This window comes from Enoplosus armatus, chromosome 12 (genome assembly GCF_043641665.1).
Source record: "Enoplosus armatus isolate fEnoArm2 chromosome 12, fEnoArm2.hap1, whole genome shotgun sequence".
NCBI classification, from domain to species: Eukaryota; Metazoa; Chordata; class Actinopteri; order Centrarchiformes; family Enoplosidae; genus Enoplosus; species Enoplosus armatus.
In genome coordinates, this window is record NC_092191.1 from 16,955,086 (window position 1) to 17,066,232 (window position 111,147).

Below are 111,147 nucleotides of genomic sequence, written 5' to 3' on the forward strand. Positions count from 1 at the left end.
GCTGCCTGGTTTCCATGGAAACAGCCCACTTCAGGGGAGGTATATCGGAGGAGGCATGTGTTAAAATGCTGCGGGTTACTATGGAGACTGGAGCGACAGCTTACATAAGTATTCACTGTGTGCGTCTGTTGCACCAAGGCACATTCCACCATATAATTAATGCTCAGAGTGTTTGCTCGCTGCTGTCGAAAATTACAACAATGTCATTTCAAGTGGCAGGCAGCGGCGCTCGTCGGCTGCGCCGCCGCAGTCAAGGTCAGGCTAATTTCCCCGCCAATTAAGCCCAGCTTGTGCATGGAACAGCTGTCAACTGCCATCTCCAAGGTGACACATCAAATTATTCTTTTTTACCATCAGAAAGCCACTCATAAACACTCTACCCTCACTCCCAGATGTGGTTCATGTTCGCTTTAAAGACTACCAAAACCTCCACAGAAAACACCCCTCATGTATTCTCGCTGAAGGCGGAAATAAGATGTGCTCCCTGAAATGTAATGGGAGAACATGAAAGGGCTCAGACAGAAAAGGAAATAGGATGCAAAGGTTGAAGTCAATGTGTTTTATTGGCCCTGAGCTATTCTGCCAATAACTAATGGATCCCCTCTGAAGAGAAACACTGCAGTCAAATTGCCTTGAGTGCCTGGACTCCAAATGGAAGCAGACAAATGACGTCCATCTTATCTGAACTGTGCATAATGCATTTTCTCTATCTCTGATTTATGTGCTCATCACATCATATATTCCACCATCTCCACCGAGCTGCAGCCTTTTAAGTCCTGATTGCAATTAGGTTCTGTATATATGCTTCACTTTCATCTCTGGCGTATACAGCTAACCAATGTTCTGCTGCAGCTGTCGTGACAGACCAACAAAACAGGAGGCTTATTGGAACAGCGAGGGTTCACAACATAAATAAAAATAGCTCTTTGTCCTTGTATGAAAAATTATATGAAGCCTTAATTGGTCTCATGTGAACCAATATTTATACCATATATACACATCATACCTATATGATGTAGGTTTTCGGTAACTTGCGTGACATGACATTAAAGAGCACATATTTAGATTAGTTTCAGTTTCAGCAAGCTGTTATCACGACATGCTGGAAAATAATGAACAGTGATAATTACAGCACTAAATCTCACCTTTTACCCACTTCCTCTGACTCACATAATCGTGGTCACATCAGCAGACACGTCACCAAACACAACCAAGTGTTTGCAAATCACATGGAAACAACATCCATGTGACCGCATGCAAAAATTGGTACAAAATCTGCAAGATTTTCATACCCCTCACCCTGCTTATGCTTAGGCTTTGACCTTGCAGAAGCCGTGTATGCTGCTTCCCTGAAAACTAGGCTGCAGCCTGGTTGTAACCGAAACCATGTGCCCTGCACAGCGTACCATGTGGTGCCTTCTTGACTGCTTCTGAGACTGTTGGAAGGCCGGGGGGGGGGGTTGAAACACATTGGTTAGGAAACCGCAACATGACAAATGTTGTACTAATAACACTGTCACACCAGCCAATGCCAGGCGGGGAAGACTCCGTTAGTGTGGGGTAGTCGTTTGACACGTAAACTGTATAAGGACTTCCTCTTTGAACTTAAACTGAGACTATGACAAGTAGCCTGGGTTAGCTCAACGTTACTAACAAGACAATATTCACCCTTTGATTGTGATAGAAATGGACTCTTCTCATGCAGATTGTTATGAGGTTGGTGGTTAGAGACCATGAAGTGCTGGAGCTCGTTTGTGTTTGTTATTATGACTTCCAGCTGGCATTTTTCATCATAACCACGTTCAGGATGTTTAGTGGATTGAGTTAAAAAACCAAAGATGCGTTGGACACATGTGGACACATTCAACATTTAAAAGAAGACTGCTGTTGTTTTGTGGCACAGTAAAGTGTGTAGCCACCTCAGAGTACAGCTTGAACCTGGAATAACTATCGCATGCGACTATAATACCAGGGACAGATGGCAGGAGGGGAATGCCGTCTGAGTACGGCAACCCGGAGTGTGACAGGGACATGCTCCACTAAGTGAGAAGAATGCGTTGTGACACTCCTCCAGGGCACCTTGTGAACAGCGTGACAGTGGCATGAAAGCGTCAACATGCCAGTTTTCACAGCGCGCCCCTCTCTGTGCAGGGCTGCCAAGGCTACCGACACTTCAGTTCAACTTCCACACCGCAGGAAAGACTTGCACTGATGCCGCTGAAAGTGTTGCTGCAACATTTTACCGTTCAGGATGTGGATTTGTTTTGCCCAGTCTTGAAGGAATATGCTTCTTTGAGCAGTGGGATGGCAGATAAGCTCATTAGTTGCCTGAGGTTGTTGTTGTCATTGAGGGCTGTAAATGGGTTTTATAATTCAATCAGCTCCACCTTGGCTGCACAGTGAGTCAACTCTCTGCCCTCCACAAAGTGTGTCAGAGCAGCTGTTGCACCAGTACATATTCTGATGTTGCGCAAAGACCGCAGCAATAATGTGACTAGCACACAATGGTATTTTTATGTTGTGCACCAACAAAACAAAGATGACTGTGTATTGGGTTGGCCCAAAATCACCCCACTAGCACAATTCCACAAAGTGCGTTTAGGCACTGGTAGCTTTCCAAGCCCAGCCCTCGCGAGTTCAAGGCTGCTTGTTTTGGCAGAGACACAGTACTGACAAACCTGCTCACCTGTAATCAAACCAGAAAGGCCAACACCCTTCTTTCAAGTGTCGGAGTATTAGTCTCTATCTCTGTGTGTGTGTCTATTAGTAATATAAGTATGTGGACAGCGCAAAACCCTTTCCAGCTTTACTCAGTAATCAGCCCTGCGCTGCCTATTTTAAGTAGGCAAACAAAATGACCATCAATGTCATTCACAAAATAATGAGACTAGTAATTTCCATGTCTTTTCTTCCAGGGGAGTGGCTCATGAAATAGGCTGCATTCTCTCCCGATGAATTATTACCATTCATTCTGATGCCCTGCAGGCGGCTTGCACATCATAGAGGCCCATATTTCTTGGCAGCAAACATATTAGAGTTTGAACCCCTGTCATGCCTACTCTGCAACCTTACTGATACTCTGTAACCACCTCCAGTCATAATCAGAATGTCAGACTGGTGCAGGGACGGTGAATAATTAATGCTGTGTCTTTTGGGTTTGCTTATTTCACTAAGCAAAAAAAGAAGTTTCTTGCCCTCATCGCCTGCGGCCAAATACTTAGCTTGCCTGGCACTGCGTTCAGCTTCTAAAGGGATGATGCCTTGCTCAGAGAGCGTTTTCTTTTTTTTGCCAAACCATCACATAAAATTCGACAGGAAAAACAAACTTGAGCGGGAATAAAACTCCGGATGAACTCCTATAGCGCTGAAAATGTGAGGGAGACATCAAAGCAATTTTACGACGTGCGGAATATCTGCTTAGCTAAATCATGTCATTAGCATGTGAGCTGACATTTTCTTGTCAGGGGAACACACAGTTTAGTAGGTGGAGGTGGCTGTGACGCTAAAGGGTGTGGGCAGAGTCTTCCATGCCCGTCACACATGTTTATCCAGGCCACCAGACAGACAGACAGCAGATAGCGGCTCGGAGGTGAGAAGAGCGGGGGTGCCCGGTTGTTTCCATGCTGCTGGGAAACTCTGGAGTGTCCACAACGTCCTGCAGTCTATCTCCTTCCAAAAAAAACACTATTCACACACACCGTCTTAGTGGCAAGATAAGAAGGAACATTATCCATGACTTCAACCTCCCCGATGATGGAAATGTTACAATCAACCAATAGATAGTCCCTGTTGCCCTTAGTTACTGTTGCAATGTCAAGCTTTCTGTTCGCACACGGCACAAATGCAGTTTACAATGATAACGGCAAAGTCATTTTTGGGTCTTCAATTTGAGACAGAGGCAGACAAGCACTAGCTTCTCATTTCTATCAAGCAACTGTCGATTTTGCCAGCTGAAATGAAAGTACCAGCCTCTAAACTCCAAATGCAGGGTATCTCTCTTACTACAGCCCCATGCACACCGCTTCAACATGTGGAGAAATCCAAAGCTTGACAGGCCTGCTGTGACTAGTTGCAAAGCTATTGTACAATCGCTGCTTGAGGGAGGACTTTAGCAAATGGTCAAATGTAAGTGTTCTCCCGACTTTCTGACCTCCTGTCTAAAGCTGACATACATCCAGAGAGGATACGTTTCGGAAATCGCCTCCATCTCCACAGCCAATGTTCCAGACGAACAGCAATCACAGCTTTTCTTCTCTCATGTCAGATGCTAAAGTTAGCCTCTGTAGCCTTATCTGCAAACAGCACCACACCTGACTGTCTTCAGCTAGCCCTATCTCCTCTATACGATTTACAGCTCCTGCTGCCTGTCACAGATAGACTTAGCCCGTGCTAAATCCAGCGGGGCTGTCCACATTAACGCAAACACACCACAAAGTTCAGCAGCATTATATGCTGTGGCAGGGAAATCGATGATAAATCTCAGTTTTCATAATGAAAAATGTTCAGGGAAGTACTTACTGCAGAGCAATAATACTGAGGATGCGTTATTGTATTTTCTCTATTGATCCTGCAGATTTATGCACCCACACTTGGATTTGTTGTCTGTTGCTGAGAACAAGTAAAATGTGTCTTGCATAGTGAGTGAGACATTTACACAAAGCCTCTTTAGTTCTCGGTGGGTTTGATATTAGCGCTTAAAATGAAACGTAAATTCACACACATCATCATACTGTCACTGTCCATCAGACAAAGAGATGTCCGAGTGTTTATCTGCGTTTGCCTTACAGTCGCTAGTAAACATGAAAACACGGCCTCAGCATCAATTTGTCAGCTTGTCTGGATGGGTCTTAAAATGGTGTCATTATCACAGCAGGCGCAAATCCCCTCCCAGATTGCCTGATGTTGCACTGCTGAGGCCACCCAGCGACTTACAAAGCCATAAACTTATTACAAACATTCAACAGGTTCAGACTGCTGCATCCTCACATCAGTCAGAGGCCATCGCTTGTGCTGACCAGGAATCTGTCGCTGTTTGTGTAATCAGTCACAGCCCAGTCACACAAAGCTTATGTGCAGCGGCAGTCATATGATCGTGGGCAGTTGATACTTTTGTTTTCTGTGACTTTAGAGAAGTCAACGACTAACTGGAGGGAAGCTGGTTTAAAGCTGCAACTTAGCACAGAGGGGGAGAAAATATAATAGAGAAATGTTTTATGGCCTTGTGTTTATTTTCTGTCACTGAGATAAGAAAATACAGCTGTATCCTTCACTATAGCAACAGAAAATTTATGGACACACTCTGGAAAAATACAAGATTGGAAATGAAAAAATACTGTGCTCCATTCTGTAATTTCTCCTATTACATCAGCAGCTTCGGTGGAGTCAGCTTGGTGTCACATGACTGGTCATCTGTCGGAGGTGACGCCTGCTGCAACTTCTTCAAAACAGAAACTGAGTCATCAGACAAAGACATCCACGCCTCAAATAAGTCATTAACTCTGAGTATGGTTTCATATCCTGATAACTGTGTTTATGTTGGATAGCCTGGATGCGTTTAAACTTACAGCAGCTTGATATTATTTAGTCAACAGAATAATTCATAATGAACCACCATAAATAATAAACCAACCTAATTTGGAAATAAAAAATCAGTGGGAATAAATGTGACTGCAGTTGAAGCTTAATATAAATATAACATGATTTTCATTAGTGCTTATAGTTGAGAAGAAACATTGATTAAAAATATTTATTTTCTTCTGTTAACAAAAGATTGTTTTATTATGATTTTCAAAATAAAAGTTCAGAAACTGCTGCTTTTGCATTTTATTTTTTATAAATTATGTAAAATTCCTCCTCCTCATTATGTGTGTCTTTGACTCACGTTCACCAAAACCATGCCTGCATTTCTGGAGGGCACTGTATGGTTCAAGACGACGGCAGGGTGTGTAGCTTTGCTCTGTGTGTGGGTGGCTGGTTTTGTGTCTGAATGAAACAGCATGGGAGAAGACGGGGGAATGAATAACGTGTCGGGCTTTTTAGTTGAGAGACTTCTTGTGTTGATGAATAATTGAGCTGTAGTCAGGCGGAGAGCTGTTTCATGAGCCCCTCTGTCTCCAAGTTAAAATTAGACCCTTCTCTCTATGCAGACAGTCTCTTTGAACTGCTACTGTCTCACAGCATCACTCAGCTCTCTCTGCAGCCCACTTGGGCCTTTCAGTGCAATATGCTTCAGTAGATATGAGGAGAGACATAAACATGCTTGGCGGACAAGGGGAAAATCTGCGTTATACAAGCCAGGGAACAGCACTATCAGTGTGATTAGGGAAATTTTGGATTATACTGGGAGTTGCTGTGTCTGAATTTCTTTTTAATCAAATTAATATAAATATGAAAGCACAAACATTTTTCTGGTGGTGATTGGGGATGCTAATTTGATATTCAAAGCTCCTCTCTGCAGCAGTTATAATGAAGTTCTGTCTCTCCTCTGTCTACCTGTCATGCCAAGATCCCCCAGGCTTTGCTGTCTTCGCCTGGCCTCCGAGTACCAGCAGCCCATCTCAATCTGTCACTCCTGTCAGGCCCACAACGCCACCAAAGAACCCAGAAAGTAGGACACCGAGAACTCATCACACACACACACACAGACACACACACACACACACACACACACACTGAGAGAAATGCTTCATGAAATGTAGTAAAAAAAAATACACATTTTGCGACAGAGGCCTCAGAGTCCGTCATTGTAATATCTGCTGTTATCTACGGGCAGCCGGCTCTAAATGGGGCATTCAGTGACTCTTCAAAGCCCCCGTTTCTGCAGGGCAACTCGGGCTGCATTGTTACTGTTTTAATTAGAACTGCTTCTTGCCTGCTCTCTGAGATCCACCCAGCCTTAACATCAAAGCACTGCTCTGAATAATGATGTACCCCTCCATGCCTCAGGTACAGCCTGAATCTAAGAGCCCCCCCTCCTCCTCCTCACCTCCTCCAACCCTCCCTCCACACCTCTTTGTACCTCTCTGCTTCCCAATTTACTGCTATTTCTCTGCGCGCTGACATAACACTATTTTGTCGTGTTCAGGGCAGCAAGTTGATGGTAAGCTTTCAGTGTTTGTGCTCCACTAGCCTAGGTGGTTACAACAGCCTCAAAGGACAAGTTCTTTTCCTTTGTCTCCTGTATGTGTCTTGAAGTCGATGGTCGCAAATCAGTTGAACTGAAATTAAAGAACCAGTTGATACAGAGTACTGACAGAAAAGAAAAAAAATGTATTTATTTTAGAGGAACACACTTGCAGACTCCCCATGTTTTAGGGTATAGGCGGTAACACAAAGCCTGTTAATAGATTTTAATGACAGAACAAGCCCATAATGTTGCAGTGGGCCCTTTATTTCACAATAAACAGGTGTAGGAGTATACTGCAAAGGCTTAAAGGATTAAGGCAAGAATAAATAAATGCAACTAAAGAGGTATTATTGTTAAATAAAATCATAAGCTGTATATGTTATATAAATATAAATGTTATATAAAAATGTATATGTTGTAAATTAGAATAGAGAAGGGTGCATTACCTTAACTCACAATGAAAGCCAAATACCACAGTTAAGCATGAAATAGCAGTTTGACAAAACAATCCCAACTTCATTTCTAGAGATCTTGATTAATCCATGCGTTGATCAACAGAAAAATAATCGTCGAAATGAACTGATAATCGATTAATTGTTTAAGTCACTTTTTTAAGAAAAACATTCAAATATTTTCTTGTTTCTCCAATGTGAACAATTCCTGCTTTTCCTTATATGCTTAACATTATATTCAATTAAATATTTTCAGGTTTTGGACTGTTGGTCAATCAAAACAAGATACTCTCATGGCTCTGGTAAATTGTATTGGGCATTTTTAATATGTTATACACAACAAACCACTGATCGATTAGTCGAGAAAATAATCAACAGATGAGTCAATTATGTAAATAACTGTTAGTTGCGGCCTGAATGATTTCAATGCAGTTTTGAAGTCATAACGGCCGCTGAGCTGTCAACAGCATGACAACTGAGCAAAGTGGTGGAGACTGTGTGCTCGGTAAAAAGTTAGTGTGTGGACCTCGAGTTGGGATTGTTTTGTCAAAAATAACACTGGTTTGCAGTAACTGCAGCAAATGTGATATAATGACAATGATATAATTCCCAGTTGGAGAGATGTAACAGTCCTTTGTGTTTGAAAGAATTAGTGATGCAGAAAATCAGACGACCGCGTCAGCTTCATGTGTCTCAGCCCCTCAGTAATAACAGAAGTGGATTTTATCCTCCAGCACCACCCGATGATCACCATGGCTCTTTTATGTTCTATGGCTTCATTTTATTATTTACATAATAAAGGCCATTAGTGCTTGTGGGGATATTATCAGGCTCTCCTGATGCCTATTTGTATGAAAGCTATTATTTCTGTTTACAATTTATTAACAGTACACATGGTCACATTTAACAAACCAACACAGCTACCTTCATGACAGGAGAACAAAGCTACATATTAGAAGCCGACAGGCCCCATGAAAAGTTTGAGTCACAGTAGAAACTGACTTGAGTTACCCATTAGGAATTTACCTGAATGTACTGAACTGATGACGTGAACTCTTTCTTTCAAACATCACCTTGTATAATCCGAGCTCACTCTCGCACTGACTTTTGTTGCCGTTCCTCTGTGCTGACTCACAGCTGCATTCCTCATGCGCTCCTTCTGTAAACATTCACAAGAATGAGGCAACACGAAAGGAGTCTCATGAAATATAGAGGTTATGCAATCCCTTGAATCATGGTGTACTCAGCTGATTATGCAGTAGACGTGGCACCCATTACAGCAAATCACATTTTAATGAGTTCAAGACATAACATGAATCTAGGGAACAATGCACAATTATGTAATTCTTAACCTTGCTTGCGTTACATTGTCTATTGTATTCAAAGCATGTCATGGACGGTCCTCCAGTCAGACGGTAGCTCATTGTGGGGAGCTAATTTTAAAATCTGATTTACATAAAACTGGAAGGGTTCCTTAATATAACATAACATACTTCATGCAATCCTTCAGCTGATGTGGCTCGACTTTGCCAGACACACATTAGTAAAGATTTTAGGACATAGGATTTTACGTTAAGTAATTGTAGTTGTCAGGATCTTATTTGACAAATACCTATTTAATTGCTTACATATAAGGCCGGTAGATGGTTAGCATAGCTTAGCATACAGACTGAGAGCAAAGGGAAACAGCTAGCCTGGCTCTGTCCAGAAAGTCACTGCTCCCGGCCAAGAAACACATATAACCCCCTGTAAAACCGCAACTGTAAAACAGACTAGCTGTTTCCCCCTGCCTTTAGTCTGGCCTTCTCGTCCAACTCTCTGAAAGTAAGAGAATAATCACATTTCCCAAAATGTCCAACTAATCCTTTAAGAAAAGAAATGTCAGTTTTATACTGCAAATGTTACATCCATCTTTCAGGTCGTTTTAACCTCAGGCGTTATGTAAATTAGACCTGACTAGCGTGTTAATAAGGTCAACTAAAAAACATCTTTTCCAGGATAAATCACATTAATGAAGCATTGCAGAACCGTTCGCATTCCCCCTCTTCTTTTGTTAAAGCACGTTTAGCAGAGTAATCCCACTTTGATCACACTGCGTTTGAATTTTTAATCTCAGGTGAAGGCGGCGTGCACCCTCGCTTATTAGGATGATAACTGCGGAGCCACAGCCAAATTAACATCTGGCCCCCGCCATCGTCATCAGGCAGCAGAGTGCCTGTTTTGTTTGTTGTTTGGATAAAGGCATGTAGACTTGTTACAAGGCCAAGATTAATTGCACCAGTTGAGGTGATCCAGAGCGTTGCTTGGTTGTGTATTGATGAGGGCTGCTTTGGCCCATTTAGCCTTCTAGGCCTTCAGGTAGTAGACGATTCAGAGCAGCCGAAGGCCAAAGCCTGACACATCTATCACGAGGATTACATCACTTACATCTTCAAAGGTCGGCTGCATTAGGAGTTCACAGTTTCCTGTGTGAAAGAGTTGTTTTCAGGCATGCTGCAATTTGAAGAGTTAACTGTAAAAGGCCAAAGTGCTTTCTTGCAATATATTCAGTTTTTCGTCTCTCAGCCTCTCCTCTGCCTCAGATAATGACGGCACTCAGACAATATAACACAGATCATAGAGTTTTGTGCAGCTCCAGCAAGCAGAGAGTCTGTGTAGTTCAGCTTCCCACTGGGAAAAAGACCAGATTCAGAGAACAGTGAACTCACAGATCTATTTTTGTGATATCAGATGAATACATGCATGTTTGTGTTTATGCGAGGGGGAGGGTCCGTGGGTGTGACAATGGAGCAAAATCGATGCTCTCATTGGTGTGCGCCTCCTGATGAAGCTATTTGAGAATCGTTGGCCCAGAGGTCACAGAGAGGATGAGCCATGACCATGACATCATAGCCCAGAGCGCAACAACAGACGGTGTCTTGTTTCCGTGAAAACAAAGGATGTTTGTTTGCGGCCCTTTTTTCTCTTTCAAGATTTGTCTGAGTTGAAAATGTGACGACACAGTACACTGACCTTTGTTTCTCTGGTAACAGACTCTCTCTGTGTCGGTCTGCAGAGGATTGGAGGAGGGGGGGGGTGAGGCTGTGAGTGGCCCTTTGGTGTTGAGTGCTGATCACATGAACGGCTAAAAGAACAAAGCAGTCTGATTCGGGCCTTTGTCTACATGCGGTCACGTGATTCGGATCTCCAAAGAATTGAACTAATGTTGACACATAATATAACAAACAATATTGTCACCGGAAAAGTGGCTTTGAAAGCAAAGTCAGCTGATTGAAGGAGAAAATTAGGCTGAAGTCTGCTGAAATCACAATGCACAATACGCACACACACATATAGGTCCTATTCTACTCAACCTGAACTCTTTTACAGGCCTGCTGTGGAGATAATGTCAAGTGACTCTTTGGGATTTAGTTAGAAGCAGAAATCTGCATCATGACTTTCATTTTCAACGCGGCATAACTGCCTCTTTAATGTCCCAGATGTCGAGGATAACGACATCAGTGAGTCAGCACAGTTATCCATCCTTCTAAGGTTATTGTCAAACCCCTCTGAGGATAACATGACAATGAAGCTGATGCCTTCACAAGTCTCCCGCCTCGTCACTGAGGTCTACACTGTTATGAGGGGAACAAGATGCAAATTGCAAATGTTAGATCGAGCATGAAAATGCGAGGGAAAATGATTTATGGAGCAATACGCGAGTATCCTTCTTAATTAATATAGTGCCATATTGTACACGGACGAGGCTTCTCTGATGAAGTACAGGACGAGAAGACGCTGGGAACCCCAGACGATTTTCAGTGAATGGCAACCAAATAAATCAAGACGTTTTCAAGGTGTGAGCCGCGAGCGACATGTAATTAAGTAAATGACATGGCATCTTTCTCTCACAGGCCAAGCCAAACGGGCCGTAATATTACTATCACGTGAGAGTCGAATGGAAATGGGAGCGGTATGTCTGTGCAAAGATCTATGATAACACTTAGGTAATGCTAGCATGATGTCTGATATTAACATTGCAGGCATGTAGCAGCTGCTGTTATGCAGCGAGGCAGATGCAGAGTAAATTGGATTAAGAAGAGGGAGTTAAAATTCATGCATCATCAAAATTATTAATAATACCAACTGTAAAAACAACAGCGCCGCAGTGATAGACTATACTAAAAACATGCCTGTGTTGGTCAAATGTTTGGATATCATCCGTCATCGAGAAATGTGAGTGAATAAGAGAATTACGACATTTCTCAATGATGACTTTTCGTGACAGAAACAAGTTGAGGAGGCAGCAGAAGCAGGACAGATGTAGAGCTCACTATAAATGGGGAACAGGTCAGCGAAGCAACAGTTTTGGTTTAAAATTAAAAACTGCTGAGAGAAAATTAATAGTCCCCCATAAAGAAGAAATATACTTGGAATGCTGATACTACTAACATTAATATTATTAAAGGTTCCCTGTGGAGTTTTAGACCTCTAGTAGCATAGAGATGTTTTTCTGGGTATTTTTTAAAAAAAATTGGCTTTGCAAATGTTTTATGAGGGAGAAATATGCTCAACGCGTTTGTTAGAGCTCAAGGATGCACACAATGCGTTTTGGTGAGTAACACTGAATGTAAACATAACGTTTGTTTACAAGAAAACTCCAGAGGGCCCCTTTAATTCTCAGGGTTTGGTGCACAATGGAAAAGGTTTTTAACTTTCCTAATTAACCAGGAATAAAGTTTCATATTATCTATTAATATTGCCAGTATTACCACTGAAGGACACAAAGGCACTTTTATATTGTCATTGTTATTTTGTATTGCATATTTTGGTTATTATATATTGTTATTTTTATGGCTCAGAATGACACCTGATTGGAGATGGAACTGTACTTTCAAAAAAGCTCTTCTGAATGTCTTGACTCGTAAATCTGATGGTAATGTCATGTTAGTTATGTCTTTTATAATGTCATGCATTATAATAATACAAACATTAGTATAAAATTATAGTAATTTTAATGCCATACTTTTGAACTCACAGGAGCACAGGAGTTTACTGCTCCTTGTACTACTATGACATAATATAGATAGAATATAATATACCTATAATATAATATATATGATTATATTTATTATATACTATATTATTGATATAATAATAAAAGACTAATACAACACTCTTAATGATATCATCACAGTGTAGATGAAATGACAATCTCACCTCCAGGTCCATCAAGCAGCTGTTTAGTAACTGTCTGGGGCTTTCGATCATATCACATGATTTTCATCAGATGTTTGTGTGGTAATGTAGTGTCTTCTCCTCCATGTTGGCTTAAAAGTTCAGTTTCAAAGTTCAAACTCCATCTGCTGATCATGTGCGAACTGGACTACTAAATGCACTTGAGGAGGTGAGTTCTTTTGAGAATGGCTTTGCAACTCAAGACAAAGTGTCGTTTGGATCAAACAATGTGTAAAACTTAGAGCATGACAGGCCATCAGCAGCCCCTCCCTGCACGTACAAAAGACAGCCAGAAATACCGCCAATCATCAGAGACATCCATCTTTGTACTCGTTTCTGTGCCCATCGCTCAGCCTGGTACTGTCAGCAATTCCACACCCCCTCAGGATTCCCACAGCGCCATGTGACAATGAGGGTCACATTGCATTCTGGGAGAAACTCTATGCTAAGATCCCCTCTGGGCACAGCCCCACCCCCCCTCCTCCCAACAATCTTGCCCGGTCTCCTCCAAAAATTCCTTGGCCTCCAGGGCACCACACAACCCAAAATAACAGGACACATCAGCACTTTCATCTGCATCCACGAGCAAGCTCAGACACTGCAGCAGCAGCTGTTAGACCACTCACAGGCACAGATAGAGTTCTGAAAAGTACTAAGGCGCTATAGTTGGCACACCCCCTTTCCCCTCCAGTGATACGAGCACAGACGGAGCCAGGCTTGGATAAGAGTGCCAGGCTAGGTGTGGTTGACAGAGTTGTCCTTTAGCTGTCCTTCAGCTACACACAAATATTCACCCCAATGAAAAAGACACTGTAATATGTACGTATGAAAACAATCTGCTTTCATTGTATTGTAATCAGTATTATTAGTTTGTAAGTTAATCAGTGGCATTTAACGGCTTATGTTCAAACATATTTTACAACATATTGTCACACGATACACAGTTTAATTCATGTTGTATTCATTCATTTATTTGTAAATCATGGCCTAATAGTAAAAAGCACAATACAGACAGAGCCGAGGACAAGCAGAGAGATAAACAGATAGAAGTTTCCTGCTGAGGTCACATTAGACAGCTTGTGTTTCAAAGTATGTGCTTTAAACAGGGTACAATACAGGCTGTTCCAGAGTGACAGATTGTATCACAGCACAAAGGAAACACTGAAATATATATGTTTTACTTTATCACTATTAAATGAAAAAAAAAGCGTTACAGTGTGCGCAAAGAGACAGAGAAGGTGGCTCTGAACAAGGTCACAGCTTGTGACAGACTGATTAGCTTGCTGTGGCACTTTGTGGCTCAACAGACTAAAACGCATGACTTATGTTGCAAGTTGTGACTTTGCAACAGAGCCACCGCTCTGCCTGATGTATCTGAGGTCATTCTTTCACAATGCCTGATGGAGGAGTATACCCCTGCTAGTAATAACTCACAGCCAAGCTGTTTGCTGCAGGGTACAATCACCAACCTGATAACATGTGCAGTGAGGACACAGAGATTCACACCCTGCAAAGTCCAAGAAGGACATATTTTGATCATAAAAGACTCATGTTTAAATGAGAAAGTTACATGTATTCATTATCTCAAAGACATTATTGAGTTTTCTATGTAGAGTCTACATGGCCACCAAGAACAACATTCTGCTTCTCGCATTTGCTCCGAGTATTTCAAAAACAGTACCTGTACATGTCTATGAAAGCAATTAAGGGCTTAAACCACTACTGCAAAGACCCAAAATCAATCCCCAGTAGCCATACTTTGATCTTTGATCACGCGTTAAATGAACACAATTGTCAGTGTTCATGGGTGGGAAGCCAGTGAGGCAGCATATCCATGTTGTTGCACTCTTACTGGTTGTCTGAGGCTCCTGTGCATAGGGGGGTTTGGATTGGACTCTGTGCGCATTGGACCCTCCTGTTGAGGCTCCTCGCTGGACAGGAGAGCAGTACAATTTTATTGAGCATTTTGTATTGGAAAGAAAAGGCTGTAACGATAAAGTTTTCTATGGACTGTGTTGCTGTGTGTGCTCTCCTTGTTTCCCTGGCAACGGACGTATTGACATGCTGCAGTGCTGCTGCTGCTGGAGGTTGGCAGGCAGCCAGGAAGCCCCCTGCCTGCACACAATCTCACATTCTGTCTTTTGCCAGCACTATCACTCCAGCTTCACGCAATTCCCGTCTCACTTTTTTGTTCTCCATCTTGGTGGGTTTCTGAGACCCAGCTGAATGCCAATCTGAAGACTAATGACTTGGGAGGATTGTGTAGTGTGTGTGTGTGTGAGGGAAAGAAAGACAGCACGACGGGGAGGGTGAGCGAGTAAGAGCCAGAGAAAAACATGGAGGAGGGAGGGGCAAAGTCTGTGCCATGCAGCGCTCGCATGTTAAGATGAATAGAGGGAAAGGCGAGCCTCGTGTTATGTTACAAGAACATAGTAGCGGCTGGGGGGGTTGGGCTTCATCAACAGATGGATAAACCCGGGAGAGGAATGCGTGCCAAGCGCCAAATGTATCAGCGGCTTGCTGGGGCATGAAAATGTCAGGTGTCAGAGGCGAGCCACGCGGTCGCTGCTATTCATACAATCCACCATGTGCTGGATGTACACATAAGGCCTTGTGGACGAGGGTTGAGGATAAGAGTATTGCCGGGCAGAGGAGGAGCAGAGCAGGATAGATGAGCGGGTGACTCACCTCTTTATCAGCCATGGATACAGACAGCCTGAGAGGAGCCTCCGTGGCCCTATGTGTACAGACAGGTTGGGCAGGGAAATGTCAACACCATGGAGGGTTGTGCATGGCTAACAACCACATGGATGGATAAGGGCTAGCATTATCTCATCTGCAGAGTAACACTCACACACTGCTGGTGAGGCTGTGCTTAGGCGCGGGACAAGTGTTGACTGGTCATGTTAGAAACATAGCAACGCATGCCAGCCAGTACGTGCCTTTTCAACTGCCGGCTTTGTTTTGCTGCGGCTGTCTTCGCATGAGGGCACAGATGACACATGCAGCTCGGAAGGGAAATTTGCAAAAGCTGTATGCTGACTGAAAGCAATTTAGTGGGTTCTTACTCTCCAATTAGTGACTGGCTGGTGAACAAGTAACCCCATCAAAACACATCAGTTGGCATTTTGTTACATAGCCTTTTCCAAAGCCCTCAGGGTCTGTGTCAACTGCGTCCTTGTCCAGACAAAGCCTTCTAAACCCGGGATTTCATTTCCACATTGTGCCCCGGTGTCCCCCTCATTGTTGATTTTTCCACTATGTGCAAGGCCAGGGCATTTGTACCAGTCTGTTAGGCCCAAGTCAAAAGAAAAAGTATCCGCTGTTGACGGCTAGGCCATTCCTGTTATTCATATCATGCCTGGTGGTTTAGTAGGGCAGGGTGCAGAATTTTCCAGAAGCAGCTGTGTGCTGGCGAAGCTGACAGTGCGCCAGCCCAAAAGGGTTTCTATCTCTCGTCTTTCTCTCTACAAAACCCTCCCGCCCCGCCCTTCCCCTCCATCGGCATGCTTGGCTTGGTGCCCGGACTTACTCAAACTCACACTCAACCAGAAATATCCGCTCCCCCCTCCGCCACCCTCCCCCTCCCTCCCTCCCCTGAACATATCCCTCTGGCTCAACAGAGAAGCTTCCATCACTCTGGATGACATTGGATCATTTTTCTCCCCCTGCACATTCCAGCCAAAGAGGAGGACAAGGGAGGGGAACGGCTGCTGTTTCTGCTCTGTGATTATATCATTACAGAGCAGCAGACATGTATACAGTATATCAAGCACAACCTGTCATTAGCATACTTTATTTGATGATGGTTAAATACAAGTGTGCTTTTGTTGGATCCAACCGACTGGATCGCCTTTGTGCCAGCACCACAGAATTAAATTCGGGAATGCTTTCTCCAAATTTGAGATCAACCTTGAGCTATAAAAACCCTTCTCTTATTTACTGTACCATTATCCCCTCCGACACCTGTTGTGACATGCTCTGCCCGAGTTATCAGATACTCCGAAGGCTCTGCTAGCTGTCTAAATAAACCTGTCCGAGCGACACAGTTGTGTAATACACTCGAAGTCGCCGGCTCCAATAATAGCCCACACCTGTCAAACACAGGCCCTGCTTGTTCTCTCTGTTGACCTGACCTCCTCACGCTCCTTAACTCCAACTCAAATGTTCCATGGCTGGGAGACAACGTAAACACTTCTCGAGAAAATTATTTCCAACAAACGCAGACACAAAGAGAGGGAGGAACAAGAGGTGGAGGTAAAAGCAAGAGAATGGAACATTTTGACTGGCAAGGGAGAGCGAACAAAGGCGATAAAAGCTTTATTCTGCCTCTGCAGAGATTGTGCGGTGGCTGCCACTATAAAGCCTTGATTGACAACAACATTAGCACTCTGAGGAGAAATAGCTCCCACTCACAGTTATGTAACATACAAAGAAACTACAGCGAGGTTGTGGATGGGTATTAGTGTGCATGTGCTTATGTGTGTGTGTGTGTGTGTGTGTGTGTGTGTGTGTGTGGGCATGTACACACGCCGTATTCCCAGATAAAAAACAAAAGTGACAGAATATCTAAGAGTTGTTCTTATCTTCTGACAACTGTATGCCTTCAAGGAGATGAAAGGCAACGTACAACACACTGAGGATCTCTCGGGAATCCTGGATTTATGCAGCACATAAAAGTTGTCTCAGACATTTCTTTGGGGCGCTTTGTTGTTTGGCAAAGCGATGGTGAAAGTTTAATTGTGTGGTTGTGGTGGAGGCAGCTTATTCCGTTGCATGCAGACACTGAGCGCCGTGTCCCAGCTTGAACTAGCGATAATCGTCCGTGGCCGAGGCCCTCCAGAGGAGCGAGCGAGTGAAGAACAGACAGGGACAGGAGGAAATGAGCATCCCGTAATACATCACCACAGATCTGCTGAGACGCCCCAAAAACCGAGCCATTTATCAGCCCACCAGCCCGTCCCCTCGTCAGGCCCTTCACAGGCGCAGACCAGCAAAATGGAGGCAGTTTGCGTTCAGATGGTCAGCTTAAATATTTCACTACATCATATCACTGTAGCTGTTATGTTCCCTTTTCATCCTAATCTCTGTACCAACCCATTATTTGGAATGATCTGCTTAACCTCTGTGTCGTGATTTCAGGCACATTTTGCGCTTCCCTACATGGGCTTTGTGTCGTTATTCAGCTTAAAAGGCTGTGCACAGATGGCCCTCACGAGCCATCACATCCATTTGAATCCAGGCTCTCAGCTGACTAAACAAGCACCTCGAGGGTGAAGAGGGACAGACATTCACCTGCTACCATCCCCCCACCCCATGCCTTTACACACACACACACACCACAACCACCACAAAGCTGACAGCTCAGCCAAAAGCCCGTTCACCAGCCACACAGAGAAAAACAGCCCGTTTTTTTTGAGCAACACACCAACAGACAGTCAATCACTGTGATCGCATCAGTGTTTTTGAAAAGGTCTGGCTCACTGTCTTTCAGAGTACACACTGCATGTTGATGAACTGTAATTCATTTGCTGTTTGCCAAAGCGCCGCAAGTCTACAGCAGAGCAGCTGGCTGAGGATCCTCCTCGAGCAGAGCTGTGCTAGCTGCTCACATGTTTACTTTTAGCGCGGCTCATATTGACGGCTAAGTCTAACTTTAGCTCCACATGTCAGAGGTGGCAACTAGCATCTTACTACTGTGACTGGCATGCCCCTCCCACAGGCCCAAAATACATGTCTGGAAGGTAGAGTTCAGCCAGAGAAACAGGGAAGTCATGACTTTTTGTTTAACACAATTGGATGTCTGTAGCTGTTAAAACCTGCTGCCGTATTTTTACATTACAAATTTCACAAATGGAGTAAATTTGAAGCACCTCGTGGGCTATATTCTACAGTCATATTGTTATGTACCGAATATTCACAATTGCAGGAGATAACACTCCCCTCTCTCGCCTCCTATTTTTCATTTGGCATAGTAGCAGCACGCCATCTTATCAGCTGATCCGGAGCCAGAAGCTAGGAGTAGTTGCTCAGCAGAAAAAGGAGGGATTGTGCTGGGCTCGGCTATAATATGAGAAAAAGCCCAAATGCTCTTGGATCAGTCCCATGCTTTGTCTTCATCTCTCACGTCGCCTCTTTCCCTTGTTCATTTTTCATCCTCTCTGCTTTCATCTTTTTGTCCTGCGCCCCCTCTCCTTCCTCTGCATTCTGCTCCCTCTCTTCCTCCACCTCTCTCTCTCTCTCTCTCTCTCTCTGCTCCACTTATAAGACTTGGCAGCACTCCAAGATCTGAGAAAAACATTGGAGGCATAGCCTCGTTTTGATGTCTGGAAAGAGAGGGAGGCTGAGAGTGAGAGAGTCCTCATTTCCATTTCACAGACTTGATTCACAGCAACACCACAGCAGAAAGAAGGAATACAGGAATATCGAGAGTGTGAGCGTAACCGCCAGTCAGAGAGAAAAGGAAGGATGGGGGAGAGCAGACACAGATCTTAGATCGCAAAAAAAATAGAAAATTTGGTTCACAAAGTATGATGACAGTATCTGTAAAGAAATGCAGAGACAAACATAAAGGACAAAGTGAGAGGAAAAGGAAAGAAGTCTCCAAAAATATCTTAAAAGCGTAGTGAAAATATGCATTTTGTTTGTGTGACCTCTGAAAGACACTGTTTTTGTTTCTAGCTGATCATCTACATAGAAAGTAGCTGAACTGCTATACAAAAAAAAAACATTCAAACTCATTGAACTCCAGCACAGAAAAACACCAAACGATTTGCAGGCCTTTTGCAGTAATTGGGTCTCATACCAGTCTGAGAGAACACAAATTTGGCACTCAGCATTGTAATCATCTTAACTTTGCAGGCCTTCACGGTAAACGGGCCAGACCAGTCAGATGTAAACCCCCCTCTATGCACCAAGCCAAGAATCAGAAGGGAAATTTTACACATCCTGCGGATTCAGCTGTGCTCCTCCTAATTGCTGGTTGGATCTCCAGCTTCTCCCCCGGTGCTGAGACGAGAAACCGTCATTACTAGTCTCACAGGAGCCCAAGCCCAACTCCAAAGGGAAACTTTGATTGATGAAAAGAAGAAAAAAGAGGCAGATCCGAGCGTGTCCTCGATACAACATTTGCTGTGACCTTGTTTTCCCTGACAGGTCTAAAATTAACCAAGCGGATCAGTTATACTGGGAGCGGAGAAATGTGGACCAGATTCTCCTTTTGGCGCGTCCCTGTCTCTGCTCGCTTTCAGGGGATTACAGTAGCACGAGCATGCCTTTTGATTTATTGTGCTAAACATAGAATCATTAGTGAAACAGCTGGCTACGTCGAGTGCTTCACTGTCTCCCACACAGGCCTCCCCTCCCTCCACCCGCCCACTGGAACATATTCAACGTTTTAATGTAAAAGAAATGCCTAAGGATTAGAATTTATACTGCTCTTCAACGTAGATGCTGTCAGCATTAGTGTTACGGTTAACTGCTCTTTCTAACTCAGTGAATGTCTATAAATGTAATTATTCATAGACTACTGGAGTATTTCTTCATATTATCAATACTAAGGCAGCGTAATTCAACCAGAAACATCAAACACGTGCTTATCTAAACTGGGAAGTGCTAGAAAAAAATGCACCACATGCTCCAAAGACAACAAATATGAACTCTGACCAACCCAGCTATGGCTCTACTATCACATCAACATCTTTGTGTAACACTGCATACCAGCCGACAGTTTAGTTAATCATTAAAAGGAGAGGCAGGGAGGCAACAGACTCTCTGCGTCACATATCTGTCATTGACTTTCACTTAGCTTGATTAACAAGAATGTGTCAAGTAAATCAATCAAACAGCCAATGAGGGATTTTATGATCATTGATTAGGCTATGTGTTGCAGCAGCCTGATAAAGGGTCTGGGTTGGACAGATATTTCACAGCTGGAGCGTCAAATACTTGGATCTAATCCTGCAAACTACATGACTGTAAGCTGAACTGTGCCGTAGCTTTAGACAGAAGTTACTATCATAAAGAATCTAAATGAATCTTTGCCTGAGGTGATATCAGTTTCACCTGGACTTCACCCGGCTCAGCCTCAGATGACACGTCTTACTAGGTTTCCCATAAAAGGGTTCCAGGGTAAGAGCACATCAAAGTCAAACAATGTTTGTCTCATAAGCAGAGAGCTTAAACATTAAAAATCCTTGAAGGTTCATAAAAGGAAAACAAAATGAAAGCCTGTGAGTCATTAACCACAAATGGCTCATGCATGATTACACCGAAAACAGAGGAGATGTCTCACTCGAGTAGTGTAAATAAAATATATATATATAATCATAAAAATGAAAGCTGAACTTTCTGCCATCAACTCTGTGTGACCTTGCCTTCACAAGCTGGTTGTTTACTGAAATCTCTGCGTAATGTTCCCCTCCTGCATATGAATTGACGTGCTGCAGCGGAGCATCTGCTGTGCACCGATTCCACTGGTAACCATGCAACGCCAGAGCATTGTGTTATGACAGAGCCACTTCCAGAGACACATTATCACTGTATTAGATACGGTGCAGGCTATTTTAGTCCGCACTGAACAAACAGATATTGGCTCTGCTGTGATAAATCTTTACAGGGAGAGAGATGTTCTTTTGTGTGTGTTGTTGCATCATACTTCAAGTCAGGTTACAGGTTGTCAGATGTGGCAATTTCTTGGCTCCCGGTGCACTGCCTTAAGGAACAACTACGTCAAAGTGCCGACTAATAAAAAACAGTTCGTAAAATGGAATATGGAGTGGGTGTGTTGTTGGCGAGCACAGTAACGTGTTACCCTTTATCAAACTGGGCTGCATTTAAAGTCCAACTGATAAGATAACTTTCCAAAGAACGGAAAAGGACTATAAACAAACAGCTGTCTTCAAAATGCGCACCCATGAAAAACAGGTTTCTGTCAGTCAAAAGCTATTCAGCCTCAAAACACATTGTAAAAGCTGGTTTTTGCTCTAAACATTTTGTGGAGTTCATTTTGTCCTTTTAGAGCTCTGTTAGGGGACAATACCTGTCCATGCCCTTCTTAGTTGGCTAAACAGTGGGGTACAAAGGCTATGTTTTCATTCAACATTATGAATCAATCAGTTAATCAGGAAACCATGCAGCTTATTAAAGAGCGGGTAATCCCTGTTACGGCTTGGAGGTGGCTCCCAAAATACCTTTAAAACACATCTGCCAGGGCAGCGAGGTCAATAAAGCCCCAGTTGATGAACAGATTTAAGTCAACTAAAGCAGAATAAAGCAGCAACGTAAGAGCCGTCTGTTGGCATCTAATAACCCAAAAGAAAAACAATCTGCTGTTGGATGCGTGCTCTCTGCTGAGTTTTGGGGGCTCGCACTGACAGCTTGTAAAACATGCGCAGGAAGCAGATTATGTCTCAAATAATTACGCAACTGCCTACTACACCAAGTCCACCTCTCTGCTAGATATCAATCTCCATGTCAGTGCTCGGGCTTGGTGCAGTGTCAGCGACATTTCTTTGTCTGAGGGAGCAAAAAAAAAAAAAAAACAGTCCCAAGATTGCTTCTCCTCTGCAGACACACTAACTGCAGTTTGCCACTGAACGAGCTCATGAGCCGTTCATTGCTTGCAGAGATGAGTCTGGCTGCCTACTCGCCATTACGGAGACAGAATTGCAGTTTTTATGGTCGTGCTGCCATGAATCTGCAACAATCAGATTTGCATCTGAAGGGCTACAGAGCGAGGCTGGTATGTAAGGCAGCCAGCAACAGCGTTATTGTTTACTCTGAAAGAGCACACGTTGCACACCCAGGCAGAAATGTGCTCTTAGCATGTGGAAGAATGTAGAGGCATCAGTGAGAGTGTGGCACAAAAGGGCTAAAACTGAAAGTAAAGAGGGTGTTGCTGCAGTGCTAATGTACCTAATTCATGCTTGGAAGTAGTTTGTAAAGCTGATTTTATTCATAATTTGTGATTTGTCGGCTGCTTAGTGAATCAAAAGCATGGCTGTTTGAAAATAACAGGTTTGTCTAAAATAAAAGAAACCTTCGAAAATGTCAGACAATTTGCATACAAGCTTGAAAATATCTTACGCCACTATAAAAGCTGAGAATGTTATTCAGAGTGGTTCATTTCAGCAAAAGTCCTAATCCGTGGTTACACAACGTGGTTACACTATGGTATCATGTTGACAATCATGCACTTTCTCACATTACTGACTCAACAGATTCCAGCTGACTGAACATGACTTGGCACCTATTTCTGTACGCTGCAATCAGTTTCAGTGAAGCACAAAGTGGAGCAAATTTGGGACAATGTGCCTAGCCTTTTCTTTTTTTCTTTTTCTTTTCCTGGCCATGCTTTTCCATGAATCATGAAAAGGCATGTGTGCAGAAAGGCTGCCGTCCTGCAGCCTGGAACAGTAGCCTACTTATGTTGTGCAGCGTAAATCAAGTCTCCTGAGCCGTCACAACAAGCCTGCTGTATCTATCTCGTCACCTCTCCACAGTCCTGGTGCAACTTAATCACTCAAATGAAGCAAGCTCAGACAATAAGTTCATACAAGATCAGAAATTGTATTTGGCAATTTTTAAACAAGTGCATACAAGTACAGCTAAAAGCATTTCAGTTTTTGCCAAGTGCTCGTAGAGTAGCATTAGTCACATTCTACGTTAAACAGGAACTGCCACCAGACCTAGAAGTACATCAAGAATTTTGTTAAACATCAACAAAGAGGAACGTAGTCCATTATAATGAGTACATACCTTTATCTTCAAAAATATAGAAACACAATGTATTCAAAAATCAAAAATTATACAACCATGTTTACGAAGTATACTCTTCCCTTGGGTCCAATATGTACAAGTCCGTTAGTTTGTTTGAATGGTATGTATGTGATATTTATATATTTATACTCATATTTTTGCTTCCCCTCCCCAAAGAAGTGTTCAAACAAAATCAAGGGTCCCTCTCCTTTTTTACTTTGACGTCTCCTGCAAGGATGGTGGCGATTTCTCCTTGCATGAAAGCCCACGGTACGTTCGAGCCAACCAGGGGACATTTCTCTCCACTCGGACAGTACACTTCACCCGTGGCACCTTGCTGCTTTATGCTTTCCCTCGAGCACGGGAAGCAGAACTTGTGAGAAGGCACAGACGGGCACTGAACAAAGTGTGTGTCCTCCAAACGCTCGTGGCACAGCGTGCAGCACAGGGGTATGCTGCCGGGTACCGAGGAGTCCGGAATGCTTTGGGGGTGCACTTGGTCCATGCCTGGCACGTGGGGGGTGCCTGCACCAGACGCATCTCTCTGCGCCAGCCTCCTCTGATTCATGGAGGACGGCGACAGGGGGCTGCTGCTGTTCCTCCGGGTGGTGGAGTGGACCTGGTTGGCGTCCTTGGGAGAGCTGTTCCCACCTGCGTTGTCTGCCGCCATGATGAGCGCCGCCATGGGTGACTGGCCGTTCTGGGCCGCCTCAGGTGGGGTCGTGCGGGAGTGGGGGGATATCGTGGAGGGGGGAGAGGCGAAGCTTGGCTGTGGAACTGGAGGCATTTTCAGTCCGTCAGTAGGTGGTGGTAACCACTGCTGTCCATCTCCATTGAGCTTGGCAGCTGTCCCCTCTCCCTCTGGTTCAGGCGACGCTTTTCTCTTCATGCTCCGGGGGTGTTTTCCTCTGTCTGGAGGCAGGAAAGGGTTAAACAAAACAGTTGAGTTGCACAGCTCAGACAACGATCAACAATTACACTGCAACGGAGACGGTGTCTTTTTTTTTTTTTTGCTGTTCCACGCTGCACCACAGGGCACGAAACAATAATAACAACAGATGAGAAAATAAATCATGTATGCAACTAGAATCCTGCAGACATGATACTATATTTAGCATGTGTCCATGATTAACCCGTTCCCGGGCTCCAGGGGGTTAATAACGATCTGATAAATGTGGAAACTGCACAAAATAAACAGAGTATTCCTGGATGTAAACACTACTGGATGCTTACCTGACTTGGAAGCCGTGGCGCTGGCCTCGTAGCCCATGACCCTTTGTTGCATGGCCGCATGGTCCTTCTTGAACCTGTTGTCGAAGGTGTGCAGAGCCATCAGGTCCCTCACCGTTTTGCCCTTGCCCATCCAGTCCGCGTCTGCCCTGTTTTTGTGGCTCTCGGAGATCTCCGGCGTGAGGCTGTCCGGTCTGTGTTTCTCCTTCACCTCTCTGTCGTGCTCGGTGCTGGAGACCGAGGCGGGTCTCTTGCCCATGTCGGCGGGACTACCGCCCGCCAGTGCGGAGGAAAGCCCCATCTGTCCCGGTCTACCGTTGACGGCGTGCACCGGGGGCATGTTCCCGTTAACCAAAGGCACTAGATTCGGGGGGACCGTGCTATTCCTGCGCGGGTTGGGGCTCTGGCGGTTCAGCTCTGGAGGCTCGTCAGGCTTGGGAAATCCATTGGGGACGGGGATACCGTTCGCCTGCCTGCCAGACTGATACTCTGGACCCAGCCTGGGCGGGCGGTCGGAGGACAGCGGGTAGCGGTCCAGCGGCTGCGGCGGCCGTGAGCCGGGGTCTCCCGCCGCAGCGTGGTTGATCGCCTGGATCTCTTTCCCGGAGAGCTGCGACTTCCCCGGCCCGGGAGACCTGCCCTCCTGAAACCCGTGAGCCCTCTTGAGCTGCCGGGCTGTCTCGATGACAAACTCAATGCGGTCTGCTCCTTCGTAGTTGACACATCCCCTGCAGACGGGCTCGGTAAAATCCCAGATCATGGCCCACGGCATGCGGGGCAAGTCGCATAAATAACACGACTGCCTCCTGGAAGAAGCAGCGACCGCCGCGGACGACATAGCGCTCGTCGTCGACCCCCCGAAAAGAAACCCAAAATGTGTCTTCTTCTCCTGCTTTCCCCGCAGCTCCCTTTTAAAAAGCCAATAAAGAGCAAGTTCCCTTCGTGGAGAAAAAACCCCCCAGAAACTCGTCTTCTCCCGACTTCTACAGCAGCAGCGTTGAAGTTTTACAGGGAGAAGTTCATGTCGGTGTGTACTTTACTACGGCGCTCCTCTCTCTACCTCCGCGGCTGCCTCTCTACTACTGGCTCAATGTGGAGCAGTGACGTCACCACGGAGCTCTAAACGCCTGCTTCCACTTCAGTTTCTATTGACTTGATTTCTTCGACAGACCCCCCCCCCCCCCCCCCTCTTCCTCTCTCCCCCCTCAGTTTACTGCAGCCTCTGTCACTCACTGCCTTTTTTTATTTTAATTTAATCACTTGAACCCTTGCCAAAACTGCACCCAGTTCAGCATTGCTACCGCATCCGACTGAAGGGAATAACCCACAGCTCGTGTTATTATTATCAAACCTGCACATAAAAAAAAATGTGACTCCGGCTCCGCCGACACCAGCACTGCCTGCAGCGGGAGCGAGATTTTTGATATAAAAGAAAAGAGAGTGTGGCTGTGTGTTAGCAGCAGCCCGCCTGCTCCTCCAGTCGACTGCTGCTTTGTCCTAAATTCAGAGCATTATCCGGTTATCGCTGCAGCTTGTTTTTCTCAATGCACAGCGCCTCGACGCCATGAGCTGCTACTACTACTGCTGTGCAGTGAATGAGGTGGGTCGACCCTTGAATAAAAACCAGGCTACTGTAATCCAGAGAAACATACATAGAATCTTGAAAATGTTGTGCAGCAACATCATTTTTTGTTACTATAAAACGTATAGGGACTATTTTAGGAATGTTATGGGGATTTTACTGTCCACATTTTTTATTTTGTCTACTGCTCATTTTTGTGTCAGCCTACCAGCATGAATTCAACATGCACTGGTTAGATAATACTTTCCTGTCGTATTGATATAAAAAGAAAAAGGCGCCTCCATTAGCCAGTAACCAGGAAGCTCAGTCATGAGGTGGGGATTTCCAGCCTGCATTGAATGGATCGGGGTTACAGCGTGAATATAGCTCTGCCCACATTTTATTCTAGTGCACTGAGCAGTCAGTCATCCAAATCTCCCACCGCTAAATGAAATTACTCTGGAGTGAATCAGCCATTCTGACTCTCTCTTTTTTTTCTCTTTTCTTTTTCTTTTTTTTTTTTTTAGGAAGTTAATAATCAAACAGCTCAAAAGATAAAGGAAGTATTAGCCTGAGCAGTGTAATAAGATTATTGTCTACAATATTATGTTGTATGTTTAACATGACAGGGGGGTTACAAGAAACAGGTCATACACCTAAAAAAACCCAGACAAAAAAATCCCCTGAAGTAAAAGTGTAGGTTTGAACAGGAGGAGTGTCTCCCAGTAGTTCCTCCTCCCTCTCATCTGGGCTCATTCCAACTCATTGCAGCTTAGCCTCGGGCTTTGGGTGAGGCAATGCGTCTGTAACCTGCAGACACAAAGCAGGATATGTTTGTGCAAGTCCATGTGACGTTGGAAAGAGGAAGCAAGATGTTTAGTCACGTACCCTCATCCGCCTCACCAATCTACGGGACATCAGGCCATTTGGCTCGCTGCCTGCAGGCCATGATCACGCACTGTGGCATGAGGCTTTTCTTCAAAGGGCTTCCATAAACAAAATAAGCACAGGCACATTATAATTGCAGTGAAGCTGCAGTATGATTTTACACGATTGTTTCTGTCAAGCTGCCAGCATGTGAATGAGCACACCTAACAATGCAGCACAATAATATTCCCTTCAGAACAGTCAGAGAGACGTCAGAGTTACTCACATTGTAAACTACTGTATTAACACACCGTTTCCCAGAACAGCTTTCTCTCAAATCTCAGTCCTTGTCGGGCGAACAACACGAGGAAGCGTTGTTAGGCTTTATGACATGGTTAGGAAACGACTGTTGTGAGGGGCAAAATAAACAGATTCTTTCCTTTCCTAAGACTGGTGGGAAACAGTTGCCTAATGCTTTGATCCTTTAGTTTCCAGTCAGTCGATGTTTGTGCAAGCAAATAGCTGCACACTGTTATGCAAGACGAGGCATGCTGGGATTCAATTAAATCCTAAATGACCCCAATTCCATAATAGGAAGATCCATTGATTTACAAAATGCCACGGTGGCTGCAAAGCAAAGGCAGGATTGTACTGAGCAGAGGCGACAAAGGTCTGAGAGGAAGCCAGACATGCACAGATGGCTCTGATTGGCAACATGATCCATGTATACAGTAAAATCACCACAGTGTGACCCGGCTGACGGCTGTCTCATTTGAGTGCAGCCACCAAACCAGATGGAGAAGCTACATAATGCTGTTCTGAACTTCTTTTTTTTCGGTATGTAAATTGAGACAGCTAAATAAAGATTGAGAGGCAGGTGACGGCCAGGGGAATACCCAGCATGTGACAGCATCGCAGGCCTGACGAGATGACGTTATTTTTGTTCTATCGCCTTCTGAGCCTGCTAAATTTTATATTGGCCATCTTTTATTCATGGCAGCAAATCATTACAAAGTCTCTGTGAAGTTTTTTCTGCCTAAGCAGAGCACAGCACTGGATGTTTTCTCAGTCGCTCCTCTCCTCCACCAGCAACAACATTCATGTTATATAACCGTTTTTAGCACAAGTGCTGAGGTGAGCACCAAACTAAACTGTAGCATGTCGTTCAGACGTAGAGGGAGGTTATAACAGGACAGCGTGAAGACATATTACGGAAGTTAAGCAGCTGCTGTAGTGACCTAGCTTGCAGATTAATAGCTATACAGAGTAGCAGAGGTTGGAAAATGCAGGAGAGTGAATGTGAGGACTAATGTGCATGCTTTCCAGAGTTCCTGTATGTGTAACAGGGAGCGGTAACCATGGAGATTATCACGGCACCCCAACTACCATACATATATATCCGGTTTGCTGTGCTATTTTTAGCCACAGATTTGCACAGCAAGGATTAGAGCACAGATAATATTTGGGGAGCTCTGAAAGATAACGTCAAAGCATCCATCTGTCACAATAGCTGCTTCCTGTTTTGTTTTTTTATTAAATGTAACTGAATATGTCTGAATATGTTTTATTGATCGTCTGAATGGATTCATTCCTGGTCTGCACGATGCAGGGAAATGATGTGCAGCGTGTGCATAGAAATACAAATAAAAGACATGAATTAGGCATGTTAAGGAGTCTGCTTTGATATAGGTATAAAATGGTGGAATTCAAATAAAATGGAGGGTCGACGGTGAAAAGGGAAAAATGTGCTGGGCGGCTGGAATCTGGGGGCTGGAGGCTGCAGAGGTGATGTCATTGGGCCAGAGCAAGAGGCGAGTGAAAAACAAGTCTCTCTCTTTATTCTGATCCTCTTTGCAGTTCCAGTGGGGGTGGGGGGGAAGGGGGGGGGGGGTGTCTGGCAGTCGGCCAAGGCAAGGGCTGCTGGGAAATAGCAAAGGATGCCAAGCAGGCCCCACCGCCAACATTAGAAGCTCACATCTTTGTTCTCAGAAACCTGGTGTGCTGCCAAAGGCCTCATTTCGGCTCCATGGCATGATTACACTGGATGTAGGCCAACTACTGAGAGCTTGCTCGCTCTCCCTCTCTCGCTCTCCCTTTATGCTCCCTCCCTAGGCTCCCTCTCTCTCTCTCTCTTTTTCCACTGCCTTCAAAAGCTTTCTGCCAAACATGCAGCAGTTGCCATGGCTGCAGAGAATGGAACATAAAAAAAAAGAAGTGAGTAATGAGTCAGGCTTGGACCCAGATGTGCCACATGTGTAACCGTTTAGAAAAAAAACAAGATGGTAACATATCCCCTTAATCTGCCGGGCTTGTCAGGGGACAGACGACTCAGTAAATAGCAGAGGGCTGAGAGGGGGAAAGTGGAGGAAATAATCCCCGCAGGAAAAAAATGTAAATGAACACTGTTTTCACATCCATTTTTAAACCAAAGGCAGTTTCAGTAGGTTGCAGTTAATTTTGGCGACCAGGAACAGAAAGACCTGAACTATGCTCCTGTAATTAAGTTAGCTCGCATGCATCGTGAGCTGACGACATAATTTCCTGTCCAGTGGAAACCCCCAGATATTTTCAGTCACAACCAGACGTTGATGTAAACAAACTTTCCCTGGTCTCTCAGAGCCAAATCAGCACATAGTTTGAACTCACTGAACCAGAATGCCCCTTAAGCATTTTGTGCATTTTGAAGTTAGGTGGTTTAATTCATATGCTACTATTAGAATGAGTAACATTACCTGCACATATAAATGTCCTCTCACTAGCTGCCCTTAAAAGGCAGCTTCAGGCCTGACTCACAGTTATGTTAAGCATTCTGAACTGAGCTGTGCAGTCATTCCGGCTTTGTGGCCCACACAGACAAAATGTTCAAAATGTCATTCAGCTGCATTCTCTCTCTCTCTCTCTCTCACACACACACACACACAACACATAACACACACATGTTTATAATTCCCAGGAGGACAGCCACTCCTACAGTAGCACTGCACTAGTTTCTGTACACCTGGTTTGTTCTTACACCTCGATTGATCCCCGTGCAAACTCCAGAGGGACATCACACACTCCAGCTTTATTATAAGGATCTTTGTAGTGCACACAGTGGTATGAATATGTATGTACAGCAGGTGTGTGTGTGTGTGTATATGTGTTACACAAACGTTTATATTTGGACACATTTCTTTTCCCAGCATCTCATCCTGACAAAGGTTACTTTTTTTTTTGAGCCAAAAAAGAAAGAAGGAGTATTACATGCGTTATGTAACCTCTTCCTCTGAGCCAAAATAAAACTTTCCCAAAGTAGGCTTATTTATTACCGGAGCTCCTGTCTATTTTTGAGCTGCCTTGCTAGAAAATGGACTCTGACATCCCCGGCACAGCAGTTAACACGGCACTCGGATGTCATATATTCAAGAGCGGGCATTGCTTTCACATTGCCACTGTCCTTTTCTGCCATTTGGTAGAGCGCCCAAGTGATTTGTATTAACTCCTTTGCATATATTAATTCAGCCAAACAGTTGCATAAAACCCTGGTGAATAATACATAAAAATATGTGTGAACATGCATATTTATAATGCCTTTATTTAGAAGATATGTCAGGGTTGCTGTTGGAAGAAGATCAAAGCTACTCCTTTTCTAGTAACATTTGCTTGAAAGCAAAAGGGTATATAGAGCAGCTTCTGTGATGTATAGAATACAAAATAACATGACTGTGAGAGGAAGGAAAGCCAAGAATAGCAAATACTGGAAATATATAAAAAACGTCAAGTCTCTTAATTTTGGGGGGAAATTGTTTATACATAGCATGTGGCTCATCAGATCAGGAAAGTAGGGAAGATCACGGATAAATGCAACTGTAATGCATCGCTTACAGATGTTGTGGTTACATTTGGAAAACTATATTTTGTCAGTTTTCCTGCAATTAAGCTCTAAACACATTTACTTGGAAACAGACCCTTTTTTTTGGTAGAGGTCATAAATCAGCCGAGGTTCCCGGATTCCACAGATGCTTCACTGCCCTCTCTTTGATTGTCTGGTTTATGGAGGATGTTTCATCAAATGCTGTGAGCGTCCGCGCCAGAGATGTCCTTCCTCCCCTTTCCATAAAAGTGCAAGTTGACACGATGGTGTGGCATTCATTATCCGCCTGTGGTTTTGCCGGCCTGGCCCCTGAGCAGCTGGGGAGCATCGGTTGTCACATTCGGCCTCCTGCCGCGGTGAAAGATGGGAGGGCAGGAGATGAGCGCTGTCCCCCCTGTCTGTGTGATAAAGCCCCCTCAACCACAGTGTCTGGGCATCTGGGCACGCGATGCCTCACCTCCCTCATCTACTACAAAGCCTTGTATCAGAAAGCAGCTCGCTGTGAGGCATTGAAATAGAAAATGGAGCTGGAGTGACAAGCACAACCGCGTGTATGTGAATTCACAGACAGTCAAGAGAAATTAAAGGATAATCACAGTTTATTACTTGTGTCTTATATTAATAGTTTTGGCCATTCATCCTGTCTAATGTGATGATATTGTACTCAATATATAAATGGTGCAACTGCTACGACAATCTGAGAAGGCAGAATTATCTGTGCGACTTTATCAAAAGGTAAAATCGAAAGTGAGTACTGGTATTGTCGGTAATGAACTCTTATCGCCTTCACACAGGAAAACTGTATGCACAAGATTGCAAAGTATGACAAGTCAAAGCTGAGCCAAGAACTGTGAACTGTGAGGGATGTTCACAAGCTACTGTTTGGGTAAATATTTCAAGTAAGTTCAGCAAACCCAGGGATTGGTTTAATCTTGGTGACTACAGGGGCGATCGCAATTTCTTTTCAAATCACACATCAAATATTAAATCTGTAATGATCTGCTCTCATTCTAAATTCTCAGTGTGTAAGTGCACCAGGACATTCCTCGCTCTCATACTGTGTGTGACCCATTGTGCGCCCCTGCTCTGCAAGTACATTAGGCTATTGCTGTCTTTGCCAATGCAGAATGGAGAAAACTAGTGAGCCGTGCTCATGACAACAAACCACCTGAGAAGTAATGTGAAGAAACATTTTGAATTCAACACCATAGAAAATTGTGTGTAAAGATAAGGCTGTTTGCTGACTTTGTAAAACGCAACCACGTACGTTACAGTAGCATTAGCTTGTCACTGACGTGAGGCGACACACCACGAATAAAAAGAACAACACTAAATCTACAACATATTTTGTGAGTAGGTTGTGTTTGGATTAATTTAACTTGGTTTAAACAATATTTTTTGGAAAAAGTGAGAGCCCTTGCGAGGAAAATGTTATTATTACTGATAGGAATGATGGCCAAAACTATGCAAATAAGACCCAATAATTGATAATTAATGAATATATTTTATCACAGTCTTTTTATGTATTAGAGCCCTTATTTATGTTTACCAAAATGAAAGTGATGTCAGCCTTCATTTAGGAACTTAAGAACACATTACCTCAACTTGAACTTCGTCTATGACAAACTAGTTTTGCAACAAAGACAATGATAGATGTTGTCATGCATACAGTCATTATTCCTCACAGGCACATAGTGGATAGTTTAGTCACAGTCACCACAACAAGCTCAGCCGCAGTGGTACAGTAATACTGTGGGAAGCACATGGGATGAATAGCAGAGCCTTGACGCAACAGTAAAGTCCCGAAAGGGATACTAAAGGACAGAGCGCAGAGAGTGCTATGGGAAAGTTCAGTGCCCTTGAAGAGCCTGATAAGCCCAAGTTGATATGAACCCGTTTGTTTGTATTGTGCAAATTTGTAACGACTACAAGCTCGCCGCTGATAGGGAGCCGTCTTACGCCATGTGTGTGCAGAAACCCTGCCTGTCCAAAGGTGAGCTGGGAGTGGTGGATGTTACCTGGGTGATTTCAGTTTGTGATGATAATGTAACACTGGGTGTATATAGGGTCAGTACAGTCAGCACACAGGTTTGGGCAGGTTTTCAAACTGCTCTAACATATGAAAGATTGCGATTACCCCCCCCCCCTTATGTTAAGTGATGGGATCCACATTGTTCCACAGGCACACAGATGTGTAACTTGACCTTGCTCTATGCAAATCATTTGAGAGCTCTCTCTCTGAACAAAAGAGGGATAAAGTTCACCTACACCACGCTGCCACACAATGGGAGGGAGGAGCCAGACAGCCTCCAAGCGGAAATGGTTTCACACTGACTGACTGACAAGTCTGGTCACACCCAGGGTTGCCTTGAAAGACAACACACCACCCAACACACCATTTCTTTCACATGTACATATCTACTTTGCTCATCAAGAAACATCTTTGCACTCGAGAACTCGTTTCTGTCTTCCTTCCTGAGGCTGCGTGACGTGCTCTGCTCTCTCCTCACATGATAAAATCGCTCTGATCAAAAATGTTGTTGCCTAACAACAAGACGAGCAAAGTCCTGTGTAACTGCCAAAAAAAAAAAAAAAAAAGAAGCTTTCCAGCTCTCACATGATGCTTGCCAAGTAAACCATTTACAGCTTGGAGGAAGAGGAGGGAGAGGCTTATTCTGGGCAAACAGGGTGCTGATGTTTGAACTAGTTAACCGTGCTCATTAACACACAACATGCAGGGACATGAAACTGGTCAGGCTACATCACCCCACACCTTCCTCCTGCCACAGAACAATGCATGCAGGCAGGCCGAGCAGTGCTCCCCATTATGAAACCGCTCTGTCACAAGACGAGCGTCTCACAGGAATGCTGTTGTGACACATCCGAGCTGTTGACACAAGGGTTAAACATTGAACTGCTCACACACACACGCACACGCACACACACACACACACACACACACACACACACACACACACACTTCAGCTGCCAAAAGGGCGGGAGTATAACCGCTCCAGCACCGGTTGGTCGTCAGTTTGTATTTATCTTTCCACTTTGGCTGGACGGGTCCTCCAACACCTCCCAACGGTCGTCAGGTTTATCAAAGGAAAAGTCCTCTGTCTAACTGCAGCCAGGTGCAGTACAGTGTAATGATTCACACACAATTCAGACACAATACTCCACAGCAGATTGCCTTGTTCGTGTGGAGCTTTGCAGAGGTCACAGGGTGCGTGTGTGTGTGTGTGTGTTGGATGTCATGTGCTGATCTCTGGCTCGGTGCTGGTGCAAAAGGTTCAGCAGGAGTTCAGCACATATTCATTATTCATGCATTTCTGTGTATCGAATGATGGCACCGGGGAGCCTCTTTTTCTCTCTGAAAAGGTCCAAGCACTTGAATGTTCTTCCCCTATTTTCACTCAGTCGTGTTTTTTCTTTCTCAAATGTGGAGTAACGGAATTTGAGAGGAGGTTTATTTATTTATGCTCGGTAAGGCTGGATTAAAAATAAATAAATAAAGTGTTCAGTATTTGTTTCTTGGATTTAGCAGTCTCCATGTGCGATAAGAGCAGGAAACGTATCGGTGTAATTCTTTACAGAAGGGTTTCTTCAGTTTAATGTGTGTTATTGGCAACGCTTTGAAAAATCCCTGCTTAACAATTCGAGGAAAGCCAAGCCACCTGGAAATCTCATGACTTCCTGAATCTAATTCCAGGCCGAGCTATCAGACTGACTAGCAGCTTTCATTGAGGGGTGTAAACATTGAATGTCAGGCGTGTTTGCCAGAGCCGGTGTTGAATCAGGCATTAGTACTCATGTAATGCTTGCAGTGAACTCAAATGCCCCGGCAAAGCCCTGATTATATTTTCTCCCTGTCTAACAGATTTATAGTACGCTGTGAACTCCAAGAGAAAGCTGGCACAGGCTGGACTCGTGAACAGGCCTCTACATAGTCTATTCTTGCTGTTTTCAAATGCAGTCTGCACTTTGCTCCCACCATGTAATAACAGACGTTAGCTAAGGCTTGCCGTTTTGATAACCTGCAATTGCAATCTTGAAACAGAGCAAACAAGGCAACAGAGGAAGAAAAAAAACAGAGCAAAGGTATGACCACCACCGAGGGAGAATCCAGAACAAAATCCCCTCTCATGTCGCAGCGTGCTGCGTTGGCGGATCGTGACCTCATCCAAAGTTTACACCCAGCCGCCTCATGCTGCTTTGTTATCTTCAAAACTTGCAAACCAGCACATTCCAGCCCTCAGCAGCAACAAAAAAATGTCAGCGCGCAGATCCTGCTGCGCTGTGAGAAACACGATAAGCAAATAAATGAACGCTACACCAAGTGAGCAGCGGCGTGTTTCAGAAAGCAGAAATGCACAGGCAGATACACACTCTCTTATAAGCAGAGGGGCAGAGATGTATATAGGTCAGTTGTGGACTCTGATTGGAGCTTTGCGTGTCTGCTTACTCAGCAGCCTGCACCAGGCTTAGCTCGCTTTCAGTCTTTTTTTAAACAGACCACAGGGTAGTAAATAGCTGCGAGGAGGATCACAGCCTTCACAGCTGATTGGCTTGATGCTCGCCTGACATAAACAGGAAGCCGGCCGTGCGAGTCAGAGAGGGGGAGCGAACAAAGACAGAAGGACCAGAGACAAGCAGAATGTGGTGGCAAGACAAAGAGGGAACGTGTAAAAGCCTGAGGGATTTAGATTTGAGAAAAGGGAAGAAAAAAAAAGGTCTTTCTGTTTGTAGCGTGCCATGTGACTCATGGAGGAATTCAGCCCGTGCTTCAGTTCTCTGCATTGACAGCAGGCAGTGTGCAGTGATAATGGTGATGAGCTGTTTGTATTGGTAACAGTAGGGCAGGAAACCACACAATGATGCCACTCATAAACAGCAATGATATCATAATATTCACTCCGCACCTGCAGGGGATTTATGTCTTTACTCTTTATCATTTGGTAAAAAATAAACTAGACTTCTTTTTTTTATCTTAATCTTTGTGAAGTGTGAATGAGCTCATGGAGCAACTTGAAATATCTGACTGCTGTTGTGAATTTAGAAGCCAGGCTCCTGCATTTATTTACACCTCTCCACAAAAGGATTGCACCTCTAATTGCACACTTCTTTTTCAAGTGTAATATGTGCGACTGAGCGACTCGAGTATTACGCAAGTGAAGCATACAGTGACTAAAAATGATTTCACTTCCCTGTAATAACCTTTTTTGGATTAACATTAAGTTCCCTTTTTACATTTGCTTATATGTTTGTGTATTTTTTTATAATGTCGAGGAGATATACATATTTAAGAGACTCCTTATCAGCCAGGAGTTAGTAGTATAAGCTGATGGTGATAGATTGTGCGCAATTCTGTTATCTCCTCTGATAGCTAACCATTGTGAAGCCACTGCGTGCAAGGCACTGGGTTGTTGCATGCCTCTCAGAGGGCTGTGACAGAGCCAAAGCACAGAGTGGAAATAATGAGTGACATATCAGCCCTGCTACCCAAAGAGCTTTTAGAAAAACACCCCTCCTCCCTTCCTCCCCTGTCAACCTACTGTACCCATGCCTGGCTTTGAAGGTCAGATGAGAAACAAGAGAGAGAGTGCCACCGCCACCTCTGACTGACTGGTTCAAACAGGCCCTGGGAGGAAAAGAGGGTGGTGGTGGTGGTGTGTGTGGGGCGTGGCCCACTGAGCATGCCCAGTGAGGAGGAATGCCTTGTGATGGCAACACAGTGCGCACTCCCATCTGCTGATGGGAGTGCGCACTTCTCGCCCCGGGCCCTTTTCCATCCAGTCTAGTGAGCAGCCAGATCAATTTACTGTGGAATGAACACAAAGTCAGAGGCTGACACACACACACACACACACACACACACACACACACATTCACACATTCTTTATGTACGGCAACAGCAGCGATGCAGAGCCCTGCACTGCAGCAGCACAGGCAAGCACGCATAGGAATTTACTCATGCATGCAAAAAAATAGTAAGACAGTGGTTGAATCAAAGGGCTGATATATTATTCAGGGAAACTCCCTCTCTACTCCAGCTGAAGTTTACAATGCCTTGTCTTTTAACCTTGCTGCACGCAACGCTCCAAAACAGGAGAGTCCATATTCTGGCTACTTTCCCCCATCCAAATTCCTGGACCATACTGCTGAGTCATCCGGTCCACACAGGCTGAGGTGCCTTCATTCATCATTCATTTAGGATGAATGGCGCTGACTGACATTTTCATCGTTCTGCTCTGTGCTGTTTCATCGCCCCTGTTTTCCACTAAAATGCCAGAACAAGAAGCATCATTTGTGGGGAATGCTATCATCTGTCTCCACACACACACACACACACACACGCAAAGTGAAACCACGTGTGTGTTTTCCCCTCTTATGAATAATTGAGGAGCCCTGCCTTGTGTGGTTGAGCAGGCGCTGACTAGGCACCCAGGGTGGCACTCTCAACCCCTGTGACAAAATGGTGTCGCGTGAAAAGTGACATTTAAGGCATATTGACGCTAAGGCGTATTGTCAGGCTGCTTAATCGCCTGTGTGTGACAAAGCAGACGAGCACACTCACACCGCCGACCCCGAGCGAAGCGTCCACCATGTGAGCTGGTGGGTTCGAGTGAGAGCTCAAAAAATGTTAATTTCTTCAGCTGAATGCAAATCAAGGTGTGACTCGGTTCTATCTGCTCGCACTGACATTATATGAATAACTGAAACATATTGTGGGGGGGGGGGGGCTCTAATGTGTTCTTTTATTTGCAGAGTCACGCCTGTGCTTTCTGATATGCTAATGAGTCTCCCCCTTGAGTAATTGAGCTGTGCTTTAGAAAATCAGCCTGGGCCTAATGGTGAATTTTCTGTAGGATGATCAAAAAGCAGCAGAGACGAGGATGAGATGTTCTCCGGTGATCCGCAGATGACACCGATAATGAGGCACTTGAAGGAGTTTTCAGGCGTGGCGGACACTGCGGACATCTCAGTCACGAACCCGCCAAAGAAAAAGCAATCAAACCTCATTTCCAGATTCGTCTCTCAACCCTCTCCCCCTCTTTGACCCTCAACCTCAAACCATTACAGCCCACTCCAGACCGAGCTCTGCAGCCTCCGTGCCACCCCACCCCTCCCCATCTCTGCCTCTTGCTTGAGGGTTTCTAAATCAGGAACATCTGACATACTCGCCACCTACTCATGTGTCTCTCCGCAACTCCCTGTGACCTCGATCCACCCTCTTACCATTGGAATATTGTACACACTGATCTTCCTATAATACTTTATAGCAGCCCTATGTTCAAACACAACCCGTGACCACATGTACACACAAATAGTGCCAACAAAAGACAGACAGCTGCAGTTCAAAGCTCAGCAACAGCTGTGTTCCATTGTCTAACCGGGAGCTGACTGACATTTGAAGCCGGCGATGGCTGCCTTTAAACGCTTCTATTCTTGCTCTGGCCTTCCCTCTTATTTGCTCCCTCCATCCATCCCTCTTTGTCTTCCACCGCCACACACTTCACAGTCCTGTGATGTTTTTGGTATCCCTGAGGTCTGCCTAGACACCGCAGTGTCTCGGGTTCTCACACAGCAACCAGGGAGGCGCAGAATACGCTCCTTATTTGCCTCCCACAGGAGGCAGACACTCGATCCAACCTCTTCACTGTCAAAAAGGCGTTGGAGATATACTTGGCAAGCTGTGTTTTGCCCCCCCCCCCCTTTTGCCCCCTTCCGCTCCTCACTCTCAGTGTGTGTATGTATGTATCTTTCAAGCCCTTCATTTCCCAGAAAGGAGCCGAGGATTTATGAGTGCATGAGCCGCCGCGAGCGACATCTCCAGAGAAGGATGAGTGTTTCCTGCAAACAGTTGGGAGGGGAGGTGAGGGAGGCGCTGCTGTGTGTGTGGGTGGACAGCTTCCATAGAAACACTATCCAGTAACACTTGAGGAGCGTCATCAAGGGGAGGTGTGCTGTGTGTGTGTGCAAGGAGGGGGCGTCGTTCTGAGAAAAAGCCCATGAGGCCTGCAGACTTGTGATTGACAGTTACCTCTGCTGATTACGGCCCCTCAGGGACGGACTCTCCACGACAGCTGCTCCTTCAAACTCACCCTGGACTGTTGCTAACTTCAGGTTCACTAAATATGTCCAAACCTGAGTTGTCAGCTTAAGTGTAGTATCCAAATCCTTCTTTCTTTGTTTGGAGAAAACAGGAGTCTGACACAAGAGGATCGCACATTGCCTAACAATCCTGCAGCACTGACATGTATTTGCAAAGTAACTGAGCCCTTCATCATCACTATCTCTTTATGCTCCGCCATGGGGTGCGGACGTGAGGAGTAAAAGTGACTTCATGGTGAGTTGTGTAAGAGTGTGGGGCGAGGCCTGAAAGCCGAGCCATGTGAGACAAACGAAAGTGCTGATGCGCCAAAAAGAGAGGTAGTGTCTCTGGAGGCATGCAGATACAACCCCCCCCCCCCCCCCCCCCCCCAACAGAAGTCAGATGTCAGAGAGGACAGACAGGGTCCGGACTCATCGGGGCTGTGTGGACAGTGCGTGGTAAAGGGCCAGATATGGGGGCGGGGGGATCTATTCCAGTAGAGAGAGAAAGGTCACAGTGTAAGCTGATAAAGGCAGGAGGCAGAGCTTGGGGCTGTGTCCAGGCCAGCCAGTCAGCTGATGCCTGCAGCTGTGTTTGGAACATCAATATGAGCCTTGTTCAGCACCCCCCCCTCCTTCCCTCTAAAACTCTCTTTCTCCCTCCCTCTCCTGCTCACTCGGCATCCCCTCTCACCCCTCCTCCTCCTCTTCCCTCCTCACGCTGTTTCCTTTTTTTTTTCCCGCTCTGATTTATGAAAGTAGGGCATGTGCCCATAACTGCTGCATCAAGGCACATGGCTGAGCCTCCAGAGGCACTAAGGCTCTGTTTACATCAGCCCAGACAACTGCACCGCATTGCACAATCGCCACAGGCAAGCTCAGTTATATAAAGATGGGGCCACGTTGGCTCCATTGTTTTTGTTTTTCTGGTTCGCCCAGTCTGTAATTCCTGAACTGCACAAATCATGGGCGGACATGACGCCTTCTGATCTTTGACGTGTACCTTTAGCCGAGGACTGAATGTGTCAGCCATGCAGCGAGCCTCAAATCTCACATTTCCCAGGCTGAAAATTCATCAAGCATATTTGGATCAAGCGGCTTGGGAAAGGCTCCAGGAACTTCAATAGCTGTTTTGTTTTTGTGTTTTCAGCTATTTCACTCACTCACTCCTGCACAGGATTTCGGGGGGCTTTTGTGTCGGAGGTTTATTGTTGAGAAGTACTGGAGCATGAGAACATTATAACAAAGACAGCGACAAATACATTGATTTCAGCGGCGAGTGTGAGTCTAAGAGCACGCCTGTTTGTTTGGGGAATGACAATTAGTCCCAAATGTAGCACCAAGGCACTTCATGATCAGTTTCCATGGCAACAAATCAGAATGCTCAGCCAGTGGAAGACAGAAAAATGTGTTCCTAATGAGCGTTTGAGCCAGAGACAAAACTGATATGACAGTAAAACGGCACAATCCCGTTGTGAGTGCGAGGATGGAGTTGGAGGCAGATTGAAGGTTGGGTCGAGATGATTCATGGGAGTATCCGTGTGAGCGAGCAGGTCAGAGGGGTAGATGGATAGAGGGAACATGTCGTCATCCTTTGTTTTTAATCATCTGACACACAGATGGGGTTCTGTGGGTGTAACCTGTCTTTGAAAGAATCCTACTGGCAGCTGAAAAACATGACCAGCTGCTGTTATCACAAACCATTAACTCATATAACTTGACGGATTACAGGCTACATTTCCACAGTAGAGCCATGAAGCTGAGCTCAGGAGCGGGTTTGGTGTAACCTTCCCTGTCTGAACGCTAAAACCAGTGCTGACTCAACAGTGGGCCATTCGGTGCAGCTCCATGCCTGAGCCTCCTGGACTGCAAGGACACACGATCATTTACAGCCGAGGGCTTTTGACTGTTGACTGTTTCCGATATTTCTGCCTGCCTGTGAGTCACTACAGGCTGCGTGCCCTCTGTGTAGTCATGTCAGAGGCTGGGTCAGTGCAGCCAGGCCGCTGCACACACAGTACTACACTCATTACTCCAATTTTCTGTTCATGAAAGGAATTATCAGAGTTGCCCTGCTGCTGTTTAGTATGGAGCACATCACTTATGTTGCTGGCCATATTTTGCTTTGTGTGCCTTTTCCAGAGACTAGAGATGCTTTGTGATGCACCCAAGTATTAATATTCTCTGGCAGGAAGGCGCAGCGCAAGATGAAAAACATCTTATTTTTCAATCCGGAGCCCTAACCCAAATAAACGCTTTTTTCTTTTTTACCCTCAGAGATATTTTCCCCCTCATGCTTCCAGTCTTTGTTGCTCACTGTCTTTGTAGAAGTCCTCGTATCCTCAGCGCTCCCTTCACCCTCTCCCCCCTCCCAACGCCCACGCTCCTCCACTCTCATAACTCAGCTGTTACTTGGCAACGTGGTCCCAGCTGGACCCAGCATCAGCCGCGTTGCCACGGCAACAGAACGTGTACACATGCAGACACGGTAAACATGTTGGTTTTGTTGGAAGCCAGCGCTATATGCACACACTAAAAAAAAAACATGTGTATTCAGCTCTGACTCTCCCAGATTAATCAGTGTGGGAATGGTCACCAATATAATATGTCATGCACTTGCAGCATCTTTACATCTGTGCTCATGGTAAAAAAAAAATACATTTGGAATTGTACAATATGATGGGATGAGTTGCTGATTCTGCACAGTGATTCCTCATCGGGCTGCATTAACCCACCTCCTATTATTTTCTGTATTCCTTTATTCCTTTATTAGACACGTCCTGCGTCACCATACATTTAAAAGCCAAGATCCACTCATAGCCTTGAGTGTATGATTCTGGGAAACGAACACTCCTCTCCACGCTCTGTTTAACACTGCATCTGTCGTCATAGCAACCTGATCCATCATCTGCAGGGGGATCAATTGATTCATTATTAAGCGAGACGCAGCCCTCCTTCTCTGCTTCCAGTTCACGTCTACTTACTCTGCCTTCAAGCATCCATTATTGACGTCGAAGCCTGCCCACTCACTGGGCTGAAGAATAGAGAGCTGTCAAGTCTCCCTCGTAGAAATATAATTCAGATTCTATATTTTCTCTGAAATGCAGGGTGTTTGTGTGGCCAGCCTGAAAGGCACAGGGCGGCGTGAGGCAGGTAGAAAATGCAATTTGTACAAGATGTTCTCTTCATCCTGTCACACGTCTTAACACAATAAATACAGAGAGCTGACCTAAACTCGTCCAGTTGCCATTCCTACATGTGGTAGGGACTGTGAAAGAGGTGGAGGAATGAGAGCATGAGGGTCTTTGTTGTACAGACAAGATGAATTAGCATTAGCTGAGGCTTAAAAGAAGGGAGGGATAAGTGTAACACAACACACATAGACTGTTCAAAACACTGCTTTCTGGAGCAGGGCAGTTATAGCTGCAGGGGAAGGCACGCTTTGATGATATTCCCCCTTATTCCAGTCTGTCCTCCGTCGTGTGGCTGCACACCTAAATAGAGCCTGGAGGCACTGGGATGGGTGAGGAGCTCCAGTTTCTAGGAAGGAAAGCTGAGGGAAGGAGAAAAAAAAGGAAGACAAATGTATATTATTGGAAAATGTGTGCTAAATGGATGATGTCAGCCACGGCACTTTGACATTTTAATGTCATCTCTCAGGGAATTACATCATTAGTCCTCTTTCCTGGCCTGGCTCAATGCTGGGAAACCTCCTAATGGATGTCAACAAGCCGTCCCTCTGGAAGAATGGAACAGAGGGGATGGAGAGGGTGTGGATAGTGGTGGTGGGAAGGGGGGGGGGTGCTTTCACCGAGCTTTTCCCTGAGCTATATGAGAGAGCGGCCTCACACTGTGCGTCATCTGGACTAAAAGCCTACAGTGCATTTCTCGCTACAAGATTAACTCAATCTGTGTTACCGTCCCTATCAGACAAAGTGCAATCATCTGCGAGCTCCACTCTCCGCCGGGTCCCTTGCTGCTGACCCTGAATGACCTGGTGTGTAACGGCCCCCGCTGTGAAGTTGTTTGTTAATTATTTCATGCATTTAAAATTACAGGAGCACATTGAGTTGGCAGCGTGCGAGTCTCCACAACGATTGTGCTCCTTTCAATTTAAAAAGCTGTCAGTGTCGCCGCTGCAGCCACTCCAGACATCAGATGCTGTATCCAATAATTAATTCATTAATCATCTACAAGTCCATTAAATCCAAATCAAGTCCAGGAATGCAGCCTCTCTGGGTGAAGCTAGTTGGTAAAGAACTTATCTGTCTGATTGACTCCCTTACCCTGTGAAATAATTTATGGAGAGAAACACCTCAAACTGGATAAGGACATCCAAAAAAAGAAGCCTTTTATATGCTAATGAAAGTAGTGCTGCCGTTTGAAAACAAACATAACAAGTTGCTCATATTTTAGGTAATAATATCAAATCATCACAGCAGCTGCAAATAGACTCCAAACAAACATGGAGGGAGATCAAGGCTTTAACGTAAAATAGGTCAGATGGAGGATATTCATGGAGCTCAGATGAATCTCAAAGCAAACTGGGGATGTGTTACTGTGAGCGTACATGGCGCTGTGCTGACATGAATCAACAGGGTGTGGAGGAGAGGACAAGAGCCTGACACAGTTAGTGCTGAGGGGCTGAAACATAAGACATGAAATGGGGAGAAATAGTGAGAACAGTCCAATCAATTACATGTAAAGCATTCAGACAGAGAGAATAGTGTATCAACTGGTTTCTTCAGCTGCTCTTCTCATCTTATATTGATTGTTCAGCTGCATGGTGGATCATGTCAGCCTTGAAGAGGATTTGGTGGCGAGTGGAAAAGCTGAAGGATAGGAAAGAGCGGCGTGGGCTCACCGAACAATCGCAAGGCTGACCGGTATTTGAAATGGCAGAGGAAAATCATATATCCAGAAGGAGAGCTTCAGTCGTAGCGTGAGAATCAGACGTACGACATGGCTCTGCTCTCAGCCTCTTGAGGTCTTTCATTTGAGAGTCAAAGCCCGACTCGCCATTATTATCTCACCGACTATGAGCCTGTAATCTCCCTCCCCAGTTCATTGAGAAAAGCAGATTTGATGTGACAAATCCAGATGACAAATAAGTCAGGAATTTGCTGTGATAAGTACTCACTTCATGGCGCGGCTCCCTCATAGACCGGAAATGGGGGGGATATCTGTGTCACTCTATTTTCTGCTTTCTGCCCTCTCCCTCCTGTTGAGACATGAATTAACACCAAAGCATGACCTAGAAAGATCCACGACTAGCCCGACTCATCATCACATGGATTTTATTTTCTTCCTCTAGGACTGCTTTTAACTTTGTATGCAGAACACTACAAACCAGGCCTTCAATGTATGAAGAGGCCCATCACTTCTCATGCATCCTGCAAAAGTCCCTCATGTAAAGTTAAGAAGTTACTGTACTGTCATCTCTAAGCATGCACACACACACACACACACACACACATCCATATGCAGAGTGACGATGGTTACATAAACAACGAAAAAGTAGTTCTGCATGCACTGCCTGTCATAAAAATAGTGTGCATGAATGAATAACATTAAACGAGTGGGGCAGATAAGCCCCCTACTCCCTTATGTGCTCGCCTCAGATTCAAATTTAGCTTTGCGTAGGGAATTGATGAGACACAGAGCTCAAAGCCAAAGTCTTCAAAGACCATGGTTACACAAGATGCAAGGCGTCAAACCCACTTTGTAGTTCTCGGGTGAACGAGTGGGTTGTAGCTGCCGAGCTGCGCAGGGTGATACGGCAACAGAGTTCTGCGAGCCCAAGAAAATATGATAAAATACAAAAGTTACACCAAGGTTACACTGTGTGTAAAAAGTGATGTTTTTAAGACGATTGTAGTTGTGGGAGTTGGGAATGCTCTATCATGTTTCAAGGTTAAGGTCCCCTTTATTGTTGCCATAAAACATAGCAGGTGTGGGAGAAATAAAAGAGCTGGATCGCCAAGGGAGTGAGAGAAGAGAACGACACAGAGAGATAAGGAGATAAATAAAGAGCTGATGGTATAATGGAGCAAGTGAACGGTTTCATCACACTCAAACTGAGGCATGCTGAGGGAGGGGAGCCTTAAAGGAATAGTTTGACATTGTGGGAAATGCAATTATTTGCTTTCTTGCCAAGATTTAGACAAGAAGATCAATACCAAAAGCAGTTAGCTTAGCTTAGTATAAAGACTGGAAACAGGTGGTCAGGCTCTGTTCAAAGGTAGCAAACTCCACCAACTAGCACCAGGGGTTTGAGATTTGGGTTTTAGGTTCAGGTTGAGGTAAAAGGAAACACAAATCAATGGGGAAACAGACACTACACCAGTCAAGAAATAGTCCAGCACACAACCCCCATGAAAAAATTATTTTACGCAAATCTGCGCAAATGATGTGAGGCAAAAATCTGCTTCGCTTTCTGTCTGAACACACCTTTAGAGGTGCAGGTAGGCAGATTTTGTTACCTTTGGACAAAGCCATGCAAGCTGTTTCCCCATTTCCAGTCTTTATGCTAAGCTAAGCTAGCCTGCTGCTGGCTGTAGCTACAAAAATGGAGTGGTATCAATCTTCTCATCTCGTTCTTGGCAAGAAAGTGAATAAGCGTATTTCTCAAAATGTCAAAGTATTCATTTAATATAAACAATTCAGTCTAGATTACTATCTGGCTTTCATCCCGTCCTGCAACTGGAGGACTGGTTTCCAGTTTCCAAGTTTTGCTGCTCTTGAGAAACCATTTGAATCCCTACCAGCCCCAGGCCTGTTGTGAAGTAGCATTTCACATTAGCACATTAGTATTAATAGCGCATTATTAATGGCAGTCTGCAGCAGCAAACTGTTTGGCTTGGTAAAACTTAGAGAACCGAGAGGAAGTAGAGGATTGCTACATTCTTGCGGAGGCCCCACATTCCCCAGAGCACCACAGCAGAGTTGTTATAGCTCATACAGTTCCTCTTCTGCCCCCCCCCCCCCTCCCCCACAGCCCCCAGTTTCCTGTGCAGCAGCATGGCGGCTCAACCCTTCTCTTCCCTTCCCTGTTCTGAGCTCGGTCAAGCTCCAGCTCCTTCTACCCCGCCGCTCCAAATACATTATTTACACTCTCCTCCTCTCCCTTCAGCTCAGCTCAAAAGAATCAGGGCAGAGGGAAATAACACCACACACACACACACACACAAGCTCAACCCTCCCTCCACCAGCACCACCCCACCTGCTCGCTCTTTTCTCACTCTGCGGGATGAAAATACAGTGCAGGGCTGGGCTGCGACAATGGGAAACTCTGTGAGGCCCCAGCCCTCCCATTAATCCCCTCTGACATGCCTCCCGAGGGCAGGGATTTGCTACAAGTCAATGCAGGAGACCCACAGTATGCAAAACAAGCCTGTCTGACTCTCAATTTTCAAAGCCACTGCACTGCACTGCCTGTGAGACAGGAAGGCAGATCGGGGGCGGGGGGTAACTGTGTGCACACAGTTTGCTTAGTTACCCCTTTCTTCACCCTCCTGCTCAGTGTACGTGTCATTTCCCTCTTCTAATTTCACTCGCAGCCTAGATTGCACAGATAATGCTGATGACAGACAACAGGATGAGAACTGATGCTGAGTGATATTTCTTTTTTTTTTCTCCCATTCTGTTCGGCTGCTATTATCCTCTTTGTCTCCATTCATGACCAATTCAGCTCCGAGCTTGTCACCAGACCAAAATATGGAAACACCCCAACGTAAACAGGAATTCACAGGTCATGTGACGCACTTACTTCTCTCAGGCAGAGTAGTGCTATTGAATTTCCCCCCTATCAGGGATCTAGTGATGAGGAGATAGGTGGAGGCTGGAGGCAGGGTGGGGGGGGCAAGGATGACATTAGAGAGAGAGGCAGTCAGGGTGGTTGGGTGCTGGGGAAGGGGGTGGGGGCGGCTGTCCACACCCTGCAGCTCACACTTACAAGGAATGTAAACAACAGAGCTGAATAGACAGGCTGGGACTACACATGGAGGAGGAGAAGAAACCTGCATGGAGGAAGGGCAGCAGAAGTTAAAGTACCATGGGGAGAGCAGCAGAGAAACGGAAAAACACATGACAGTAAGGCATTGCCTCACAGAGGAAGCGAAATCCGCCAGGATTTGTAGCCTGCTTTAGATTCACGTGATTGGCTCCACTGCTGCCTCCACTCCCGCTTCCCCCCCCCCCCCCCCCCCTCTTTTTTTCCACCCATCCTCAGACCCTTTGAGATGGAAAAATGGGTCATCTGTGTGGAAGTTAATACTCTGAGCACGTACAGTGCTGCTTTATTTTAAGGACGTGCCTTGGAAATTTTTCTCCTTCCCTCCCTCACTGCTGAATGACACAGAGAAGGCGCTGGGTAATTAATATACTTTGTTGCTGCTGTGCACACAAGTGGCAGTGCAGGAGAGTCTTTATTATAGCTGCTGGCACAGCCTGGACACGTCTCATATTTCTCCCCCAGCCTGCCTTCTCCATGACAACATACAGTAGGCTGCAGACTCTGGCACCACAGCCATGACATCAGCAACAGGGCACAGACAGCGTGACTCTGAGCATCATCAGGCGGTGGCAAAACATGTTCCAAAACACCGACGCAGGAGGACTGCAGGCCTCTGCGGACGCCTCCACCTAACAGTCAGTGATCAGCAGCAAATGCCTCCCCGGGAGGTTACTGCTCAGAGGTAACACTCAGAGGCTCTCAAATGTAGACCGGCACAGCAGAGAGTCTGCTGCTTTGCAGGGCTACGTGAAGCTGCCATAGCAACCACATACAACAGAGTTATTTCTGGCTGCCTTAACCTCCCAAACACAGCTGCTCCTACATAACCAGACATCTCCACCGGTCAGACACCCAATCTGTGTATGCATGGCACTCGGTATACAGAGCAGTAATCAAGCTTTGACATTCAAACTCGCAAATAACACAGCAAAGGTAATTACTGCTGTGGGTAATTTGCTGACAGGATTTCCAGTAATGAGTTGTGGAGCTCAAGTGATTATAATATTCCCAATACAACATTTGACATACGATTGGAATCCGTGAAAACAAATTACAATGGCAGTCAGACTGCTTTGGTCCTGGCTGGTTAGAGCCTCTCTATGCCTAATCCTGGGGTTTTAATGTTGCCTTCAATGACAGTTTATTTCCTGCACCTGTAATGAAGGAACAGGTTGCATCTGTCATGGTGAGCACATTAGAAGAAAGGATTACAAACTGTTAAAAATCACCCCTCCTGAGCACATGGTCTCCGTGCTGCAGGCACAGCCATTGTTATTGCTGTCAACGGGAGCTGTTATGCTCTCAGCTCTCTCCATTCAGTCGTCCTTCAGTGGAACCATAGAAGTGTGCACACACTGCCTGGAGCAACAGTTCCCCCTACTGCACAAGGAGAGGGAGTTTCTTTATTTCCCCTTCTCCTCCCCTGCCTGCTTCATCAGATATGAAGATCTGACTCATAATCCATTCATACAGACTCAAATGGAGCAGGAATGCAATTAAAGGAATGACATAAAATTAAAAGAAGTCCAGCAAACACCTCAGTTATTACATTAGTATTCTGCTCAGGATTGAGGACGCAGAGCAGGCTTTGTTTTGGATAAAAACAACAGATTTGCTGTGTCATCCTGAAGTCAGACGGTGCCATGGCTTTATGTCAAAGCCTGTTTCACTTGGTTTACTTTATGATGGCATGCTGTCAGAGCGGGCAGTACCGGTCTGGTATCCTTCAGTGACCCCTCGGCTCTCTCCAGTCTGCAGGGGACGTAGTATGTGGCCAGCAGCTGAGTGTTTATTTTCAGGAGAAGCAGGCCAGCAGTACACTGTGTGGAGGGGTCTGAACCTGTTCCTACCCCCAGCGCCAGCAGCAGACCACAGCTCCAGCTTGACCTCCAACACAGCCTGTTATTTTTCTCCTCTGCCTCCCCAAAGGACAGATTAACAACGAGTCACTTCTTCTGCGCACACACACGCTCAGGGCCAGACGACTCTGCAGGCCTCTTGACAGGCTTCTCCTTTTCCACCAAATGGCAAAATAGCAGGCGTGCTGAAGAAAAGACTGCAGAGTGAGCACATGAGTTCATGGAAAATGGAACACTGTCTACCATTTAGTCTTCACTCGACATTTCTGGGCCGCCGTTCAATTTTCATTTTTCATTCCTAATGTAGAAAAACTATTTTCCCCTCCTGCTCTCGTTTCCTGGCAACCTCAAGGCTCAGGGCTGCTCTGGCCAGAGCGCTTAGAAAAACAGCTGCAGACAGGGATAAAAATAATTACAGCTCTATTTGTCTTCCAAGAGACACACTTTCAACCAGACCTACTCCCTTCCCCTACACGCTGCTCCACTTTCACTCTCTTGCACACACAATAAAGCCATTCACAATAAAGACATCATGGCTCAATGTACTGACACAAGCTCATGTGTTTCACCATGCTGGCTGGAAACAGAAATACTGTACTCTCAAGATGGCAATTTAATTGTTCTAGCAGCATTTGTATGTTAATAACCAGCGTCATGGATTCATCAGCACTGGTTTATATTTAGCAAACCTACATATACAGATCCTAGCCATTTAGTCCCATGAGAGTGCATTACATTACCTACCTCCTTGTTCCTTAATATCTTTGATACAAATCTTTTTTCCCCCTGTAGTTATTTTTTTTTTTAAATCCTGAGGAATATTTATCCTTGATTTATGCATGTGACACTTTCTATTCAGCAAAATTACTCTCCAGCTTTCCCAACAGATAAAAACTGTCCACACTCCATATTTCACATTTTCCTGTGCATTGCTACTGCCACCTACTGGCAAATGGAAACTCAAACTCAAAGTGTGTTTTCATGATTTATTTTAGGATTTTACACACAAAAATACATCCAGATATGAAAGACTGGAATATAAAAATAACATTTAAGTGACATTGCAAAAAAAAAACCCAGAAAACTTGACAATGTTCCACAAACAAATTTAGTTTAGTGTAGACACACATTTCACATGTATATCAACTGCACAGCAATATGTAACATAATTTACATACCTTTGTTTTTTATTTAGTACATAACATATGCAAAACAGAACACATACTTACTTTTGAGGGAAATAAATAGAACAAACAGATGGCTAGAAAACATGAGATCAGGTGGGAACAAGATTTGAAAGATGGAATGTGTTAAACATTTTCCCAGCAACATAACCTGAAGGAAGTTCTTTCACCACAAAGTATCATGGCAGAGGGAGAACCTCATTATCCGATGTCCAAAGGTCGACCTCTGTCATAATCAGGCTCACAACTCAAACACAAGTGCAGTCACACGTACCAAACACTGCACAAATATCTGTCTGAAATCCTTTCACGGAATAGTGATAACATGTTTCCATCTCACACGCAATCACACACATTCATTCGACGTCATCTTCTGTTAAAGACTGAGAGCTGATGATTCGCTGAAAAACAGAAAGAAAAAAAAATCTCATTATAGCTATAGGTAACAGCTTAACTCGTGGAAAACTACCAGTTGTTACTTCTAATGTTAGCATTTCTGTCTTAGAGGTGAAATAACCAAGAGCGACTGACACACAGCTCTTAGCTTTGGATGATTCTAAGATTGATCTTGCACCCTTTCTTGTCCCAGAGACCACAAATGGCAACTGGGGGGTTTATTAAGGATGCTTTGCAATAAAAACACCACGATGAAATTTGAATGGGAGACGCAGGAAATCCTCACCTGGCTGATGCTGGGCAGTTTGGTGAGTAGCATTTGGAAGACTGGAGGCGGCAGCGTCTGCTGGAGTACCTGAAGCAGCTGCTGAGGCTGACCGCATACTGCAATGGCATTGGTCAGGTGGTCCACACCATTCTCGAATTCCCCTGGGTTAGAGTTAGAAAAGTAGAAAAGTAGAAAAGGAAGTCAGCAAGATCTGAAAAGAACACTGCTCTCTGAGCTTCCCGTGATGCGAGTGTATCATGCACACACGTTTGAATAAACTGAGAACAGACATGTGGCTAACCTTGTGAAAGGAGCTCTTCTCCCAGCTGGATTTCCTCCAGAAAGAATTTCTGAACAGCTTCCGCGTCCTTCATGTCAGGTAGCTTCAAAGTCAAAAGGCAAAATGTCAGAAAAGTGCACATTTACTGAGGGTGAGACACAAAAAATGATCTGAAATTAATGCTTTCACATTTGTCCTACCTTTGCTAGTCCGGACTTCCCGCTAGAAACATTTTGCTTTTTTCTACCTGCGATACAAAGGTGACTTTAGACTGTGCAGTTTAGTTTGCTGTTGCACAACTCGAGGAACACATGGTTACAAGTTAAGCTATTAGCTAACGTTACGAGTTATTTATCCTGCGACGTAGCTGAGGTAAATTAAGTAACGTTAGAGTAAATGTTAAAACTCTCTACGCTGAAAGTAATTGAAAAAGGAGAGAATAGCACTTTCTCAATTAAGACTTTTTAGACATAGATAGCTGTAGTGTCCTTGCGGTCGGTCTGCCACATGGAAGCTAACGTGCTCCCGGTGCTGTTGAGCTAACTTCCTCTGCTCCCTCCAGCTAAAACACTTACGTTCACGTAGCTTTTCCTTGAAGCGAGGGTCACTCCGTCGCTTTCTGTCAAAATAAATACAGTATGCGACTAAAAGGGCTCCACACACCCCGGCAAGTACCGCGCTCGTCTTACCGCTCATCATAGGCACGGGACGCAGCAGCTAGCACGCTGTTAAGGAAGTGCGGAGCGGAAGTACGTAAATCATGACCTCATGTCGCAAGGCGTGTATACTGTTGGGTAGTTATTCTACTTCTGGTTTCTTCTTCGTTTCACTTCTCTGAAACGGAGTAAAAGTATGAAGTATAATAAACTATTAATATTAAAGTGAAGTAAAAACTGTAAAATAAAAGTTACTTTACACCAATGGCACGAGACACACTGAATACTTCACAAACTATGGCATTTATTTCAAACAGAGGCTTCTGCTTTGCTTACATTTTTACAATAAATTACACAATGACCATCATCAGATGAGCCTAATAAATACTATTGAGCATTTTTCAATAAGCTCCATTACTTTCTCTTAATCTATGATCCAGACCTTTTTCCATATACAGGTTCATAGAGCTTTAGCTTCAGGCCATGTACAGGTTGGAAAATAGTTCAGCCGCATCCAAAACTACCATTCTTCTCTTACAAGCACAAGCTATAGAAAAACAAAACAGAATACAAACTAAAGCAAAACATGAAATTAAAAAAAAGAAAGAAAGAAAAAAAGAACTATAGAAACTGATGAAAGAGGCAGAACGAAACAACATAAATGAACTCAAATAAATCTGTCCCTCCAAGAGAACAAGACTGAGGACAAAAGGGGGAGAACAAACATGCTGTAACCCTCAGTATTTACACTCAAACTACAGTTAAAACCGTAAAACTGTCTGTACAGAAAAGTACATGATATTAACAGTGCAAGATATTAAATAGCTTGACTCAAAACACTTCTCAATATACAAATGTATAACAAAAGCATACAATTACATACAAGTGCCAAACAAAATGTAACTTCAGGTTATCATACAGTAGGGGGTCTATACAAAGGAAACACTGGAGATGTCTTCAGAAATGTATACACATACGTCACTTTATGATATAAATGCACATTTACAATATCTTTACCTTTAATCTGGTCATAGTACAGGAAACGGAACCAAACATTTTTTGGTAGGGATGAGTATGAGAGGAAGCTGGCATGTCATTAATGATCATGAGTAAAATTAGAAAGAGATGCCAAAAAAGTATGTGTTGCTTTTATTTAATGAAGCAAAAATATAATTAGTTAAATAACTTCATGTTACTTGAAACACTGCAAATGTGGGAGTCAGCTTCATTCATGTGTCCTGCAGTACTGAGTACATGCTGTAAATACCTCCTATGGCTGCCTTCAAGTTAACTTGATCCAGTTGCAGATGTCTTCAGTGAAGACCATGGGACTGGGGGTTATATGGATGTTGAAACATAATAAAATAAAGCAGATGGGCTTTTAAAAGGCTGATGAACTGAAGTAATGTGACCATTGGATTCACTACCTCCATCATTGCACATTTTATGCTGCCAAACCTAACAGTTACACCCAAGCTGGATGAGTATTCAGTAGTAGATTACAGGTGATCCAGTATAGGCGTTCTGCTTTTACAATTACACTTTTTAAATGTTACCATATGCTGATAAAAACCATCGTTATCTGTCATACTCAGCCGTTCACTGCCTGCTCAGTCATACAGCATTCTTCGGTCTTTTGTAAGGGACACATTATTCCAGCTGACCCTCTGATTTCAGAAGAGGATCAGGAAAAAAGTGCTATCCTTTCTCAAAGTGCCCCATAGAAAAGAACATAAAGGCACTACAGTATCATTCCATATTCATCCACTGAGGTTGTCAGCGGACCTATGATGGTCTGAAACCCTATCCATCAACACCTACAGGACTCAATGCAAACATGTACAGGACCACATGCCTGTATGTGAGAAGAGCATCGTCAACCGCTTAAGGTGTAACCACATGAAGGCCTTTTTAATGAGGGTGGACAGAGAAACGTGGCAGAGTTGCTTTTTCTACGCCCTTAATGCCAATGTGGCAGTGTTCCTCTGAATTCCCCATAATAATAACATGGCAAGCACAGGCTGCACCACGATGAGCTATGAGGACCGAGCACAGAGGGGTCTTCTGTGGAAACCATCCCATACCAATACAACTTTATCAAATGGAAACAATTATTGCTTGCAAAAACAATTCTTATAAAGATTCAATTAAGGAGAGCGCAAAAGACAATTTTGTAATTTTTTTGACAAATTTCATCCCCCTACACAATCTTCATAAAAGTGCACTTAAGTGCCATTAGCTTGCCAAGGAAATAGTTGTCAATAGAAAATAGTGCTTGTTTCTTGTTTTTTTTGTTGTCTCTGGTCTGGTTTTTGTGCCCCAGTAGTTACAGTATGTAGGTTGACTTCTCCGTCCTGTTGGAGGGGAATGGGGGCAGTGACCCCAGGGTGCTGGTTAAGTGCTTCGTGCGGTGGCTTTTCGCTGGTTCGTCCTGTCACCTGCACTCCACTGATACCCCAGAGTTCTGAGAAGAGGAGGATGAGGATGACACCGGAGGGTCGGCCAGTGTCAGCATGACTGCCGCAGTCAGTGAGCTGGAGGACGGGGAGGAGGAGGAGGATGATGATGAAGAGGAAGCAGCTACCGTGCCTACAGAACAGAGAAAGGATTTGGTTACATAATGTCACAGTGCTGAGGCCTGAAGGTGGGGACAACGTACAGTAGACTCCAGGAGTGGGAGTTCTTTTTAAGTTCATTCTTAGCCTAGTTATATTGCAATTTATTATGAAGTGAAGATTTACGCATCACTACATTAATATGGGTTGCTAGTTCTTATGAGGAGATAGTTTGTTACTAAATATCTATACCAAGTAACTATCAGGAGCAACTGTTGCATAGATAACTGAATTAACTGACAAAGCTAACGTTAGCTTGCTAATATAAGACCCATTTAGAGTGAAGAGTAAAAGAGGGAATATTATCAAAACATCTGACCTGACAATAGATGGATTGTTTTAATAATGAGGTTAAATTATCAAAAATTAGAACATCAATAACATCACACTAAATGACCAAATAGTGTTGGCTAGGTTAGCATAATATATTTCCCTCCCATTTATCATGTATGGGATGTATATATTTAAGAAATAACTGAAATAACAACATAACAAATAATTAGCAGTTTCGTTTAATATAAGCTAAAACTGTAGCTTTTGGCTACAATGACTTCCTGTTTACATAGTTAAATGCTTTTGATTGGACGGCGCAATGGATATTTACTACACATTACTAAAAGGTATCCATTAGTTTTTAACCGTGACCACCCACTAGTGATTTAGTAAATCACTAGTTTGAAATGAGGTGGTAGTCACTAAGAACTTCGGATGGACTTTACACACTAACTTAAGAATGGATTTAAGAATAGCTGGTGCAACCCAGTCCTGGTGATCAGTGACTCACTTTCCCGTTCCTTCTTCTTCATGCGTTTTCGTCGTCTGTCAATAGAGGCCACCTCAGACTTGAGGGAGAGGTAGTGGTTCCTGATGTCCTGCAGCTTCTCCTGAAGAAACGAAATCCTCTCCAGACTGCTCATCTTTTCCAGGTCAGCTAGGCATAATGTAAATAATGCATTTTAGGATTTTAGGGTCAATAGGGCATAAACACGGGTGTAAAATGTTGACATAAACAAATAGAAAACTCAACTTAGTAACTAAAACAACTAAAAAGAAGATGAAAATGTAATACCCTTGTAAAAAAAAATGTGTAGTTATTTGCATAACAAATGACTATACAAAGTATAGTTACAACAACAAATGAGCTCAGTGTGTGACACTTACACATCTGGAAGCTCCACTTGTACACACGTGGCGATCTTCCATGGTTGTCTTGGTGCTGGGTTTGGTCGGCGTCACCCTGCTTGTGGTACTTATGGCTCGAAGGGGGAGATCGTCCATGACACTTGGGGGAAGTGGCAGCCTTCACGTCTGATGCGTTGTTCTTAGAGGCGGTTGATTTGGCAGTGCCCTCAACAACAGACTGGTCTTCACTGTCACTGCTGTTGGCTGGAGGAGAGAAGAGAAAAATGAACAATGATCAACCCGAAATCTCATTTCCTTTCCCACCTGCAATCTGTAATTTAATGTCAGGAAACAAGGGAATATGAGATGGAAACTCTGCGACTGATAAAAGTACTGCTGGCATTTGAAGGCTAGCAGGGTGTCAGCAATTCTATCTACAGCTCTCCTTACCTGTTTTCCTATTCTTTTTTGGAGGCACACCTAGGCTCTTGCGGTTTGGCTTGTGTTTCTTTGAGGCTCCACTTGTCTGTGATTCTTTCTGCCGCTTCTGACTCACAGACGCTACAAAGAAAACGCAAGACGATAGTGAGGGAAGAGGCAGACTGTGAAATGAGTTGTCAGCGTGTATTTCTTGAGTATTCCACCTTAAAGAAAAATAACGAATTCTGCCAATGATTAAAAAAAAAAGAGACCTGATAAAGTAGATTGGCTATTATTTGTACCTTTGGACTTCTGCTCACTATCCTGCTGGCTGCTGCTGCTCAGCTCGAGGCTGCAGCTGCTGCTACTGTTGCAGGAGAGGCTGACGTCAAACACCTTTGAGGGGGAACCTGCCCCTTCATCCTGAGGGAGGTCTTGCAGCTCCCCACCCAGACTCTCCACCTCCACCGTGCTGCTGTCTGTCTCACTACGCCCGCCTGCCACCTCCTCCGGTATGGGTACCGGGGGAAGAGCGTCAGAAACTGGCTCTGAAGGCAAGGCGGGGGGTATGGACGGCAGCGGGGAGGAAGGCTGCACTTGACCAGAGTCTTCCACAACACTGCCTCCTCCTGAGGGGGACTCGGGCGTCGTCGGTGGTGTGTTGAGTACAGAGTTACTGCCACTGCTTGGAAACTCCTGTAGTTTGTCGTTCTCCATCTGCTCCTCCGAGGCTTCGTCCTCTGGTCCAGCATCCTGTTCGGCACTCGGCTCCTCCAGACGCGAGGGTACAGGTGGAGGAGGAGAATTGGCCTCTGTGTCCGAGTCAGAGAACAACTCTTTGAGAGTCTTCTTCGGCCACTGGGCCTGGATGCTGGACCACACATCCTTTTGGCCTTTAGAGCGGACAGCTGGCCTCTCCTCTGCATTCCCAGACATTTTGGCCCTCTTCTCAGGAATCTCCCAGAAGCCAGCTTGTCTGCTACTTTTGGTCTTCTCCTTCATCCCGTTGTACTTCTTGGAAGGGGAACCTTTGGTTTTTGGGCGGCTTCGCTCACTTTCCTCCGCCTGGGATTCGGCCAGTGCTGCACCCTCATCATCAGAACTGCTGCTAGACGAGGCCGCCCTCTCCTCCCCAGGACCGGCCGCTCTCTCCTCCAGCTTCCTGGGCGAGGCTCCAGGCAACCAGTCAGCACTCCTGGTGCTCCTGGTCTTAGCTTTGGATTGGCCTTTCGGGGTCCTATCCACTGCACTGTCAGATTTCCTCTTCCTAGTGCTGGCCTCTCCATCCAACTCTGGTTGGCCTCTACGCTTCACGACATCGGCACTCTCTGCATTGACTAAATCCTGGTTCTTTCCTGAGACTGGGGAAGGTTTGGACCCTTCAGGAGGGGGCACGCTCTCCCAGCGCTCTGACGTTTGCGGGGCCTCTGGTGGGGCCTTTCTGGGGCTGCCTCTGCATCCTGGGCGATCCTCTTCATTATGCCCTCCCTCCTCGTCCTCGTGCTCACTTTCGTCTGTGGACATCTCAGAAGCTGAGGCAAACAAGACAGCACTTGTGTTAGTTCCAGCAGGATATCAACAGGCATACATAAACCACTTCAGAGTCAAACAGTCCTGATCTGCTGTAAGTGTGCATGAGGACTACAGGCTAATGAGTGTTGCTACCTTGCAGGCCATTGAGGATAGAAGTAATTTCTATAGACTTGACTGGAGACTGCTGAGTCCCTTTGTCCTCACCCTCGTCCATCTTGGAAAAGACATCCTGACTCAGGCCACATTTGGAGCGTGGGACGCGGTTAGTGTCGGGCGAAGGGCCGAGGACTTCCCTGTCATTCAGCCTCTCCAACCTGTCTCGCTCCCTCTCAGCTTTGTTCTGTCAGAATTCAACACAGTCAGTGATTCACTTCATGTCATCAAACCACATGTAAATTGAAAAGTCGCCCCTCTCCAAACCCGTACCTTTATTTTTTTGCGGTGCTTTATTTTCTGTACGTTCTTATTGGCGGGCCGCACAATCTTGTCTGCTTTGATCCATTCATCATATCTAAAAATCAAGTACAAAGACAAGAGATCATTTAAATCACTCAGATCTTTGAAAGCAGCTAAGAAATATCCTCTCACACCACCCACCACACAGACACCTCTACTGTCTGACCCCGACATGTTGCTGTGACACAATAAGCCTCAACAGCAACAGGAAGAAATCCCATGGTGTTATGTGGAAAAAGACAAACCTTTACGATGAAGAAAGAAACAATATTAACACCGACCACCACACAAATCATATTCAACAAAGTTCCAACAGTACCAAGGGTGCTACTTGGGTCATATGAGGAAAATGAAACGTTTCACGACATCGCACACGACAGACACAATGCAGAGAACATCCCACTGTCTTTTATAGAGTGCTAGAGGACCACACAACAACATTGAGACAATGAAATGCTGATTGCACTAGTTAACCTCTGTGTCATGGTACCCTAACACTCTACTTAACACTGCATTAACCCTGACCCACTGGGGAGGGGGGGGAGAGGGTTGAGAGGTAGAGGTGAGTGTAGCAGCACTTTGGTTGGCCTTTCAGAGATCCAAAGGGTAGCTCACATTAAAATATCGTATTGTAGGATCTAAAAATTGTTTAACCAAAACCACTGGTTGGCTGTTTCCAGAGTAAAATTGGTTCAAATTCGGCCTGTCTGTAGATTTAGTTGAGAGACAGACAGCTGGGGGACAGACAGACAGGGGGTTCAGTCAAAACTGAGTGAGGGAAGCTGAGGAATGATCCACATCAACCCAATACTCAATTCTGTTTCTGCCACTAGATGGCCCAGCGTTCTCCATAATCAGAGTATTGACCATGGGGCAGGATCAGGTGAAGCAGAATTGTGAGGAAGGGATGTATCTGTTACTGCTGCGGGGATACCCATGTAGAGGTGATCCCTTGAGCTGAATTGAAGGTTAAGATATGTCTTTTTTTTAATTTTTTTTTTAATTTTTTTTTGGGTGAATATAGACGTTAGGTGATTTCTCCCCAGGTCCTGTCTTACCTGACGTTCCAGCCACAGTAGTGCACCAGGTAGAGCACCTCTCCCCCCTCCACGTCTGCCTCTTTCACAGTGGCCTCGTACGTCTTCAGATTGCGGCCTCGCCCATACCTCACCTGCACCTTCATCCCCGGGGGGTAACACTCAAACTCCTCCCCTTCCTCCCCCTCCTGACTGCTGTCATCCCTGCAAGAAAAACAGTTCAGCACTTCCTGGCCCTAGGCTGCCCCGATGAACACCACAGAGCCCCACCCACACCCATCCACCCAACTCACTGCCTGCTGCTAGGAAGCCTGTTTTCTAATTAATTTGCTCCACCCTTGCCTTCCCTGTCCCATTACAACACTAGGCCCTTACCTATACAGAAACATAAACTTCCCATTTTTGCCTTAACTCTAGTCCAGTGTAACCCACAGCAAACTGCAGTATAAACAGCCAGTCAAAGAACAGTACATGGAGCGTTTCAGTAAATAAAACATCATTCTTTCATGGCAAAAATCAATCATCTTGCATGGGAAATAACACTACTGTTAGGCTATCTAACCCTATGTCCACACACAACAGCATACTTGGAATTCTCATTCACACACACACACTGTAAGAAACAAAGCAGCCAGAAGGGGGTGCTAGTGGGAAACAGTCAGGAGATGTCGAAGCTGGAGGGTATACGGGAGGTGCAGGAGTGCCAGTAAGTGGTTTAGGCGTAGGAGCCACAGGGGCCACAGGGGCCACAGGGGCAGGTTAGCACGGCAAAGCACAACTTGGCAGGCAGCGCAGCAACTTAAAGCGAGACTACAGCGTTGGGAGGAAGCACGGCTACCAGATCCAATTGGGTCTGCTGCCACAAAGAACAGCTACAACACAGACAATCCCTCTCATACGCAACTGCTCAGAGCATGTGCTTTCTGCTGACAGCTCATATTCAACAAACCACAACGAAGAAGATGCACTTTTTTGTGCAGCAGTCCTTGTGTGATGTTACTGCCCTAAGACTGTGGACACATCAGACTTCAAGAGCCAAGTGATTGTAAACAACAATGCACATGGTTAATTTCAAAGAGCTGTTCCACCCCTCAGTGATAAATATGGTGACGAAACACAAACAAGCACAGATAGGGTAAAAAACACTGAAATATATCACATTTAGAGCTTCAACAATTTGTTGCATAATCAGTGAGCCAAGCGACAAAAAAATAATTTGCAGCTATTTTCATAATGGATTTAAGATGATATTATTATATTCTATTTTATGATTAAGTTGTTTAAAAAAATTACAGTTTCAGGTTCACAGATATGAAAATGTGCCGTTTTTCTTGGTCTTACATGATGTTTTATAGACCAAACGATCAACTGATGAATCAAAAAATAAACAACAGATATATCAATAACGAGAATAATCTAAACAAGTAATCCAGAAGCATCACTTATGTCAGGACTTCCTCAAAACCTGCAATCTTCCTTAAAAACTTCAATCAATGTGCATAATTCTGCACTGAAAAGGGCACAAAGAAAGGCTGAACAGTCCACATGGGCGAGTAGCTGAATACGCAGTACATCAGGAGGAAAAAAGGTAAAAAGTACTTAGGCAATTACTTAAAAATCACTGTAGAACAAGAGTTTCCCTTTATTTAATAATAATAATAATAATACTAATAATAATAATTGCTCTCATTAATAGAAATTAAAACACAATGTTCCCATTTAAGCTCAATGTCAACTCTTATTGGCTTCACACAGTCTCTGCAGCTGGAACACTACAGGTCCCATCTAGATTAAGGCTTGTAAACATTAAACAGGTTTGATATCATCAGGAAAGCTCAGATCAGATCAGCCTGCGGGTTGTCTGCTGTGTGGATCTGTAAACCCACACACTGCCACATAATCTGCGAGGACCACTGATCCTGACAAAGCCAAAGGATCAGGAAGCTTGCAGTACACGTAAGTATGTGCACTTTTTGCTGCAGTGTTGTCTAGCCTGTCCCCAGTAGCCAAAACAACCTTAACACGAGTGTCAAACTGAAAGCTGAACAAACACAGGTCTAAACTAGACAGAGAGCACCGATCTAGAGTCTCAGGACAGGAAACAACAGGGCAAAAGGCAGCTAACTGAGACCAAACCATACAACTACCCAGAGCAAACATGGGCACTTTTTCCCCTCTAAAAAGGTTACTGCCTCTGAAGCACTATCTTGCATCTAGTGTGCTAATGCATCAGTGACAACACTCACACACATGGAACATTTAATAAAGCTGAACATCGAAAAGCCAAAAAAAAATGAGAGAAAAGACAGAGAAAGGAGGCAGAGAGACAGATAGAGATCAGGAGAGGACAGAAATCGAGAAGAGCACAGCCATGTTGTGTGCGCTGAGTGAGTGAGGCTGGCCACGGTCAAACAATCCCAGCCAGAGAGAGAGACAGAGAGACAGAGAGAGAGAGAGAGAGAGACAGAGAGAGACAGAGAGAGAGAGAGAGAGAGAGAGGAGAGAAGAGGAGAGAGCCACAGAGCCAGAGAGAGTGCACAGCATGACATGCCAGGTGAAAGGTAGCAGTCAGGCTTTGGTGCTTCAAGATGTCTCTGCCAGCTGATGCCGACTAAGCCACGAGAAATAACAATAGCACAGAGGGCAGTGGGTAAGAGCTGAGTTAGAAGAGAGAGAGAGGACAGCTTTCCTCTCTCTGGTTAGCAGGTAGAGGTGGATTGTGGGTATACTGGGTATTAGTGTCATTAAGGTCAGGAGGGTCCTTGACTGCTACTGGTCTTTTAGGTTTTTACTGCCACCAAGGAAAGTGAATGCCTCAGGTCCTTTTGTCTGGAGGAACTTTTAAAGTTCTTAGGTGTTGAAGGTCAGATTGATTATTAACACAATTTCGCCATGCAGGAGCGCTGCATGGAGCTTATGTTTGTGCCATGAGGATTTTATGTTTTGTTACCACCCTGGTGGAGGGAGCATCCTTTCAGACCACCTACCCAGAGTTGTCCTTGCTCTCCTGCTCCTCATCGGGCTCCTGCTTCACGCTCTCCGCTCCGAGGCGAGCCGTCGATGAGCCCTCATCTGCATCTCCCTTGAGGGGACCGTCTTCCTCATCCTCGTCGTCGTTTCCGCCGTCCTTTGCCTCAGTTTTTGATGGTTCAGACCCCATTTGGTTTTGGGTTAAATCTGGTTTCTCGTCCTGTGGGAGAAGGATGCTTTTAATATAACAAACGCAGGAGATCTGGAGAAATTAATCTGACTCATGTTAGAATAAATACCCAAAATAAGAATAAAAGGAAAAAAGGATTTGAATCAAACAGTACCTTGCAGACTACAGACTGTGTGCTAGAAGGTTCCTCATCCACCGGAGCTTTCTGCTCCTCAGAGCTGGAGGATGTGGCAACTTCTCCTCCTGCCTCCCCCTCAGGCTTCACCTCCCCCTTGGGTACCTGCTTCAAAGGGAGGTCCATCCTGAAGGTGATGGCGGTGGAGGTGCAGTATTCCTCAAATCCATACATGTACCTGGATGATAAAACATTGCTCATAAATAGATCAAGAAAGTCTAATTCTACAGCTTTCTGCTAAAAGCTAATCTTGCAAAAATGGAAGCTTAATGTATCCTTGAGGAGTTTGCTTAAAAAAGGAGGCTGTAACCGTAGCACAAAAGACATCCAGCTGGACAAAAGAAGTCAAACAGACTACAAACTGCATGTCACTCTTGGTGAAAAACTACAGAAGCAAAAGCTGCATCTGCCCAAAAGAGTTAAAAGCTTTGAGGAGCTGTGGAGGCAGCGACTGTACGTACTTGCGGTAAGCACATTTGACATTGTAGCCAGCGGCTGAGTTGAGCACAGGGATTCCCAGATCCTGATAGACTTGCTTCCAAACAGAACCGCTTTCAATCTGCTCAAAACACGGACACAGAGGTAGACAGATCCGGAGTCGGTCAACATCAAACTAGACAAGTGTGACCAAAATCAAACTAAGAGGAGTCGCTGTCAAAGTGGCACTCACATTGTCAAAGCCTCCCAGTTTGTGCACCAGCCGGTAGAGCTTGAACAGGTTCAGGTTCCTGTAGCCCAGAACAGGCCGTTTGTTGATGGGAGTTCCTGAAGAGGGGAAACACGGCATGGGTTCAGATGGTAGACACAAATGATGAAACTGATGAAAACGGTTTATTAAACAGAGTCAGGCATGCCTGCATTTTATTCTTTAACTGTAAACCTTTTATAAAGCCTTTTAAATGCATTGAAAGTATTATTCAGTATTATTAGCATAATGTATCAAAAGTAAAAGTATCAACAATGCAGAACAATGCCCCCTGTGAGTGTTATACTATTACACATTATTGGATATTTATTACTGATGCATTCATTTGTAAGTAGCATTTTAATGTTGTTGTTGGTAGAGGTGGAGCTAATTGTGACTATTTTATATATTTGCTTAATCAACTGTTTAATAACAGCGCATCATATTTATGTTTTTGTGTAAATCTGAAATCTAATCTGAAAAGTAAAGCTGTCAAATAAATAAAGTGGAGTAAAAAGTACTAAACTGCAGAGGAGTAGACATATGTGAGTAGTAAAGTAAAGGTACCTCAAATGTTGTAGTCAAGTGCAGTACTTGACATATAAAAGATATGAAATACAGACACTGTTATTAGTCCAGCACCTTCAACCTTAAAATTAACTAAGCTAATCCCTAAAATGACTGTGTTTTGAAGTCTGTTTTGAAGAAAGCCTGTGAACATCAATAGTATCTGCACTCTGGGCTCACCTCTGTCCTCCATGAACTTGTACAGCTGCTGCAGAAAGTTCTCCCGCTCCTCTGGGAACGGCTCCACTTCCTCCTGCAGACAGGAAACAAGACAGTTTGAGGATCTTTTTTTTTTTTACTCTTTTACTCGGAGGTTGTGGGGATAAGAGCGTGTGCAGGGTTCTGCCTCTACCTCTTCCTCCTCGCCGCTGGCATCTTCTTCCTGCTCTTCCTCTTCATCCTCGTCGTCCTCCTCGCTGCTGGAACTTTCTTCTTTCACTTCCGTCTTCCAGGCGCCGGGCACGACGAACTGCTGCTGGAACTCCAGGGCTGCGTCCAGTGCTGCCGAACACGCAGGGTAAGTATTACATATTAACCACACCCAACAAGGGCTGACTATCAGTCCCTGCAGCTGTAATCTGTTTCAGTCAGATTGCTCTCTACATCTTGTACATGAAATACAAACAACCTGATGCTTTAAATGAAAACAATATTATGAACCAATGGAAAATAAGGCCAACATTCCTTCTTCAATTGAAACCTCATACATCTGTCAATGGGTGTTTGGAGGGTATGAGGATGCTGCATGTATTTGTGTGTCTGCATATGAACATGTGTAGGCTCAGTACTGAAGCAATCTATGATTTGCTAAAAACATGTTCATACAAGTGTTATTGCCATGTTAACTCTGAAAATAATAGACCCATATACAAAAATAGGACGGTATAAAAAGACGTTTTGACACAAACATGAAGAAAAGCAGCTATGGAAGACAGCAGCATGAAAATCTGTCAGGAGTATTTGCAGTGACGCAGAGCAGAAGAAGCATTCAGCCACGATGTCACAGGTGGGTTTAAGTAGCATCTAACCACCTTGGCAGATGCTTGTTTTACGCTTTTTGTAATGTGGAAAATATCACAGTTGTGAGTCAACCACCTGTGAAAAGCAAGACTGGCATAATACAAAGCTGCTTCCTAACTGTAATTATGAAAGAGTAAGAGCTCTGCAGCAGAAAAACGGGGGCACTATATAAAAAGCCTACTGAGGACTTCATATAAAAATAGACTCGACAGTGACAGGAGCTCTCCACCGCTGCATTCCCCAGAACAAAAACAAAACTTCTCTTTCTTCAGTCTGTCTCACTGCAACCCGCTCTGCGAGCCAAGTGTGTCGACACACAGACCAGCCCACAGATGTCCAGGACTCTGTGTGCGCTATGCATCAGATTTGTGAAATTGACCTCTTAAAGCTTTACTTTAAACTCACCTGGTTTTAGCCCTGCGTCGGCTTTTGGAGGACAATTGCTGTTCATCTCGCGGACGTCCTTCCGCAGCACCGTGTAACTGCAAAAACACAGCAACTCTGATTAATATGTACACAGGAGTGACGTACTGTGGACAGTACTGAGTGTTACTACATCAAGGTTCAGCTCTACGGTGTGACTGTAATTAAAGCCAACCAAGTAAGCAGTGACAACCAAGTAACCAAAATAAGCAGATTTTTGTTTGTTGAAACAAATAAGAAAAATATGAAGCCGTGAAGAGTAGCCACCCAAGGTCTTGTTCATTACATCACTGGCAGAGCGAATACTGCAGGTTTTTACCTTACAACAACAATAACAACCTCAAAACCTGAGCAGACATGACTGCAATAACAGCCTTTCTTACAACATCTCTACAGCAGCTGGGAAAAGTGTTGGTGATTTGGCAGATAGATGGATCAGTGGAGCTTGTAAGCTGAAAGCAGTCACAGGCTTGGCAAGTGTGTCACAGAAACGATTTGCTGTGGTATCTGTAGGCAGCTGAGCTGATCCAATCACTAGACTTGTCATGGAGTAAATAAAAGCTCATAGAAAACACACACACACCTTGGTTTAATGACATTTCCTATTGATAATCTTGATTGATAATCTCAAAAAAAGTCATTAGAATCGCTCTGGTTTACATACTTGTACTGTATACAAATTTTGTATATTATTCATTGAGACTAGCTAAAAAGATGCTAAGAGTCTACAGCCATGCTAGCACCCTAACCCTGTGAGGCTGTACTTAGACACATTGGGGCTTTGAGCTACATGATAACATCAGCACGCCAACACGCTCACAGTGACGTGGCTGATGTTTAGCAGGTATCATGTTCACCACCTTAGTTTAGTGTGTTAGCATGCTAACATTTGCTAATTAGCACTAAACAAAAAGCTGAGGCTGATGGGAATGTCATTGGTTTTGCAGGTATTTGGTCATAAACCAAAGTATTTGGGTAGAACATTTTGACCTGATGATGGCGCGACATGGAAAAGTCAGAGGGTCACCAAAGTCATTAGAATTTATCATCTAGAGACCTTCAATATATGTAGCACATTTCATGACAAACCATCAATGTCTGGGTAATTATGATGGCAAGAGGCATTTCACTGACCAACCAACACTGCCATACACACAGCTAGCATGGCTAAAAATAAAGTCCACACATTGAAGTGCTGCTGCCAGACACTCATCCTGAATAAACTTAACCCTTTAGTTTATTATCTATTCAAAATCTGGTGTAAACTAAATGAACTTCAGGTTACACATATACATTATGGTTTACAATATTTACAATTTACACTCCCAGCCCAGCTTCTTCTTGTCATGATATTTATATAACCTGTATTAAATCAGGTAAGTCACATATAGATTGAGATCATAATGTCAAAGGAGACCAGAATACATCAAAAATGTATGTACATCATTTAAAACAATAACAAAGACAAGTAATATACTAGAATAAAGTAAATGTATATGCATATTTATATATACATATATACAGTATATGTCTAATAGGACTAACAATTATTTTTATTATAGATCAAGAACCGAATAAGCTTTAAATAGGACAAGGACATCCAGTTATTTAAAAACCTACTAACAATAACTCAACTGTATTTTTCTGTATATGTCAGTAGCGCAGACAAGTTTGTGAGCCAGCCAAACAAGAAAAAATAGAAACGGCTTTTGTTTCTATTGTTACTATGGTAACCAGATCTGGCTAAATTAGAATAACCACTTCCTGAAAACTCCCGTCACCCCTCTGGATGCGACCTTGCCTTCCCTAAAAAAATATTTTTGAGCCATTGTTTTTGAAAGGCACATTGAATGGTTATCACTAACAATACCAGACTCTCCAGAGGAAAGCGAACACACTGACCCCGGCGCTGTGCGGGAGAGGTCACAAAACACAAATCACACAGGGAGCAGCACCTTAGAATAACTTCGTAATAATAGAGGCTGACATATACGATAAAAAGTACAATAACAAATGATGACAAGTGGAGTGTGTGTGTTATACACAAAAAGTCTATACACAAAAAGGACTTAATAAAGTGGTGTAGCACTGTAACAACTGTAGCTTTACTGGAAAGAGGGGCTAGACAGAGTGAAACTGGTGTCGATGCAAGTGAAATTTCATCAAAACATTTCACCATACTGCAACATCTCAGCAACGATTGCATATGTGCCTAACTCTGTTAAAAAGCTTTGGTCGGCTTTAGAAAATGTACTAACCTCCCTCTGTGTAAAACCTGTGATAGATCAAACTGTAACATAACATAACATGACATAACATAACATAACATAAAGAGACATGCCTGATGGATCACATCATACACATGTAACAGTAATGCACCTTTCATCGTTGTTATTCCATCCACATAAAAGCAAAATGATTGGAGGGAAACAAACCTGAAAATCTCATTAAGAATGATATAGATTTTCTGACTTCTTACATTATTATTTCTTGCATCTAGCCCTGGATACACTATGCTGATTTCAATGAGTGAAATCAAATTGCTACTGAGCAGAAAGGAAAAACTGCAATAGTGCGATTTAATCTGCAACAAAAGCCATCATAGGGTGCCATGCTCAGAGAGGAAAAACTTCATAAGTATGAATCATAAAAATGAAAATGAATTATCTTATCCCGCTCATCACCTCTACCCTTCACATGACTATTAGCTGAATACAAGCGATAAGGGGGACTTTTCATACTTCTTTTGCCACAGCTGCAGATTAAGGGTCATGCTGATGAGTTACGCAGGGTATCTATTAAGGAATGCAGACTCAAGGCTGTTCTGTCATCAATGGAATTTAAACAGACAGAAAAGTCGACTCCAAATACCAGATTCATTTATGACGAGCGTGGGCTATGTTTTTTTTTACCCACATACAGAGAGACTGCAGTCACAAACCACCAGCTGAGTGAAGACTCCTGACAAGTCTTCTTCCTTTATTTGCCACAGACAAAACAATGTGGCTGTGTGGTTCCACGCCAAGGGCAGGCTGCAGGGGAAGTTACACTACCTTAGCCCACCAGTAACTTACAGCCTTAGGACAAATAAAATAACACAAACCCAGCACTGCCAGGGAAGGCACACAGTGTCTTAACTCTTGTAAAAATCTGAGGGTATATTCTTCTCAAGCTACAAGCAATGTGCCACGGACCGTTTCATTCATTTCAACACACAAAAGTCACTGGTCGTGTCATCTGACAGAGCTCCCTCAAATAATCAGATAATACAGAGATCTGTCATGAGAGAGAAGTTCAAACCACATTACAACAACTAGATACATATATAAAAAGGCAAGAAAAAAAAAAGTACCAATATTATCTAAAATATTTGCAAAGATTTCTTAATACACAATTACACACAGGTTCATGGTACTGTACATGTATCCTATTAAAACACGTATTCAAAGACTACTTATTATGGGGATGTTCTACACTAACACTAAATAGTTACTTGATTAATTGACTTACAGAACATTCATCAACTTGAAAATGCAAATCATTTGCTTGTCACAGCTTCTCAAAAGATTGCTTGGTTTTCCCTTAAAATGAATTGAATACCCCATAGTTTTTACATCACTAATCAGTAAGCAACACTAAGGCTTAACGTTGTGCTATGCTAACTTCTTTTAGACTTTTTACTGACTACATAATTTGTTCAATCAATCTTTATGTATTTATCGACCATGAAAATGTAAAATAATCTACTGATAATAATCAGTGCAGCCCTACTTCACACCACTTCATGGTGCAAATTTGTGGTTTCAGCACATCAGTAATGACTCACAATTTTCCATCCTTGAAAGAGCGGACGAAGATGTTGTCCTTCTTCATAGTCACGTCTTCATGGCAGTCCGGGGAGATGACCTTGTTGCACAGAAACAAGACACAGTGAAGAGGTCAGATGAGGTGGTACTGTGTGTGTGTGTGTGTGTGTGTGTGTGTGTGTGAAAGACAGTAAAGGGGAGGAGGGGAGGGGGGTGTCAGTGTACGAGTCAGTGACTAAAGTAGTTTCAGCAAAAGGCCACGCTGATGGATTACCAAATACGCCATCTATGAAACAAAGACAAACAAGCGAGTGAGATGAAGAGCGATGTGTGAGGGGTAGCGCACCCACTCGCAGCATGTGCTGCAGCTGTTTACTGGAGTTGAGGAGCACAACAGTGGGAGTTGTTCCAGTGCCAGGGTCTAACCCAGAGGAGGCAGCACTGCCGTTATGGAGATTTGATTTCCACCAGGACTCTGACTGCTTGCTCCAGCTCTCTCTGTATTTACAGCACACACACACACACACACGCTTGCAGGGTGGATGCTTTTACTTGAACACTATGACTCATGTTTGCTGTGGGATACCATTTCCCTCTCTGACACATATGCTGCGCTGCAAATGTGCAAATTAAAGCGCCCAGCTCGCACATGGAGGCCTGTTTCTTTAGACTTATATTTCACCAGGCCACTTAAGAGCACACAGTTTGCTACAGCCATGTATCATCTGTTGCATGAGACATGTACCAGTGTACTGCTCCACCCCTCTGCCACAGGGTCACAGTGTAAACAACGACAGGCTACTGTGTAATGTACTTCTCTGGGCTGTCACAGGGAGGCAGCATGGAGCTCAGTCAACAGCAGGCCAAGAACAACAAACCCTGGAGGCGGGGCCCTGCTGACTACACAGTTAAAGGGACAGCTCTCCCCACCCTCTCCCATTTTCCCAGTTCTACTTGTAACACTTACATAAACAAACAACGCCTGTCACCATTTCATTGCACGTTAACGGTGGCTGAGAGTTAAGGGTGGGTGGAAAGAAATGGATGGGAAAAGATTGGAAAACATCAAATCTGTGTTTGTGCTGCATTGTTGCACACATCAGGGAGACGATTTTCTTTTTCCTCCAAAATAAGAGTTGAGCTGATTTGCTCTTTTGAAATTCTTCAAACTACAGAAGTCAGGCAGCTACTGCAAACAGAAATCAACTATTTAACTGCAACAACATGCACATTTCCATCATTTCCTGGTGGATGAACTCTAACGCAATAATATAATCCTGCTGAGTGCTGAGGTTACACAAGCAGGCGTTTAGATGACACGGCACAATGCTGTGAGTGTACTGGAAGAGCAGCAGTGATGGAGCAGAGAGCAAGGAAGAGGAGACTATGAGCTCACCAGAGCAGGATACCACGTGGTCTTCTTTTTGTCCCCGGTGGTGACCCCCTCCACACAGACCACTTTGCCAAACAGATCCTCATTCTGCCGCTGATCGCTCTCCTCTTCTTCACTGGAGGAGGAAGACAACTCTTCTTCTTGACTGTGGGAGAAAAGGACAGTTTACTGCACTTTACAAAAGGTACAGTGAGCATGTGGCTGTTTGTAAATACACTCTTTAACATTCATCACAATCAGTTCAGTTTATACACAACAAGCAAAAATGCCAACCATTCCCTTGTTCCAGCAGGGTTTGCTGCTTTTATTTTCTGATTGGTATGTGATTTAAAACTGAATATTTTTAGCAAAACAAGCAATTTGATGACATCATACGGGGCTTTAGGAAACTGTGATGAGCATTTTTCACTATTATCTGACATTTTAAAGACAAAACAATGAATCAGTTAATAATCACAATAGAGAAAATAATCACTAGTTGCAGCCCTACTAAAAATATTCACAATTCCTCTATGACTCAATTCACAGTTGCTGGATGTACACAAAATTGTGCCAGCCTCCATATGTTGCAAACTTTTGCATGTCACCAAAATGTGTTCGCCAATAATGGGGCTGGTTGCTGTCCCAAAACATAAATCAGATTTAATACTGAAAGTGTTGACATGTGATTGAGAAAAGAGCTGTCGATTTACCACCATTTTTACACAGATGTGTAGCGCTGCTGTATATATAAAAACATTGTGGTTGCTTATAGCGCTGCAAAGATATTGGCATTTCACAATAAATCCATGCTATATATATATAAACGGGTTAGGAAAATAAAATCACTGGTCTCTCAGAGGGTTTCTGCAAACCAATCATCTTTTCATTTAACTGCTGTTCAGCTAGAAAGCATCACAAAGTCGCCAACTAACAATCCATAGCACAACAAAACCCTCCACAAACTTTCTTATCGTTGTGTAGCGCGGCGCTCTACTGATGAGCTCGCTCATTAGGATCAGTGTATTGATGAGCCAGCTCAGTCTCTGCTGCCTGACACCCTGACTGCGGCCAGTAGACAGGCAGCCATGACTCTGAGTGATCATGTAAGCAGCACCAGCAGGCAAACAGATCCTCCGTCCTCTTTTTATGCCTCACTAGGCCTGATCTGAGCACAACTCTATGTACATATACACACACACGCACGCACACACTGTCTGGCACGACTCAAGAGCAGTAAATCAGCCAGGCTGCTACTACTACTACTACAACAACAACTAAGCTGTGAATCAAAGCATTCTAGCTACTCAATGAAGGAGAGACTGTAATTCATGTAGGAACGAGTTTGCTCCACATATAATGACTTTGTAGCAGGGAATGTTACCCTTAATTTTAAGACAGTCATTTAAAGGAATAGACATTTTGGGAAATATTGCAAGAAATTTGCTTTCTTGCCGCAGGTTAGATGAGAAGATCAATACTACTCTCATGTCTGTATGCTAAATATGAAGTAGGAGCCAGCAGCTGGTTTGCTTAGTCCAAAGGTAAAATAAAAACACAGATTTTTGTTTTATCTTTGGACAGAGCCAGGCTAGCCGTTTTCCCTGTTTCCAGTCACTATGCTAAGCTAAGATAACCACCTGCTGACTCTAGCTTCATATTTAGAGTACAGACACAAGAGAGGTATCAATCTTCTCATCTAACCCCTAGCAAGAAAGTGAATAAGCGCATGTCCCAAAATGTTGAACTACAAAATTAACAGAAGAAGAACACACAGTCTCTAAATTGTCGGTATTATCAATCTATGAATTCAAGAATTAAGACACCATTAGTGCACAGGAAGACAACAGGTCCAAGGTGCTAATGCGCAGCTGGGACCGTTCCAAGTTAATATTGCATCAGTGTTTAGAGTAATATTGACTTTTCTCTGAGTGCCATTACCAAGGGGTGTCAGAAAATGAGATTACATTGCAGAGTGTCCTCTTTGTAACATAGAGAAGCTGCATTTATATCCAGCGCCAAAAAAAGCCCTCAGCAGTTCCTATTCCCTGATGAAAACTCTGCAGTCTCCCAGGAGTAGGCACATCAGAGCATAAAACACCCACTGGAACATTTGAGTTAAGGGGGGGGGGCATAATACTCAGCAGGACCATGCCATGCTCACACTGCCTCTCCAGCCTGCATGCACGCACAGCAGCCCGGCGTGATTAAGGAGATGGAGGAGGTGAGTAGGCTCTCCTCTTCCCGGCCTCAGGGGCTGTTTATGAGGGGATGGAGATGAGAGTAAATCTTTCATTTCAACTGCTGTCAGCATACTTAGAATGGGAGAGCCTGTTGCTGATGACTGTGGGTTGGTATGGAAAATCCCTCCCCACCAGCATCACAGAGCTCTGATATATTAAGTTTGATATGACGTACAGAGAAGGAGGAAGATACTCACATTGGGTTTGATCGTCGGCCGCGGTTGCCCTTCTTGCCGATGACAGGTGTGCCGAAGTGCTCTGGGTTGGTGAGAGGGAGTCTATCGAGTGTCTGCAAAGGAGACAGACAACAGCAAAGTGTCAGTGTCACCTTCTCAGACAATAAATTGGAAGACAAAAGATTTATCTTCTATACCTGGAAGAAATTCTCCTCATGGGATTTCATCAGTTACAAATGGAGACACAGTTTACATTCGACTTTGCTGTGTTTACGTTTCCTGTATTTCACAGCTGAACTTCTAAATGCCAATATGGAACCATATTCATTCATAAGAAGCATTTTAATTTGAGCACTGTGAGTAGAGATGTGAGACTGTTGGTGACTACATAACATTTAAAAAATGGAAATGATAAAATGACCTTAGTTTCCCTTGAGAGATGGACGGAAAGCACAATACTTGCCTCGCTCTCTGCAAAGTGACGCGCTCCTTTCAGGCAGAGAGAGGAACGCCTCAGGGTCTTCTCATCGCCATCGTCAAACACTGCACAGATGAGAGACAAACTATTAGGCTGCTGTATGTAGGCCACCAACACACACAAGCACACACATAAACAAATAAAATCCCTTCTTAGTTACAAAGTGTCTGCTTGATTTGTGATATGTTAAAAAACACATTATAGTCCTCTTTTAAGGCTTAGCTAGATCCTCCAGCAGGCAGTGACACAGTCGCTATCAGCTCACAGCTTTATTAGAGCTTCAAGGACCCTCTACTACACAGACAGGGGAGTAAATGGTAAAATCAAAGAGACGTGGGAATTCTTTGCCTTTTCTTGGCTGGGACGCACTTCCCTGGTTAAGATGAATATATTACCTTGATTATTGTATGCTATCCAAATGATTCCTATTTCATTCTCGAACAGGGTGATGAAAGACCCAAAAGGCTGGGTGAGTTCCTTGATATGGAGTAAAGGTTCTGTGGGGGGTCTAGACTTACCAACCCCCACAGAACCTTTACTCCAACGCTAACTGCTAATGCTTTATGTATTACTTTGACTTACTGATTTCTACAGGTTACAAACAATTGATTAAGCTCCAAGTAATAAACTCTCACAGACATTTACTTTCTTTTTAAAAAATTAAAAACATTAGTCACTGACAACCCTTAAGACACTTGAGGCCTGGGGATTAGTGTGTCAACTCGAGGGAAGGTCAAAGCTCTGTTTTCACCCCTATTGTGAACAATCCTGATTTCCAGCCTAGGTTGTTTGGTGCTGGTTTTAGACAGTGGGGTAATAGTGGCATTAGTAGACTGAAGGACTTCTGAAAATGCGGTAATGATATCTGAACAAATGATAGAGAAATATGGCAGGACATCTTTCCTTATTTGCAGGTAAGGCATTATACATTGCACAGCACAACGTTAACTGACAACCCTGTTGAGAAATAGTTATTTCTAACAGCTGGAAAGATGTCTGTCAGTCTGTTCTATCAGAATCTGTGTTTTGCGCCCCCTTTTACTTTACAGGGGCTTAAGGGCACATGGGAGAAGGAGCTATCTGTCACAATCGATGATGAAGAGCGGAAAGATATCTGGAGACATGCTAAATCAATTTCAGTCTGCATTTGTACCAAAACAATACAGTTTAAGATTATACACAGAAACCACATATCCCCCCATAGGCATCATTTTAACCTACTTATGCTGCAGGGATTTTCTTGATTGTTCACCACATTATCATTGTAACCAGCGGGTGTTCTGTGTTTTTGGTTTGTTTTTATTGTTTAGTCTTTTGTACTTGTGTAGTCTTTTTTTCTCCTGTGGATTTCATAATGTATCCATCTTCTACTTGTAGTGAAAGTGAAAACTAATAAATGTATCATCAAAAGAGAGATATGGGGAAGTGTCTGATAATTTACTGATTTTATTTATGTATTAACTGATATCAAATCTGTCTGATATTAAACCTCCGTAGACTGACGTTTAAACTTTTAAAATAAGAATCAATATCAAATAACACTAAATATAATATTAATATACATCATATCAAAGAACTCAAGGAACCTTCCTATCACTTTCACCCACCACATCGCCCCCAATGATAAACCCAGATGTGCAAATCCTTAAATTCCATAATTCAGTGCTCAATGTTCTTGGTGACAACAACGAGGAGAAAACAATTGAGTTAACTTCAACAGTGAGTCATGGTTTTGTTTTCTCATTGATGAATGAAAAGAATGTAGATGTGTCAAGACGAGTGTTTCCAGATAGGGAAAACCCCATGGGCACTCTTAAGCGACGAGCAGCTGCTGAGAGACTACAGATCTGAGTAGCAGTCTATACTCTGTGTACTTTGGATTATCCAACACTGTAGCTGTGTACTCTTGACAGACTTGCAGTTATAAACTGCAAACAAAACAACAAAAAATAGACAGAAATGCTGGCTCCGGCTTCTCAAATGAGATATTGCTGCTTTTCTCTGTTTTATGTAATTGTAAAGTCAATATCTTTGGCTTTTGGACGGTTGATCATTATTTAATTCAACAGAAAAGGCAGATTAATCCATAAATTGTTCTTACTTTTAGCGCCACATGCAGCATTTACCAGCACTGTTTACTTGTTACACTAACTTGTGTGATATTTCAGTGTAGCTCAATCAGCCTCTAAAGAAAAAAACAAATAACTTTACATTGTTAACCAACCTCACCATTTGTTCTTTATATTGAAAAGATTTTATGAGTTTAAATCTTTTTTATCACTATTTCTTGTCACATTAGTTGCCTCAGACTGAAAAGTGTTTTGGAATATATTTATATTGCAATATAATGTATGTGCAGTTTGACCCCCAGTTACTATTATTTTACTAGACACACAAACAACAGTAATGGTTTGGATTGTAAAGGAGATCTGAATCCGAGCATGCACAGCACAATTCTTTAACTTTTCTAAGCAATCGATTGAAGGTCATTCTTGCAACAACTTTAAATACAATAAATACTTCGGGAAGGGAAAATAAAAAACATGCTTCTTTTACAAGCTAGCTGTAGGAAGTGTGCAAGTGTTTGAGTGAGGAGGGAAAGCAGACAGCTTGTTACTGACTTACCAACAGTATATATACTGGCATCGGTCAGCTTATTGATTGTGGCCTCCTGGTAAACTCCATCCTGATTCTTCACCTCTACAACAGCCCCCACCTGTGGGATGGATACACGGCTGTTATTTGGCACCCTAATATGCTGCTAATGATAGATCTAATGATGTGTTTAAAAGTAATGAGACAACCATATTGCTGCTACAAGAATCATAATTGACTGAAATTAAATTACAAAGCCAATGCTTCATTGACCAATTCTCTTTTTCTACAATCACTATGCTCTTATAGTCTGAGCCAAAAAAGACAGAACCAAAGTAATCATGGGTAATTAAAGACAATGTGTGTGTTGTGACAGTGTTTTCCGGCTGACCGTGGGACAACATCAGTCTCCCCCATCTTTCCTGCCTTACCTTTAAAGGTCCTTTGATGTTTTCATCATGAACCTCAGCCGTGGACAGATCCGGTTTAAAGGTCACCTGGGGAAGAGGGAGGCAACAGGGGAGGAGAATCAGCAGCGAGGATAAACAAACAATTCCCCAAAGGGCCTGACCGGCCAACATCAATCTTCCACTTCACAGAGGCAGCACGTCCCTGCCAACGCTGCTGGACTTTATAACGGCGGTACACTGATTGCTGAATGATGGACTCTTTCACACCATGCTCAACAGCGATACAGGTTCGACACTTTAAATCAGTATGGTTTGAAATAACACTAGCAAAGACTTCTTCATGTCATTAGGCAAGCAGTGTGTGAGTATTTAATAATACGGCTCATTTCAGGCATCGTTGAGTGACTGACCCCCCCAATTGGCAACTGCGTCGCATCTGTTGGTGCCAACTGTGGTGGATTTCTGTTGCGAATGTTAGGGCCACACAAACTGACCATCCCCCCACTCTTTGCAGCCTCCCCTAAGTGAGCCACAGGAGATAATAATCTGATCACGCAGTGGTAATCTTGCATCTGCATGGCAACCTGGCAACCCCGAGCGACAGAAAAGACCACAAGGCAGGCACACACACACTTGCAGTTATTTGCTGTCACATATTTTCCAAGGAGCATGTGTGAAAGGTGTCAGAGCAACCAGAAGCACAGAATCTGTTTAGTATTACAAATGCCCCACCCTGCTTTATACATGAAAATGCTCATGTGCTTCCTTCTCCGTTTCCTGAGGGAAATTAAAGTCATTTTTAAGAGCATGTGCTAGTAAAATAGTAACATAATAATAACGGAGAACTGGCTTCACTTCTATTGACTGATTTTGTTTAAAATCAAGCGCCATACAACGGCAGAAAAAGATGTGAAGCACACAGTCTCAGAAAACAAGATAACGAATTCAGACAATGCTCTCTCAAGTCAGTTTCAAATATAACAACAGCAGAAACAAATCAGGCAATCAAAGTCTCGCTGCGAAGGCAGGATCAAGACAATGAATGAAACAAATACATACTGCAAGATGCTGTTGAATTGTCAGGTCATAAAAGAGGGAGGGAGGAGAAAAGAATAAAAATGTTCCTGAGGCAGCATTTCATCAGTTATGGAGATAATAACATTCCTGCCCGGTGGAATAAAGGAATCCCTCTCTTCACAGGTGCTCTCCACAGACAGAAGGAGGGCGGCTCTCGCTGCCCAAAGCCTCAGCTAGAGAGCGACAGTAACACCTGATCGTCCTGACAACCTCCTAACTGTGAGCTTGGTTCCTGCACGGATCAACAGAGGTCTGTAACTGTACACACAAACTCTTCAATCACTTAGACGTAGCAACAAATATTAAAACAAGCTATGAAACCATAATTCAGATAAATCAGAGCCTCAGTCCAGCAAATGTGATGTTAATAGGTTTATCGAGAGGCCACAGTCCATTATATTACAAGACTCTTTGAAAATAATTACTGAGCTGCAGGATGTTTCACTATATTATATTTAAAATGGTTAGTGAACGTCCAAGGTAGAAAAGCAAGACCGTTACGTTTCTGTTTACTTGCAACGTGAAGTTAACTGATATTGATTTATTCAACCAAATTTGACTGCACAGGCATACTCTTTGTCTTTTGGCCATAAACAGCAACAGGACATGATCCCCAGCTAACTACAAGCAGCAACTGTATGTGTGACGGCTCAGAGGAAACTTAACAGCAACTCCAGTTGTTTCACTTATTTTTCTCCAGACAATCTCTCTCCTTCCTGCTTCTGTCTCTTCACATTAACAAAGCCTTCTGTTTACATGTCGTCTACTTCATTGTTACTTAAATGATAACAATATGATGTTATTTTATTTGATAATGTGACATTTGATCAAGGGACACCGGTTGAAAACAGTGCCTCTACTTAGCGCTTTGTGCCTCACGGTATAATGCAACTAAATGGCAAAGTTCACCACATTTACTTTAAAGCAAACAGGAGTAAGGATATGGCTTTTTTATTCAAAATTTTGAACTACTGTACATGGGGAAAAAATATTCAATAGTCGATTTGTAATAATCTCACCAAATTTTAAATTCACATGGTAAAACCCTAACCATTTAAGTAAACTTGCAATTCAGCAATTGTTGTCTTTATAAAAACAAAATGGAGGAAATTAGCGCGCCCTGCTAAACATATAATAATGGTGCTAAAGCATCTGAAAAGTTATATGTGGAAGTGCTTTGGATTCAACACCACAGAAACATCGTTTATAAAATGTGCAGCTGCTTTTGCAAAAAGTAGATATATTTAATTTCCACATTTAAGAGATTCTTTTATTTGAATTCAGTGAAATCTATAAGAGAAACTACTAGAACATGTACTATAAGCACGAGGCATGTTTACTCTGTTATGTATTTTCTAACACAGTACTTGTTACTGTGCCACAGGGTTAGTCCTGACTAATCATATGTGTGCTGAACATGTCACCGCGAGTGATACTGACATGGTGCTAATTGACTTTTTACAGGTCTTCTTGTACAGATCATCATCATAAATAACAATGTCACACAGATCTTTCCCTGGGTTTTAAAATCACTCAAAAAGACACCAGCGCCATATGCCACAACAACCGACTTTGTTAAACAAGCAGACAGAGATTAATGAACCAAAGAGCTAAAGAGGAATTCATTACAGTGGAATATTCAGACTCACAACAACCACTGAATAATTGCCATGTTTCAACGTTTGTGTAACAGGGCTCACATTCGCATTACAGCTACCCAAAAACAAACGAACCCCACACTCAGCCAATTAGTATGGTAATTAATTTATGTGTTAAGACCGTCCCATTAGCTTCATTTTAGCCCCACAATATTTAAACTGAGAACACCACATGGTCTACTTTGTAATGCAGTTTGTCCCTGTCCATGAGACAAAGAGGCACATCATTTGATGATCAGCTGGTGTGCTAGAATGGCAGAACATCGCTGCTCTTTTGTCTCGACAGGGGGAACTACAGTGCATTGACACAGTGAAAAAGCCAGCATCCAATCTTTGTTCCTCCCACACACTCCAGCAGAACGAGAGACAAGCGATCCGTCTCTATTGTATTATCCAGATGCTCCAGCCCCACTGGGAAATGAGATACTGTACTACGTGCATCATGCAATGCCTTCATCAGCAAGGCATAAAACCGACGGGGAAATAGCAGTCGCACCGTCCCCGCCACAAAGCTGTGTGGGCAAGAGGGACGCCTGAGGACGTGATGGGTACCTGGTGGGCTAGGCCAGACCCTGCATCTGTCACAGCTGGGGCCCTGATCAGTGTTTCAACTGTGTGAGCAGTACTAACAACCTAAACCAGGTGGTAGAGCTCAAGCATGTAAGCAACACAGCTGGATTCTTTGGCAAGAAAATAATTTAAATGTACTTTCTCAGAATCAATCTAAAATACCTCATAATTATCCCAACAACCTGGTCTCTAAAAAAACATCTTTTAAATGTGGACCATCTCCAAAGTGTTGGATGTGCATTAAAGCGGAGCTGTGTGATCTCGATTGTAACCCCTTCACGCAAAGACAAGGGCCCCTAGCCCTGCTGCATTCCACTTCACACAAAACACAGACAGACAATACATTTTTAATTTTGGATCATGAGCACTTTGAAATGTGACTTACCTTGGCCTTGACTAGCCTCTTGGCAGTCTTAATCTTGGCCTCACAGAAAGCCCCTCGGTACTTGGCACTCACATCCGTCCCTACTGTCAAGTAGGGGGGCTCCTCCAAAGTCTGAGGAAACAAAAAAGAAAACCAGTGAATTCAAAGGCTTTATATATATATAGATATATATATATATATATATGTATATATATATATATATATATATATATATATATATATATATATATATATATATATATATATATCTATATATATAGCTTACTGACACAGGTGCACTCTCACAGCTAAGGAGGGAGGACACACATATAAGCTTCACATAGTCTAGTCCAGCTATGCGAAACCCACCCGGCTCAGTGTTTCATCCATGGAAAACACATACCATCTGCTCTGGGTATTGGAAAACAAGCCTCTGAGGGAGCAAACAAAAAAAGGCCACTTCACTACTGCTTTGATGACTACAAAGAAGAAGCTATCCGGAACACATAGCACCATCTTGTGTCATCTTTGGATGTTTATCAAACCTACCCCCCCCCCCCTCAAGAACAGATTTGCGGAGGGTAGAGTACACAGAGAAAACAGACTTTCGGTGTGTGGACGAGGGCAGGCGATGTTTGTGGTTCATGTAGTGTAGAGATGAATTCACTGAGGGAGTTTCACTGAGGCTCGACAAAAGGCCTAAACTAACAGTGGTATATTTAGACATCTTTCTAGAATAAGATAACTCAAAGTGGGCCATGCTTCCGGCTGACAGGACACATCAAGACCTACTGCAACATGTCATATGTGCACATGGCCAATACTTCTGACGGCAGGTTTTAACTCAAGTGTTTCTTAAGGAAAACATCAGCTCCTCCTCTAATGTGCAAAACTATAGCTACTTTTTAGTAGCACTCTGAACAAGACAACGCATCTTATTTTGTGAATGAATGAAGTGTACCAATGCCAATTTCACGTTCAAGTTAGCTACAAAATTCACTAGCGAAAGATAGCTCTGTTCATTTAGCACAAAAAAACATCTTTCCAAACAAGTTATGTATATTAAATTTCATGCTACAAGCTAGTTACTTGTAAGATGGATCAACTTTTTCTTTCATTTTTGTTTTCCTATAACTACACTTTAAAAGATACACAAATCTTAGGAGCCTAAGTTCATAACAGCTGTTAGTTGTTCCCACGAGGAGGGCAAAGAGTTTACAGGTTGCCGTTCCAACTAAAAACCACGCCGGCGGTGTAGAAACTCATCACTGAAACCAGCTGCTGTAGGCCTCAGTGGCACATACTTGTGCCATGACCGAACCGCCTTTAGGACTTAAATGGTGAAAGTCCACATCTGTGAAGTTGAGTCCTTGGACACGTTTTAACTGTTTGCAGGTTACATTTTTTCGCCCCAAACTGATCTGCTCCTATCAAGGCCTTTTATAAACCCTGATCCAAGTCAGATCCTTTGTTTATTGTAACCCATTGGGCTATGACTGCCTTCGTGTGAACACTTGAACCTGTTCCTAACGCATCGCACACCTTGACTGGAGAAAAAAAAGGTTTTATAGAGTTGCACATTGACAGAGTGCATCAGCAGAAGCGAGCACAGCAGCTTTGCCTCCATTTCAGCAACATTTTGCAGGTGCATCATGCCTCTGAAGTGCAAGCATTGATTGAATACTGCTTTTGAACTTGTGCATTTTGTTCAAGCGAGGGATAGAGGCTGTCCAAATGCTGCTCATACCTTCCTGCTACAACCATTTCACACGGACATTCCTCTCTCCATGGAAACTACACACACTGTAACATCAAGGACGTTCACTGTATTGGATTTATTTATTATAGTTTACATGAGAAGTAGCTGTAGAGCTGTATAATGTAGGAAAATATAAATATTCGATTAGGATTTGAACTTGGCAGATGTTCAATATTAAATGACTCAGATCAGTATCTGGGTCACATAAACATGATCAGGACATCCTTAATCTGTGTCATCGCTGAATTGCTACTAACGCGGGGTGAAATTTGCAGCACACACATGAGCAAAACATTGACCTTCCTGATAAATCGGACTAACAGGTGAACCAGCATTAAAAATCCACTGTCCAATTATCCAAAAGAACATAAGGGTTTGTTATCTGAGGCTAAATTCAACACGATCTTATCTGACAGACTACTAAAACATGTTCAGTTCACTCAACCCACAAAAAAACCCCAAATATCCTGATTTATGAGACATTAACAGAGGTGAAGATTATCTGGATCGGCAGACTGGTGATCTGACGAGGAAACACTTCTCTTCCATTAATCAAACAGGTGCTATATTAACTCTCAGCCAAGTTATCATGCAGAGCAACTTCAGTTTGGCTGTCATACAAATAGGAGGCTCCGATTGATATCAAAGGGTAGAAGTAGACACACAGACACGAGCAGGTACTCGATACTAAAAATAAGAATGGTGGCTTGGCAACTGTAATAATCCAGTCCAGCTTTGTGAAAAATAATTGTTAGGATGCTCTGATGATGTGTTTCACATTCACGTTTTTGTTTTAATCTTGTACTGTGGCGAGACTTTGTACATGAAACTCTTACTGCTGGGGTTCTCTGTGCACTGTGGTTAAAAATAGTGAAGACATATATCTAGGATGCAAAAGTGCAATAAAAAGACAAATCATTTTGAGAAAAATCATAAGAAATCAAACACTCATCCATTGAAGAACTGACTCAAACTGTCTGCAAAGAGAAAAAAGGGACAGAAACATGTTTGTTAACAGATGGACAAATTGCATCTTGTGTGTTAAGAAGGCCGTGAGCCTGTCACAGTCAAGCTAGGACAAGTCGCCTCTTCTCCAGTGTCTCCGGGATTCTGACAGATGGGATTCAGGGGCAGAGTCCAGTGCACTTCAGCCTCCCCACCTCTCAGATAAACACCTCATTAGTCTTTAGTGCAGTCTGGCCTCGGCACCAGCTGCCCTTGCCAACACCAGGTTTACATGACGTAGAAGCCATTTCCACTCGCTAACCAACTCTCTTGTCATTCATGGCTGCGACACAAAGCTGAACTGTTACTACGTACACCACTGTTCAAGCCCCTCTGTCATACTAATACATGTCTCCTTTTGCTTCCCCTGCTCTAAGCCTGTTCCTTTCTTCGTCTAAGAGGACGAGTCATACCACTGAGTCAGAGAGGGCAGCTTGGGTTATCTTGACAGCTGTAGCTGCCAAACCTCCCCAACTTAACAAGGCAGGGGTGATAACACACTACTGAGGCCAGGTTTACATTTGTTGTGCTCACATGCTAACACAAATAGAGGACGGTTTGTTGTTTCCACTGATAGTGCCCCCACCTCCCTGCATCCAGCTAAAACTATGAAAGAAAATTCCATTCCTTGGATTAGATTGCCACTTAGCCTACAGCTGTCTGGAGAAAAAACACTGACTCCTCACTCCTGCCAGTGCTGAACGACAGACAATGTTTCCCCCGCTCAGATGATCAACCAATCAAGATGACTAAACTCAGAGAGGCGGAATTCCTGTGCCTTTGGGAGGTGTAACATCCTCTCACCAACTTAAAATAAGCTAAAACACCACACATCTCACAAGAGCTGCTCTCAACTAAGACTCTGTCATAAAAAGAGCAGAGCAGTGTTTATCATGAGCCTCAAGGGCCACTCTAGCTTCTGCATGCAATAAGTCAATGTAATGGTAATAGCAGTGGTACAATCAAGACCAGTTCTCTGGCTATTCACCTAGTGCCACTGATGTGGAAAATTCTCCCCAGGCACACAAGCTTGATTAAACAGATACAAATGTGACTTGGCATGGGGTGACAAAACGCACCTGCGGCTGGCATGGAAAGAAACAAACCTAAACTGTAGCTTTACTTTGTTTAAATACATCACATCTGAGAGTGGGAAAAGGCACATACAGGTAGTAATTATAAGGACGATCTACTTGGATATCAATCAGACCTACACAGATATCAACTTCAATTTATTCATGACATAAAAGCCCCCCCCCCCCCCCCCCCACAAAGGAGCCATCTAAAACAAATTCTATGGGTGATGGTGCACCAGTGTTGTTGGCTGTAAAGTACAATTTAAACAGTACTCAGAGTACTAGCACCTTGCTGATTACTTGTGATCCAAAGCCTGCTCAGTATTTAAGCCTTTCTAGTCAGGGGACAAAACAGGCAATGCTGCTACATTAAGTCAGAGCTTTGAAATCATTCCAGCTTTACCAAAACAAAATATACTGGAGTGACACTGGCAACAGCAGAATGAGATCAGTTTCTGCTCAATAAAGACTCTCAGGTCATGAAAAATTTAACAGCGAACTCCACAGAGCGCCGGTTGAAAATAAGCTGCTGCTTATAGTGCATTTCTTAGACAGCCTGAGTGACTGTAGCATTTTCATACTACAACTCCGTAAAAAGACGCTTCCTAGCAGCTATCGAAAGGTAAAAGCTTTAAAAGAAACAATACTGCTGGCAGAGTGGTGGGGTGATGCATGTAAACGGTGGATTGTAATTCACTATGGTGGCGTATGGCCTCACTTTATATCAGTCATCAGGGAGGGGCTCAAGGAATCCATGGTCAACAGACCACAGGCTGTTTCTGGGAGGCTGTCCCATGGAAGCATGCAGATACACATTACTGCTGTATTAAGACACACTTGCACCAGTCTCTGCAAATACTCCTTGTGGCTCTCATTCACTACCATTAAAGAATAACACAAGTCTTAGTTCACCCATGCTGAAATTTGCATGGTCAGCCAATAGCAACAATGTCATCATGACAAGTTTTGTGTTTGGAGATGTGTTAGTGGAGGAATCAATTATTCTAGCTCCATTTGTCCACATTATAATAGACTTATCATAGCCTTCGATTGCTCAGATCATTATTTCCAGATGATCTAAATCACACTTGTCAAATCCTGCTTTTGGTGTGAAGTGCAGGACAATTTTTGGACTGAATCCAAATCTGTTGGACCCATATTTTCATTACAAGCCTTTTGGAAATGTCATGGTAATGCCAACTACTCCACTTACATTATTACAGACACGTAACCAGTGGTGGAATGTAATAAAGCACATTTGCTCAAGAATTGTACTTAAGTACAATTTACTACAGTATTTCCATGTTATGCAACTTTATACTTTTACTTTACTACATTTCAGAGGGAAATGTTGGACTTTTTACTCCACTACATTTATTTGACAGCTATAGCTACTAGTTGCATTGCAAATGAAATGCTCTCCACACCCACACAGGGGCTTTCAATTAATCTGGCTGTTTAGACCTCTAGTCAGGTGTAAATTGGGTGGAGCTAGGCTGGGAAATATGTGATTTTGACTTGACTCTATGTACTAATAAAAATAATAATGGGGTAAGTTATCCTGCCCTGACGAGTACAACAAAACAAAAAGAAGGATGAGGGAGATGCTGATCAAGCACAGTTTGTACACACCGACACTGACCAGAGAAGTGAAAACACCTGTGGATGAACTATGGGTATATACAAAATATATGATCACTTAATAAAACTAATTCTAACCAGTTAGAATTTGCTCTACCTGGACACGCTTTTACTGTTTACTTATATCTTAAAGCATCAGTAATCTTAAAACATCAGTAGCAACACATCAATGATATATAAAAACAACAATGACAGGGTTCACTCTCCATCGTGTGCCTCTTAAAGCTAAAATGACACACGTTATTGTTAGACTGGATGCGTCACCACTGTATGTTGGTATGTTTCAGGTTACACAACAGCACAAGATGATGTTAGGAACATAAACTGGTTTAGATTCAGCAGTTGTACCAGAGGAGGGCGGTGGAAACAGGATGACATAACAGTTAAATGCCCAAGTCAAATCAAGTGAACTAGATTTCAGTGTAACAAATTTTCACTCTGAGAATTACAATTTCTGTACAAGCACACAAAACCGCACTTTTTTTAACATACCATTCAGGCACTAAGCAGCGTTGTTGAAATATCAATCGTTTTTGACCCATTATATTGTGCTATAATGAATAGGCTTGTAGGCCGAACAAAGGAACATGCAAGAGGCATGCAGGAAAGAATTAAGCTCCCTCCCAGCCAAGCTCACACGTACAATAATCCTGCTGTGAATCACCTCTTTGTCCAAACCAGAGTCACCACAACTCCAGTGACTGGTGCTTCAGCAGGAGTTGCCTTGGCAATGCCATGGCAGCTTTAAACTAAAAAAAAAAAACAACAACAACCGTAATACCTTTTGTTTACGCACTTATTCCCCCAATTTAGGGCAGTCAAGAAAATCCACTCCTGCAGTATCACAAACAATTCAAACCCAGTACAGAACTTAAAACATTTTCATAAAACTCCAATAAATCACTGATGCTTATAATCTTGATTTGAAGCAACCCATTTCCTGTCTACTTACCAAACATGTGGACTCGAAAGTATGGACAACTCCAAAATGCAAATGCCCTATTTTTGCATATGCCCTCGGAATGATGTGTATCAGTCTCTTACTTGCAATGAGGCCTCAGTGGAGATTTCAGTACTTTGTTTCTTTTAAAGAATAGGCTGTTGTTATCTAACACCCATACAATACCTACAACTCAGAGGTGATCAGACTGCAAAAATTCCCTTCTTTCTTAACAGCTCTACGAATTATCATGCTTACATACTCACAAATCAGACCATATTTACACTTTACTCATCTGAAGTGTTACGACAATTACTTTAACAATGTTCCCAGGCAGGGTCATCTTCAACTACAGCAGCCTACTGCACCTGACCCGCAGAGGGTCTCTTCCCACATGCTTGAGTATGAACAATATTACCACAGCACCACATGCTGTTAACTCGTCTAAATGCAGGTATAACTCAACTAAATACATTTCACTTCCACAACACAGCAATTTTCTTACAAACCCCTTCGATACAAGGCTGTCTGAACAGTTGTTTTTACACATTAGAGCAACTGTGGACTGCCAATTGCTGTTAAAGAAGTACTCCAGCAATTTAGTAATGCTCCTCCATACAGTTGGGGGACTCATAAGAGACAGGTTTTAAACTGAATGGTCAAAATTGAAGCAGCAGAGGCAGAGATATCATGACTTTTAGTCTCTAGCATAGGTCAAGCTCTAAAAGGACTCCTACATTTCCCACCATGCAACTCAATAACTCAAAAGTCAAAGTTTTGGTTGTTGTAGTGTAAGGTTAGGTTTTAGGCATTTTTAGAAGTACCACTGTCTTAGCGCATAGTTACATGCATGTAGGAAACACCATTATATTAATGAATTGATGGAGTGGATGGATGGATTATGAGACAGTAAATCGGAAATGATAAAATATTTAGTATGGGCTTGCACTGTTGGAATTGATGCTAGAGACGATTTTTAATGACATCTTGCCTAAGCTACCTCTCTTTATTTCAGTTTAAGCAAAGGAATTTACATGATATTTGCAGAGTTAGTTTGTTAATTAAGAATTCAAACAATTATCTTAAAATAATAAGATAAACAATTATCCTCATTACACATTAGTCCACTTTTAGGATGTCTAAAGCTGAAAGTGTTTTACCCAGCACATAGTGTTAAAGCAGTGTGTGCAGTTGATGAAGAAAGGCTGTGGACCATAAGTCAAAGTGACATGAAATGCTAAGCGAGCATAATGAAAGGTCGTCGTAGTTACAGAGCAATTTACAGTTTAGGCATTGAGCAGATGCTCCTACTATATAGAGCAGATAAAGAGCAGTAAAATAAGTGAGCACTCCTCAAGCATCAATACAGCCAGATGACTCAGAGCACTATGAAAACAGCAAATGCTACAACATTAAACCAGAAACATCACTCCTGTCAGCAGTTATGAAAATAAGCAAGTGTAAGCACGATAATCGTCTAATAAGAGCCTACTGCTATCCAGCTGGAGAGAATAATAACTGCAAAATGGTCATGGGCACTGATGGCAACACTTAAATTAATTTTCACATATTAAGCTTTATTAAAGTGGACACTTTAAATTCATGAAATTAAGCAGCAAAGCTAGCCTACGGTGTGAATTAGGTTGTATCTGCCAACCCTGTGTGTTTCTATATCATCTGTGCCTCTCTGCTCACTGAAATGCATTTCTAGTCATGACAATCAGAATTCCAGTGTCTTCCTCTGACACAAACAATGTCATTATATAACCACAAATCATCACGCAGTTCAAGTCAGCATTGCTGGTAGGACAAGTATGAATGCAGGCAACAGAAATGGTCCTGAAATAGAGAAAAAGTAAAGCTTTGTAACAGAACAAAAAGATTTCCTCACATCACATGATGCTTTTGGTTGCATTTTAATTGGATACTTTGGTAGATTGCTAACAGGTTAATTAGTGAGTGGTGACATAGTTTGATTAACCACAATAAGCATAACATCATTAGGTCCAAAGTGACAGGCTACAAATTATTACTAGAGCAGCTTTTAATTTGTCCACCACCAACTTTCCAAACACAAAGCTTATCAAAATGTTCATATCTTCCACTTTACTCTTTTCCCATTATCTTCTAACGCTATTTATTATGTGTGTCAAATAAATAAGTAACTAAAAACACACACTCCTCAAAGTTTCTTTATGTCAGACCAATTCATTTAAAAGTGAAACAACTCTGCAGGTTATGCCTATACGTACGGCTCACATGGCAAGTTAAGACACAACAGCCTGCAGGCATAACAACAGCCACGACCACGATCCATTGAAACGATAAGAAAAGATCAAATAGCCCATTTCCAAAACTATGACAGCTGTGACTCTTTCAAATTGAATAGGGCTGGAGAAAACAATGCCAGAGCTTTTAAATATTTTCTAAATTTCACAGCTCATTTATTCTGCACCATACCTTTAGCATGGACACCATCTATGAAAGCATTTGCAAAACTCACATAAATTACAACACATCTAGGCTCAATCTCAGCATGTAATTCAATAACATTGCACAACAAAGCATATCATCAAAATTACAGTTCCCAATTTGTGTTTGCAAATGCAGCTGAAGCCACTGGAAACTCAATATCATGCTTATCTAATAAATGTATTACTTTGGTCTATGTCCAAGACACTTGCCTGCCTGGGTTTGAACAAGACCAAAATTGACATTTAGTAAAAGTTCACAGTAGCCTCATTCATGAGAACAAAGGGATGAAGCTGTGCATATAAACTATTAATAATACATTTAACATTTAATGTTTGATTTGCCTGGTTTAAGGCATGTTTGTACAGGAGTTCAATGAAACTGAGCTAAGGCTGGTAATGCAGAAGTAGCAGTGATATAGTGGAGTTTCCGGTGGCATTAAACACATGCAAGAAAAAAAGAAATGAATGAACATACCTTCATCTCTCTATGAGTCCTCTAGGTGACCAGTGTAACGAATCTGAGGCTGAAAACAGAGGTTGAAGAAGCTGTTAGGCATTACAGACAGTGCCAACTTCAGTCTGACACACGGTTATGTTATGATGACATCACTTCTTCTGCTACACTGCTGGATGCCTTGAAAAAGCTGGGCGGTAGACGCACACTTTACATTGCTTAGAAAAACACATCGTCTGCACATGACATCTCCTTTAAGGGATTGCGGGTTTCAGTCTGGATTGAGGCTCTAATTGATTGAAGAAAAGTTTAAAGATCATTTGCTTAAATAATGCCATAGGCTAATGGTATGTGTGCTCGAGCTTTCGAGCCACATTCCCCAAAAATATCTGTGTTGCAAAGTAAAACCGTGGCAGGCTGATCACTCTCATTCGCAGAGCCCCTTAAAGCCGTTTATGTAATGCCCAGTGTACTGTAGTCAGTCAGTCAGCAGTCAGACTTGGCTTGTGGCTGCGAAGGACGAGCAAACACAAAGTAACTAGTCGCTGGCCAAAAGGACGACTTCCTCCTTCGTCTGAGCAAATGCACGGACAATGAGGTGCTTTGGGATAAAGTGGTACACTGTAAAAGCCGCACGGTGCTCGGTTCTTTGAGTACGGCAGCGTGGTGTGCCTGCTGTCTGCACTGCACTGACTATACCAGCGCTACAGCAGAGGATGACGCCATTTCTGTAGCTGACAGTCGGCTAAAAAGGAGAACACTTCAGCGCACAAACAGTGGAAACTGCGGGAACGGTGGTCGCAATTCGCCTGCCCCTGCCGGAGCCATTTCCCTCTCGGAGGCGAATCTCTCGGTTTATACAGAAAAACTGCCCCGACACCGATCATTTTCGTTTTCGCTTCTCTCCCTTGTCTCGGTGCGCTGCTCTCTGCGCAGAGTACACTCGACAGCAAAAATAGAGCGATAATAACACAGCTTATGGGCAGGCGGTGCAGCCACCAAACCAGACCTTTATACAAATGTCATATTAAAGCCGTGTCGCAATAACAGCGTTAAGTTGAACAAAGTGAGAACCAGGCCCTGCAGCCCCATTAAAAGTCACTTTCTTTCTTCACAAAATGTTCTCTTTATCGACTGGTCTGGCATTTCGCTGACTGTTCACTGAGTAACGTTGAGTGAGGCTGCTTCTGACAAAGAAACAAGTCGACGAAACGGTTCGCAACAAGGTCAAGCTCGAGGGATACTTGTAACGCAGCAACATCGCATTAATGCCGACAACATTTTATTGTTATAACAGAGGCCAAGGTCGCAGCCCTCATGTGAAGCTCTTGGTCGCGGAGGATACAATGTCATCCGCCCCAGACAATTTGCCAGACCAGCCGCTGCAAGTGAGTGATTGACCACCACCAACAATAATGCGCACACACACACACACAGCACGAGCCTCGGCCGTCTTTATTCTATGTCCTAAAACCTGTTACCACGGTTAACTAAAGCGTCGAGCCCATTTAAACCTCTTCTGCAATGATTCCTGCCCAGTCAGTTTGTCAGCGGTGATGTTGCCAGTTACGGAAATGTGCAAAATACTGGTCACGCACACACAGCATTGAGAATAACACAAGTCCTCTCTAGCAGAGGGAAAATAGTCCACCTCGCATTATTGATCAGACGGGTGAGTTCTTTGATACAAGGTTGCCCATCTGGTCCAACCTACCCTGGACAAGTCAAACGGGAGAAGCTAACGATAGTGCTGGCACAAAAGAAAAGCCTGACAATGCAATTTACCTGTTAAAATACACCGTTTAGTCGCTGGTCGACAAATCACATCCTGCAGCGATGTCAAGCGTATACAGGTCGCCCATGGTTTCGAGTAATATCACTTTTGACGGCTATTAGGGAACACCATGACAGGCGCTGCTCGACGACAACCTCTCCGAGGATTCCTCCGCTCAACAACACAACACTCCGGTGCTTGTCCAGCAGGCTTGAAACTATTCAACCCCGGAGTAGCATAACCTTTCACTGTGCTCATCAGCTTAATTTGGCTGGCTACAGCATAACTTTGTTATCGAGCTGACCAAGTTTTTTTTCCTGTATTCTCGGCCGTCAGCTTTTTGCTGTCCAGTCGCCGAATTCATTCATTCCCTAAAATCCCCCTAAACACATCGCAGCATTAGTTAACAAGTTAGCTAACGTCAAGGTTGGCTTGGTAGCAGCAGGGAAGCAAGCTAGTAAAAATGTTCAAAATAGCGATGGCTTTGCCGAACAAAAGCAGGCTTACCTATGCTGTCAAGTTGAGAAACACTTCTGTTTTTCGACGAAAGTGTATTAGTAATCCATAGGAACATTTATGTGAGACATCTGACAGGTTTAACGTCGTCCGTTGGCCCCTGGTTGATGTTGGATGCGGATGGGTAAAAGTCGTTTTCGCAGAGCGCTGCTGTTTGCCTTGTTGAGTAGCTCCTCTAGCCTAGCTCTTTCTGTGATCCTTTCCCCCCGCCTCCTGAGAATGATTGACGGGCATATTAACCCCGCCTCTGCCGAAGGTACGCTCACCCATTGGATGACATGATGAAGGGAAACGCCTTAGCAGCACAGGATTGGCTGATCCAGGAGAAAAATATCCGTGGTAAGGTGTTCGAAGTAACCCTACTGGATGGCTCTCACAATACTGAGAGAACAAAATCTGAAAAACTACAACCCCCAGTCTCGGAACACACGTGTACGTTCGATTTATATTACAGAGTGGCCCGACAACACGGATGTGTGTTTTTCCGATTTACTTACCGGTCGGAAGATTTTACCGGGCAATGATGAAATTTAACTGTAACACACAATGTGCGAGTCACCCATGTTGCATTCCGCACCTACTCTGCGCCTGCTCTGTAACAAAGACGAAGCATATATAGGTAGCTCATCGAAACTAGCTTGATTTGAAAAGTGTCTATATAGTGGGTCGCGGTAACGGCACTAGCTTAGCTTAGCTTAGCTTAGCATAGCATAGCATCTGGGGAATTAGCCAGTAACGCACGGACCTAAAAATGTTATGAGCGTGTGGACGTGGAAGTCATCGTGGGCCTCAGTCGACCAGCGTTAAATTGAAAGTTTTTATTTTGAAAAAGAAAGAAAGAAATGCTCAACGGTGATATACCGGCGCATTTATGTTAGCCTGCTAACGCTAGCTAACTAGCAGTCTGGCTAACAGGAACACAAGACCGGCAAGTCAGCAGACTGTCAGACAGCAGCCAAGGTGGGTGGAGTTAAGAACACTGGAAGGGACCTGAGGGAAAGGCTAAATATCACAGCAACATTTCAGTTTTCAAGCATCATTTCAGTTTTCAAGCTTTGCTGTCTATGTGTTATTTGGGTCCCTGTGTAATTAAACATTCATTAAAATTTTCGTTTAAGCTCTCACTTAAAGGGATGCACATAGTCAACATGATGAAAACTTATTGCAAAAACATGAACTTGTCTTTTCAAAAACGTATCCCTCCTAAAAAAAACAACTTTTTTTTGAATACTCTGAGTGAGTGAACTGAGATATTGTAGTGTTTTATAGTGAAATGTACATATATAATGGAAAATGACCTAGATTTTGATCATTCTAGTTAGGCACTTGTTGCAGATGAGATGAGGATAAAATGTGTATTTATTTGTTTTCCATATCCCACCAAATAAGTCAGGTGTGCAATGAAAGTGTGGAAATATACTATATTGATACTACTATACTGTACACTGAATTACCAGTTATGTTTATTGCAGGGCTGTGTCAGATAGTACATTTGTACTCTATCTGCGCATTAGGGTGTCAGCTTTTGAAATGATGACTCTGTAAATAATATTACCTGACAAGAGATCAAGGCTTCCTAATATAATATTGCACCATCTCTTGGTGGAAATGGAATGCAGTATTGTGTTATTTGATAGAAAATGTCATGGATGATTAATTTAGCTGATAATTTAATTTTAATGAGTAGCTGTGAGGCTGTGCATCAAAATCAGAACAAGCGAAGCTGCAGTGAGTTCTTGAACTGAATTTAGTTCCCTAATATTATTTTCTCAAGATAGAGGTTTCACACTTTTTTTTGGGGATGATTGGCTTATAGGCCTTTATGATGTGACCGGATGGAAATGATGTAGTCTGGGCCTTTTTATGAAATTATACCTAAACTGCCATTTTATGTAAAATACAAGTATTTTTTTGAATGATTTGATTGTTATAATGATCACAAGCTGTCACAGACAGCCCAACCTTTCTATTTTTATTGCTACATCACTTGTCACCAGTTCAACAGTAATGTGATTGTTTTAACTTATCCAAACATGTGATCAGTGTGTCACCATGCACAAGGGGACACACAGTGGATTACATCATGAAAATATTTCATCAGATTTGTCAAAACCTTTCATTTTCTTGTTTGTTTTAGATGAGTTAGAGCATTTTAATGTAAAGCTTTACAAGCAACACTTAAGTTTTGCATTTCTCATTACATTTCCTGCGACTCAATTATGTGCTTATTTAAAGGAAAAGTACAATAAGTGGGTTAAAGTATCGCTCACAAATGATACCCACACAGTTCCTGTGTATTATGCTGCTAATAGTGTGGCAGCATTTTGCAGTTATTGAAGTTATGTTTCTGATGTCAGTTTCAAAAAGATGGCCTTCAAATCTGGCAATGCTCCTGTCATGTCAACACACTTCAACCACAGTTCTGTGTACTCAACACTTATTCCCCAATCTGTCAGTTAAGAGCCAGCTTTAAGTTTGGTGCTGAGAAATAACACAACATGAACATGAACACATCACAAGCATTGCTAATTTGAATTATACACATCTTCACTACTTCAGTTTACTCTAGTGTGATTATGGACCCCAAGCCCCTTAACCTTCAGTAACTGTTTACTGTTCTGAGATAAACAACACAATACAAATTGTATTCATTTTAAATGTTTCCATCTGCTCTTCACTGTCAGTGGTCAGATTTCTTACAACCTAGACTAAATGCAAAACAGAACACATGTGGCCTCATGTACTATTTTGTGTGTAATAGTCACTTTGGTATGAACCATTTTAACCAATTCAGAATCCACATCCAAGTCTTGAGAAATTAATGCTTAAATACCAGGAAACCGTTTCCATTTTGTAGTTCCAGACGGGTGAAACTGAAATACCATTCATTTTTTTCATTTTTCAGTTGCCACATGTGAATTGATAAATTAAATATTAAAAACAAACATATTTTACTTACAACAAATAAAGGACATTTTATTTATTTATTTATTTATTCAGCCTTTTAGTTGTGGATTTTTAGTCTTCCATTTTTTCTTTCTTTAAATACTTTATTTTGAGTTTTTCCAATATGCATAATACACACACAAGAAAAAATGCATCCTTCAGATATTAAGAGGAGATATTCTTCTTAAAGAGAGTGATCAAATGTGATATTAACTTTCCTGCCTATAGGTAGCAGAAAAGGTGACTATGAGGGAGACTTAATTTATCTGTTAACTGGCTAAAAGAGGCAAGATTTATCAACATAAAAGTCTTCAATTGTTGACAGGCCCTTTTCTGCCCAACTGTGAAAATGGCATCAGTTTGACCTGTTATGAAATTATGATTATTATGAAATGGCATGTGTACAATTGTACAATTTCCCCCCGGGGATCAATAAAGTAGTTCTGATTCTGATTCTGATTCTGAGTCAAGGTATCTGTGACATTCAGTACCCTCTTGATTTGTCTGAGAATCCTAAATTAGTTATGTAGGATAAAATCTTTAACCACTTGTTTTGGTACTGAATTAGGTTTTGAAAATATAACAACTGAGAGATCTTTTTCAAATCTATAGACTTTTGGGCCTCAATCAAAAGCCACTTATATATATATATATGGCACACATGCCTACTTTGAATGAGGAGCTCAGATACCAAAAATTCATAGCTCTTGCAGTGCAAGCCCAACAACAGTGACGAAATACTAGAAGCCCCAAGCCACACTCCTCTCTGGATTTTTGTGGTTGCAATTTGGAAATGTGCTGAGCCTTAAATCCCCAAACAAAGGGCATGATTAAGGAGTCTAAAGTTTTAAAGAGGATGTAAGAAGATGGGTAGATTTTGAAAAAGATACATGAAGTTAAGGGGTACAACCGTCTTCATAGCATTTACCCGCCTTGTCAGTGGTAGGAGCCTCCATTTTTCAATGTATGACCTACATTCATTATTCAAAACAAATTGCCCCCAAGATCTTTTTATTTTGACCTTTTGTTATAAAAGGTTTATGAGGCTGCATAACACAAGATTTACGCACACTGACAAACATCATATTGGAGTAAACTTGAGGCTGCGCATTCATCTTCAACATGTGCGGTTTGGTTTTCCTTACGTTTTTGTGTTCTTTGTCCTCCAATATAGACTTGAAGCAATGGACCGTGACTCGGAAGCCACCTCTGAGCGAATTCTGCTGGAACCATACAAGTACTTGTTGCAACTGCCAGGTGAGTCTTTTTCCATGTTAGTGACTGTAGAGTGGCAGAAGAGGTGGACACATACAGACATGCAGCTAAAGGCTCATCAAAAGCCACGTATACTGGATCATAGCATCAGCCAAATGCCTAAAATGATAAATGTGATGAAAGGCTCTGGTGTACACACAGCAGTTAGTAGCACAAAATCGTGTCGATCAACTTTAACACCTGGCTTTGTGTTATATTGACATGCTGCTTAATTTCATATAAGGGTGTATGTATGTTACTGCTGTGGCACAGTAGGCTTGCTTCATCCATTGTAACTTATTAAGTTCAGTTTTTGACTGGACTACATTTTGTTTTCCATAATTAGTCATTAATCATCATGTATTAGTCATGACAACTGACTAATATAGTACTTAAATTTCAAATCTGTATTTTGGCTGCAGCATATTGTGTCATTATGTTAAAGATGTCATTTTGTTCAAGCTTAAATTATATGGTTTTCATTTAACATGTCTCCTATAAAGACAGTAGATGATGGTTTGAACATGAACAGACTTGTCATATTGTTAATGTACTCACATTTGAAGCTGTATTTTATATGTTGATGACTTAAAGTGGTAATAAAATGGAACACTTCGAGAAATTAGAATTTTAATACCCAGTCGACAAGCTGTTTTTTAACATCCCTCCTCCATCTTGACCGAGTGCTCACTTGCTCACCTGTTTAGGAGACAGTCTTTATTTGTTTCCTCAGTTTTGATTGGTCACTTTTTGTCAGTGGAGATGTGACCGACCTAACACCAGAATTTTTTTTGGGTAAATAGGACAAGTCCTAAGAGTGTCAGTTAGTCAGGATGTTTCCTCTCTTGCAGCGTCACTGTGTCATTTAGGCTCATGAGATAAGATTATTTTAAAGTCTTGCAACAAACATTTTGGTTAAAGGAAAATTCCACTATTTTAAACCTGGGTCTTTCTGTCGTGGTTTTGGCAAGTATATCTATAGATTTGCATCAAATTGTACACACCCCCGTCACTGTTTACATTGTGGATCTGAGCACTCAGCAGGGAATGGCTTTACAAGTCCAAAACACCTTAAATCTTTGAACAACACTTCCTGTGCTTCATTTGGGCCAGCTACGGGACTTTTCTTTTCTTTCATTTTTTGACTCAGTAATTCTAGGTAGGCCACATCACACCTCTACTGTTGCCTAAACAGAGTTATGTGCCCAGGCCGACCTGCAAGTTTAACTCCCAATTAGCTCTGGTAAAATGTTAACCTTTAAACAACTGCTTGTGATAGGTGGGATTTCAATATTTTAGAGCGCTCCATATCTACAACAGTGAGGGTGAGATCAGTGTCATGCTTACCTGTAATTATATTGGCTGAAATGATGACGACCAGAGACAGGTTCTAAAACAATGTAATTTTCCTTTTTAAAGATCGGTTTCTCTGGGAATATGTAGCTACCACCCAGCAAGCTGCATTGATATAGACCCCAACAAAGTGTGCATTCTCAAATATCTGCAACATAAGGACTCAAAGAAAAAAATACTAATGTCAGCAGAGCCTAAACACTAACACCCCATTTCTTTATGTAGAATGAGCTGATGATTTGCAACAATAATACAGGTCTTTTTCCTTTTCCTTTTGTATACTACAGTACGTATGTCTATTAAAACAATTTAACTTTTGTTTTCCGCTCTCTTCTCAGGAAAGCAGGTGAGGACAAAACTGTCCCAAGCATTTAACCACTGGCTTAATGTTCCAGAGGACAAACTGCAGGTGAGAAATCAGCCATTTCAAGCCTCATTCAGAGATGTGTGATGTTTATTATTGCAGATGGGTCCAGGAAGTTGAAATGAAGCTGTGCTCATTCCGAATTGGCAATTTACATTGTAATGCAACCAGAGTGTTATGTCAGCTGAGTTGCTCCTAACTGAATGTAAATGTAAAGCTTGGATGTAGAGCTTAGAGCAGCTATAATTCATTACTGGTGGTTGTTAATGCAGGATCAAGTAGAATGAAATGAAAATGGTGGAGCAGTGCTTTCGAAAACAGAACAGTGGGTGCCCTGGTAGCTCACCGGGTAGAGCACGTACCACATAGGCTGAGTCCGTACTGCAGCGGCCCCTGTTTGATTCCAGTCTGGACCCTTTGCTGTAGGTTGAAAAGCAGCTTTCCCTTTGCTGATCATGAATTGTTTGAAGTTGGATGCATTTTGTTTGCCCATATAGACAGTGCGTTAAAGAGTTTGTCTTAAATAAGGAAAGAATAGCCTAGACACTAAAGCTGCGTTAAACAGTTATGAGCTACCAGCGGGCAGAAGAACGCTAAAACAAGTTGATTGGCTAACATGTTAGCAAAGAGTTGTTTGCAGACACGGACCAACATTATCATCCCATTTCAGTTACGTTTTATCCACCTGACAAGTGTCTGTATATATCTGGAGCTTGCTAGATGTTCGACTCACTTCATCAGCTAGTTGCTAAGTTTGTCCGTGGTTTGGCACTGGGCAGGTTTTATTTATGTATTTATTTTTGCTGAAAATGGCTACTTGCTGCTGTTACAAATACATTTAAGACTGAAGTGAGACTGAACCATAAAGCAAAGCTGTGGGGTCTAAATCCAAAACAAGAAGCTAAAAGAGCTCTGTTAGGGCTGCAGATTGGGTGCTACTGTAATTCATTGTGGGTTTGTCACTATTAGTGACCCCGTTTACATGTAATCAAACGATGAACTGTTTTTAAGACATGATTTTGAGGTTTGACTGTTCAAACGCACAGTCCATTAGCCCATTTCCAGACCTCTAAATTTCCGCCCACATGACACATTTTGTGGAGCGATTCAAAAAGGTCTCGTGTTGCCTTGTGAATGTCTGTTTAGCCAGTTGGAGGACAAATGGAGCCCATCACAGGCTTTATGGGTTAGGACTAAAGGTGATGTGACTAACAATACCAAGCTGTGTCAGATCCAGGGCATCTCATGTTGTGTTCACATTTCTTCATTGTTTTACTGGACCATTTTTATGACGCAGTCCCCACCCGCCCGAACAGCACAGTGGAGCTCCTTTCAAACTTGAATAAAGAATAATGAAGAAACAATTTACATAAAAATGCAGCGTTGAATTAATTAAATATGTAATACAGACCTGTGGTTAACATTGTCTAAAAAATCACTGAATCGTTGTACTTTGTATCATTCAATCCATGACACTGATGAAGTCCTATTGTGGATGTATTCATAACACTTGCACTGTTTGCAAGTTAAATTATGTTAAAAGGAAAGACAATGCCAGCTAACTAGCTATTGTTGGCTGCAATACAAGCAAAATGAAGTGCTATACAACAGACACACAATCCAGTCATCAAAGGCTTTCAAATGAAGTTTTCATGAAACCAAGAAGATGGGAGACCTGCCCACAAAAACTGTATTTTTACCATTTACCATTTCCATAAAGATGTATATCATATGATGTAAAACAGGATCATAGGTTTTCCATACTCTCCCACTTCTGCTTTTAAATCTTGCATAGAGTAAAAACATCAAGCTCTACTGCCAAGATGTGTACGGCCTTATTTACTGCATTCACTTCACTGCATTTTCATTCATATCAGTTTCTATTTCCTGTTTTGGCGCTCACGTTCAGGACACGTCTTTGTCTGTATGAGTTCATGAGCATGCTGGTCATGCGACACCCACCCTCACACTACTACTATTACTATTCAGATGACTGGCTGAACAAGTTCAACTTTTTTCTCTTCACCCATACCAAGTCGGACTTTTCTGTCATCTGCCATCTCCTCTTAATATTTACTCTACGTCACCTGAAAAGAATAAAAATCTATTGGAATAGATTCTGGCATGAAGAGCCGTCAGGACACGCAAAGCCGCTTTTATTTGGCATGGTGGGAGTGAAAACAAGACTGTAAATTATATTCACTAAGCACTAACTTACTGCATGTGAGCTGTTGTCAAGCCAATTGCTGAGAAATTGGTTTGATCCCCAGCCTCTAAAGCATTGTGTTTTCCCCTAGTCACATTAGATTTCTCTTTAGAGTTGGATAGAAAAAGGAAAACACCAAATTGATGGTAATCACTGCATAGGTATCTGTTGCAATGGCTGTTGTTTCTAATCCAAGGCTTTCCCAGGATCCCTGAATTTGACGTGCCTAGTTACCAGGATATTTTGTGTATTATGTGCTAATATTGCATAATAAAATGCATTTAACACTTTATTTTGTAAGTGGGATGATGGTGCTACAGTGGAGCATGATGGCAGGCAGCACTATCTATCTTTAAATGAAGCCTTTAAAATCAGTGTTAGTTGGTGCTTTTTGAATGTAAGTGGGTAGATCATGGAAGCTAATTGTTTTACTATAGAGTTTGTTCCAGATGGTACAGTAAATGGTAGTGAGAAGGAGATATTAAGCAGCATTTAAGGGTTGTTTCTTTGTGTATTATAAGACCATACTGTACCCACATTCATCTCCAGTGAGACACTACTGCTTTTTCAGCTGCTTGTGTTACTGATCACCTCTGTGAGCCAAGGATTAGCTTTTTCTCACTCAGATTAATTTCCAATTAGCCATTTAGGATGTATTGGTTTTATTGAGCAGGACCCTCGCCACTGTCCACTTAGGGAGATCAGGCCACTGACCTTATTATACTGATTGCGTTAGCATTGTTGTGGCTGAACACTGGTCCCGTTTCCAGTGATAAAGATATGGATATAATCTGTTTTCTGACTCTACATGCCTTTCACAGTGCAGAATGCTAAGTGCTGAGCCTGTCAGGTCTCATTAGGTTTGCTGTTCAACAGGTCTCCCTTTGTCCTGAATGTTTTATAAACCCTCCTCAAATGGAGGAATCCTAGTTCTGCAGCGAAGCTCAGAGGTCGCACTGTTGTCTCCGGTGGTCATTTCATCTTCCAGTGCACAATGAAAGTCTTCCCCCGATGTGATGACTGGTTTCAGGCCTCAGTAAAAAAAAAAAAAAAAATAGATGCATGTGTGTGAAAGAGTAATAAAGTTGTCGGCCTCTTCTGAGGAATGATTGAATATTATAGATCAATCCTGTCATGTCTCTCCCGGCTACAGCATCCATCTCACACTTTGCATCAGTTGAGATAGATTTAATCACAGCTTTCACACTGCTACTATTACAGTGGGTTGTATGTCTTCAAATGAATGAATTCAGTTTGCAAAATTAATAAAAGGAGCGAATCAACATCCAAAGTGGCACTTTGGATTATTTCCACATTACATGCGGCTACATTTCTTGACTGAAGTGCTGACATTTTCAATTCAGGAGCCCATATGCTCCTTTAGACTACAATGACATGTTACCTTTTTGTTTTTTAGTTTTGAGTTTGATCAGCTTTTGATGAAGATTAGTTGGCAGTTCATTTGGCCTATATTCATATGCAGATTGTAACCAAATCTACGTTTGCTCTCCTGATAATTCCACTTCAGACAGAATTTCCTTGTTATGGTGCAGCGGGTAGTTGAGGTTTAAATTTACCTCACATATCAAAGAACTTTCTCCCCCCATGACACCCCCTCTCTCACTGTGTAGCAGCTCTGTAAACTCCTGCTGAACCCATCATGCAGACTCCTCTCGTCATCATTAGCACACTGCTGCCAAGAAGTCGCCGCCATGGAAACAACCGTGGCTTCAGATAGACGGAGGCAGTGACAGTGGCACACTGTCTCATTCATTTGGCAATGAATTTTTTATCAAACCCCCATATGTGCTTCTCTACAGTGTAGTACAGCACAGGCTGCGGAGGTTCGGGAAATTCCCCCTGTACACATCAGTTACCTTGTGACCTTTAGTTTCCTCTTGTTCTCTGTGACAATGTAGAAAGGTTAGTTTTTATATACTGTCTTCTGTCTTTACTTTCAAAACATCTATCTTTCATGAGAATGTCTGCTGCCTCGGGCTCAGAGCTTCTCGTAGGGTTTAATGTGATGGATGCAGAGTGAGACTATAATGTAGCTACCTCCATGAGAACTAGGACCTGGGCTGCAGGTTAGAATATGAGATATGATGTGTAGTTGCTACACATAACTGCTGGTCAGTGTTCGATTAAAAGTTATCAGCAGATAACAGGTCAGATTTCTGGATACAACCTATAGTGTGTTAGTGAGTTATCATTACACGGAGCAGATAAGAGGTTGTGACAACAGCAGATTGTGTTGCTGTAAAGCCTGGATCAGGCTAAACAGTGCATTTGTAATACATTTGTATTGCAGGGTTTTCCCCAGGAAATAGTTAAGATGCAGTAGTTAACCAGACATGTCCTGAGACATCTCATCTCGTGATCAGTTTAGTGAGTAGATGACAGCCTAAACAATAGCCACACTTATTAAATATAATTATTAAATAGCTATTAGCTATTCAATAGCTCATCTGTTCTTTTCTCTAAATGTTAATATTTTATTTCATAAAAGTGTATACATTTTTTATGATGACAGTGAAGGTGGTGTTTGTTTCTATGAAACACTGCTGGAAAACGCTGTATTGTACGTTAGTTGATTAGTTACAGGCTCCATTAGGCACATTGTGGGAAATTGTCTTCGGCTTCACCACACAGCATCAAAAACAATACAAGACAATGGATGAGGACAAACGGGAGGGACACGGCACCAACAAACAACATGATTTAAAAAACATACAAAACATAAATCCCAGATTAAGATTATACTGTGGCTTCTTGAGTATTTTTAAAAAATTGGTAGGACATCTGCCATATATTTGCACACTAAAGCTGCTCTTCTAGATGAATGAGAGAGCATTTTTGAATGACACAATCCTGTAGGCGTGTTGTGGGATCGTGTGGGATGACCGTGTTAAAACCATGGCCAGACTTCAGCAGTCTGACTCGAGTGTACTAGCAGTAGTTAGCACCTACTGTGGTCCATCTAAGTGAAACAGGTTTATGCATGCACATAACTGACTTGTCTGTGGCTCAATATATTGGACTCAGTGCAGTTGTTTGTTGTGAAGGAGTCTCTGCATTCTTAATGGATCACTGATTGTAGCTTTGGCAAGCAGTGAGTTTCTGAGTCAGTAACCTCTGGTGATAATCAATGAAGTCTTGCAGAGAAGTGAAGGCACTCCTCGGAGAATGAAGACACTCAGAGTCCAAAACTTGAAAATTGTTGGTGCTTGTGTTTGGGTTTGATAGCTGCTTCTTGGTATCTGAGGCTGTTATTGATGTGAATTTCAACTCTCGTCTTGAGCTGTGCCCTAATTCACAAAGACTGTAGACTGAAAGTCTGTTTGTAATGAATCTTTGTATCCTTGAGTGTGTTTTTGGCTACGTAATATTCAATTTTTTTTTCGTTCATGTGTGCATTCATTGTAGCTTTACCCACAACCCCCCCCCTCCTGTAAGTGGCTCACTGAGGTTGCAGGGTGAGCGAGTGTCGGGACCCTGCCGCAGGAAAGGTTGTGTTTGGCGGATAAACTGCTCAACTGGCCCAGCCTTGGCCATGTGCCCGACCCACTGAGCCTCTCTTTGTGCTCCCCAGCCCCATACAAACAGCTTTCATTACCAGGCCACACCACTTGTCTTTTAAATCAGCAGAGCACTCCAGCAGGCTGCACAGCCAGCTCAAGACAGCAGACACCTGATGGCAACCCTGGCTGTTTTGTGACATGGGCGTGAAACAAAGCCATTTTTGGTTGTCAGGTTGAGGCTCCTCCTGATGATGTTTGCTATGGCTACTGCAATTATCTAATTCAGCAAGCAAAGTATCTATGTAGCACGTGTGCTGCCTCATTGGGGAAACAAAAATCCATTGTCCTCATAGCCCCTGATTTCACCACAGCAGTGTGTTAATGTCGATATAGGGTCATACTGTATTAAAGCAGTTGGAGCCTGTCTCGCCATTTATGGTTATGGTCAACTACTGAGCCCACGTCACAGCTCTTTAGAGGAGGCGAAAATGCGCTAAGCCCTGTAGTGTCACATGTAATTGCTTAACCATGTGAATACATTTCCTCTAAACTCATCAAGCCACTGTTGTACACGACATCCAAGTTTTAGAGCAGACCAGATAGAATTGACAGTAGTCCTGTCAATCTCTGAATCTGAAACATCTCTAGTCTGGAGTCTGTCTCTGCCGAACTGACTGACTGCTTGGTTAGTTTCAGCAGCAACTATTTTGTCTGCTGATAAAGGCACTCATAAGTGCAGCAATGCAGACGAGAGTGTAGACATGGCACCCTCTGCTGTATACAAGTTGTAATGCATCATTTACACAGAGCTTCTGACTGTCTGTGTTACTAGTCAAGAGTAGGGAGAGGATGTTTGTTATTGTATCACAGTTCCTGAACGTTAGTACAGCAAAACATAAAAACATTGATTTCTATTAAACGGAAAAGCTGATATGATTGAGTATTTTTTCCAGGCACAAAATAATGGTGTAATGGTTTAACGATCAGGTTTGTTTGTGTCAGGTGGTCATCGAGGTGACGGAGATGCTGCACAACGCCAGCTTGCTCATAGATGACATCGAGGACAGCTCCAAGCTGCGGCGAGGCTTCCCCGTGGCTCACAGCATCTACGGCATTCCCTCCGTTATCAACTCGGCCAACTACGTCTACTTCTTGGGGTTGGAGAAGGTGCTGACCCTGGAGCACCCTGAGGCTGTCAGAGTGTTTACCCGGCAGCTGCTGGAGCTGCACCGTGGTCAGGGCCTGGACATCCACTGGAGGGACACCTACACCTGCCCCACTGAGCAGGAGTACCGCAACATGGTGCTGCAGAAAACTGGAGGGCTGTTTGGCCTGGCTGTGGGCCTGATGCAGCTCTTCTCAGAATGGAAACAGGACCTGAAACCCCTCCTGGACACGCTGGGCCTCTTCTTCCAGATCCGCGATGACTACGCCAACCTCAGCTCGCGGGAGTACAGCGAGAACAAGAGCTTCTGCGAGGACCTGACTGAGGGCAAGTTCTCTTTCCCCACCATTCATGCCATATGGTCACGTCCAGAGAGCACCCAGGTTCAGAACATCCTGAGGCAGCGCACGGAGAACATGGACATCAAACGGTACTGCGTGGACTACCTGGAGAAGGTGGGCTCGTTTGCCTACACCCGTCAGACACTGCGGGACCTGGAAGTGGAGGCCTACCGCCTCATCAGGGAGTTTGGGGGAAACCCTCAACTGGAGAGCCTTGTCAAACACCTCAGCCAAATGCACCATGAAGCTGAAGCCACAGCAGAGTCCAGCACTGAGCCTCACTCCAGCCACAACCACTGACCTCGTCCTCCTCTCACCGCTACACGACTCACATAGCCCAGCACACTGCACTAACACACACGCTTTGCTAATGAGCGCAGACATACACATTCTTGAAAAGCTCACATACCAGTATGTTACATTCATAAACTGCTTTATGAGTCACAATTAATCATGAAACTTGAGCACTTGAACTCTGGCAGACAGCAGACAGACAGACGGCACTCAGCAGCTACGAGACAACACAGCAGCCCCAAATGTTGCTTCTCTCTTTTGTGTGCTGGATCCTTCAAGTGTTGCTTAACAAAGTACACATCAGCAGTTTTTGTATCCAAGTGTAGCTGTGCAGTCAGTGGAAGAAACAAATTAAAATAGAAACTAACGGTTTATGGTTTCAGGTTTGCTTCTCTGAAAATGAAAACTAACAAGATGACAACAAAGCTTAAACGCCTTCCTTTTGATGTGTACTACAGTGCATATAAATGTATTTTTTATGTTTTGCCTCAAAATGGAAATTGTTTATCCAGGGTGGAGTCAATGGGTGTTTTTTTTTTGAAGTCCCTGCTTAAAATATGATGTGGATGTCTCGAGTGTATGATGTGTGATTTGGGGATCCTTAATCATTAAGCCGCCAGAGTGCCAATCCTGTTGAAAAGACCTCTGCAACTCAATTGTCTACTTGTTATGTAACACGCTGGCATTATATGCAAAGTAGTGCTCATGCTGTTTATGCTCGGCTGTATATGAATACTCTGTTGATTCTTTTTCCATCTGGTTCAGATTCAACACAGCTCTTCACATCTCTAATAGTTTATTAGGGTGATTCAGTTATGGCATTTGTAAGTAGACACTGTGCTGCAGTTAAGAACTTATTTGTATCTATTGAATAAAAAAAAGCTTTTCAAAGATAACCTGTGGGCTTGTCTGACTACTGAAACAAAACATCCCATCCCCCTGTAGCATCGAGGCGAGTGTGGTTTTCATTGATTTGAACTGAACATGTTTAATGTGGAGATAAGCAGCACCATCTACTGAGCACACAGGTGTAATTGAAAATCAAAAAATATGTATTTGTATGTGTCTTTCTGTCTTTTACAGTAGTTATAGGCTTCTTCCTGCACTGGACCTGATGTCTCACCCCCATTACAATACATTGAGTCATAGTATGTGCAATCATAAGTCTTCTCCTGTTGCACCAGATCCTCATGTTTATTTTTCATGGCAACCAATACTTTTGCAACTGAATACAGAATTGTTTTGAGGAACCTTGACTGAACACTCACACAGGATGGTTGCTATGGACGTGGTTGGTGTTTTTGCTGCGAGCTTGCTCTGAAATACAAGGCACCAGTCATCTAAATCCTGTATTATCTGCTGCTTCTGTTAATACTGTTGTGAGTTTTTTCCTCAGCTGCTGAAAAGAAGCGCGGCCCTGGGGACAGAGGCTATCTGTCCCAGACAGCTCTGTAGACTCACTGAAGCTCTTGCTCTTGACAGCTGCAATTCAGTTAATTGTGTGTCTTTTTGGATTGAATTGTGGCTTCTGTGAAAAACATCTATTCATCAAAATGTCAAATTCTTGAAAATCTGGGGGACCGGTTTCCTCTCCTAATTTCCCTTCCAAGCAGCTACAAGTGGAGTAAAATGTGATGCAAATGCATTTGTGATTTGATAAACAGTGGAGACGTATGAAGTGGCTTTCACAGAGCTGACTTAAGTCCATCACAATAATCAAAGCCTCTCACGGTTCTCATTTCTTCTCCCCCTCTCTCTCTAGGTTGACTAGATTGATTTTCTCCACCCACAGTGTCTGAGTTCTGTTTGAGAGCAAAACAAAATAGCTTTTGTGTGAAGAGCGACATGGCTCACTCACTGTCTCCCTCATCCTCTGCAAGCTTTGGATTATTTATCACTGGGCTGCGCTTTACACATTTGTGTTGCTTGGTAGCACTCCAATAGATATTTCATAAATATTCTTGTGGCAACAACAAAAAAACTGAAAACCTCAATGCTGAGAATGGAGATAGATGCTGCTGTGTTTGTATGCCTTCACTCATTTCTGTCTTTCTTTAAAAAGAAAATTACTTTCTTGGGAAATGTTTTCTGAGATTGCTGTTGCTGTTAGGTGCACCTTGCTTGACAGATGTACAGCTACACATATTTTACACTTTGGAGATACCAGAACGACTGCAGTCCTTCACCGTAGGACTGCTGAGCTGCTCCACTGGAGCAACTGGCAGGACATTTTATTCCTCTACAAGAGCCTCTGAAGAAAACCAGCAACACGACTTCTGAATGCTTTCAATGTGACTTAAACTGGTCTACATATTGAACCATGTTCCATGATGGTACCCATGAAAGCCCGTTCGCTCCTACAAAAGACATTGCTTTTTAAATGAATCACAAATATATACTTTCATTAAAAAAAGAAAAAAAAAACGCTGAAAAAAGGCTAAAACAGCTGGACTCTTGTTGGGGACTATTTTCAGCAGCTGATTTGGTGCACTAGTGAAGATCAATGAGAGCAGGACAGTGTACTTAAGACTGACATAAACTAAACCTCAATGCCCATGTTCATGGTAATGAAGAAACATCAGGATACAGACGATTCTTATTAGTAAGATCGATTCATTGTCGGTTTGGTCTTTTCGTGGTATTTGTTGACAATAAGAAAAATATAGAATATCGACGGACTTATCCTTTAATGCCACTTGATCCACAGGCTTAATAAAAAGCTTCCTTCAGTTTACAATATTTATGCCAGCATGGTTATCATATTCATGTCACTGTTCTCATGCATAATTCTACCAGCACACAATTGTTTGTAAAAACCTCACTGCGCCCCCCCATGTCCCACTGGGGATAAAGAGGAATAACCAAGTACTTGCTTGTTTCCACCTGCAAACCAGCGTAGCCGACATGAAACCGTCTCCTTTGAGTTTAAATTGACTGCATGCTGATTAAAGAGCCACTCCAGCAACTTTAGCTTTCGAAAGTCTGAGAAAAGAAAAACCCTGATGACGTCATCAGGGTTTTTGGAGATTACACATTTATAACAGAAAATCTGTGACAAACTGGGACATGGAGTTTGAAAGACGCTGGCGTTTACCAGGGAGGAGAAGTCTAACGAAAGGATGCTTTTGAGTTGTATGGTAGATGTAGGATCTAGCGTTTCTTTGGAACTTGACCCATACTAGAGAATAAAAGTCAGGAGTCTCCCAACCTTGTGCAAGTGCAGTACTACATTTCTGGAGTACCCAGTTAATGCTGAACTGGATCATGACATTTCTTCCATATATGGTGTTGCATCAGGTTACATCAAATGACTGTGAGTGCTTTCCAAGAATCTCACCATCTCACCCCTGAGCTCACTCATGATCCTCTTAAGACAGAACGACTGTCAGTAATGGTTCAGTAATGACTGAATGACTAATTATCTCTCACAAACACCATCGTAGTAAATCTGCCATGTCACTGCAGCAGGGCTCGAGAGGGCTTATCAAACTCCATGATTCACTCCGTATTTCCACCCCTTTGTCAAAGCCGTGTGCAATTATGAGTACTGTCTAATAGCCAACCTTCCACTGAACGCATCATCTAACCGATCCACAATGTCACACAGCTGTGTCCGGCTAATGTCTGCAAAAGGTGACAGCCATAACCATCCCAGGCTGAGACACTGTAGCTGCCGTGGAAATAAGAGTGGGTGCGATTTCAAATAGAGAATGAAAACGTTGCCCCATTAGGGCATAGTTGTGTGTCTAATAATATCCCCTCATTCCCGTGAATCAGAATCAGTCAGAAATACTGGTTTTAGATGCCGGTTGTCATGAATAAATGATTTCCTCCTCGTTTTAGCGCACACAGAGGAGGGGGTGTTGGGGAAGAGGAGGCTGATTGACAGCAACGTGTAATGCTCTGCGAGGAGAGTCTAAGAATCTAGAGTTGTTTGAATGAGTATGCAGATGCACGCCACTCAGCAGACTGTAAGCTCCTTTCTCTAGGATCTGGGACAGCTGTGCCTGATCTCAATTGTGGCGTCTTCACTTTGACACCGCAGGTACGATTTAATTTTATCCATAATGTATGTTTCCACAGTGCTGTAAAATAAAACACATAGGTACTACACACTGGTGGCATATAATCTACAAAGTGTAAATATAGTAGTTACTGTGTCATTATGGTTCCAAAACCTCGACTTGTAACTAAATATGTCCGGTCCTCTCAGATGTGGAACTCCCTCTCTGGGGATCTCAGGCAGACAAACTCAGTGACCTATTAAATCTTAAAACTCACTTTTAACTTTTTGGCTTTTTCTTAACTGATGGTATTTGCTGTAACTGTTTACATTATTTTATCCTGTTTTATATATATTATATTATATATATTATGTTTTGAATCTTATTGATTTTTGTTATTTTTTATTGTAAAGCACTTTGTAACTGTGTTTTTCTGTTTTTGACAGGTGCTATATAAATAAGTTATTATTATTACCATTGGTCAGTGAATCCCCACCTGGGGTACTTGTGCCGTTGCAAGTTGGTAAGTTAGTGTTAAATTAGTAGGAAATCTTTTAAAATCCCTACTTCCTAACCCTCTACTTTCAGCGCCCTTGCTCAGACCACACCCACCTTCAAACTTGGCCTTCATTTTGATCTCAACTACACACCTGCAGCTGTGACGCTATCACGTTGACAAAATCTGTCCACAGACACATGAACACCACACACCAGTGTGGCTGGTAAAGACTAAACAGTTGAAATATTTTGCTAAAAAAAACAGATGAATGGTTGAAACATTCAGCTTTCCACCACTCCAAGAGGAACAGTACGAATGCAAACATGACCAAACTGACCTAAACATTGACAATTCAACTGTATGAAAAAGTATTGAAACAATATCCACTTTTATATAATGTGTTAAATAACATCCAGTTTACAATCCATTCGTATTTGGAGCATGGCGAGTGGTGTTGATGAAGGGGCAGTTAAACTCATATGATGGGGCTGTAGGTGCATCAGGCAGAAAAGAAAAACTAAAATGAAGTGTTTGCCAAAGCCAGACACCAAGAAAATAGGGCTCAAATTTGTAACGTCAACACACTCTTGTATTCAATCGGTAGCGTGAGCAGATGAGTTTTGGGAAGAGGTGAGACTCAAGATGAAAAGGATTTCATAAATACAATTAACTCGAGCGGCCAAGCTCCCTCTATTTTCTCAGAGCGGTGCTTGTCACAGTCTAAATGGATGATTGCACTTTCATGGCAAAATATTAATAGAGTGAAAATAAGTCAGTGGTTCAGGGAATTGTACTCTTGTCGTCGCTTAGAAAAGATTACACACACGCTTAAGGGCAGAGACGATTCAAAACGTGTGTGGTTTATTTATATCAAACGTACGGATGAATCAGACGTTCTGGGTCATTAAGATGAGCTGAGATCTTCTCACCATGCCCTGTTCTGTTGTCACGACATTTTTTTTCTCCCCCTAGTTCTACTTTAGCCATCCAGCTTTGGGAGCAACTTCATGTTCACAAATATTGATCTCTCAGAGAACAAAGGAATTCTTGAGCAGTTTTCCCCTTTGACACATTACTTCACACCCTCTGACTCGTGCTTATGCCAATACATGAGCAGTTTTCCCCCTCCAAATATGAGCCAATAGTCCACTCCACATTATATAAACACCCCACATTGTATATTGGCAGGAAATAAGGTGAGATAAAACATTAAAAAGGTGGTGAACAGTGAAATTACAAGCCTAGGAAGACTCATGAGATCATACACGACTGCAATTTTTAGGTGAACACTGTACAATTTGTCCTAAGTTATTGTGACAGAGGTTGATGTGGTTGATTTGATTGCCTGGTTGAATGATTATGTATGAGAGAATAAGGCTCTCACACACACACACACACACACACACACACACACACACACACACACACACACACACACACACACACACACACACACACACACACACACACACACACACACACAAACGGAATAAGAGAGGCAGAAGATTAGGAGCACATCTCTGGAAATAAAAAAAATTGCTAATAATTTAAACATTTTACATCGGTGAGTGACAATATCCCCACAGCGCTCATCAGAGTTTAGACAAATTCAATAACTTCCTCCTCTAAAGAAGCACTAGAGCAGAAATGAGAAGGGTTTTTTTCTTTCATGTGCGTGTTATTTCCACGCTTCTCTCTCGGTTAACAATGAAAGGCTCCGAGCCAAATCAGTGAGGGAGGCTGATGGGGTGAAATATGCCATCCTTATCTACGTGGGAGAGTGG

General features: G+C 43.1%; 4 protein-coding genes and 1 non-coding gene across 6 annotated transcripts; 1 reads left to right on the forward strand and 4 right to left on the reverse strand.

Moving 5' to 3' along the window:
* Nucleotides 1–23,344: 23,344 nt before the first annotated feature.
* Nucleotides 23,345–25,922, reverse strand: irf2bp2a (interferon regulatory factor 2 binding protein 2a). Of its 2 annotated transcripts, none has more exons than XM_070915963.1 (2): nucleotides 24,792–25,922; nucleotides 23,345–24,461 (listed from the first exon to the last, which is right to left on the reverse strand). In XM_070915963.1, exons 1-2 carry the CDS (start codon nucleotides 25,619–25,621, stop codon nucleotides 23,747–23,749), a joined length of 1,545 nt encoding a protein of 514 aa, XP_070772064.1. In that variant the 5' UTR covers nucleotides 25,622–25,922; the 3' UTR covers nucleotides 23,345–23,746. The 2 variants fall into 2 exon arrangements, with proteins under 2 accessions (XP_070772064.1, XP_070772063.1); XM_070915962.1 differs by having other exon boundaries at nucleotides 23,345–24,465; nucleotides 24,787–25,916.
* A 24,121-nt stretch (nucleotides 25,923–50,043) lies between these two features.
* On the reverse strand, nucleotides 50,044–51,880 carry tomm20a (translocase of outer mitochondrial membrane 20). The gene is made up of 5 exons (XM_070916095.1): nucleotides 51,735–51,880; nucleotides 51,360–51,406; nucleotides 51,181–51,262; nucleotides 50,898–51,040; nucleotides 50,044–50,616 (listed from the first exon to the last, which is right to left on the reverse strand). The coding sequence occupies exons 1-5, from the start codon at nucleotides 51,856–51,858 to the stop codon at nucleotides 50,572–50,574; spliced, it is 441 nt and encodes a 146-aa protein (XP_070772196.1). The 5' UTR covers nucleotides 51,859–51,880; the 3' UTR covers nucleotides 50,044–50,571.
* LOC139294733 (small nucleolar RNA SNORA14) lies at nucleotides 50,710–50,844 on the reverse strand. The gene has a single exon (XR_011598410.1). It is a non-coding gene; the product is annotated as a small nucleolar RNA SNORA14 (small nucleolar RNA).
* Nucleotides 51,881–52,099: 219 nt separating the features above from the next.
* arid4b (AT-rich interaction domain 4B) lies at nucleotides 52,100–91,496 on the reverse strand. Its single transcript, XM_070916104.1, has 24 exons — nucleotides 91,408–91,496; nucleotides 89,148–89,196; nucleotides 79,799–79,909; nucleotides 76,130–76,195; nucleotides 75,729–75,819; nucleotides 73,089–73,168; nucleotides 72,647–72,738; nucleotides 70,231–70,372; nucleotides 68,855–68,934; nucleotides 65,011–65,087; nucleotides 63,938–64,086; nucleotides 63,766–63,838; nucleotides 63,004–63,098; nucleotides 62,795–62,892; nucleotides 62,313–62,511; nucleotides 61,986–62,188; nucleotides 59,020–59,202; nucleotides 57,932–58,016; nucleotides 57,638–57,845; nucleotides 56,275–57,504; nucleotides 56,003–56,113; nucleotides 55,592–55,816; nucleotides 55,215–55,361; nucleotides 52,100–54,404 (listed from the first exon to the last, which is right to left on the reverse strand). The coding sequence occupies exons 2-24, from the start codon at nucleotides 89,151–89,153 to the stop codon at nucleotides 54,250–54,252; spliced, it is 3,906 nt and encodes a 1,301-aa protein (XP_070772205.1). The 5' UTR covers nucleotides 89,154–89,196; nucleotides 91,408–91,496; the 3' UTR covers nucleotides 52,100–54,249.
* A 770-nt stretch (nucleotides 91,497–92,266) lies between these two features.
* On the forward strand, nucleotides 92,267–105,875 carry ggps1 (geranylgeranyl diphosphate synthase 1). Its single transcript, XM_070916251.1, has 4 exons — nucleotides 92,267–92,376; nucleotides 95,537–95,619; nucleotides 97,308–97,378; nucleotides 104,063–105,875. The coding sequence occupies exons 2-4, from the start codon at nucleotides 95,547–95,549 to the stop codon at nucleotides 104,864–104,866; spliced, it is 948 nt and encodes a 315-aa protein (XP_070772352.1). The 5' UTR covers nucleotides 92,267–92,376; nucleotides 95,537–95,546; the 3' UTR covers nucleotides 104,867–105,875.
* The last annotated feature ends 5,272 nt before the right edge of the window (nucleotides 105,876–111,147 follow it).

Excerpts from the sequence above, each read along its gene's own strand:
- irf2bp2a (XM_070915962.1), bottom strand. The coding sequence starts at position 25,621 with ATGTCGTCCGCGGCGGTCGCTGCTTCTTCCAGGAGGCAGTCGTGTTAT. Across the intron at positions 24,466-24,786 it reads CGCCACGGCTTCCAAGTCAG|ACAGAGGAAAACACCCCCGG; the intron begins GTAAGCATCCAG and ends TCCTGCCTCCAG.
- tomm20a (XM_070916095.1), bottom strand. The coding sequence starts at position 51,858 with ATGATGAGCGGTAAGACGAGCGCGGTACTTGCCGGGGTGTGTGGAGCC. Across the intron at positions 51,263-51,359 it reads GGAAGTCCGGACTAGCAAAG|CTACCTGACATGAAGGACGC; the intron begins GTAGGACAAATG and ends TTGACTTTGAAG. Across the intron at positions 51,041-51,180 it reads AGAAGAGCTCCTTTCACAAG|GGGAATTCGAGAATGGTGTG; the intron begins GTTAGCCACATG and ends ACTCTAACCCAG.
- arid4b (XM_070916104.1), bottom strand. Across the intron at positions 62,189-62,312 it reads CACAGTCTGTAGTCTGCAAG|GACGAGAAACCAGATTTAAC; the intron begins GTACTGTTTGAT and ends CTTCTCCCACAG. Across the intron at positions 57,505-57,637 it reads TATCCTCAATGGCCTGCAAG|CTTCTGAGATGTCCACAGAC; the intron begins GTAGCAACACTC and ends TGTTTGCCTCAG.
- ggps1 (XM_070916251.1), top strand. The coding sequence starts at position 95,547 with ATGGACCGTGACTCGGAAGCCACCTCTGAGCGAATTCTGCTGGAACCA. Across the intron at positions 95,620-97,307 it reads GTACTTGTTGCAACTGCCAG|GAAAGCAGGTGAGGACAAAA; the intron begins GTGAGTCTTTTT and ends CTCTCTTCTCAG. Across the intron at positions 97,379-104,062 it reads TTCCAGAGGACAAACTGCAG|GTGGTCATCGAGGTGACGGA; the intron begins GTGAGAAATCAG and ends TGTTTGTGTCAG.